The sequence below is a fragment of the Tripterygium wilfordii genome, chromosome 4 (assembly GCF_013401445.1).
Source record: "Tripterygium wilfordii isolate XIE 37 chromosome 4, ASM1340144v1, whole genome shotgun sequence".
Taxonomy (NCBI): Eukaryota; Viridiplantae; Streptophyta; class Magnoliopsida; order Celastrales; family Celastraceae; genus Tripterygium; species Tripterygium wilfordii.
In genome coordinates, this window is record NC_052235.1 from 14789515 (window position 1) to 14924046 (window position 134532).

At 37.3% G+C, this 134532-nt stretch overlaps 9 protein-coding genes, 1 long non-coding RNA gene and 3 pseudogenes across 11 annotated transcripts; 4 read left to right on the top strand and 9 right to left on the bottom strand.

Moving 5' to 3' along the window:
* Positions 1–1883: 1883 nt before the first annotated feature.
* Positions 1884–2428, bottom strand: LOC119995825 (cytochrome b559 subunit alpha). Its single transcript, XM_038842278.1, has one exon. The coding sequence runs from the start codon at positions 2367–2369 to the stop codon at positions 2118–2120; it is 252 nt and encodes an 83-aa protein (XP_038698206.1). The 5' UTR covers positions 2370–2428; the 3' UTR covers positions 1884–2117.
* A 919-nt stretch (positions 2429–3347) lies between these two features.
* On the bottom strand, positions 3348–5974 carry LOC119995822 (annotated as a pseudogene).
* A 1502-nt stretch (positions 5975–7476) lies between these two features.
* LOC119997014 (receptor-like protein kinase THESEUS 1) lies at positions 7477–11013 on the bottom strand. Its single transcript, XM_038843786.1, has 8 exons — positions 9885–11013; positions 9653–9781; positions 9393–9571; positions 9090–9300; positions 8778–9015; positions 8527–8677; positions 8152–8445; positions 7477–7641 (listed from the first exon to the last, which is right to left on the bottom strand). Exons 1-8 carry the CDS (start codon positions 11011–11013, stop codon positions 7477–7479), a joined length of 2496 nt encoding a protein of 831 aa, XP_038699714.1.
* Positions 11014–22390: 11377 nt separating this feature from the next.
* LOC119997015 (class V chitinase-like) lies at positions 22391–23161 on the top strand. Its single transcript, XM_038843787.1, has one exon. The coding sequence runs from the start codon at positions 22391–22393 to the stop codon at positions 23159–23161; it is 771 nt and encodes a 256-aa protein (XP_038699715.1).
* LOC119997016 lies at positions 23161–25787 on the top strand (annotated as a pseudogene).
* Positions 25788–25880: 93 nt separating this feature from the next.
* On the bottom strand, positions 25881–27555 carry LOC119995823 (class V chitinase CHIT5b-like). Its single transcript, XM_038842275.1, has 2 exons — positions 26413–27555; positions 25881–26144 (listed from the first exon to the last, which is right to left on the bottom strand). Exons 1-2 carry the CDS (start codon positions 27521–27523, stop codon positions 26119–26121), a joined length of 1137 nt encoding a protein of 378 aa, XP_038698203.1. The 5' UTR covers positions 27524–27555; the 3' UTR covers positions 25881–26118.
* A 6556-nt stretch (positions 27556–34111) lies between these two features.
* LOC119996127 (cysteine-rich receptor-like protein kinase 19) lies at positions 34112–37846 on the bottom strand. The gene is made up of 7 exons (XM_038842656.1): positions 36724–37846; positions 36456–36587; positions 36167–36342; positions 35423–35633; positions 35086–35323; positions 34844–34994; positions 34112–34760 (listed from the first exon to the last, which is right to left on the bottom strand). The coding sequence occupies exons 1-7, from the start codon at positions 37841–37843 to the stop codon at positions 34452–34454; spliced, it is 2337 nt and encodes a 778-aa protein (XP_038698584.1). The 5' UTR covers positions 37844–37846; the 3' UTR covers positions 34112–34451.
* Positions 37847–40471: 2625 nt separating this feature from the next.
* Positions 40472–49002, bottom strand: LOC119997018. The gene is made up of 16 exons (XM_038843788.1): positions 47018–49002; positions 46626–46760; positions 46358–46539; positions 45891–46101; positions 45532–45769; positions 45299–45449; positions 44928–45224; positions 44429–44667; positions 44202–44281; positions 42912–44084; positions 42519–42650; positions 42255–42430; positions 41865–42075; positions 41530–41767; positions 41294–41444; positions 40472–41208 (listed from the first exon to the last, which is right to left on the bottom strand). Exons 1-16 carry the CDS (start codon positions 48183–48185, stop codon positions 40897–40899), a joined length of 5094 nt encoding a protein of 1697 aa, XP_038699716.1. The 5' UTR covers positions 48186–49002; the 3' UTR covers positions 40472–40896.
* Positions 49003–49892: 890 nt separating this feature from the next.
* Positions 49893–50695, bottom strand: LOC119997883 (annotated as a pseudogene).
* Positions 50696–50774: 79 nt separating this feature from the next.
* LOC119997019 lies at positions 50775–61144 on the bottom strand. Its single transcript, XM_038843790.1, has 19 exons — positions 59537–61144; positions 59251–59385; positions 58983–59164; positions 58516–58726; positions 58158–58395; positions 57925–58075; positions 57545–57850; positions 55464–55686; positions 55181–55267; positions 54956–55127; positions 54725–54853; positions 54182–54248; positions 52976–54110; positions 52572–52706; positions 52304–52485; positions 51837–52047; positions 51479–51716; positions 51246–51396; positions 50775–51171 (listed from the first exon to the last, which is right to left on the bottom strand). Exons 1-19 carry the CDS (start codon positions 60801–60803, stop codon positions 50863–50865), a joined length of 5529 nt encoding a protein of 1842 aa, XP_038699718.1. The 5' UTR covers positions 60804–61144; the 3' UTR covers positions 50775–50862.
* A 2995-nt stretch (positions 61145–64139) lies between these two features.
* On the bottom strand, positions 64140–70266 carry LOC119997998 (notchless protein homolog). Of its 2 annotated transcripts, XM_038845260.1 has the most exons (13): positions 69889–70265; positions 69528–69609; positions 69290–69379; positions 68612–68737; positions 68017–68144; positions 67655–67854; positions 67094–67157; positions 66498–66608; positions 65799–65936; positions 65559–65701; positions 65414–65468; positions 64807–64863; positions 64140–64711 (listed from the first exon to the last, which is right to left on the bottom strand). In XM_038845260.1, exons 1-13 carry the CDS (start codon positions 70036–70038, stop codon positions 64628–64630), a joined length of 1428 nt encoding a protein of 475 aa, XP_038701188.1. In that variant the 5' UTR covers positions 70039–70265; the 3' UTR covers positions 64140–64627. The 2 variants fall into 2 exon arrangements, with proteins under 2 accessions (XP_038701188.1, XP_038701189.1); XM_038845261.1 differs by lacking the exon at positions 65414–65468 and having other exon boundaries at positions 69889–70266.
* Positions 70267–78176: 7910 nt separating this feature from the next.
* LOC119997020 (protein FAR1-RELATED SEQUENCE 5-like) lies at positions 78177–79046 on the top strand. The gene is made up of 3 exons (XM_038843791.1): positions 78177–78290; positions 78514–78946; positions 79036–79046. The coding sequence occupies exons 1-3, from the start codon at positions 78192–78194 to the stop codon at positions 79044–79046; spliced, it is 543 nt and encodes a 180-aa protein (XP_038699719.1). The 5' UTR covers positions 78177–78191.
* A 132-nt stretch (positions 79047–79178) lies between these two features.
* Positions 79179–79658, top strand: LOC119996186. The gene is made up of 3 exons (XR_005467805.1): positions 79179–79274; positions 79405–79470; positions 79560–79658. It is a non-coding gene; the product is annotated as an uncharacterized LOC119996186 (long non-coding RNA).
* The last annotated feature ends 54874 nt before the right edge of the window (positions 79659–134532 follow it).

A 134532-nucleotide genomic window follows, 5' to 3' on the forward strand; every position in this document is an offset into this window, starting at 1 on the left:
GGGAATTCCAACGATTTGTTTAATTGATACAAATTGTGACCCGGATCTCGCAGATATTTCGATTCCAACAAACGATGACGCTATAGCTTCAATCCGATTAATTCTTAACAAATTAGTATTTGCAATTTGTGAGGGACGTTCTAGCTATATACGAAATCCTTGATTAATAATAAGATAAATAAAGTCTTTTTTGAACCCCATAGGTTTATGTAATCGCTTTGTATTCCTGAATCGCATAACATAAAAAAACTCTAGAACATAAAAGGCATCAAAATAGTTGGGGATATTATGTCGAACCCCCGACACCGTGGTCTGTAGTCACGTGCTCTAATCCTCTGAGCTACAGGCTCCACCCCGTCTCCACCGGATCTGTTCCCAGGAGTACCCTAAAAAAAAGGAACCTTTCTTCTCCCTAGCCATTTCGGGTTAAGAAGATGTGTCTCTCTATAAGAATGGTGCATTCCGAGGTGTGAAATGGGAGAGAAGGGATTTCATACTTGGGATTTTGAATAAGATGACAAAAATCTAATAAATAGATAGGAAAATCTAATAAATAGATAGGATAGGACCCATTCGATCTAAAAAGGGATCTAAAAAATCTTGTTTCTTTGAACATGAAGAGATAAAGAAGCCATTGCAATTGCCGGAACAACTAGGCCTACCAAAGGCACAAAAATAGAGGGTACGTTGTTGAAAGTTGTCATAGAATGAATACCTCGATTTAATATTTGTACCTGTTATAAAGATATCTTATAATCATTATAATTCGGATTTCCTTTTATTTGCCTTCTTGCTTTATTTTGCGGAAGAAAAAATGAACTCTTTGATCTTGTTTATAGAGGTTTCCTGGTTAGTAATCAGGAATAGCGATGAAAAAGAAAAAAGTCTACTTTCTACTTGATTGAATTTTGATTCAAAGGAAAGAAAGCATGGAACTCAAATAACTCACTCAGAACGCCCTTTAAAAGATTACGTGGTATGATTGGATCAAATAAGCTGCTTGAGACTTTCATCTTGCACGGCTCCTAAGTGATAAAAGAAAGAAGAACCCATCTTCTTTCTTTTTTGATTACCTTCCTCACATATGTATAAGACGAATCCATTCGATTTCTAAAAAAAAGGATTACTAATCCTTAACTTTTCGAGGAATCCTTCATCAGTGGTTGTGATCTCTGAGAGCGGTTTCCTGGATCCGAAAGAGAGTACTTGGATTCTCCCAATAACTAAAAAGTGTATCATGCCTGAATCTAACTGGAGTATGCTGTGGTGGAGAAAAAAGAGGGATTCTAGTTGTAAGATATCTAATGAAACCGTCGCTGGAATTGAGATCTCATTCAAAGAGAAAGATCTCAAATATCTGGAGTTTGACCGAACCGGAATAGGGTTAGATACATTCTCATTATGAGAAGGGGTCATTCGAGCGTATCTAAATATATATTATGTTTACATATGGTTCCTTACGTCGTTACATTCCATTTAGGATTAGGAATAGGCATAATCTGACTTGCATTTTACATTTTTACATATATATCTCGTTATTTGTGACCTCTCCTATTCACTTCTTTGGGCTTCTATTGAATCGAGAAATAGGTATGATTGCCCATCATTTTGATAGAATAGATAGAAGGCATCCTCCTGATAATTCAAATCGAAGCAATTGGATGTCCAACTCCAGCCTATATGACATAACCGATCAATAGAAATACTCCACCTTTGTCATATATTCCATACATCACACTAGATAGATATCATATTCATGGAATACGATTCACTTTCAAGATGCCTTGGTGGTGAAATGGTAGACACGCGAGACTCAAAATCTTGTGCTAAAGAGCATGGAGGTTTGAGTCCTCTTCAAGGCATAATATTGAGAATGCCCGTTGAATGAGCAATTCAATAAGAGATCTCGGATCGAGTCGGTATGATTCAATTCAACATTTTGTTCGTTCGGGTTTGATTGTGTCGTAGCTCTGTAATTCGGATTAGTTTTATCGTTGGATAAACTGCATTGCTGATATTGACCCCAAGAAAAAAACTGTTGGTACAGCTAGTCCGTGAACAGCCAACCACCGCACTGTAAAAATTGGATAGGTTCGATCTATGGTCATTGGGGCCTCCTAAAAAGATCTACTTAATTTCTCAAGTTGTTCCAAAGGATCAAAACGGCCAGTTATTAAAGGAATTCCTTGTCGGCTCTCTGTAAAATACTCGTTTGGACGGGGGCTTCCAAATACATCGTAAGCTAATCCCGTGCTGACGAATAACCAACCCGCAATGAATAGGGAAGGTATAGTAATGCTATGAATGACCCAGTATCGAATACTGGTAATAATATCAGCAAAAGAACGTTCTCCTGTGCTTCCAGACATGCCGAGCTCCACATATTCTTGTACAGTCAAAAGGGGATCGATTCCGTAAAAGATCAGATCAGTGAGTATTAGTTCAATTTGGTCGTTTTATTAGTCTCTGTATCTTTGTTGGGCAAATGCAATGGTTTCTTATTTGATGGGCCAACAAAAATGTTGACCCGGTCCCACCTCTATATTATCCACAACAAAACTATACCAAAACATCAAATATCAATACATCCACATCAACAAAACATTTATCCCAATACAACCACATAAGCAAAACACATTTTACAATACAGCCACATCAGTAAAAGACAACATCTTTGTTGGCCCAATAACACTTTACCATTGCATTTGCCCTTAGTTCCTTGATTTGTTGTTTCACTTGTTTGATATTCGACTGTTGATCGATTTTTTTTGGTTTCTTTGCTGGTTCTGATTTAATGTTATTGGTTTGCTTTGCACCCTGCAAGGCTAGAGGCTCTAATCGCCTAGTTCAATTAGAGGTAATAATTATTTGTTCTTCAATTTCCGGGAAATTTTGTTTTCTCATAATATTTTTTAGATTTTATTTATCTGCTCAAACTATTTTTTATGTGGATCTATGTTATTTAATTTTGTGGTGCATGACCTGTTGCAATGAACAGATCTCTCATAAACTTCAGGGAAATCACTTGCATTGTTATTGGGTGAACCATGCTTGCGTGCTTGTGTTTCAAATTGATAGTTTCTTATGGTGATATGGGTGCGGTTTGGCAGTGTGTTTGAACTGTGTTTAGGTGCATCTCATCTCACAGTACCACAATTTTTTACCTCGCAGCACCTCACTTCATCGCACAGCGCTCCCAAATGGACACATTTATGTTGAATTGTCAACGTAATCAAATTAGGTAAATTATTTTATTTTAGATTAATGTACAATGTAAATGTTAAGTGATTTTATATTAATATTATTAATCATCTAATATAATCATAATTTAGATATGTCAAACGCACTGCACCGCACCACAGTTTTAAAATTAATGCGCCAAACAGCTTCTCGTTTTGAACTAACCTCACAACACCACAGTTTTAGACCTCACAGCATCGCACAACAATTCACAACACGCCCAAACGGACACATGATCTATAATTTGCTCTTTTCCTGTTTCAAAGGCTCTGTGACTATATCTTCTACTTAACTCGTTCGCGTTCTCATCACTATTGTTTACTAAGTAAAATCATAAGCCTTTATATCTTTTCTAATCGTCAATTTTCAATATTCAAGTGGAGGGTGAGAGGTTCTTTAACTGATAAATCACTATTAAATTCTAGAAATTTTGGAGCTTTAACGGCGCAGTTGTCATTGAGTCATCAATCGACAGAGGAAAAGTTTGGTAATGTTGTTCCCAATTCTCAACTTCATAGCGATTAGTCATCAATCCATGCTCTTGAAGCTGCATATTATGAAATAAAACAACATATGAATAGTTTTCAAATTGATGATCTAATCCACAACTCTTCTCACCACATTTTCGAAATTCGTTTCACCTCATCGTAGGAGGTCAAAGCATAACAACACACTCTCAAAAAGATCCAAGATAAGAAACAATATCTTATGATAGTTGAGCTGTACGTTACAATGTTATTATCATGTAATTAATTGCGAGGCATGTGAGAAAAGAAAAGAAAAGAAAATTTTATTTTCAATTGATCGAAAGATGGTGAAAATGGAATTTCTAGAAGAAAGAAAATGAATTTTCTTTTTTGTCCATTCCAAAGGTTTTTTTGATATGGTTAGTAGGATTAAAATTTTTTTATCTCAAGTGCACAACAATCTATCCAAGCAGTCGTTTTGATCTTCTAATGTTTGTTGTAATTGTTACAAGTCACTTATATATGATACCGTCTTATAATTTGAGGTGAAGAAAAAGATGAGAGACAGGTTTAACTCAATCCAATTGATATGTTGTCTGCTTTAGACTTAAGACGCGCATGAATTTACTTTTTAAAAGAACCTCAAGTGGTTAAAAGTTGACTCATGCTTATAAATCACATCATTTGGTGATCTTCAGACATTTTTATGTCCTAACAATAACATCAAGCTTAACCAATCAAATTCGGCCAACACATACCCACATCTAATGACTGGATTATATTGAACATAATATATATTTAAGTCCACTAAATTGAAATTCAAACCTGGGTTTGGTAAATGCAGAATAATGTTGTTCCCAATTCTCAACTTCATAGCGATTGGTCATTAATCCACGCCCTTGAAGCTGCATATTATGAAGTAAAACAATATATGAATTAGTTTTCAATTGATGAGCAAATTTTATAAGCTAAAACAACAAAAGAAAGTGATTGTAGTGGTTTGCGTTGGAATTTAGCCCAACTAATTTGTCGGATAAGCACTGCTCAAGTTTAGGATTAGTGGGCTATCAAAAGAGCACACCTGCCTACTAAGTTATTCTTGGTTAAAAAAAAAGCATACCTTCCTTGGAGATTTTCCCTCCATTATCATATGACACGGCCCAAAAAAAATACCCGAGAAGTCCATGAGCCTTAGCGAACCCTATCTTTGTTGTTGTCGACGTGACATCATCGTACCCAATCCATGAAGTCCCAACATACGAATACGTGGACACACTCTCCACGTCATATACCAGTGGCACTGTTGTTCCCATTGTAATGCTCCAACTGTAAGAACGTTAACACACCATCCTCTCCTGGACCCAGTCCCACTGCTGGGGCCCCAATCCCATTTATATTTGGGTCCTTAAGCTTCCAAGTTCTTCCATACAAAGGCAGACCCATAACCAACTTGCTTGCTGGAACACCGGCCCTGATCCATGACTGAAGCCCATAGCTCGTGCTAATATTACTCTTTCGGTCATGTAGTGCAGCATGGGCCCCCGTCTGTGACGTATCCCACGACCCATGATAATCATAACACATTGGGTTGGCCCAGTCCAAATTGCTACTGATCGAATCCACTGGGTATTTTCGGTAGATGCCGGAGAGGAAGAAGTCGACTGAGAAGTAGACAGCCGCCGTGAGCAGCAGTGGAGGCCGGTTATTCATTGGGGCCTCTGTTTGAATCGCAGCCCTCCATTCCTCAAACAAGAGGCCCAAATCCATCATTTCTTTTGGGTCTTTAGGGAATTCCCAATCAAGGTCTAACCCATCGAACCTAAACTCCCTTGCCAAATCAATAGCTGATTTTATAAACACTTGTCTCGTTCTAGCCGTTGAAGCCATCCGAGCATAGAGAGTCGGATCATCACCGCCCCCAGCGATCGAGATCAATGTCTTCACCGGTGGGTTTTTGTCGTGAAGTGTGGTGGTGAATTCACGGAGGAGCGACGCGGTGGAGTTCGATGCTTCAAACTTGAATGTGGCATTATTAGGAGATATAAAAGCATAGTATATGTGAGTGAATAAGGTGGTGTCTATAGATGAGGGAGGGAAGTAACTTATTGACCATGTAGGCCAATAAGCCGCCTTCACTGGCCGCATCCCAACCACTGCCCCGGTGGTGGTGGTCAAGGAGATGATTATGAGGATAAGTATGAGGTGAACATACATGAAGGCAGCCATTTGTTTTTTAAGTCATATGATTGATGGTTGTGTCAGTGTGTGTGTAACTGTGTATATATATATATAATTAAACAATGTCAAGAGGAAGTAATTCAAGAGGGTAGGCCGTAGGCAATTGGATTATTCGAGTTTTTTATCTAAATGACACTCTGACCCATAATATGTCTCAATATAATACCCGAGTGAAAATATTTTTCAAAATAACACTACGCACCACTGTTAATAGCGTGTTCTTTATATGTTTTTGGACGATCGTGACCCTTTAAAAAAAAATAGCTTTGTAAAGGTCACGCCAACAAGGTTGGCGTGACCTTTACAAAGTAAACCGTCACGCCAACTATGTTGGCGTGATTGGTTTTTATATGTTATTCACGTCATCTCTAATGACGTGATCGTGTTGGCGTGACCTTTACAAAGTAAACCGTCACGCCAACTATGTTGGCGTGATTGGTTTTTATATGTTATTCACGTCATCTCTAATGACGTGATCGTTGAAAACATACGAAAAACACACCACTGACAATGGTGTGTAGTGTTATTTTGACAAATACTTTCACTCGAATATTATATTGAGATATATTATGGGTCAGAGTGTCATTTGGGTAAAAAACTCGAAATATTCCTTTAAAAGTAGCTATGGAGGTTAGTGTTTATCAGAAAGCACAACACAGTGGATCACTATGAGGGGTTGAAAATGATCTATGTTTTTAATTGGTGGATTGATCCTTACTCTATTATTTGTTTTTTAAAATATCTCTATAAGGCCGTCATTGATGACCTATTCGAGGGTAACGTCTGAATTTCAATTTTGGACCTTTCTCCATTTAATGCTCCAACAACTAATTGCCCCACTAATTAGTAATTAATTGTCACATTTGATTAATATTTTTTTAATCGTTATATTTGATTAATTATTTCATTAATGTGAAAAACCCGGTGATAGAGTAGAACACTTGATTACTTGAGTGGTCAGATCCCGCCAACTACATAGGAAAATTTCCATAGTCAACTGGTTTGACTAAAACAATGGTAGTAAAATGTTCTCGAAAAGGCATGTCTTGGAGCGACGACTTTTGAAAGTTACACTTACGTCGAGGAGAAGTGAAGGATGACGGAAATATATACAACACGAAGAAGTCTACAAGAAGAAGTACACGGCTGCGGTGAGAAGTTTGTAGGGGTGCAGAATGTGCCAAGCGCAGAGACGGGTTTTATGGCTTTGGCATGCTTAGGCTCGGGCGCTCGGCTCACAATATTTTCTCGGATTTTGGGCTCAAATTATGTGTCGGTGATAAGTGCTCATGTTACCAAGGAGAAGACGGTTAAGGATATTAAAAATCTCAATACACTTCAGGAATGTAGTATGGTTTGTTTATATTGAGTTATATTGCAACCTGGCTTGTGTGTAAACTATGTCAATCGTGAAGTCTTTAGGGGATTGAACATGGTTTGCTATTTCTGCATAAATCCTCCTATTGTTATTGTTCTTTGGTGTATACCATGTGTTTGATGATTTGTCCATGTGAAAAAAGCACTGGAGTTCTCACTCTTTGTTTACCAAGCCATACTGATGCACTTCAGTCAGGCCATTCGTCGAACACCTGGAGTGCGTTGCAAATACTCGACAGTAACGACCGAATCTAGAAACATGAACTACAACCACACATCCTTGGCACCAGTCACAGATAGAAGCAGCACCCACACCCAACTAATCACCAGCAAACACTTGCATATCCATAGATAACAATACCAGTAATCCCACAAAAGTTTGATCACACCACTAGGATATAAGAAGATTACAAGACCTACGGGGAGAACCCCGAGTATCGATTAATAATTCTTACAAGAGGTAGAGATACCAGAAATTGAAAAAAACTACGAACAACTAAATTTCTATTCCATCCAAAAGCTGCTCCTCAAACTTCATTATGCCCTTTTAGCAAATGCCCTCCCCTGCTAAAGTTCATGGACCTGGGCCCTAATTATTAATCAAATGAAGATGCTAGCTAGTTTCAAACCCAGTGGGTTTTATGAACACAAGCCCACTGCATCACATACACTATGCGACTGGCCTAACACAACTCTCTAAGATTTGGAGAGAAAAAAAAATACACTGATAATTAATGAATTACATAGAAAAAAAAAAGGTTTTGAACATTTGTTTGAGAATATATCACACATGTTTCATATTTGCACGCTATCATGATCTGGGTTCGACCTGGGAAAGTTGGCAAGAATTATATGAATGAGTTCCTTGCTTGTTTGAGGAACCACTGGCATTACTTTCTTTCTTTTTCACTGAAAATGCTGGCACTCGAGGGGTGGGAAGAGCGGATATATCGCTTTTAATCATCGAAAAGACTTCCAACATTGAAGGTCTATCCTCTGGTTTTTCTTGGACACATAACAGTGCTACTAGCATACATGTCATGAGTTTACAAGGTGAAGACGAATCATCCATTGATGGATCGATGAACTCCTTGCCCCTCCCGTCCATCCACAACTCATATGCCTGCATTGATTAACAATGTTTTAAGGATTGTATTTGTATATGAGGAGTTTCAAATGTAATGAAGAAGTTCAAGTAACTCACATAATCAAGAAGGTTCAAATTTTCATGAACACCATATAAACATGTAGTCTTTTTGCCACTTACGATCTGCAGAAGCAGAACTCCGAAGCTATAAACGTCATACTTCGTGGAGTATATACCTTTCTTCACATATTCAGGAGGAACAAAGCCACTGCATTTACATGTCAAAATTGATTCTTTTAGTACTAAACAACTAGAACATGAATACGATAAGATATTTAGATATCAGCAGTCAAAAACAATAGAAGTACTATGTCCCAACGATCCGGTCAGTGTTTGCTTCCTTTGTATCTTTTCTGAAAAGTTTAGCCATCCCAAAATCTGATATCTTTGCTTTCATTTCTTCATCCAGTAATATGTTACTGGACTTTAGATCACGATGAATTATAGTAAAATTCGAGTACTCTTGGAGATATAGAAGCCCTTGAATAACTCCTTCAATGATGCGCACGCGCTTGCTCCAATCCAATTCATGTCGCTTGATTGGATCTGCAGAACATGATTGATGATTAATGAGCAATTAATAGATGCTTATCTTAGAATTGCAACTAAATTTAGATTACCAAACAAGTAGCAATCCAAGCTTCTATTAGGCATGTGCCGATAAACCAACATATTTTCGTCTCTCTCACAGCAAAATCCCACTACTCGAATAAGATTTACATGTTGAAGTCTTGCTGTGAGTGAAACCTCATTTTTGAACTCCTCTAGTCCTTGAGTAGATGATGTTGAAAGTCTCTTCACAGCTATTTCCTGTCCCGAACGTAATTTACCCTGCAAAAATTAGCATCCATGGCTAACATTATCCGGTATTGAAGGATTGATCTGTCGGTGAAGTAGACAGCAGAACAGATACATATGTCTACCTTGTAGACAGGGCCGTAGCCACCCTCGCCGAGCTTGTTTGCATTTGAGAAGTTATCAGTAGCTGCTTCAATTTGAGAAAAACTATACACTTGCAGATTAGGAGCATCACTGTCAAGATGTTCCATGCCTGCTGATACATCACTGCCAATATTGCCCAGAGATCTTTTTCCTGCATCCCCTGAAATGGACTAAATCAGAAAAATGTATCTCTTGATTCACTGTATGGTTCCTACGCTTGAAACTCAGACATGAAATTTACCTTTTCGCTTGAATATGCTGCTTCGGATATAGCACGCTACGGAGACTGATAGGATTACAATGACAGCAATTGGAAGCAGAATGATTAGCAATAAGTGTCGCTTGCTTCTGCGATTTGAGGCTTCTAGAGCTGTAGATACAGATCAAAAATCTTCATACAAAACATAATAAAATTAACTAAAGTCTAAGAATCTGAAGATGCAAGAAAATGCCTCAATATGGGTAAACAATACCTGCCAGAGAGAGTGCCCAATTACCATCATTGATGACCGTAAACGCATTGTAACCAATAAGCCCCTTCTCCTTTGCATAAGAAATCTTGGCTTTTACAGTCTCCACATCATCAAAGTTTATCCAAGTTGACCCAAAAATGAAGTAATTCACTACATAAGTTTGATTATAAACCGCCTTCGCTCCATCACCAATGAATGATTTGATGAACTTGTAACCCATAGAGCCATCTAGTGTAGTAAGAGGACCAGAGGATGGTGCTCCAGGACCAGAGGATGGTGCACCAAGAGGATCGTTATATGGGTCCGTCAGAGTCCACGCGTAGCCGTGATAAGGCAAACCCAAAACCAGCTTGTTAGCAGGCATTCCCATACGCAACCATTGCTTTAAACCAAAATCAGTGGTCACATTGCTTGTAGGATCATACAGAGCAGCATTGTTGCCCGTAAAATTCTCCTTCAAAGGTGTATGGTAGTCATATGCCACCAAATGTGCCCAATCTAAGTTCTTCCTAATCATATGTATCGGATAACTCACTGAATCAAGACTTGGCGAGTAACGTACCGCCATTGTCAATACCAATTCTGATTCATTAGAATATCTTGCCTCAGAAGCAATAGCAGCTCTCCACTCATCTAACAGAACTCCAATACTTGACAAGTCTGTACTGTTAGGCCATAGCCAAAACAAGTCCACGCCTTCAAACCCATGAAGCCTAGCTAGTTTTATCGATGAATCAATAAAGGACTTCCGATAAGATGGCTTTGCTACCATGGAAGACAATAGGGAAGTGTTAACCTTGTCACCACTAATGGATTGACCAGTACTGGCTTGTCCATTCCATATAGACATTAGTGTTGTAACAGAAGGGTTTTTGAGTTTAACTTTCGAGGCGAAGGTGGTGAAGTTTTGTGCATAATTTGGAGGGATGAAGAGTTGGTATGTGGAGTTGTCTACTTCAGCAAATCCACAGATAAGGTGTGTGAACAATGCTGCATTTATCTGAGTGGCAGGGATGACGCTGCCCGCTAACCAGTAACCGGATCGAACCCAACTTTGTGCAGCTGGAATGTAAAATTGAGAGGAAACGAATGTCAAGAATAGACTAAGGATGATGTTTTTGGGTGCCATGTTTTAGGATTTGATTGAGAAGATGGTGTCATTTTTTGGCACAGAGGTAGCTGCTACAGCGGCCACTGTAGGTGATCGTGCGTCTGCCAAGTATTGTCTCCATGATCTGGAGGGAAAAAGAAAGAAACATGAGGGACCGCTGGGATCCGCGTGAAGAGAAGTGAAGCACAATTCACGCGTATAAAAGTCAAGCAAAATCAAGGTTGATGCGGAGGACCAAGTTCTTATTACTTTGTTTTTGTTGTCGGTCTCGTATGATTCTTTTGCCAATTCCGTGTTATATGGATGGAATTCAATCTCTTTGATCGATGTTAAGGCATCTTTGAACTCGAAAGAGTTAAGAACCAAGTTAAATGACGATGATAGTGGTGATTAGGAAGTTAGTTTGTTTATCGGGATGCGTTTACTATCTATAATCCAGTTAAAGGTACCACTGTCTTGGTGGGTAATGATGCTTCCTACAAGATTGTTGGAAAATACTCAGTTCAATTCGGATCCGATAAGTGGAGATAAGTGGAGCTATGAGAACTTGATGGGTGTCCGTCACGTGTCAGCTTTAAAGAAGAATATGGTGTCTTTGATTAGTCTGATTCCAAAGGTTGTAAATATCAAGTTGTCAATTATAATCAATTAAGTAATTGAAAAAACTAATTAATCTATTATCATCGTAACAAACACGCCCTACATCTATTTAGTCTTCGTCTTCCTATCATTTTCAACTACCAAGTTTTGGGCAAATCTTACTCGGGGACAAGCAACTTCGCTCTCATTTACAGACAAAAACCGATTACTCAGCAATGCCACAAAAGTCAATGTGGGGAATATTATATTTGCAAGTGACAAAAACGTTGCTTATAAAAGAAAATAGACTATGCTATAGATATTCATGATCCTATATAGATATTTTTCTTAAACACATCATCATTTACCTAGTCTTATTCTTCCTACAACTTGCAAGCTTTGGACACGACTTTACTTGGGTCAACCAAATATCTATTGCTAGTCTATTTGCCCCAACTACTTAAGGGCACCTCCAACAGATACTGGATAGTGCAATATATTGGGTATTTGAAGTTTTGTTTACAGTATTTGACAAAAAAGACATCTCCAACAGATATTGGATGTCATACTCTAAAACTGTATTGTGAATAGTAATTCGGTAGATGTGTTGTTTTCTGTTCAATACTGGAACCAATATTTCAATAAAAAATATTAATTTATTTTTCATTTTCTGTCTTTTATCCCTAATTTCTTTTGCAATCTCGAGTACTCTTTGAATCCCTCTCTCACGCAGCGACGATGCACCTGGTGCGTAGGCGATTCGAGACCATCGTCGGTGTGGGACTGATCGGCTCTCACTGCCTGCCCTCGGTGGTCTCTCAACCCACCATTGCCTTTCTCGTAGGCGCTATCTTTCTCTAAACCAATCTCTCAAACAGGGAGGACGCGTCGTTGATTTAAGGCTCTGAATGATCATCACCAACTTCAATTTAGGTACTCAAACTCTAATTTTTTCTACACAATTTAGTGATCCTTGTGTGTGTGGTTGTTGATTGATGGGAACTAAGGTGGAATTTGTGAATATGGGATCATGACGTTGATTTTGTGATTTATGAACTATATCAAATTTGGGTGTGCATATGGGATCACGACATTCATGCACTTCGACAGCCGTCTGAATTCGAAGGAATAGATTACAACTCATACGAAATCTGCTTCGAAATGTAGCAGCAGGGTAAACTGGATGCTCAGAAAAATAGTCATTGAACAACCGATCATGACCTGACAAAGTATTACGATTGATAGGCGTACGTCCTTCTCCATCACGACGATTAGAAGACGATCCTTCAATCTCCATAACTAACCCCATGACTAATATATCCTCCAGATTGTCATCATAAGGTTCGGCATTGTTCTTCTTCTTCTTTCTACGTCTTGAAAAGAAATCCATTGCTAGTAATATTGAATGATATATGTTGGTTTTTAGATATAAAGTTGTGATATAGTGCATTGCTTTTATAGATTTTTTTTGTACAACAATATCTTCCACACAATTGAACCACTTCATTTATAGCCACATAACAAAACAAATCAATTGTAGCCATACAACTCAACAAACTCAAATGATAGCCACATAACTCACCAACTCTATTGGTGACCACACAACTCAAATACGGTGGTTTTTTTTTTTTAGAAAAGGTCAAAAGACCCAATATATATTTCAGAACTCACCACGTGAGTAAAAGAAATGGAGACCATCAAAGGTACTCGGGCCACCATAATGGTGGAATATAACCAAAATAAAAAAGTTGGACAAAACATATAATAATAAGACATAAATCAGCTTATAAGACACCTTATACTGATTCTCCTCCTAGGCCTTGCATATCTCTTTCCCAAGCTAGCTTCTCTGCATAAACAATATTCACAACCGAGCTAGGAACTTCCTCAATCCAGACCTGAGCGTCTTGGACGAGGAGCGCATGTTTGGCCATGGAATGAGCAGCCAAATTTGCTGTACGTCGCACAAAGACAACCTTCCAACTCATGAAATAGCCTAGCAATCTCTTGATTTCCTCTATCACTTTACTCCATACAGCACGGGTTGGAACACTCCCATTAATTGCATTAACAATGACAGCAGAATCACCTTCAAATATCAACTCAGTAAAGCCCAACTCAGCAGACAATTTCACTGCTTGTAAACAAGCCAAAGCTTCAGCCAAGGTCGGTTCTAGTATAGTAGATCTCACCAATGCACAACTGGCCAAAATGTCTCCATATTCATCTCTAAATACAATACCCATACCTGTACGATTAGTTTGAGTATGTATAGCAGCATCCCAATTAGATTTAACGACATTCCTACACTATATTCGTATCCACACAATTCAACTACTACATTTTACATAATCACTCAATTATTTACCCACAAAAATAATTTAAAATATCTTAAAAATTGATTAACTTAATTATTATAATTAATTATTATTATGTCAATTGATTTACATAATCACTCAATTATTAATATATATTTAATTTCTGAAATAAATAAATATAAATTCATTTATTATTATGTCAATTGATTTAAATGTAAAAGAAATTGAGTTTAAATAATAAAAATTGAAAGTATAAATGAATATTTAAATAATTTAGAGTATGGTTTAGAGTATTTGCTGAGTGGTAGTAATGTTAGAGAAACTGTAAATCTGTGAAAAGTGTACTTTTACTGTAAATTTAGAGTTTTTGTTTAGAGTATCTGCTGTTGATGGTCTATGTGACCTTCTTAGACATATACAGACAAAACCAACTGGTCATAAATCGCACATAATTCAATGTGTGGAAAAGCCCAAATCATTATAAAGTTCAGCATGCTGAGCCCATTATAGTATAATTTTGTTTTGTAGCTCAGACCATTCTTATTTAAGCTTATTTGAGCCTAATACAGCCTGGGGGAACTTTAGTCATACCCCGATTTTTACTAAGTGTATCCCGACTTTGTTGACTTTGCTTTGACTATGTCTTTTTTGAAGACATATGCTCTTTACACTCCACCCCCTCACCATCTCTTTCTTCTTCCTCACGAGCACCCACGACCAACCATGGTGTCGTTGCCGTCCGAGCACCAATCCGGTAACCACTACCATCAAATTGAAGCCCAAGCCACCACAAACTAAACCCGATCAACCCCGATGAGTTTCGTCCACCATAATCGTCTAAATCACGTTCAAAAGTCTATGACCACCGCGAGAAAAGTCGTCCAATCGGGACAATCTGTCCACTGTTGGAGGAAACCAACACCACCTTTGGACTCCTCGTGGCAAGGCGCTTCCATTCCATCCATTTTCCGATCAAGATGCTACTGGAAATTGACGACCTGAGTTTGATCCCAAACAAGCCATTTTTTGACGATTTTGGTCTCGAATACTGACTCTAGGATAACTACGGTCGGAATTTTATGTTTCCGGCAAGCTTCAATTCGAGAATGACCCCAATAGACGACAATATGGTTGGCAATGACAGATCTGATTACAAGGTGCGTTTGTAAAATGTCGTCTTAGATTTATATAGTTTGGGTGTATTTATAAAAGTTTAGAGTTTTCATGGGTTACTATTAACAAGAGGTGTATTTAGTGAAAATCGGGATGTGACTAAAGCTCCCCTACAGCCTGGGTTGACAATTCTATAATTAGGGCTCAACAAGGCGAAATAAAATTTCAGAGTTAAAAACTATGTCGTATTATACATCTCCACAGTTCTCATGCAATTCAATTCTAGTTTTAGTAATTTTCAGGTGGAGCACAAGTACTCGAGAGAGCCTGACAATTCCGCCAAGTGAGTGTGAGTTCAATTTTCCATTTCCAAGTCATTTTGCTAGTTTCTCTGTATCTTTGTTGCTTCCTTGATTTGTTTTGTTTTGACTGTTGATTGATTTTTTTTGGTTCATTTGTTGTAAGAATTTTTTTGGTTAATAAATGTTTTTAGGTTATTTATTAATTATGTCTTCAAAAGTATAAAAAAAACTTAAAATCAAAATCTTATAGGACAAAAGTAACTAATAATTTAAAATTGATCTATAAACGTTGCCAATAATTTTTTTATATTTTGAACGTGAATTATCGAGCATTTTTATAAGGACTAATTGCTCAAGCTCAAGTGCTCCGTGCTAATGTATGATGTCTGCTCTCGGGCTTACTAAGTTACTAGCCTATTCACTTCACAATTAACAAATACAACAAAACATATCAAAGCACAAACTCCAAACTCCAAACGATAAGTTATTAGTTATGGGCCTTCAAATAATAAATGATTACTAATCACTAATGGGCCAGGTCCTTTAAAATTAATACAATAATTTACAAAACTAAGCTCATCTTATTGGGCTTTAAATTTCTTATGGGTTATTCTAAGATATGTGAAATGTGTTATAAGAGGGGTCAAAATCAAAAAAAGAGTGGGGTCAAAGTCTACTTTTTATAAGTAGGTATATGAAAAAAAAATTAATGGGGTCACTTGACCCCATTGGTATGGCCATGGGTCCGCTCCTGTTTGTTGTATGTCTCGGCATTTGTGGTTTTTGTTTCGATTTATGCCTTGCTTGGATTGATGTTTTGGAGAATTAAGTGAGAGAGTTAAGGAGGGAGGGAATATATTCATTAGGTACATCTCTTATCTTTTTGTATCCCACCATTACAAACCACATTTCATAGTTTCCACAAAAAATTACTTCAATGCGCTTAGGAGGTGTGTGAATAGGAGGAAGTGTGAAGTATGAGGTTTGTGGTTAGAGGATGATACATTTCCTGTAAATATGACTGCTACTCTCAATGAATCTAGGAACCTTTGCTTGCATTGTATCATTTGGTTTACGTGCCATAACTAATAACATTCGGGATTATGCAGGGATTATATACGAAAGATCCTTTTTTATTTTGGCTCTCTCTTTAACCCTATGTTTGCTCACAAAGAGAAAAATAGTGATTGATCAGATTCGTGGACCTTTTTATGAGGAAATACTTAAGATATTCGAACTCGTGCCTTTTGAAATATTTATGTTATCTTGTTTTAAAATTGTTTTATTCTGCAGCAGCAAATCGCGAGTCACAATATTGAGTCCAATTAAGACTAGACACTATATTAGGGAAATGACTTTTGAGATTTTTCCAATTTTCAGGATGGAATGTTTTAATCCAAAGTTAATACCAAATCCCTCCTTTGCTAAAATTGGAACATGGTAACATAATAGAAGAAGATTTTGCCTAATAAACCTGATAAATTAAGCAATTGTCTTCAGTCCTGTTTTCTCCAATACCTCACCTTGTACTTGAAATATATTGAGAAGCTCTTTAGAAGAGAATAGGTTAGCAGGAAGAAGACGAATAGAGGAGAGATGGGAGAGAAGAAAATATTGTATTCATTAAAGCTTCTTACAAGCAAAGAGAGAAGACAGAGTACATAAGCAAACCAGATAACCAACGGTCAATTAGGTTTGAAAACAATAATAAACTAATACAAGTAACGGTAACAAAACTAAAAGAAACGAGGTCGTTCCAATGATGAGTGAAACGACACAGTATAAGAGAAAGGTCCAAAACGATGCGTTTGGTATATAAGTTCTAACACCCCCTTGCAATTGGATTACAGCCATTGGTTTTGTGAATAAATCTGCAAACTGGTGAAGAGTCTGAATGTGTTGAAGTTGAATCAATTGTTTCTCCACCTTCTCCCTAACGAAGTGACAATCAATTTCTATTTGCTTGGTTCTCTCGTGGAAGACGGGAATGGTGGCTATGTGAATGACAGCTCTACTGTCACAGAGCAATGGAATAGGCTTGACCATATCATTTTTCATCTCATGAAGGAGGGCATTCATCCAAACAATTTCACTGGTGACAGAAGCAAGGGATCGATACTCAGCTTCAACTGAGGATCTGGAAACTGTCTGTTGCTTCTTAGACCTCCATGCTACCAAAGAATCTCCCAGTAGAATGGAATAGCTAGTGGTTGATCTTCTTGAGTCAGGGCAGATAGCCCAATCAGCATCTCAATAAGCCTTGACACGACAAGTGGTGACAAAAGGATAGAACAAAGTCTGGTTCAAAGTCCCCTTCAAATATTTGAGGATTCTGTGAGCAGCGTTGAGGTGTTGGTCTGTTAGAGATTGCATGAAACGACTCAAGGTATAGACTATATAGCAGATGTCTGGCCTGGTTAATGTTAAGTACATTAATCTTCCAACCAATCTTTGATATGTCATAGGATTATCCAGAGGAATTCCTTGCTCAACAGAGAGTTTAGAGTTTGTGTTCATTGGAGAATCTATGGAATTGCAATCTTGAAAGTTAGCATCAAATAACAAATCTAATATGTATTTCTTCTGGCATAATGTCATACCAGCCCTGGTTGTATTTATCTCACTGCCTACGAAATATTTTAAAGTTCCCATATCCTTAACCTTAAAGCATTTTTCTATGGAGGATTTTATTTCTTCTATTAGGTTAAGGCTATCACCTCCAATACACATATCATCAATATATAATAATAAGAGGACTTTGGAACCATTCCTGTTGTAAATGAATAAAGAATAATCACATTTGGATTGTACGAAACCAGACTTAACTAGAGCTTCTTTACATTTTATATTCCATTGTCTTGAAGCTTGTTTAAGACCACATAAAGACTTGTTAAGTTTGCAAACAAGATTAGAATTCTCAGTTTGATAACCTGGGGGCAACTTCATGTAAACCTCTTCAACAAGGTCACCATTTAAAAAGGCATTATGCATATCAAGATGGTGAACAATCCATTTGTTAGAGGAGGCTATGGCTAGGAATATTATAATAGTAACCATCTTAATGATAAGGGCAAAGGTTTGTTGATAATCAAAACCTAAGGTTTGGCTAAAACCTTGGGTAACAAGCCTTCCCTTATACCTTTCTATGGACCCATCAGAATTATATTTAATTTTGTACACCCATTTTGAGCCTATGGCCTTTCTATTGTTTGGCAAGCTAACTAGAGTCCATGTATTATTCTCGTTTAAAGTAGACAGTTCATTATTCATAGCTTAATCCCAATAAGCAGATTTAGATGCTTCTATATAGTTCTTAGGTTCTCTATGAGAACTAATAGCAGCAACAAAATGTTCATGAGACTGAGCATCGGTAGATTTCAAATCATGTGTGGTATGATCATGATATGCAGAATAAGTATGCATGTTATGCTTAAGAATATCAGAATGGATAGTATTACATTCATAGTCTTGCAGATAGGAAGGAAGTTTCTTAGTTCCTTTGGAGTTGTTCACAATTTCATTATCATTCAAATTAACTTGCATTCTTTTAGAGTAATCAGTTTGAGATTTGCTCTCACCAATCTGATTATCTAAGGCAGTTTCTCTGAATGAAAACTGTTTTTCATGAAAAATTACATCCCTAGATACAAATATTTCATAAGTGTCTAAATTCAACAACATATAACCTTTAACATTAGGAGGATATCATGAAAAGATACATCTTTGAGCTCTGCCATCAAATTTTGATTCTTGTTGTCTCAAAATTTTTGCATAACAAAGACAACCAAACACCCTTAGAATATCATAATTTGGTTCCTGACTATACAAAATACTATAAGGACTTCTTTTGTCCAGAACTCTAGAAGGTAATCTGTTGATTAAGTAAACAGCCGTAAGGACACAATAACTCCAATATTTTTCTGGAATGGCAACCAGTAACCTAAGTGCCCTACTAACATTAATGATATGTTGATGCTTTCTTTCAACAACTCCATTTTGCTGTGGAGTATATGGGCGGGTCTTTTGGTGTATAATACCTTCCTTGTTAAAATAATCAACCATGTTAAATTCTAACCCATTATCTGACCTTATAATTTTGATCTTAGTGTGAAATTGATTCTGGACATAGCTGTTAAAGCTTTCAATGTGATTCCTAACATCAGATTTTGCTTCCATCAAAACAACCCAAGTAATTCTTGAAAAATCATCTACTATCGTCATAAAATATTTAAAACTATCAATAGATACAATCCCATTGGGACCCCAGATACCAACATGAATCAAATCAAAAGGTTTCATGCTCTTAGTTTGACTAAGGGAGAAGGATATTCTCTTCATTTTTGCAAAAATGCAAACAGAACATCTATTACGTTTGTCAACAAAATCATCTCCTAACATTTCAATAATCCTATTAGAAGGATTGCCTAATCTCTTGTGCCATGGGAGACCCTTGTGTATCGAATTGATCCTTGCATAAGCTCTCTTTTGTGGTTTTAATTCTTCTAGTAAGTAGTAGAGTTCATTACGCATTATGCCCATCCCACTCTTCCTGAATGTGACTGTGTCCTGCAATTTGCATGAATATTCATAAAAAGTAAGCTCATATGGTTTGTTTTTAACTAATTTGCTAACAGATATCAGATTAAAGTTAAAATCCTTAACATGTAACACCTGTCAGTGTTATACCATTGCCTAACTTGACATCTCCTATAAAGTCAATTTCATGTCTTTTACCATTTGGAAGAGTGACATGTGAATTATGCAATCTCCTATATGTATGAAAATAGTCATGCAAGTAAATAACGTGATCCGAAGCACCAGTGTCAATAATCCAATTGCATTTTAAAGACATGTTACCTCCCACCACTGAAACAGAAGCATTGTGATTGTTTGATGATTTTTAATTTTTCATATCCAGATTCATATTTTCTATTAGACATTATTTATTTTTAAATTAAAAAACAGTAAGCCAATAACACAACACAATACAAACAACCAAAATAATTTAAGGATTTTGGGTTAGAATGATAAAACCAGGGAGGCTAAGATCTGTGGGTTGCACCACACTGCATTGCCTTAGCCCTTAGGTTCTATACGGCTGCACCACACTGCACTGCCTATGTGTTTGCTGCAAAAAAAAAATACAACAAATTAAATGAAAAACTTCAAAAGGGTCTTTGGGTTTGAATGCCTCAAATCTAGGTAGAATATCAATAAAATTATACTTACCAGTTATGATGAACACTGATCACTATCACAATTTGGAGTTGCCAATGCCGAGTTGACTTGTAGAAAATGAAATTTTTCTAAATGGGGCCTTAGGCAACCGCCTAAGTTGCCTAAGGCCCCAACCGGCCCTGGCTCATAAGCCCTATACCCTCTTACAACTTATTATATAATTAAGCATACTAATAAAAAACTTTAACATAATAATTGTGACAACGTGTAATATATAGGTAAAAGTAAATAACATCCCATGTGTAAGACTCTCGCAGCAACTAGGGTCGGAGATAAACAAGATGTACGCATACCTTACTCTCACATTATATATGATATATATATTGTGAGTGAAATCATTTGAAACAAATGAGTCTCCTGATCATGCCAAGCGCACTTGAATTTCTAGCATTGATAAGGGCTGCATTTAGCTGGTACCTACATGTAACACATGCATTTTATTGTAAACATAATTGATCTCATATGTTCATATTTTTTTCTAACATCATATTATATTCTTAGTATTTTAAAGTTAAGGTTGTTGGATTCTATATATATTAGGTTGTCGCCATAAACATTGTGAAAAGGAATTTTTTTTTATTATTAAAATGCACAAAGTGATGAATGATTGGGTCAGCTAGAGTTAATGATTGCAGAAATTGGGGAATTATTTCTGGTGCAATTTTATATAATTCCAATATTCATTAAATCATGTAAGACAGTACGGGACATGATCTACATATTAGATATTTTTGAATCATCATATTACATCAAATCATCAAATATTGTTGTAACATATGATGTACATTTAAAAAAAAAGGGAATTATTGGGGTTAGAGAGTTAAATTTCATTTCAACAACCAACAAAATGATGTCGAGAATCATTTATAAAAGTTTAGGGGTTTTTCAATTCCAACATCATTCTCCTCATGTTCGTTGATAGTGATATTATAATATAATGTGTTGGCTAAATGATATTTTTCATCCCTCAACTATATCCTCTAATTTTATTTTCGTTCTTAAACTATTCTTCAACCTAATTTCGTCGCTACATGACATATCGGGAAAATTAATTCAATGTGACAATTTTTGAGAAAAGTGAATATTTTGAGTGTAATAATTTTCGTCCTTCAAGTATTTATAGAATTTATGATTTAGGCGACAAACTATGAATATTATGAATGATTAGGGGACAAAAAATGTTACACTTCTAATAATTTAGAGACAAGACAACATTTCCATTCTGGTTATTTCTATATATGTAGATGGCTTGACCGTCACTGGAAAAGATGAAATGCAAATTCAGCAGTTTAAAAAGAGTATGATGAGCACCTATGAGATGACTGACTTTTCTCAAAGGTTGTCACGTTTAATTTTTTTTAATATGTAATGTAGGGTGTCAGGTCAAATTTTTCTGTTGCCTAAATTAACTTAGGGACGAATGGGTTATGACATGATAGTTGAGGGACGAAATTAGACCAGAAATTAGTATAAGGACGAAAGTGAAACTATTTATCCATAATGTATTTGACTATAGGATTAATATAATTTGCGTGAATAGTAGGATGTTGACTTGCAAATCGATTTACTTGAAATCAACCCAAAAAAAACATAACCATGAAAATCAATCTACTGGAAGTTATAGGCTAAACGAAGTCAACTTTGTAATTGTCATGGAACCTTCAATTGTTTTCTCTCTAATCCTGAAAGTATACGTTGTCATTGTCTCAATATGTTCCATCTCCTAAACCTGGCTGTACCTATTGACAAAAACTCATGATTGGTGTTTATATATACTGATACAATATATATATATACACACATAACCAGGTGGTTCTAACCAGTTTGAACTGCTCATCTCCTTCCATGGCACCCAAAAACATCAACCTTGGTCTCTTCTTGACATTCATTTCTTTTCAGTTTCACATTTCTGCTGCACAAAGTTGGGTTCGTTCTGGTTACTGGTTAGCGGGCAGCGGCTTCCCTGCCACTCAGATAAATGCAGCATTGTTCACACACCTTATCTGTGGATTTGCTGAAGTAGACAACTCCACATACCAACTCTTCATCCCTTCAAATTATGCACAAAACTTCACCACCTTCGCCTCGAAAGTTAAACTCAAAAACCCTTCAGTTACAACACTAATGTCTATATGGAATGGACAAGCCAATACTGGTCAATCCATTAGTGATAACAAGGTTAACTCTTCACTATTGTCTTCCATGGTAGCACAGCCATCTTATCGGAAGTCCTTTATTGATTCATCGATAAAACTAGCTAGGCTTCATGGGTTTCAAGGCATAGACTGGTTTTCGCTATGGCCTAATAGTACAGACTTGTCAAGTGTTGGAGTTCTGTTAGAAGAGTGGAGGGCTGCTATTGCTTCTGAGGCTAGAAATTCTAATGAATCAGATTTGGTATTGACAATGGCGGTACGTTACTCGCCAAGTCTTGATTCAGTGAGTTATCCGATAGATATGATGAGGAAGAATTTGGATTGGGCACATTTGGTGGCATATGACTACCATATACCTTTGAAGGAGAAATTTACAGGCAACAATGCTGCTATGTATAATCCTACAAGCAATGTCACCACTGATTTTGGTTTAAAGCAATGGATGGGTATGGGAATGTGATGCCTGCAAACAAGCTGGTTTTGGGTTTGCCTTATCACGGCTACGCGTGGACTCTGGCAAACCCAGATAACAACTCTCTTGGTGCACCATCCTCTGGTCCTGGTACTACACTTGATGGCTCCATGGGTTACAGGTTCATCAAATCATTCATTCAAAATTATGGTTACGGAGCCAAGCCGGTTTATGATCAAACTTATGTAGTGAACTACTTCATTGTTGGGTCAACTTGGATAAACTATGATGATGTGGAGACTGTAAAAGCCAAGATTTCTTATGCAAAGGAGAAGGGGCTTATTGGTTACAATGTGTTTCAGGTCATCAACGACGATAATTGGGCACTCTCTCTGGCAGGTATTGTTTACTGATGTTGTGTAGTGACAACCCACATTGAGGAATTTTCTTGCACCTTCAGATTCTTAGACATTAATTAATTTCATTGTGTTTTGTATAAAGATTTTGATCTGTATCTACAGCTCTAGGAGCATAAAATGGCAGAAGCAAGCGACACTTATTGCCAATCATTCTGCTTCCAATTGCTGTCATTGTAATCCTATCAGCCTCAGTTGCGTGTTATGTCCGAAAAGGTAAACCTTATGTGTGATTTTCAAGTGTAGGAACCATATCTAATCACCAACAATGAATCAAGAGAGACATTTTTCTGATTTAGTCCATTTTAGGGGATGCAGGAAAAAGACTTCTAGGCATTATTGACAGTCGTGATGTATCAGCAGGCGCGGAACATTTTCACAATGATGCACCTAATCTGCTAGTACTTAGTTTTTCTCAAATTGAAGCAGCTACTGATAACTTCTCAAATGCAAACAAGCTCGGCGAGGGTGGCTATGGCCCTGTCTACAAGGTAGACATATGTATCTGTTCTGCTGTCTACTTCGCCGATAAATCAAGCATTCAACACCGGATAATGTTAACCATGGATGCTAATTTTTGAAAGGTAAATTACGTTCTGGAGAAGAAATAGCAGTGAAGAGACTTTCAAAATCATCTACTCAAGGGCTTGAGTAGTTCAAAAATGAGGTTTCACTCACTGCAAGTCTTCAACATGTAAATCTTGTTCGAGTAGTGGGATTTTGGTGCGAGAGAGATGAAAATATATTGGTTTATCAGCACATGCCTAATAGAAGCTTGGATTGCTACTTGTTTGGTAAGCTAAATTTAGTCGGCGGTTCTAAGATAAGCATCGATTAATTACTCATTATCATCAATCATGTTCTGCAGATCCAATCAAGCGACATGTATTGGATTGGAGCAAGCGCGTGCACATCATCGAAGGAGTTATTCATGGGCTTCTATATCTCCAAGAGTACTCGAATTTTACTATAATTCATCGCGATCTGAAGTCTAGTAACATATTACTGGACGAAGAAATGAAAGCGAAGATATCGGATTTTGGGATGGCTAAACTTTTCAGAAAAGATGCTACGGAAGCAAACACTTGCCGGATCGTTGGAACATAGTATACTTCCATTGCTTTTGACTGCTGATATCTAATTATCTAATCTTTTACTCATGTTTTAGTTGTTTAGTACTAAAAGAATCAATTTTGACATGTAAATGCAGTGGCTTTACTCCTCCGGAATACGTGAAGAAAGGTATATAATCCATGAAATACGACGTTTATAGCTTCGGAGTTCTGCTTCTGCAGATCATAAGTGGCAAAAAGACTGCATGTTTTTATGGCGTTCATGAAAATTTGAAACTTCCTGATTATGTGAGTTAAATTTTTTCATTACATTTGAAACTCCTCGTATACAAATACAATCCCTAAACATTGATCAATCAATGCAGGTATACGAGTTGTGGATGGACGGGAGGGGCGAGGAGTTCATGAATCCATCAATGGATGATTCGTCTTCGCCCTGTAAAATCATGACATGTATGCTAGTAGCACTGCTATGTGTCCAAGAAAAACCAAAGGATAGACCTTCAATGTTGGAAGTGTTTTCGATGATTAAAAGCGATATATCCGCTCTTCCTACCCCTCAAATGCCAGCATATTCAGTGAAAAGGGAAGAAAGTAATGCCAATGGTTCCTCATACAAGCAAGGAAACCATTCATATAATCATTGCCAACTCTCCCAGGTCGAACCCAGATGATCATAGTGTGCAAATATCTTCTTTGAAACATGTGTCATATGTTCCTAAACAAATGTTTAGAATTTATTTTTTCTCTGTAATCATCAGTGTTTTTCTTTCTCTCTTAATCTTAGATAGTTGTTTTAGGCCAGTCGTGTAATGTATGGTTTGGGAGAAAGGTTTAGCGCAATCCATTTGAACTATTGTCCATTTTCGGCCGAAGGTCCGTAGAACTTTTTTCTTTTAAAATAACACTCAAGTGGTTGGAAGTGAACTTGTGCCTATAAACCACATCACTTGATACTCTCAAATACATTGAAGAAATTTTATGTTCTAACAATAACACTAAGTTTAACCAATCTAATTGCGCAAACACATGGGGTGCCAGGGAGCTGCTGTAAATAAAATTACAGCAGCCCCGCTATAGCAATTTTGAGCATCTATATTATCCTTAAAAATAACAAAAAAATTATATGTGTATAGTATTTTGTCTAATGAATCCAACAAAATATTTTTTTTTTCGAAACAAAAATTAAATTCACCGTGAAAAAGACATAAAAAGTTTTGAGTTTATATCCAACGATCCAAAATTGTTTTGTCATTTTCATGTTGAATTTGATTTTTATTTCAAACAAAAGATATATCGTTGAATTCGTATAAACGATCAAAATATAAATATAATTTTTTGAAATTAAAAAAAAATTACTCAAGACTATAACGAAATTACAGTGTGGGCCGCCGTAGAACACATGCCCGCATCTAACGACGAGATTATATATATATTTAGTCCATTAAATTGCAATTCAAACATGGGTTTGGTAAGTGCAGATTAATGTCGTTCCCAATTCTCAACTTCATAGCGATTAGTCATCAATCCACGCCCTTGAAGCTGCATATTATAAAGTAAGACAATATATGAATTAGTTTTTAACTGATGAAAATATTATAAACTAAAACTTCAGAAAGGAAAGTGGCATTCTTGTAGAGACTAGAGGATTTGTAGTGGTCTGCGTTGAGTCTCGGTCCAATTAATTAGTCGGACGAGTTTACGTATATTTAGTCTGGTTCATATTTGGGTTTAGTGGATTATCCAAAGTACTTGCTTGTTGAGTTATTTTCGGTTAAAAAAAAAGATTTGTAATGTCAAAAAAGTGTACCTTGTTTGGAGATTTTCCCTTCGTTATCATACGAGACGGCCCAAAAGAAATACCCGAGAAGCCCATGGGCCTTAGCAAACCCTATCTTTGTCTTTGTCGACGTGACATCATCGTAGCCAATCCATGACGTCCCAACATAAGAATATGTGGACACACTCTCTACGTCATATACCACGGTGGCACTATTGTTCCCATTGTATTGCTCTAGCTGTATGAATGTTAACACACCATCCTCTCCTGGTCCCAATCCCACTGCTGGGGCCCCAATCCCATTTATATTTGGGTCTTTAAGCTTCCAAGTCCTTCCATACAAAGGCAGGCCCATAACCAACTTGTTTGCTGGAACACCGGCCCTGATCCATGACTGAAGCCCATAGCTAGTGCTAATATTACTCTTTTGGTCATATAGTGCAGCATGGGCCCCCGTCTGCGACGTATCCCACGACCCATGATAATCAAAACACATTGGGCTAGCCCAGTCCAAATACCTACTAATCGAGTCCACTGGATATTTACGGGGGCCGCCGTAGACGACGAACTCGACTGAGTAGTAGACTGCCGCCGTGAGCAACAACGGAGGCCGGCCATTCTTTTGGGCCTCCATTTGAATCGCAGCCCTCCATTCTTTAAACAAGCTGCCCAAATCCATCATTTCTTTTGGATCTTTAGGGAACTCCCAGTCAAGGTCCAGCCCATCAAACCCAAACTCCCTTGCCAAATCAATAGCTGATTTTATGAACACTTTTCTCGTTCTAACCTTTGAAGCCATCCGAGCATAAAGAGTCGGATCATCGCCGCCGCCACCAATCGAGATCAATGTCTTCACCGGTGGGTTTTTGCTGTGGAGGGTGGTTGTGAATTCACGGAGGAGCGACGCCGTGGAGATCGATTCTTCAAACTTGAATGTGACATTATTAGGAGATACAAAAGCATAGTATATGTGAGTGAATAATGTGGTGTCTATAGATGTGGGAGGGAAGTAACTTATTGACCCTGCAGGCCAATAAGCCGCCTTCACTGGCGACGGCACAACTACCGCAGCGGTGGTGGAGGACAAGGAGATGATTATGATGATAAGTATGAGGTGAACATACTGCTGGAAGGCAGCCATTGTTTTTTATGTCATATGATTGATGGTCTCTGTGTGTATACATATATATATATATATGTATATGTATAGAAATGTCAATGTAAGTAATTGAAAAAGGTAGGCAGTTGAACAATTCCTTTAAAATTTGCTTTGGAGGTTGGTGTTTATCAGAAAGCTGCACAGTGGATCACTATGAGAGGTTGAAAATGATCTATGTTTTGAATGGGTGGATTGATCCTTACTCTATTGTTTGTTTTTTAAAACACCAAGAAGGGAAGAAATGTGTTGTTTAATTACTCCCCTTGTATTAGAACTAAAGAAGACACCAGTCTTCTCAAAATTAATCTTCTGACCCGAAGCCACCTCATAAGAATACAGGATTTTTTGGACCATATTACATTCCTCCAAATTAGCTTTGCAGAACAATAAGCTGTCATCTGCAAAAAGAAGATGGGTCACCCTTGGACCATTGCGACTGGCAGCCACTCCACTAATGAACTTCTTCCTTTCCGCATCCGCAAGAAGAGACGACAGACCTTCAGCACAAATAAGAAAGAGGAAGGGAGAGAGTGGGTCCCCCTGCCTCAGACCTCTGCCAGGCCTAAACAAACCATGGGGGTGACCATTAATAAGGATCGAATACTGGACAGAAGAAATACATCGCAAGACAAGGGCGACCCAAGAAGGATGAAACCCAAGTTTGATCATCATGGCTTCAACAAAACCCCATTCAACCCTATCGTAAGCTTTGCTCATGTCAAGCTTTAGAGCACAAAAGCCATTCGAGCCTTGCCTCCGGTTCTTCAAAGAGTGAAGCAGCTCATACGCCACTAAGATATTATCAGAAATCAAACGTCGAGGGACAAATGCACTTTGAGATTCAGAGATAATTCCTGGCAAAAGTCGTCTCAATCTATTGGTGATAGTTTTAGCCACCAATTTGTAAATCACATTACACAGACTTATTGGCCTATATCTTGTCATATCCTCCGGATCCCTGACTTTTGGAATGAGAACAATGTTAGTGAAATTAATATCCTCTGTCGACCTGCCCTCATTAAGAATCTCAAGACATAACCGAGTAACATCTACTTTGATTATATTCCAATGTCTCTGGTAGAAAAGAGCATTGAATCCATCAGGGCCAGGAGCCTTTAGCGGGTGCATTTGAAATAGACTAGACTCAACCTCAATGGCAGTAAAGGGTTGCATTAACTCGTCATTCATTTCCACAGAGACCCGAGCCTCAACCACATCAGTCACTATACTCGAATCAATGGATCCCATAGAAGAGAATAACTCCTGAAAATAGTCTATCGCTACATTACCAATATCAATAGCCTTTGTAACCAACTCCCCTTGCTTGTTTCGAATTTGACATATGTTATTCCTCGATCGCCTTTCACTAGCGGTTTTATGGAAATAAGAGGTATTTTTATCACCCAGCTTAAGCCAATCCGCACGGGACCTCTGCCTCCAAGCCATCTCCTCCCGAGTCTCAATTTCATTAATTTCTTGTTTAAGCTTCTTCTCGGCAAAACTCACCTCTCTAACACTGGCACCATTCTGAATTTGAAACAGCTCACAATGCAGGGCCTTCAACCGGCGTTGAGCACCCCAAAAATTTGCCCTGCTCCAAGCATCAAGCTGGTCACTAGTTCGTCTAAGCTTGTTCAGAAAATTTGAGTGAGACCTACCCCAAGCTGACCTTACCACTTCCTTGCATTCGGGGGACCTAGTCCAGGCTTCCTCAAATCTAAACTTATGTCTCATTCGCTTAAAATCACCGCTAACCCTGTCTTCGAGGATAATAACCACAGGATTATGATCGGACCGGGCAAAGGGGACCACTTGAACCCTGAATTGAGGAAACAACTCCCTCCACTCAGCATTTGCCACTGCTCTATCAAGGCGAACACGAATATTATTCGGGGCATCTCTTCCATTAGACCACGTGTACCGGGGACCCTCTGACTCAAGAGACTCCAGATTGCAAACCCCGAGAGAGTCATGAAATTGTTGCATTAAGAATCTCTGCCTGGGAGCTCCTCCTTTTTTCTCAAAATCAAAGAGGATCTCGTTGAAATCTCCAGCACAAAGCCAAGGAACAAGACTGCTAGAAGCCAGCTTTTGAAAGATACTCCAGAAGTTATGACGCAGATCAGCTACAGACTCACCATAGACACCAGTAAAACGCCAAACAACACCCCCACCCAGATTTTCGATAAAGGCATCTATATGATACCTGGAAAAACTATGAATTGAAACCGAAACCTCCTTACTCCACATCAAAGCAAGACCTCCCTTTCTGCCCGTACAACTAACAGAAAAGGCAGAAGAGAAGTTACAACCAACACGAACTCTATCGAACTCAGAACTCATCAACTTTGTTTCACACAAGAACACAACACTAGGATGCACCCTGCCCATAAGGTTTTTAAGAGAGTAGATTGCCGAGGAACCTCCCAAACCTCGACAATTCAGACATAGGAGACTCATTGGGTTCGGCGAGCCTGGTTACGACCAGTGCCCGCCGATATATGCAAATTACCCGTCACACCCTCCGCATTCACTCTAGTACATTGGACTTCTGTAGTCTCCCCTTCCTCCAATAAGTTGTTCGCCCCCTCCTGAAACTTCCTCTTGTACGTATCCACTCCAGAATTCACCATAGCTGTGTCTTTATCTATCCCAGCTTTCCTTCCAGCTCTCACCCAGACTCCTTTACTCTTCCCTTTATTGTTGTCAGTATGGGACACAAGTTGCTTTGGACCAGTCGGATCTATACTGGTGAGCGACTTCTCTCCTTCAACAGTACACTCCACCTCCTCCTCCATTCCCTCGCCAATGTCACCCGCCATATCCTTCTTAGGCTCATCGTTATTATTGCCCGGTAGAGCAGTACCGTCCCAATCTACCTGCCCCTTCAAATCAGAAGCAATTACTTTCATCTTCTCCTTAGCAGAGCAATTTTTATGATGATCCTCAAGAACATCTTCATTCCTCAAAACACTATGGTTTCCATCCGAACCACAGCACGAGACTGACCCTAGAATGGGTATCTTCCTTCCCTTCTGGTTCTGTAGCGCCCTCCCACTCTCAGTATCAGTAGGCTTTGTACTACTTGACTCACCATCCTGTGAGGATCTTGATTGGGAGTTTTGGTGAGGTAGTTTCTCTGTTCGTCGCCCCTTTGAGAATGGGACTCTAAGCCAGTCCCCATACGCCTTGGCATCTGCTGGATTTAGGCTTCCCGTCTCACAGTCACGTTCCAAATGACCTATTAATCCACAAGAATAGCAGAAGTTAGGGAGCCGTTCAAACTGGACCCCAACTCTAATAGTTACTCCTCCCGCCTCTCCAGCAACCATGACAACCCTCTTCAGCGGTTTGGAAATATCAATGCTTAATCTGACTCGTAAGTACTCTCCCCAACCATATCCTTTCCGATCTGTATCGACTCGTTCAACTTTTCCCACCGCAGTTCCGATTTGAAATCCCACCTCTTCAGTCATCATTTTGAGGGGTAAGTTGTAAAATCTTACCCATATCTGCATTTTGTCAAAAACCACCTCACTCGACCTAAGATTACCATCATAATCAGTAAGGAGTAGTGGGTATTTATCAAAAGTCCAGGGCGATCCCTCGATTACCCTGTTTCTATCACCTCTAGAGAAGAAGCGAAAGCGAAAGAGATTCTCTCCCACTTTCGAAATCTCTAGCCCTTTGATAGGTTTCCAGATGCCTCTCATTGTAGATAGAAAAGCCTCTTGGTTAAAAGATCTGGACGAAAGAAGCCTTCCAAACAAACTAAGTTGATCTTGTTGATCCCCTTCGCTGATTTTCTTCTTGGCAACAACCACTTCAGTGCTTTCGTCGTTTGTTAAAGACAAACGCTGCCACCGGGCTTCTAGATCTGGATCCATACTGCCTCAAAAAAACCCACCCAACCCTTGCCTCACGACAAGGACAGAACCCACACCAACCCAAGAGTTGAGAGAGACTTTTTTTTCACAGCTAGTTTTAACTCAGGCTGGTAAAGAAGTCCTTATCAAAGCGATTGCCCAATCTATCCCCACTTATGCCATGAGTGTCTTTCGTCTCCCTAATTCGTTCTTTGAAGAGCTTATGGTGGCTTTGAATAAGTTCTGGTGGAAAAGCAACAAAGGAAAGGGCATTTGTTGGGCTCGGTGGAAGTCTTTGTGCCAACCAAAAATCCTTGGGGGATTGGGGTTTCGAAATCTGGAGTCATTCAACTTAGCTTTGCTTGCAAAGCAAGGCTGGAGACTTTTGTCAAATGAGCGGTCCTTGTGCTTTAAGGTGCTTAAAGCCAAATATTTTCCGGATTGTGATTTCATGAGAGCCTGTGTGGGGCATAATCCCTCGTGGTCTTGGAGAAGTCTTTGTGAAGGTAGGGAGGTGCTGGAGAAAGGTTTGATCTGGAGAGTGGGGAACGGGCGTGATATATCAATCTGGTATGATAAATGGATCCCCCAACCATGGAACTTCAACTTAATCACTCCTATTCATACTCAGGTAGGGCACTTGAGGGTCCATAGTCTTATTGATGATCAAATTGGGGGTTGGAATGTAAATTCCTTAAAGGAAATATTCCACCCCATAGATGTCGATGCTATCATGCAAATTCCTTTGGGAGATGTGGGGGCCAAGGATGTTCGCCGATGGAGTTTTAATAGTAATGGCCATTACTCTGTCAAGAGTGGTTATCATGTCTATGAGAACTGGATTCGTGGTGCAATGGGTGCCCCTTCGTCCAGTTATTCTTCGGAGTCTAAATTCTGGAAGGCTATGTGGTCGGCCGAAGTTCCACCTAAAGTGAAGTCTTTTATTTGGAGGTTATGCAAAGACTTTATTCCCACCTTTTCAAATTTGCAGTCGAGATCGTTAGAGGTCCATAATGGGTGTTTATTGTGTGGAGTGGATTATGAATCGTCAAGGCATCTGTTCGTAGAGTGTAAGTGGGTCCGAAAGTCCTTGAATGCAGCTGGATTATCTCATATAACAAAGCCTGTGAGGAGTGCTTCTACATTTGATTGGCTCTGTGATGTGTACCTGGATGCAACTAAAGAAGATTTTAATCGAGTGCTTATTAGCTTATGGCAAGTGTGGTTCGTGAGGAATAAAGTCCTTCACAATTCCTATATTGGCAAACCCGAAGAGGTGGGGATTTTAGTTGAGTGTATGCAGCTTGATTACAAGGTGGCCCAGACCATTGGAAATGACAGGCAAGGGACCTCTTTGGCAGTGATGTCAAGAACATGTTGGGACCCCCCTCCATTAAATGTAGTCAAGATCAACTTTGATGCTGCTATCAAATCCCCTCATGTTGGAATTGGTGTGATTGCTAGGGATGATAAGGGGAATCATATAGCCTCTCGCTTTCATTGCATGGTAGCCCCTTCGGATCCTTTTTTTGCAGAGTGTCTTGCTGCTAAAGAGGCGTTGAAGTTTGCCATTTCTATCCAGTGTAGATCCATAGTATTAGAAGGTGATTCGTCTTTGGTGATCTCAGCTTTGAGGAGCGATGAACATGCTCTATCAGAAGGCGGGTTATGTGTTAGTAGTGCTAAGGAGCTATTTAGTCATTTCAATGTGATTAGATGCAGCCATGTTATAAGGACTGTTAATTCTGCTGCTGATGTTTTAGCCAAAAAGGCCATTTCTTGCTCTGACTCTAGATCTTGGTCTGGAGAGTGTCCAGAGTTCCTTAGAATTGTTCTTGATTCGGATTGTAACCCCAGTTTGGTTCAATGAAGTCTACATTTCTTCTCAAAAAAAAAAAAAATATCTCTAGAAGGCCGTCATTGATGACCCATTCAAGGGTTACGTCTGAATTTTAATGTTTGACCTTTCTCATTTTAATGGTCAAACAGCATTAAGTTCCCCCTAATTAATTCTCACAATTAATATTTAAGAAATGAAAATGATAATGAGTGAGGTAGACTGACAACTAAACAAAAACATCTATTTCAAGTTTAAAAAAAATAAGTGAAAGAGTATTCATCACATGTGACATATTGTGATACATTGTAATCAATCCTTAATGATAATCTTTAGAGCAACCGTTAACACTACTTGAAAAATGATAATGAGTACCCTTAGGCACTAGATAAGAATGTGTAGCACACATGATGGATGGTGATTTGTTAGTCAATCATTAACTGTAATTCCAACTCATTTTAAATTGTTATAATATTTGATTAATTACCACTTTAATTTGACCACTTTAATTTGACCAAAAACTGTAATTCCAACTCTCCCTCTCGCCAACCACGTGGGGCAATTGCATAGTCAACTGCTTTGACTAATAAAAGGACAATAATTCTTTCGAACAAATCATGTCTTTAACCGACTTTTGAACGTAAAAGTCGATGAGTTGGGTAACGTCTTCTTTTCTCAAAAGTTATAACTTATGAGTTGGATTCAAATCCTTGCCTTATAAACCATCCATTCAACAATTCCATATTTTCCAATGTCGGAATTCAAAATTCTTGTATAGGGTCCAACAAGTTTCTGTGCATATTTATCCTTCTCCCAATGGTTAGATTGTTGCTTAAGCATATTTTACTTAATGAAAACTTTAAAATAAAAAGAATATAATATCATGTTAGAAAAAGAAAAGACATACATATACATCAGAATTATGTTTACTAAAAAAAAAAAAAAGGAGTATATGTTACATTCTTTACATTGTGGGAATCCACGTTAAATGGGGCCTAAAATTGGGCATGTTAAACAAGTGGTTGGAGGGCTCATTATGGCTCACAAAAAGATGGCTTGTAAACTTGGGTCCAACCACTTGTTTATAATCCATTCAAGCTCTCCATTTCTTTCCCATGAGGTAATCTTTTGTGGGTTTCAACATCCATGTAGGGGTTGTATCAGTATCACAGTATGAACAGTTGGTTAATAGAGACAACTGTGTGAACTATCTGGGTTGCAGTTGAGAGATTTCTGGATCATTATATGAATAGATTTCTGGCTGGGATGAGGATCCACTCTCCATCTTTACATCCTTCTTCACAGAAAATGCTGGCCTTCTAGGATTCGAAATGTTGGTCGTATCGCTTCTGATCATTGAGAACACTTCAAGCATGGAGGGTCTGTCCTCAGGATTTTCCTGAACACACAGCAGTGCTACTTGCATACATGTCAGGAGTTTGCAAGGCGAAGCTGAATCATTCAATGACGGATCAATGAACTCCTTCACTCCCTCGTCTCTCCACGACTCATATGCCTGTGTCGATTTAATGTGACCAGTACTTAGAGCTTCAGTCTTAAATAAATTCCAGAAAGGGATAGACAAGAAGTAACACTCACATATTCAAGAAGGTTCAAATTTTCGCTTGGACCATAAAAATTCGTAATCTTCTTGCTGCTTATGATCTGCAGAAGCAGAACTCCGAAGCTATATACATCATACTTCATGGAGTATATACCTTTCTTCAAGTATTCAGGAGGAGCAAAACCACTGCATTGGGAGATGACAGTGAGATCATTCAGTATTAAGAAGCTAAAACATGAGCGAGTAGTAGAACAAAAGCAATCTACTTAGTACTTACTATGTTCCCACAATCCGGCCTGTGTTTGCTTCGGTTAAATCTTTTCTGAAAAGTTTAGCCATCCCAAAATCTGATATCTTAGCGTTCAGCTCCTCATCTAGTAAAATGTTGCTAGACTTTAGATCTCGGTGAATTATAGTAAAATTGGAGTACTCTTGGAGATAAAGAAGCCCTTGAATAACCCCTTCGATGATGCGAACGCGTTTATTCCAATCCAATATATATCGTCTGATTGGGTCTGCAGATCATTACACTAATGAAGTATTAATTACCCCTTATCATGAAAATAAAGAATGGTGCATTTGGTATGCCTTGAAATTTTTTAAATTTTACTCACCAAAGAGGTAGAGATCCAAGCTTCCATTTGGCATGTACTCGTAAATCAACATATTTTCATCCCTCTCACTGCAGAATCCCATAACTCGAACTAGATTTACATGCTGAAGTCTTGCAGTAAGTGAAACCTCATTTTTGAATTCCTCGAGTCCTTGAGTAGATGATGCTGCAAGCCTTTTCACTGCTATTTGCTGTCCTCTTGATAATTCACCCTAGCCATATTTCCCATTGTTAGCATTATCTAATTTAGAAAAGCTTAATTTGAAAGTGATTTAGGGACAAATGCCAAAACATAAGGACAAAAAAAAATGCATCGCAGCTGCATTGGCAATTGAGGGGCCGAAGTTTTATTATTTAGGTGATTCATGAGGGACACTCTGCTTTCACTACGTAGTGCAGGTTCGGCTATCTTCAGTTCTAGTCTGAGCCAATAGTTTCCTTTTCAATAAACTGCTTGTTTTGGTGCTTAAATCTGCAGTTCAAAGGAAGATCACATTCTGTACTTCACATCCTTAATCCCCAATATGGACCATATTCAGCATTTCAGTTAATCACTGAACTGCTTTACCATATCACATTCAAACCCACAGATAGCTCCTTGCCATTATAACGTATATACATTTATAAAGATGCCAACTTTGTAATTTATGTTGTGGTCTTTCCACCAACATTAATGAATAAGTGTTTCTACAAATGAAATATCATAAAAAAATTATCAACAAGTTTAATATAGAACTGTGTGTACCTTATATACAGGGCCGTATCCACCCTCTCCGAGCTTATTTGCATTTGAAAAGTTATTTGTAGCTGCTTTGATTTGTGCGAAAGTAAACACTTGGATTCTTGGAGCCTCACTCTCGAGTTGTTCCGAGCCAGATAAAGTTCTAGTCCCAAGAATTATGGTTTCTGTTTCTGCTCCCCCTACAAAAGATGAGCATAAAAATATGTGTCTCTTCATACCATTGACAAGAACATTTTTACACGTCTCATTTTATGATTCCATATATTGAGAAGCGCAAACATGAGGACGTTACCTTTCCTCTTGAATAGCCTGCCTCGTCGATAGTAAACCACGGAGACTAATACGATCACAATAAAAGCAATTGGAAGCAAAATGATCAGCAACAACCGCCGCTGGTTGCTTCCGTGCTCCGTTTCTCCAGCAGCTGTAATTATTGTTTCATAATCTCAATCAAAATTTTAATCAAAACAAATAGACTATTGTGAAACATCTTGTTCTGTTCCTAGTCCCAAATTCTCTAAACATTATGAGTTGTAAATGGAAAAAAGCCATCAATATACCTGCAAGAGAAAGTGCCCAATTGTCATCATTGACGACCGTAAACACATTGGTTCCAATTAGCCCCTTCTGCCTTACATAAGAAATCTTAGCTCTTACAGTCTCCACATCATCATAGTTGATCCAAGTTGTTCCAACAGTGAAGTAATTCACCACATAAGTTGAATTGTACACAGGTCTTGCTCCATAACCATAATTTTGAATGAAAGATTTGAGGAACCTGTAACCCATTGAACCATCAAGGGTGGTACCAGGACCAGAGGCAGGTGCACCAACAGAGTTGTCCCTGGCGTTCACTAGAGTCCAAGCATAGCCATGATAGGGTAGACCCAAAACCAATTTGTTGGCAGGCATCCCCATACCCAACCATTGATTTAGCCCAAAATCAGTACTGATATTACTTCTTGGGTCATACAGAGCAGCATGGTTTCCTGTAAATTTCTCCTTCAATGGCAAATGATAGTCATATGCCACCAAATGTGCCCAATCTAAATTCTTCCTAATCGAATCGACCGGATAACTAACCGATTGAAGGTTAGGCGAGTAACGAATGCCCATTGTCAATTCCAACTCGGACTGATTAGAATTTCTTGACTCAGAAGAAATGGCAGCCCTCCACTCGTCCAACAAATCCCCAATTCTTGACAAGTCAGTACTATTAGGCCAAAGCCAAAACAGGTCAATCCCTTGAAACCCATAAAGCCTAGCTAATCGAATCGACGAATCAATGAAGGACTTCCTGTTAGAAGCTACTGCAACCACGGAAGACAAGACTGAAGAATTAACTGGGTCGCCACTAATCGATTGACCAGTAGCAGCTTGTCCGTTCCAAATAGACATTAGGGTTTTGATTGAAGGGTTTTTGCGATTAACGACGGAGGGGAAGGAAGTGAAGTTTTGGGCGTAGTTTGAGGGGATGAAGACTTGGAAGGTGGAGTTGTCTACTTCGGCAAATCCGCTTATTAGGTAGGTGAACAAGGCGGAGTTTATGTCGGCGGCCGGGAAGTCGCTTCCGGCTAGCCAGTAACCGGACCGGAGCAAGGTTTGTGCCACCGTTGAATTGTGGAATTGAGAGGAAATGAAGGTGAAGAGGAGGAGAATTGTGATTGTTCTACGTGCCATGGAAGGAAAGGTGGCTCATACGTAGCATCAGAGCTTATAAGGATAAATGCATTTGTAAAGTGTTATTAGATGTTGTTTTTTTTATTGATGTGGTTGTATTGTAAAATGTATTGATGTTTTGATGTTGTTTTATTGTCGATAATACGGAGGAATGGAATATCGTTGGCCTCTATATTGCGTGGGAAGAGAAATTGTATAGAAATTTATGTTTTATTGATTTAATTGTATTGAAATATGTGTTTTATTGATGTGATTGTATTAAAATATGTGTTTAATTTGATTTTTTATATAATAGATGTGAGATATGAACAATAAAAATAAACAACCATTGCATTTCTCCTAATATATTTTCCGTATGGCGACGTCTCAATGGGACCCACAACTCACTTTAATGTACTACTTGTTAGGACAAAATTGCCTTCATGTCATCATGTGGACGACCAAAAGTTGCCCTTGATGGAAAATTGTCTTTTCTTTTTCTATATTTATTTTCTCAATTGGGATAATTTATGTGCAAAAAATTGAAAATGATAAAAACTTCAACGGTTAGGATCCCAGTTATATCAATTTTTAAGTCAGATACACATGAAATAAGTGAATTTATAGGCTCCACATAATATACATAAAATTTTATGTGTATAACTCAATAGTTGTTGCTAGAATAATTGGATTATCAACTGTTAGAATCTCTATCATTATTGTTGTGTGCACTGGGTTACGATTTGGAATATGAAAAATACTCGCAATTCCTTGACCCTATTTTATTTCCAAATACATTTTAAGTATTGAATGTTAAGGACCCTATATGTATGTTTATAATCAATGAATATCCTATATGTCGTATGAATTGAGATAAAAATGAGAGTCATAAAGCAAAAATATGTTGGAGTACCCCATTTGGTGTCCCTAATAATTTTTCTTTTTACAAAAATATAAATAATTTTGAACAATAGATACTTCGGCCACTCAAATCCAGCCATGCAGCGAGGTTCAATTGACATGAATGCAGGGCAGGGTAAGCTCCCTCCACACAATTATTGTATCCGTATTTGCCAACCTTTAGGGTCGTGAAGACATGTCAATGTTAGTTAGTGACACACCACACCATTATTAGCCATGTGTTGGTATCTCTAATGGTGTTAATTAGGGTTGCAAGATACTTTCACAAAACCAGTAAATACAGAGTAATTGCCAACCAAGAACACAGGAGTCGTAAATTATAGGTATAATTCCACCTGAAAGCTTTTGACCTTTTCCTTTCTTTTCTTGTCTTCGTCTTCGTATAGTGTTTTTCTTTATCCTTTTGATCACCCATTTGGGTTTTAATTCAACATACGTACCCTACATCCAGTGAAAAATTTCTATACAAACGGATTGACGAATCAAATTTTTAGACCTATGTCAAATATTCATTTAGACAAGTTTGCATAGCATCGTTTTACAGTTTTATTCTAGGACATGCCGGTCAACTCAATCAAAATCATTCAGTGGTTGGTTAAATATTTTATGGCCTCTTAAATATAATGATAAAACCTTCCTCTTGGTACATATGGATCAAGGAATTGAATCTGCTTGAAAAAAAAATAATATAAGATGGTAAGAGTGAGGCATGGTATGGTATTGGCTCAATTAAAGTATCCTACAATTATTGGCTCAACCTCTAATTTATAGGGTTTTCAATATATTATTATATTCATTGAGATATATACAGATATTGTTGACCTAATCATTCCTTAATTTGCAATTTAATTATAGAAGATGCCTTCCAGAACCAGTTGAAAACAATGGGAACACTCTTGTATTTAATTGTAGTTTGTAGAAGAAATACTTTCCCCAGTTATGGACTACTGGGGCTGGGGGCACCTGAGACAAGCATGTAAATATGTAATAGTTACTTTCTAGCAACTTCAACCTATATATATATATATATTGTATGGCTTTCTTTGTGTGGTTTCTTGTCTTTGTCATGGTGTAACATTCACTTTCTTTGACTTGGGCAAACTCTCCTGATAGTAAAAAGTTATAACAACTAATACAATCTATGCACAATTTAACACCAGGGGAGATGTGCTTATGCATCCCCCGCGGAGTTGTCTGGGTGGCAGGGCGGATATTATTATATGTGGGTTAGGTGTATATATCGAGTTCAATTCCATGTTTGTAATTATATTCATGATTGAATTGAGACATGTATTGGAGGCGTACTACTATCTCCGGAGTTTATAATGAAGAGTCAGGGTCGGCCCTAATCATTTTGATGCCCAAAGCGACGTGATATAGTTTAGGTGTAAAAAAAACTTAAAAAATTTGGTGCCCTTATGACCCCGGCCCCAAATACCAATTTTGACTATTTTACCCCATACCGGCCCAATTTTGGCTAGACTTTTGGGGTGAATTCTCCATCACCAAAAAAATGTGCTTTTTACTTTTTAGCAGATAACTACGTGTGAAAAATCTTTCATTTCTTCCATTTAAAAGATTGATTAAACTACATGAATAGTTTATATTTTCTGTCACATTAGCAAAACTTATTTTTCAGAACATCTTAGTCTTCAAGATGATTCTAATAAATAAACACATTGTTTTCACAAATTGGAATTAAATATGGCCTCCACACATGAATGAAATTAATTTAATGTTATATTATTTTTCATATAATTATTACCTGGGATAGGACAAATACTCAATGTACTACCTCCGGAACAACGATTGATTTAATTGCTAGCCGCCCCACTAAATCTAATTGGGAATTTGGGACAGCTTACAAGGTTAGGAAATTGACAATTTTGGTATTATCCCAATATGTGGGGCATAATAGCTAGACAAAATTTTATCTAGATAAAAGTCTCAGCCTGCATGGAAACATCGCTCTACCCCTAGATGTTCAGTCCAACTGCTGCACCTCAATGCATCTCGGGGATAACCAGCTAGCTCTAGCTTCGAGTGACATTTCATCCCTAACACAACTCGGTTCGGAACTCCACTTAGTTTCACCCGAGCTTCATCCTAATACTTCCTTACTGTACAGTAATACTTGGGAAATTTTTTTTGTCTTATCTTGGGACAACTTGTGTAATTGATGCATCATCAACAGCACAGATTCTCTCCCTAATCAGTGTTTGACATCCCTCGTGAGTTTCATCACTGTTGATTGAGAAAGCAGGCTGTTTAGGAGTTGTGATGGGCATAGCTTCATTTTTTAGCATGGAAAAGACTTCCAACATTGATGGTCTATCCACTGCATTTTCTTGAACACACAAGAGAGCAATCTGCATACATCTGATGATCTTACAGCTTGAAGATGAATCATCCAATGTTGTATCGATGAACTCCATCCCCGCACCGTCTTTCCACAGCTCGTACGCCTGAAAAAAAATGCAAAGTTATCGATAGTTTGTATATAGATCACATTTCTCAGTCACATATAAATTATATTGGGATTATGCTTACATATTGAAGGAGGTTCAAATTTTCATGTGGACCATATAAGCAATTGGTCCTCTTTCCACTTATAATTTGCAGAAGTAGAACTCCAAAGCTGTAGACGTCGTATTTTGTTGAGTATACGCCTTTTCTAACATATTCTGGAGGTACATATCCGCTGCTTAACCAAACTGATTAGCCATGAACAAGGAATTCAATGTGTATATATGTTGTTCTGGGGGAAAACCGAAGAATCGACTTACTATGTTCCAACGATCCGGTCTGTGTTTGCTTCAAGTTCATCTTTTCTGAAAAGTCTAGCGATGCCAAAATCTGATATCTTCGGATTCATCTCATCGTCTAGCAGAATATTGCTAGCTTTTATATCACGATGGATTATAGTAACATTTGCGTATTCTTGGAGATACAAGAGACCTTGAGTAACACCTTCAATGATCTTCACTCGCTTTCTCCAGTCCAAGAGATTCTGTCTGATTGGATCTGCATCGATCAGATTTATCGAACATTGGTGAGTGTAAGATGCAGGCACACTACAGCATATACAGAATAGCATTGAAGGATTAAAAAAAGCGCAGACCGAAGAGGTACTGATTCAAGCTTTTTTTGGGCATGTACTTGTAAACCAGCATCTTTTCCTCTGTCTCAGTGCAATATCCCACAACACTAACCAGATTTACATGTTGAAGAGTTGCAGTAAGTGCGACCTCATTCTTTAACTCATCCATTCCTTGATTTGAAGTTCTTGAGAGCCTTTTAACTGCGATTTCCTCTCCGCTGGGTAGTTTTCCCTGGAAAACTCCACAGCAACGATTAGCACCATATCCTGAATTTAAGACAACTACATTAGAAGTCCTATATAGCTTAAAATGAACCTTTTACTGAGCATATAACTAAAATTTCTCTTTCGTTCTTGAATTCAGATAACTATAAAATAAGGTAATCATCACAGTTTAACAATATCAATTACCTTGTATACAGGTCCAAATCCACCTTCCCCAAGCTTATTTTCATTTGAAAAATTATTTGTAGCTTCTTTAATGATATTGAAACTGAATGCTTGCAGACTAGAAGCATTCCTGTGAGGAGAATCGGGAACTTTGACTCCGACTTTGGACTCCAACATTTTCAATGTATCCATGATCCCTTTACAGAAAGCAAAAGGAAATGGAAATGTCAGTCTTCATCTTATAGTTAGATCAGTTGTAATTTGTTAACCAACTTGAAAAGTTACCACTTAATGGTAATACTCGGCTTCGCCAGCAATAGCAGACCATGGTTCCCAGCAGTGCAATTGCTGTGATACTAGCCAGCACAATTACCAACAGTCTCACCAAGTTCTGTTGATCTTCCTCTCCTGCATTAGCTGTAGAAAATTTTGGATTTTAACGTCAAATTGTCTAGGGAAACAAACACAGAATCACCAAAAATTTTCCCAGAATCGAGAACTTGGATAGTTTTACAGCAAACGACTATCTTACTAAAAGACCTCAACAATCCAACGCAAATTCAAACACTTTCATTATCCAACGCTACAGCTTTGCCTATCCACACATACACAAAAGAAAATAATGAAATCAAACGAAAAAGATCAGATGAACGGCCAACAGTTTTGACAATTTTCTACCTGCTGTCTTAGAAAGCACCCAGTTGTCATCATTGGAGAGTTGAAAGGCAGCATAACCAAGCATCCCCATCTTTTTTGCATAAGAAATCTTTGCTGTAATTGCCTCTACATCATCAAAATTCGCCCAGTACCTTCCCGTTCGAAAGAGATTGACTACATACGTACTATTGTACACGGACACTGCACCAAAACCATAGGTCTGGATGTAAGATTTTATGAGCTTATAGCCCACAGAGCCATCTATAGTGATAGTTGGACCTGATGCTGGTGCACCAATGTCATTGTCTTGGGAATTCGATAGCAACCACACATAGCCATGGTAGGGCAAACCCAGAACCAGCTTATTAGCAGGCATTCCACCATTTATCCATGACATTATACTCTCATTTGCATTAAGCCTCCCTGATGGTCCATACAAAGCTGCATTAAGACCTGTATATTTTTCTTTCATTGGCACATAATAGTCATATGCTGCAACACGTACCCAATCCAAATTCCTCCTCATCGATTCAATCGGATAACTTGCCGAGTCATTTTCTTTCAAGCTATAAACTGCCATTGCTAGGATCAAGTCTTGATTCCCAGACTTTCTTCCTTCAGAAGCAATTGCATATCGCCATTCGCTCAACAGAACTCCTAGATTCGTCATGTTTGTATTTTTATCAGGCATAACCCCACCAAAGTCGAGGCCTTGAAATCCATATAGCCTAGCAGTTGAAATAGAAGACTCGATGAAAGATTTTCTGTAAGAAGACTGGTTTATCATGGAAGAAAAAACTGGAGAATATTGTTTCCCAACCCAGATCGTTAAGAGAGTAAAAATCGAAGGGTTTTTGCGCCTGACGATGTTGGTGAAGGAAGCGAAGGACAATTGATGCGACGAGTTGATGTAGAGCTCATAAGAGGAAGAGTTCACATAAGCAAAAGCACATGAAAGGTGAGTAAAAAGAGTAGAATCAATGTCGGAGACCGGAAGGTTGGTCCCGGCATACCAGTAACCACTTTTAATCCAGGTTTCCGAATTTGAACTTAACACTTCAAAGGGAAAACAAAGGAGGACGAGTAGGATGAGAGATTTACGAGCCATTGAAGAAGCAATGTAAACAAGTGAAGGTTTATGACAGAATTTATATTCAAGCATCAACAAAGATCTTACAATGAGAATGCCCAACACTCAACAAAGGAAAACCACAAACAGAGAAGAAAATACATGCTCTCATTGAACGTTGACTTAGAAAAGCATACAAGATACATGAACGTTGGGATACCTTAATCATGTTTCGAGCACACCTCGGTGCATGCGTGGTCCCTTGCTGACAAACAGGGCGAGAGCCGCCACTAGTCGTACCAGGATCTGCCAAAATTCCCACCTGAAATTCTTGTCGGAATTCTCACAATCTCAATCATTACAAAAATCTGTCGTTGTAAAGCCTAAACCTTTTAAATTGTAACACCAATCTCGTGCCTACGCCAAGCTCAATCCCAATTTCTTCTCGATGCATCAGACTGGCCATAACCATTGCGATCTCTTCCCAAGGAAAAACTTCACTTGGGACTTTCTTCGAGCACGTAATCTACGCTTCACTCCAACATCTTCTGTGAATACCACCATCGAGGTTCTGACAGCAACAATCAGTTGTAAACAACACACAACTTTGACCATCTCGAATAATAGAGATAGTAAACAACTTGCATCTTTGACCGAGTAACTATCTAGCCCAGCAGCGCAAGAAATCAGCAAATGTAAACTCCGGAACTTAGCGTCATCCGTTTTAAAACGAGAGATACAATCATCTTAGCATCATCCATGTTAAGCCTGGAGATCTAAGTAACTGAGTTATTGCTCCACGGTTGTAAACTTGCTTTCAGAAAGCTTTTACGTCCATGTAGTTTGTAGCTTATCATTGTACAATTATCATCTCCAAATTTTAAAAAAAAATGAATGACGTGATGGGATGAACATAATTTATACACTTCCACATACAGAAGTACACACACATGTCCTCATCTTGGAACATCTTGGGAAATTGTCATATCATTGACTGACCAAATTCTTTCCTTCAATCTTGGTTTACATTCCTCATCTTCATCATTTTTGATTGAGAAGGAAGGACATTTAGGAGCCGCGGCGGCTGGTGTTTCATTCTTGAGCATTGAAGAGACTTTCAACATGGATGGTCTGTCCGCTGGATTTTCTTGCACGCATAGCAGAGCTACTTCCAAGCATTGAATGAGCTTACAAGTTGAATTTGAATCGTCCAGTGTTGGATCAATGAACTCCATTGCAGCACCGTCTTTCCACAAGTCATATGCCTGAAACAATGCCACTTTTAGCCGTGGTTGTTAGAAACAAGCAAACGTATTAGAGGATTTACGGAATTACTTACATATTCAAGAAGATTAAGATTCTCATATGGGCCGTAAGAACATGTATTCCTCTTGCCACTTATGATTTGCAGAAGCAGAACTCCAAAGCTATAGACATCGTATTTCATGGAGTATATACCTTTTCTTACATATTCAGGAGGTACATAGCCACTGCATTGAATGGGATAACAGCTACAGTAAGTGATGATGAACAACCAAATGTATATGTTGAAGTTGCGGAGAAAGTACTTACTATGTTCCAACAATTCGACCAGTGTTTGCTTCAAGTTCGTCTTTTCTGAAAAGTCTAGCCATGCCAAAATCTGATATCTTGGGGTTCATCTCATTATCCAGCAAAATATTGCTAGCCTTTATATCTCGGTGAATTATTGTAAAGTTCGAGTATTCTTGGAGATACAGGAGACCTTGAGTAACACCTTCAATGATGTGCACTCGCTTTCTCCAATCTAGCTGATACCGTCTAATTGGATCTGCATCATTTCAGATTATAAACAAAAATACCTTAAATAGTCTGAGCTCTGCTATAGAGATCAAATGATTCTGCAAACACCAAGGAAATAGAAACTCAAAGAGGAATAAAGGTGTGCAGACCAAAGAGATGGGCATCCAAGCTTTTGTTGGGCATGCACTCATAAACCAGTATCTTTTCATCCCTCTCTGTACAAAATCCCAGGACTCTAACAAGATTCACATGTTGAAGTCCTGCTGTAAGTGTAACTTCATTTTTGAACTCCTCCAATCCTTGAGTCGAAGTTTTTGAAAGCCTCTTTACCGCAATTTCTTGTCCGCTAGGTAATCTTCCCTGCAAAAGATTGCCAGCCAGTTATACAGAAGCTTGTCATGATAAGATGTTTTTATTAAATTCTATGTTCCAATCAAGCACAGCCTGATTTGTTACAGTTGGCCAGAATGCACACACAAATACACTCTGTTCCTTCGCCTTGTGGTGGAGCTATGGTAGGAGCTAGTCTTGAAGTTGATTCGGCCTCAAAATGCTTCTTGTTCGTGAATTGAGATAAAATAATGGTAATATTATGTAGTTTGCCATTATGTATTACCTTGTACACGGGTCCAAATCCACCTTCTCCAAGCTTATTTTCGCTTGAAAAATTATTTGTAGCAGCTTTAATGATAGCAAAGCTGAATGCTTGTGGACTTGACGAATTCTTGCCGTGATGTTCAGCAGCTGATAATTTGGCTTTTAATATGAACATTGATCTTTTCAACGCATCTGTGATACCTTTAATATTAAAGAAACGTTAGCCTTCATTTCATACTTACATAAGGTGAACTCTGTCTATACCAGAGCTAATTGGAAGAAGCTACCTTTTGATTGCAACACTCGCCTTCGCAAGTAACAGCAAATAATTATGCCCATTAAGAGAATTGCTATGACTACAACAGCTGCCACGAAGACCCGCAATCGTCCCCTTCTCTTATGATCTGCATCTCCTTCGTCGCCTGCAAAATTCATGGATACAAGTACAGGAGTGATAAATAGCACCAACAAGGTTTACTGATTTTTTAAGTAATACATAGCAGCTTATGACACCATTACCTTTCATCAATACTTTACAACATTATAATGTAGTTAAACATGCCCCTAAGGTATTGGAGATACGTTAAAATGTTCTTTCAAGAATGTTGAGTTTCATGTTTGAACTCCTTAACTGTCTATTTGTCAGCTTCCCAGAACAGAAAAATTAGATTCCCCGTACCTGCTGCTCGAGAAAGCTCCCAATTTTCATCGTTGTCGAGTTGAAAGAAATTGTAACCAAGAAGCCTCTTCTCCTTTGCATAACCAATCTTTGCTCTAATAGCCTCAACATCATCGAAATTGATCCAATTGTTGCTCAATTTGATGAAATTCACAACATATGTACTATTAAAACCAGAAACAACACCATAACCATAGTTTCGGATTTGCGATTTGATTAACTTATAGCCCATTGAGCCATCCAATGTTATAGCCGGACCAGATGCTGGTGCACCAACATCTTTATCTTGAGGATTCAATAGTGACCAACCATACCCATGTAAAGGCAAACCCAAAACCAGCTTGTTACCTGAAATTCCTCTGCTTATCCACTCCATTATACTATCATTAGCACTAGCCCTTCTTGATGGTCCATATAAAGCTGCATGATAACCTGTATAATTATACTTAGTTGGCACATAGTAGTCATATGCTATAACATGTATCCAATCCAAATTTTTTCTCATGGATTCGATCGGATAACTAACGAATTCTTTCTCCAGGAAGTGATATCCAGCCATAGCCAAGACCAATTGTGAATTTCCAGAGCTTCTTGCCTCAGAAGCAATAGCATCCCTCCATTCATTCAAAAGGGTTCCTAAATTGGTCATGTTGGTACTGTTATTTGCCATAACTCCACGAAGTTCAAGGCCTTTAAATCCATATAACCTAGAAATTGTAATAGAAGATTCAATGAAGGATTTTCTGTAAGAAGACTGGCTGATCATGGAAGAAAAAATTGGAGAGTGTTCTCTGCCAACCCAGATTGATAGGAGTGTAACGATTGATGGGTTTTTAAGTTGCACCGTGTCGGTGAAGGTATAGAAGGATTGTTGATCAGAGGAATTGATTAAGATCTGATATGAGGAAGAGTTTACAAAGGCAAAAGAACATGTAAGGTGAGTGAACAACGTAGAATCAATTTCAGATACAGGAAGACCTGCACCAGAATGCCAATAACCACCTTTAATCCAAGTATCTGAACTTGAACAATCAACTTTAAAAGAGATAAAGAGGAGGGTTGTGACGATGGCGATGAGAGTTGTACAGGCCATTGAAGGAAATGAGCAAAAAGTGATGCAGGTCATTGAGACATTATAACAAACACTTGATTTACAATGAACTACCATGACCCAGGTTTCCTCTGCAAATAAGCTGCAATAATACTACCCAATTCCATACAAGCTCTAGAGCACAAATCTTTAGTAGAATCAATAAAATTATCGCACAATCCAAAAGGTCATGTGGGATAAGCAGAGGAATCAGGAATGTGAATGTACATGTTTGGCAATACCTGCACCGCTATGGATACGTAAACTTCATGTAGATTTCGTGAGACTGTGAAATTGGCTCTTGTGAAGTTGAAAATAAGAATCAAAAAAGTCTCAACTCTCCTTTTCAGGACTGACTCACTATTTTTCTGAAATGTGAAATGTCAAATACCAATCTTTTCACTCTCATAACCCAATCAAAAATGTTTCAAGATTGTGAAGTTGAAAATAAGAATAAGAAAAGTCTCAACTCTCCTCTTCAAAACTGACTATTTTTGTGAAATGTGAAATGTAAAGTACCAATCTTTTCACTCTCATAACCCAATAAAATTATGCCAAGACAACAAACCTGAAAAAAGTCTCTCAGTTCTTTTTCATTACTAACAGCAAAGCCTCTAAAAGGCTTTGTTTAGTGGTTCTATTCTCTTTTGCCCTATTACACAAAGATCTCCGTTGTATACTTGTGTATATCTTCCGCTCTTTCTTGCAGTAAAAAATCAAATACTTTAGAAACATAAATAGTCTTACATTTTATACTATAGCCCTTTTCAATCATAAATGGTCTAACATTTCATACTTTTCCTTTTTCCACATCGGAATCTCCATTCCAATCCTACCATATGTCCTGGAGGGACGATATCAGACTAACATTTCATACTTTTCCGGTTCAAAGGGCAAACTGGTCACTGCACAGCAAAAAAACAAAAAGGGAAGGAAAAGAAAATTCAACAAGCAACCAAGAAATTAAGCACCAGCACATCTGCTGAGCCTAAAAAGGGCAGAGCACATAGAGACTGTCATGTACACGACATTGACCAAGATGAGTTTGAACAGTACCTCACGAATTTCGCTCTCCATGATTTCCAACATAGCTCATCCAGAAAAGAAGTAAGAAAGAAAGAAAGAAAAGAACATATAGTGTCCAGGCCCAACACACGGTCACGTTAACTTCAAGAGTGAGCAGGCCGAAGTTAATACGGCCCATTTGTTTTCAGTTCAATTTTTCAAGCAGTAGCTGTGGCTTCTTCCATTTGTTTTCAGTTCAAATTTTCAAACAGTAGCTATCTCTTTCTTTTTTAACCAAGAATTCTATAGTCCAGCGTGTACACCGAACAATTGGATCAGCTATAAACTTGAGTTGTTAACCCAATTTGCTCCATGCTAGCGACAAGTAAGATCAAGTAACACGTGCGAGGAGAACAAGGTTGAAACCTACAAAGAAGAGTTAACTCCACAAACCTCCCAATGATATAAGGAAATAATATAAAAACTGTTGAGCGTGGGAATTAAACTCACAACCTCCCATATTTATAAGAAATTACAACAAACAATTTCACCATCCCAACCAATTTGTTACACACACTACTTCTAAAGTTTTATATGGTAAGGTTAAAGGATTGTTTGGTTACTTGCTTGGCATGTTGGTGCAGATGGCAATTCGACTCTTTCCAAACAAGGTAATTATTGGTAGCTTTGTTAACTCTAGTTGCTTGATAGTGTTGATATGCTTTAAGATAGTTCTAATGGTGAAACTCTCTAGGGGTTAAACCATATAGATTTAGAAGTCCTTATTTCAGCACTCACTAAGATCAAGAAATTGGGTTGTTTAGAAGACATAGGAGTCTCTTCAACATCTATATAATTCCAGATAGTGGAACTACACATAGCCATGGTAGGGAAAACCCAGAACCAGCTTATTAGTAGACATTCCACCATTTATCCATGACATTATACTCTCGTTTGCATTAAGCCTACCTGATGGTCCATACAAAGCAGCATTAAGACCTGTATAATTTTTGTTCCATTGGCACATAATAGTCATAAGCTGCAACACGTACCCAATCCAAATTCCTCCTCATCGTTTCAATCGGATAAATCGCTGAGTCATTTTCTTTCAAGCTATAAACTGCCATTGCTAGGATAAAGTCTTGATTCTCAGACTTTCTTCCTTCAGAAGCAATTGCATATCGCCACTCGCTCAATAGAACTCCTAGATTGGTCAAGTTTGTACTTTTATCAGGCATAACCCCACCAAAGTCGAGGCCTTGAAATCCTTATAGCCTAGTAGTTGAAATAGAAGACTCGATGAATGATTTTCTGTAAGAAGACTGGTTTATCATGGAAGAAAAAACTGAAGAATATTGTTTCCCAACCCAGATTGATAGGAGAGTAAAAATTGAAGGGTTTTGCGTTTGAGGATGTTGGTGAAGGAAGCGAAGAACAATTGATGCGAGGAGTTGATGAAGAGCTCATAAGAGGAAGAGTTCACATAAGCAAAAACACATGAAAGGTGAGTAAAAAGAGTAGAATCAATGTCGCAAACCCAGAAGGTTGGTCCCGGCATACCAGTAACCACTTTTAATCCAGGTTTCCGAATTTGAACTTAGCACTTCACAGGAAAAACAGAGGAGTAGGATGAGAGATTTGCAAGCCATTGAAGAATCAATGTAAACAAGTGCAGGTTTATGACAGAATTTATATTCAAGCATCAACAAAACTTATACACTTCCACATACAAAAGTACACACATATGTCCTCATCTTGGAACATCTTGGGAAATTGTCATATCATTGACTGACCAAATTCTTTCCTTCAATCTTGGTTTACATTCCTCATCGTCATCATTTTTGATTGAGAAGGAAGGACGTTTAGGAGTCGCGGCAGCTGGTGTTTCATTCTTGAGCATTGAAGAGACTTTCAACATGGATGGTCGGTCCGCTGGATTTTCTTGTACACATAACAGAGCTACTTCCAAGCATCGAATGAGCTTACAAGTTGAATTTGAATCATCCAGTGCTGGATCAATGAACTCCATTGCAGTACCATCTTTCCACAAGTCATATGCCTGAAACAATGCCACTTTTAGCCGTGGTTGTTGGAAACCAGCAAACGTATTAGAGGATTTACGGAATTACTTACATATTCAAGAAGATTAAGATTCTCATATGGGCCGTAAGAACATGTATTCCTCTTGCCACTTATGATTTGCATAAGCAGAACTCCAAAGCTATAGACATCGTATTTCATGGAGTATATACCTTTTCTTACATATTCAGGAGGTACATAGCCACTGCATCGAATGGGATAACAGCTACAGTAAGTGATGATGAACAACCAAATGTATATGCTGTTCTTGTGGAGAAAGTACTTACTATGTTCCAACAATTCGATCAGTGTTTGCTTCAAGTTCATCTTTTCTGAAAAGTCTAGCCATGCCAAAATCCGATATCTTGGGGTTCATCTCATTATCCAGCAAAATATTGCTAGCCTTTATATCTCGGTGAATTATTGTAAAGTTCGAGTATTCTTGGAGATACAGGAGACCTTGAGTAACACCATCAATGATGTGCACTCGCATTCTCCAATCTAGCTGATATCGTCTATTTGGATCTGCACCATTTCAGATTATAAACAAAAATACGTTAAATAGTCTGAGCTCTGCTGTAGAGGTCAATGATTGTGCAAACACCGACGAAACATAAATTCAAAGGGGAATAAAAGTGTTCAGACCAAAGAGATAGGCATCCAAGCTTTTGTTGGGCATGCACTTGTAAACCAGCATCTTTTCATCGTTCTCTGTACAAAATCCCAGGACTCTAACAAGATTCACATGTTGAAGTCCTGCTGTAAGTGTAACTTCATTTTTGAACTCCTCCAATCCTTGAGTCGAAGTTTTTGAAAGCCTCTTTACCGCAATTTCTTGTCCGCTAGGTAATCTTCCCTGCAAAAGATTGCCAGCCAGTTATACACAAGCTTGTCATGATGAGATGTTTTTATTAAATTCTATGTTCCAATCAAGCACAGCCTGATTTGTTACAGTTGGCCAGAATGCACACACAAATACACTCTGTTGCTTCACCTTGTGGTGGAGCTCTGGTAGGAGCTAGTCTAGAAGTTGATTCAGCCTCAAAATGCTTCTTGTTCGTGAATTGAGATAAAATAATGGTAATATTATGTAGTTTGCCATTATGTATTACCTTGTACACGGGTCCAAATCCACCTTCTCCAAGCTTATTTTCGCTTGAAAAATTATTTGTAGCAGCTTTAATGATAGCAAAGCTGAATGCTTGTGGACTTGATGAATTCTTGCCATGATATTCAGCAGCCGATAATTTGGCTTTTAATATGGACATTGATCTTTTCAACGCATCTGTGATACCTTTAATATAAAAGAAACGTTAGCCTTCATTTCATACTTACATAAGGTGAACTCTGTCCATACCAGAGCTAATCGGAAGAACCTACCTTTTGATTGCAACACTCGCCTTTGCAAGTAACAGCAAATAATTATGCCCATTAAGAAAATTGCTATGACTACAACAGCTGCCACAATGCCCCTCAATCGTCCCCTTCTCTTATGATCTGCATCTCCTTCGTCGCCTGCAAAATTCATGGATACAAGTACAAGAGTGATAAATAGCACCAACAAGGTTTACCGATTTTTTAAGTAATACATAGCAGCTTATGACACCATTACCTTTCCTCAATACATTACAACATTATAATGCAGTTAAACATACCCCTAAGGTATTGGAGATACGTTAAAATGTTCTTTCAAGAATGTTGAGTTTCATGTTTCTGTTAAATCTTGAACTCCTTAACTGTCTATTTGTCAGCTTCCCAGAACAGAAAAATTAGATTCCCCGTACCTGCTGCTCGAGAAAGCTCCCAATTTTCATCGTTGTCGAGTTGAAAGAAATTGTAACCAAGAAGCCTCTTCTCCTTTGCATAACCAATCTTTGCTCTAATAGCCTCAACATCATCGAAATTGATCCAATTGTTTCTCAATTTGATGAAATTCACAACATATGTACTATTAAAACCAGAAACAACACCATAACCATAGTTTCGGATTTGCGATTTGATTAACTTATAGCCCATTGAGCCATCCAATGTTAAAGCCGGACCAGATGCTGGTGCACCAACATCTTTATCTTGAGGATTCAATAGTGACCAACCATACCCATGTAAAGGCAAACCCAAAACCAGCTTGTTACCTGAAATTCCTCTGCTTATCCACTCCATTATACTATCATTAGCACTAGCCCTTCTTGATGGTCCATATAAAGCTGCATGATAACCTGTATAATTATACTTAGTTGGCACATAGTAGTCATATGCTATAACATGTATCCAATCCAAATTTTTTCTCATGGATTCGATCGGATAACTAATGAATTCTTTCTCCAGGAAGTGATATCCAGCCATTGCCAAGACCAATTGTGAATTTCCGGAGCTTCTTGCCTCAGAAGCAATAGCGTTCCTCCATTCATTGAAAAGGGTTCCTAAATTGGTCATGTTGGTACTGTTATTTGGCATAACTCCACGAAGTTCAAGGCCTTTAAATCCATATAACCTAGAAATTGTAATAGAAGATTCAATGAAGGATTTTCTGTAAGAAGACTGGCTGATCATGGAAGAAAAAATTGGAGAGTGTTCTCTGCCAACCCAGATTGATAGGAGTGTAACGATTGATGGGTTTTTAAGTTGCACCGTGTCGGTGAAGGTATAGAAGGATTGTTGATCAGAGGAATTGATTAAGATCTGATATGAGGAAGAGTTTACAAAAGCAAAAGAACATGTAAGGTGAGTGAACAGCGTAGAATCAATTTCAGATACAGGAAAACCTGTACCACAATACCAATAACCACCTTTAATCCAAGTATCTGAACTTGAACAATCAACTTTAAAAGAGATAAAGAGGAGGGTTGTGACGATGGCGATGAGAGTTGTACAGGCCATTGAAGGAAATGAGCAAAAAGTGATGTAGGTCATTGAGACATTCTAACAAACACTTGATTTACAATGAACTACCATGACCCAGGTTTCTGCATATAAGCTGCAAGAATACTAACCAATTCCATACAAGCTCTAAAGCACAAATCTTTTAGCAGAATAAATAAAATTACCACACAATCCAAGCTTGAAGTACCAAACAAAGGTAATGTATACATAAACTTAATCACAAAAGGTCATGTGTGATGGACACTCTGTTTTGGTCAGAGAGTCCTCAAAATACATTAATTTGAGAGTCCCACTTTTTAATTTTTAATTTAAATGTTGAACACGTTTTTGACATGCTGAGCACATGTCATGGACACGCTTTTACCATGATTTGTGATTTTTTAATTTATTATAGGATATTTGATTCTCTAATACTTTTATAATAGGTTGATTATATTTCTATCACCCAAAGATAGAGATTTGCAATTTTAAAACTCAAAATTTTTTTGTTATAATGTCATCGCCTATTATTTAAAAATGAGACAAAATACTCATTCGGTCAGATTTCAAACAGTGTCGGTCAAAAATCCATTTATGTAGCCGGTTAAAAAATGATATGTCATTAAAAAAATTTTAAAAATAAAATAAAAGGTGACATGTCATTTCTCTTTTACCTCTCATCTCTATCCTCATTTGCAACTTCAATCTCCCTTCCTCTCTCTAGAACATGCAAAACAATTTCTAGAGGGAGAAAGAAACTCACATTTGTCACAATCTCAAAGATAATTGTTGTTGTTATTGTTCTGAAGAGGGAAAAAAAATCAAACATGGCCGCGGGAAAGAGATTCGATGTGTTGTTCTGTGCAGACGACTCAGAGTACGTGAAGAAGATGTACGAAGGCTACTTTGACGTGTTTAGGAAAATGTTGGCGCAGGACGACAAGAGATTGGACATGCTTAGAGTCGCCTTCCCCAACGAGAAGAGGTAGAGGATGGCAACGGATTTGTCATCATCGGAAGCTGCAACTACGTGCACGGAAATGCTTTTTGGGTATTCTCGCGCCAAGATATGTAATCCTAAGCCACATCGGCATCCACGTAAGCAGCTGATGAGTTGGGTGTCAAGTTACCATTCAAATAAGCACAATCAATTTTGTAAACGTTAACTATTTGGCACGTCATTGTTGACCCTGCCCGAGCCAATTCTGCCCGAATCCCTTATTGACTCATTTTAAAACAATGGACGACCACTTTGTAAAAAAAAAATCTTTCGATGCTAAATGTGAATGAAATCGATTTTTCGATAACTAAAAGTATAATCAACCCCTTTTATAATCAATCCAATGAGCAACAGATTTCATCGATTTCCAAGTGGAGATTGTCGAAGACCCACAGAGATTGACGAAGACCAACAGAGATCGACCAAGACCCACAATCGATGAAGACCAATAGGGATCGACCAAGACAACAGAGGTCGACGAAGACTAACAGAGTTTGCTTGGGAGAATGAATCGTGTGACTGCTGCTCTCTAGATTTGGAACGGAGGATGAGAGAGAGACAAAGTGAGTCTGTGAGTGTGTGTGTGTGGGAGGCCACTGCCGTCTCTATGTAGCATCTCTGTGTTTCCTCCAATCTCTATAAAATTCACGCTTGTATCTCAGTTAAGTCAGTTTGGATGCCCTAGCCAGGTGGTCTATCATCCTTTGTTGGGCCATGCAATAGTACTTTAGGGTAACTTTAGTCACACCCCGGTTTTTTTCTGAAAACACTCATCTACTGATTTATTAAGCTTGAACTTTCCTATCATCCTCACTCCTCAATTTGGAATAGACATATATATATATATATATTAATTAATTAACGTGTTCCCAACGTATCTGTCATACCTTTTTTAAGAATCATGTATCCGCGTGTCCATGTCGTATCCGTGCCTGTAAACTTCACGTAGATTTGGCGAGACTATGAAATTGGCTCTTGTGAACCGACAATAGTCAAAAATTGCTAAGACTTGTTATTGTGAAGTTGAAAATAAGAATCAAAAAAGTCTCAACTCTCCATTTCAAGACTAACTGACCATATTTGTGAATGTGACTGAAATGTGAAATGTCAAATACCAATCTTTTCACTCTCATAACCCAATCAAAAATGTTTAAAGATTGTGAATTTGAAAATAAGAATCAGAAAAGTCTCAACTCTCCTCTTCAAGACTGACTGACTATTTTTGTGAAATGTGAAATGTAAAATATAAAGTACCAATCTTTTCACTCCCATAACCCAATAAAATATGTCTCAAGACAACAAACCTCAAAAAAGGTCTCCCCAGTTCTTTTTCATTACTAACAGCAAAGGCTCTAAAAGGCTTTGTTTAGTTGTTTTATTCTCTTTTGCCCTATTACACAAAGATCTCCGTTGTATATCTTCCACTCTTTCTTGAAGTAAAAAATCAAATACTTCAGAAACATAAATAGTCTTACATTAAATACTTTTCCTTTTTCCACATCAGAATCTCCATTCCAATCCTATCCTATGTCCTGGAGGGACGATATCAGACTAACATTTCATACTTTTCCGGTTCAAAGGGCAAACTGGTCAAAGCACAGCAAAAAGACAAGAAAAGAGGAGGAAAAAAAATTCAAGAAGCAACCAAGAAATTAAGCACCAGCACATCTGCTGAGCCTTTAAAGGGCAGAGCACATAGAGACTATCATGTACACGACATTGACCAAGATGAGTTTGAACAGTACCTCACGAATTTCGTTCTCCATGATTTCCAACATAGCTCATCCAGAAAAGAAGAGTTTTTCCAGCCAAATCGGGGAAAAGTAAGAAAGAAAAGAACAGTCAAGAATAGTGTCTAGGCCCAACACAGTCACATTACATCAAGAATGAGCAGGCCGAAGTTAAGACGGCCCATTTTGTTTCAGTTCAATTTTACAAACAGTAACTGCGGCTTCTTCAATGGACTGAAATTTGGGCCGAGCCCATAGGCCCATAAGAATTAGTCAAGGTGTTTTCCAACTGAGCAATGCTTCAGAGCCTCGACTTATGAGCCTCTTAATAGGCAACTCTTCCCATGGATTTGGCCCAAGTGCGCAAAAAACATAATTAATGGCGTCATTGGCCCAAATGTAGCAACTACTAGTACTATGAGGATTGGTTATGAAGGAAGCGAAGCACAATTGATGCGAGGGGTTGATGGAGAGCACATAAGAGGAAGAGTTCACATAAGCAAAAGCACATGAAAGGTGAGTAAAAAGAGTAGAATCAATGTTGGAAACCAGAAGGTTTGTACCGGCATACTAGTAACCACTTTTAATCCAGGTTTCTGAATTTGAACTTAGCACTTCACAGGAAAAACAGAGGAGTAGGATGAGAGATTTGCAAGCCATTGAAGAAGCAATGTAAACAAGTGCAGGTTTACGACAGAACTTATATTCGAGCATCAACAAAACTCATACACTTCCACATACGAAAGTACACACATATGTCCTCATCTTGGAACATCTTGGGAAATGGTCATATCATTGGCTGACAAAATTCTTTCCTTCAATCTTGGTTTACATGCCTCATCTTCATCACTTTTGATTGAGAAGGAAGGACGTTTAGGAGTCGCGGCAGCTGGTGTTTCATTCTTGAGCATTGAAGAGACTTCCAACATGGATGGTCTGTCGGCTGGATTTTCTTGTACGCATAGTAGAGCTACCTGCATGCATCGAATGAGCTTACAAGTTGAATTTGAATCATCCAGTGCTGGATCAATGAACTCCATTACTGCACCGTCTTTCCACAAGTCATATGCCTGAAAAAATGTAACTTTTAGCCTTGATTGTTAAGAAACAGCAAACGTATTAAAGGATTTATGGCATTACTTACATATTCAAGAAGATTAAGATTCTCATATTGGCCATAAAAACATGCATTCTTCTTGCCACTTATAACTTGCAGAAGCAGAACTCCAAAGCTATAGACATCGTATTTCATAGAGTATATACCTTTTCTTACATATTCAGGAGGTACATAGCCACTGCATCGAATGGGATAACGGCTACAGTAAGTGATGATGAACAACCAAATGTATGTGTTGTTCTTGTGGAGAAAGTACTTACTATGTTCCAACGATTCGACCAGTGTTTGCTTCAAGTACGTCTTTTCTGAAAAGTCTAGCCATGCCAAAATCCGATATCTTGGGGTTCATCTCATTATCCAGCAAAATATTGCTAGCCTTTATATCTCGGTGACTTATTGTAAAGTTCGAGTATTCTTGGAGATACAGAAGACCTTGAGTAACGCCTTCAATGATGTGCACCCGCTTTCTCCAATCTAGCTGATATCGTCTATTTGGATCTGCACCATTTCAGATTATAAATAAAAATACCTTAAATAATCTGAGCTCTGCTATAGAAGTCAATGATTGTGCAAACACCGACGAAACATAAATTCAAAGAGGAATAAAAGTGTTCAGACCAAAGAGATAGGCATCCAAGCTTTTGTTGGGCATGCAATTGTAAACCAGCATCTTTTCATCGTTCTCTGTACAAAATCCCAGGACTCTAACAAGATTCACATGTTGAAGTCCTGCTGTAAGTGTAACTTCATTTTTGAACTCCTCCAATCCTTGAGACGAAGTTTTTGAAAGCCTCTTTACCGCAATTTCTTGTCCGCTCGGTAATCTTCCCTGCAAAAGATTGCCAGCCAGTTATACATAAGCTTGTCATGATGAGATGTTTTTATTAAATTCTATGTTCCAATCAAGCACAGCCTGATTTGTTACAGTTGGCCGGAATGCACACACAAATATACTCTGTTCCTTCGCCTTGTGGTGGAGCTATGGTAGGTGCTAGTCTAGAAGTTGATTCAGCCTCAAAATGCTTCTTGTTCGTGAATTGAGATAAAATAATGGTAATATTATGCAGTTTGTCATTATGTATTACCTTGTACACAGGTCCAAATCCACCTTCTCCAAGCTTATTTTCGCTTGAAAAATTATTTGTAGCAGCTTTAATAATAGCAAAGCTGAATGCTTGTGGACTTGACGAATTCTTGCCATGATATTCAGCACCTGATAATTTAGCTTTTAATATGAACATTGATCTTTTCAACGCATCTGTGATACCTTTAATATAAAAGAAACGTTAGCCTTCATTTCATAGTTACATAAGGTGAACTCTGTCCATACCATAGGTAATCGGAAGAACCTACATTTTGATTTCAACACTAGCCTTTGCCAGTAACAGAAAATAATTATGCCCATTAAGAGAATTGCTATGACTACAACAGCTGCCACGATGACCCCCAATCTTCCACTTCTCTTGTGATCTGCATCTCCTTCGCCGCCTGCAAAATTCATGGATACGAGTACAAGAGTGATAAATAGCACCAACAAGGTTTACATAGCAGCTTATGACACCATGTTTCTGTTAAAGCTTGAACTCCTTCACTGTCTATTTGTCAGCCTCCCAGAACAGAAAAATTAGATTTCTCATACCTGCTGCTCGAGAAACCTCCCAATTGTCATCGTCGCTGAGTTGAAAGACATTGTAGCCAAGAAGCCTCGTCTCCTTTGCATAACTAATCTTTGCTCTAATAGCCTCAACATCATCGTAATTGACCCAAAAGTTTCTGGATTTGATGACATTCACTACATATGTACTATTATACACAGAAACTGCACCATAGCCATAGTCTCGGGTTTGCGATTTGATATACTTATAGCCCATTAAGCCATCCCGAGTCGTAGCCGGACCAGATGCTGGTGCACCAACATCATTATCTTGAGGATCCACTAGTACCCAACCATACCCATGTAAAGGCAAACCCAAAACCAGCTTGTTAGCTGAAATTCCTCTCCTTATCCACTCCATTATACTATCATTAGCACTAGCCCTTCTTGATGGTCCATATAAAGCTGCATGATAACCTGTATAATTATACTTAGTTGGCACATAGTAATCATATGCTATAACATGTATCCAATCCAAATTTTTTCTCAAGGATTCGATCGGATAACTGACGAATTCTTTCTCCGGGAAGTGAAATCCAGCCATTACCAGGACCAATTGTGAATTTCCAGAGCTTCTTGCCTCAGAACCAATAGCATCCCTCCATTCATTCAAAAGGGTTCCCAAATTGGTCATGTTGGTATTGTTATTTGGCATAACTCCATAAAGTTCAAGGCCTTGAAATCCATGTAACCTAGAAATTGTAATAGAAGATTCAATGAAGGATTTTCTGTAAGAAGACTGGCTGATCATGGAAGAAAAAATTGGAGAATGTTCCCTGCCAACCTGGATTGATAGGAGTGTAACGATTGATGGGTTTTTAAGTTTCACTGTGTCATTGAAGGTATAGAAGGATTGTTGATCAGAGGAATTGATTAAGATCTGATATGAGGAAGAGTTTACAAAAGCAAAAGAACACGTAAGGTGAGTGAACAGCGTAGAATCAATTTCAGATACAGGAAAACCTGTACCAGAATTCCAATAACCACCTTTAATCCAAGTATCTGAACTTGAACAATCAACTTTAAAAGAGATAACGAGGAGGGTTGTGACGATGGCGATGAGAGTTGTACAGGCCATTGAAGGAAATGAGCAAAAAGTGATGCAAGTCATTGAGACATTATAACAAACGCTTGACTTACAATGGTCATATTTGGCAGTGTTGTCAATTTTTGTGAAGTGTTGTGCGGTGCTGTGAGTTATAAAAATATTGTGCTGTGAGGTGAGTTGAAACGCAAAAATTGTTTGGTGCATCGTTATCAAAACTGTGGTGGTGAGATGCTGTCAAAAGCGGTTTCGCGCTTTTGTGTATATAAATAAAGGTTACCATGACCCAAGTTTCTACATATAAGCTGCAATAATACTACCCAATTCCATACAAGCTCTAAAACACAAATCTTTAGCAGAATAAATAAATTACCACACAATCCAAGCTTGAAGTACCAAACAAAGGGCATGTATACATAAACTTCTTCACAAAAGGTCATGTGGGATAAGCAGAGGAATCAGGAATGTGAATGTACATGTTTTGCAATACCGGCGCCGCCATGGCTCTTGTGAACCGACCATGGTTGAAAAAGTCTCAACTCTCCTATTCAAGATTGACTGCTATTTTTGTGAAATGCCAAATTTTTTGTCGCCTGCGAGCATAACAATCCGGTTCAAAGGGCAAACTGGTCACAGCACGGCAAAAAAGAAAGAAAAGTCAAGAAGCAGATAGGGACTGGTGATGTACACGGCATTGACCAAGATGAGGTTGAGCAGTTCCTCACGAATTTGAGTAGCGGGGATCTTCTGTAATTTTATTATAGCATATCCCGCTGTAATGTTATTTTGAGCACCAATAATTTTTGTCTTAATTTTTAAAAATTATAAATATATAGTATTTATCGTTATGAATCCAACGATATATTTTTTTGTTCGAAACAAAAGTTAAATTCAACATTAAAAAAACGTGACAATTTTAGACCGTCGGATATAAACTCAAAATATTGGATATGTTTGATCGGGATGAATTTGATTTTTGTTTCAAACAAAAGATATATCGTTGGATTCGTTATGATGAACACTACATATTTATAATTTTTAAAAATTAAAACAAAAATTTTTGTTACCCCAAAGTAACATTACAGTGGGACCTATTGTAATTTTATTACAACAAGTCCCCAGCACCCCACGAATTTCATTCTCCATGATTTTTCCAACATAACTCATCCAGGAAGAGAAGTAATGGGCACTTCTACCGTGAAATCGGGGAAAAGTAAAAAGGAAAAAGAAGTACAATCGAGAATAATATCTAGGCCCAACACAGGCACGTCTCATCTACAGTGAGCAGGCCAAAGCTAAGACGGCCCATTGTGTTTTCAGTTCAATTTCACAAGATAAACTTTAGTCACACCCCTAAGTTTACTAAAAATACCCCGACTTATATTGACTTCACGTTGACCACATATTTTTTCAATCCTCGACTCATAACACCCCATCCCTAGCATCTTCAAAGAATAGAGTACAAAAGAGGTTTGCCTAGACCACGAAAGCTAAATAGGGATTTGTGTGTCTCTGATCTCGCTGCAAATCACGAAAGAGAGTTTCTCCGACCTACGCACACCTCCACTGCTTGGATCACCACCGTATCACAATGGTAAGTTGTTAGGTTTTGTTTTTGTTTATGTCTGTTATTGCATTTTCTCGATCTGTGGGTTAGGAGTCCTTATACATGTGCTTCGTTGCTTGGGTCTTCAGGTTTTGTCGATCTGTGGGTTAGGAATCAGTCAGAGATGAGGTTAAGAGCTTGAGAAATCCATAGAACCCCTCTCAAATCTTCATGATCGTTGGTTCTTTAGCTTCTTACCTCTTCTCTCTCTCTCTCATTGTCCTCACCTTTAATTTCTGATTCTTGGTCTCGCGCCTTTTCCAGTTGTGCAAGTTTGAGACTTCGATTTCTTAGTCTCTAAGGTGCGCTTAACAAAGGGTGTCTTTCCTAAACATTAGGGTGTGACCAAAGTTTATCATTTCACAAACGGTGGTTGGGCCTACTTCCATGGACTGAAATTTGGGCTGAGCCCATCAGCCATGGAGCCTCAATTCATGAGCCCCTTAACATTCAACCTTGGATTGTATGTCATATAATTAATGACGTCAATTCAATAGTCGACTCGAAGTCCAGAACGAGGCCGACAAAGTCCACAAAGAAATTAAACTCCACAAAGCCTCCCATTCATGTAAGGAAATAATGTTGAAACTGCATCGCAGTCAAATTTATCGTCCTAACCAAAACTTCTTTGTTACACACTATTGCTGCTAAAGCTTTATATGTTGGCATGTTGTGCAGATGACAATTCGACTGTTTACAAACAATGTAATTAGTGGTTGTTGGTTAATTAATTTCAACTCTAGTTGCTTGATAGTGTTTATATGATTCAAGATAACCTAGTACTCAATTTCTCCGGGGCCAAACTGTATGGATTCGGAAAGCCTTTGATTCTCACTATAAATAATACCCCTGTTCACGCGTTAGGCTTTGACCCAACTTATCTTGTCATCATGTAAGAAAATCATGTGTACACGGCGACTAGGCATAGAGATGTATGAACAAAAATAGCTAAGGAGATGGTTTGTAGCAATTTTTTTTTTATAAATTCAAGTCAAAGAATTCAACAGATCCATGAAACTAGGCTCCAAGGAGGAGAGCAAGTAGGCCGACCACAAATTGATCCACAAAGACAGTTTGGCTTCTAACTGCCAAAAGAGAACCCTCAGTATTTGCATCCTGCAATCCTTTCCTCACCATCCTATCTCTTCCTTTCTTTGCTTCAAACTTTCACACCCCCCAAAGAAGTAAAAAAGAGAGCACCACCAAAGGAGTCACAAACTGAAAAACTAGTTCAGGAGTTTTAACAATGGCAGGACCAGAACAAGCAGCGCGGCATTCGACAGAGGTTCTAAACCAGCGTTCGAAAATGCCATTTTGTCCGGCTAGGATGGCGATCGGTGGCGCTGCTATTGTTGCCTCACTTGGTTACTTTGTGTTGTTCTCCAAGAAGAAACCTGAAGCCTCTGCATTAGATGTTGCCAAAGTCGCAACTGGGACAGCTCATCCTGATAACACTCACCCTGGCAAGTAAGCTAATGTATCATCAAATGATTCAATCTTTAACCACATTGTAATTGTTGTTGTTCTCGTCTGTCTTCTTCTTTCTTTCTTTTCCATGTCGTAACCAGAATTCAATAATAATCTAGAACGAATAAAGTTTTTGGATAGCTGCAAGCCATTCCTACATCTGCTCTGCTATTATTACCATCCGGCGACTACTGTTGAGATGATTGCATCATCAACAGAACAAATTTCTGGGTGAAAATGCGGGTTCATTTTTCTGATCTTCCTCTTTAAGCGAGTTGGTAGCAGAAAACTATGTCCAAGGGACAGAATTACCAGAGATGAATATTGCTTTCCTGCGTCGTCTTCTCGTCAAAATAAAGAAAAAAGGAGGAATGAAAAAGAAAACAACATCAACCGAGAGTCGACTTGGCTAGTCCAAGTCTTAAAATGATCTGTCACCGTTAACGATCTTCCTAGTGTCATCCAGGTAATAGAAAGAAAGAAGGGAGAGTTCATCAACCCCAAAATTACTCGGCTACAATGCAACAAAATTGAGTCATACATTTAGAATTTATAAGGGATCAAGCATATAGCCTATACGCTTAGTAATTAGAGTCTCTGAATAGCAAGTGAATGGAATCAACATAGATGATAGAAGGCCATAACGAACTTTTACTTTCGCATGACTGCGCACTGCCCACCGCAGTAAATTAATAACGTAACCCCCAACAGCAAAGACCATTCACCTGTTATCGAACTCTAGTTCCAACAATCGGGATTTGGGATCATTCTTCTGCCACCAAACTGAGTCGTTCATCAGATGTACTTTTAATGTCGCATCTAATGTGACTTGCTTGCATCATATCATTATACTAACAACAGAGATTACCAATTGATGACAGCAAACCACGCAGCTTTCCTCCGTCGTTTGGCATTTAAACGACATTACCAGAATGCACGTTTCTGTTCTTGGATAATTTTAACCCATCCAGAGCTTCAATACTCTATCCTTTCCACCAGAAGCTACCTTCTCACCATCTGGACTCCAATCAACAGCATAAACCTTTCCAACAATAAAATATAAACAAAACTACTAAAGGCACCAGAATGTTGAAGTAAGAAAAAGTGAATGCCTCTATTTCAAAGTAAGAAACTTACCTCATCCGCATGACCAGGTAGGTCTTGTTTCAACTTCTGAGTTCGAATATCCCAGACCTAGTAAAGTAAATAAAGTCTTAATCTGCAGATAACCAACCCAGGCAAAATACAGCAATCAAATTAGAACACCCCCCCCCCCCCCCCCCCCAAGGCCGAAATAATGATCATGTGATTCTCTTGGATTAAAGACACTAGCTTACTCTGTTTCATGAGTTAAAATGAAGGAAAATTACTGATTTATCTCCTTAGAGGATAGATTACAGGTAGATTGTCTCCTACATACAATTACCACAACTTTAATTCCCTAATTGGTTAAAAATCACCACTACCAGACTCATCAAAGAATATTTATCAGGGGAATTTTGATAAAGAAATTACTTTATTTGCATTCCCTATATGAAGAAATTTTCAAGGCAAAAACTTATAATCTCCTTCCTATATTTCAATTCTTTTCTTCTCAAATGACGGGGGGCAGGGGGGAATAGGTTTCGCTGCAATGCCTAGATGTTGAATGTCCTTCTAATGGTATATTAAAACTGGGCACTGATGGCATGTTCTTAATGATTTCCTGTAAAGCCCTCAATTCGTCAAGTTCAATAAAAGTTACCTTAAGCGTGGAGTCTTTGCTCCCACTTAAAATAAGCCTACTGTCTGCAGACCAGCTGTAGAGAAACATTCAACATAATGAGTTGTCAGTGTCACCATACAACCTAGTCAAACACATATAAAGAAGCTTCCAATGGATTGCAAACCTGATTTGATAAACAGGCCCGACATGGCCCCTAAAAGCCGCAACAAATTTCCCTGTTGTACCACTCCATAACTTCACAGACTTGTCAAATGAAGCACTAGCCACCCAAAGTCCATCAGGAGAGAAATAAACATGGTTCACAAGCTGTAGGCAACAAAGAATCAGTTTAAGGCTTACTCCCAGGAAAATAAATAATCACAGCTTGCTCTCCGTAGAAAAAAAAACTGATCATAATTCATACCTGTTGATGACCTGTCATGCGAGTTTTGGGGTGCTTGCTAACGGCAGGTTCCCAAAGGAACATAGTAAAATCATCAGATCCGGAAACCAATCTTTCAGGGGCATTTCTTTTCATTTTGTTATACCTTTCTAGAGCAACCTATATTTGCCATTATAGTTTATTAGTTCCCTAAAAAGGAGCATAAAACAGTGACATGTTTCAAAAGTACTCCTAAACAAATATGGGAAATAACGATACTCAATTTAATAAGCCTTTTTGAGATCGAAGTTGGAGCACACGGAAACATTACCACACAGCCCCATACAATAAAAATAACTAAGCCTAGTTTTCGTGATTGGAAACAAGATTTTTGACTACTTTATAAGACTCTTATATAAGTCCAGGGGTCTCCGGAATCAGGAGAGAAAAAACTAGGATGCCATCCATTGAATTGAATAGCATGTGAAAGACAATTAGATATTGACCCATTTATCAACAGTTGTATCCAACTTTCATGCATAACTACCTTTTGGTTAATGCAAATACTACACAATTTTTCTGAAATATGCATTACTATTCCATGAAAGTAAATGCATCCACTTATCGGGTACATTAAAATTAATGCTTGACAGAGTTCACACTTGACAACCCAAGAATAAACTAATGATAACAGAATTGCATGACCTTATGTAACAATCAAATTAAACAATAAACATTTACCTTCTTCATTTCTTCTGGAGATGAATATTGTTTGCCTGTATGATCAAAAGCACCTGTGCGAAGAACATATTCGGTGCTCAATGCAAGAGAGTTAACCCAATGTCCATGGCCCTAAAGTGAAGAACAAGTGTCAAAGGAGAAGTGGATGAAGAAAGTGAAAGGTTCTATATAAAGCACACACACAACAAGCATTAGGAGAAAGCCAAAATTATTCATAAACTTCAAATAAGTATAATAGAAATCCAATCCATGATATATTGAATACGTTCATCAACAATATATTCCATAGGAAAAATCCCCATGTACTACAAATACTTCAAATTATCCCATTTATAGCTTCAATAAGAACCTCACAGGTATGGGAAGAGCTCTTGAGAGCATTTCCCCAGTTTCAGTGATACTATTATAAAATTAAAGCACCTAAAGAAATAGAAAGGTGCAGAAAATAAAATTAAAAACCCCACAATAAAATAGAAAGATTTACATAGTTCAGCACTAACACACTGAACCGCCGTTAGAAATGAATTTGATATCAGAAGATTAGAACATACAATGTGGCATAATAAAAAAATTTCTCAACAGTACATACAGCTTACCTTCAACTCGCGAATCAGCTTCCCTTGCGTAGTTTCCCAAATTTTTATGGTACAATCCTGTGAACTGCAATGATCAAGAGGAAGAGATTACTATTTTCCCATCTTCTTGTCCATTATAGTAATAGTAATAGATACTGCACCTTTTTAGTCTCGAATGGTGAGCTATGTAGCAAGAAATTGTAGAGTCAATAATCTTAATGAGAAGGTTTACAAGTGCAAATTGCGTTTGCAGGTCATCAAATCACAAGAACTAATGGCCATCACATAGGGATGCTTTGAGAATCCATTACTTCTACCAGTTTAATATAGGGGATACTTCATAGCAATGTGGTTAGGTATCCCCTTCCATTTAATCAAACGATGATTTCAGTAGATTGTACTCGTTTTTCCCCTTTTCCCAGTTATAAGATCAGCTCAGGTCTTCCCCCCGCTGCCCAACCACAAGGTCCACAGCAAAAAAAAAAAACCTTCCCCTCGTCACAGAATAGATCTAAAATACACACGGAAGACAGAATTTTGAATATAGAAGTTAAATATATTACTCGGGACACAGAAAGATACCCTGTATATATGACTCCATCTCCGCCCCATTTCACACAAGTCACAGCAAGAGTGTGGCCGCTAAGACAAATAACACATTTCCTCATCAAAATATCCCATATGCGTGCATCACCATCTTTGCTAGAGCTTACAAACCGGCGGCAGGGAGCATTGAGGTGGACAGGTTCCCAAGAGATACCAGTAATCCATTTCTTGTGGCCCTATAAAGGAAAAAATAGAAAGAAAAAAAAAATGCGGTACATTACATATTAGTGTACATGTATCAACAACAGCATTCCATCACAAAAAAAAAAAAAAAAAAAACCAATCAACAACTGATAGTAATTTCCCAATGATCAGTCATTATAGCATAAGAAGTTTACAGTAAGAGAATTGCCATATGGCTTCCCAGTTTGTGGATCCCAGCACTGAAGTTCTCCGGCCTTGCTTCCACTAACAAGATGCTTACCATCTGGAGACCATGCAATACATAGAACCCAATTCTTGTGTCCTGAAACGCATGAGAAGGTTTTCGATTACTATAAGCATGCAGTCGAACTAAACTTGGATGGAAGTCCTACTCTTTGAAATGTCAATACCCCAAAAAAGGAAAGGAAAAGGTTAAACAACTCTCATGTAAAGTAAAAGGCTCCGACTGCATTGGAGGCGTGGTAAAGGAAGGGCAAGATGTGCATCGCGCTAATCCTACGTATTGGGAGGTTGTTGCCAGGATTTAACTGTGTACTCCAAGTCAAGGTGAAGCAACTTTACCACGATGCCACAAATGGTCAAAATATACAGCATCCCAAAATGACCATAAGCATAGTCAATTGTTTAATCCAAAGAAATCCCTCCTTATGTTATAATACGGAGAATCTAGTTGTCAATTGACCATGCCCCCACTCCCATTTCTGGGTGTTTTTACTAAATGGTTTGTCATATACAGTAAAAGTAAGAGATGAGACTAAAATTCGCAACCTATACATGTATACATCGGTGTCTGGGTATTGAGATCCCATATTCGCACGGTGGTATCGCCAGAACCACTAGCCAACTGTCGCCCGTCAGGACTAAAAGCAACTGAAAGGACTGCTTCTGTGTGACCTGCAGTAAAAAAAGCATGAGAGGGATTAAAAGGGATCCACAATTTTTATTTTGAATGCAGAAGAAAAATATTTTATCAAGGGGCACTAAGTCGATGCAACCCAAACAAGTAAATTACAGGGCAAAGGAAATGCAACACAGTAAAAGGTAAACATAAAACAACAATGAGTTGGGTTAAATCAACCCTGAAAACTTGAAGAACATTGCTGTATTGTCTTCAAACCAAAACTTGGTCATAGAGTGTTAGCGATCTATAAACTCAAATTCTTTTTCCATTCAAAAAAATCTATAAACTTTCTAACTCAGTTTAATTCTCACTGAAAAAATCTATTGTTTCTTTCCAACCACACTAAACAAATAAAGTAACAGCAGTGGTCCATTCATAGAGTAAAACATCTGAAAGCACAAGAAAATCCAGTACACAAGTAATATCCCTGCACCGATTGATGTTGAATATATCAAGTAAGTAAGATATAACAAAGTCCAAGAATTTCATATCATTCAAAGCTATGTAGTGCAGAATATGTCTGGACGGAAGTTAATGTGTCATACCAGCAATTGTTGCTGAACAGCGATTGACTGGACGAATACGGAATACAGCTTGAGGTTGATAAACTATCTGCAGTACCTTCTCCACGGAAACTGAAATTTTCTCGAGCACAAAAGGCATGACATAAATGCAAAGTCCCCGAAACCAACGTATAGAATGCTATGCTCGAACAAATTTGGCAGACAACCAATAGTGGGGGCTGGTATTTTTCACTAAAGCCTTCTTTGTACTTTAACTAACCTTTGTGTTTCTGTAAGTAAGTTTCAAGCGGTACAACAAGCTCTTGATTTGATATATAGAAAGCATATGGCAGCTTCTCCTCCTGAACAAAATCCAAAATCACCCTTTCAATAGAAGCAAGAATACTCAAACCATTCATGATAACCATTTAATTTTGCCTTCTACTAGCTTGAAGAAATATGCTGCCAAAATCCTAGCAGCAAAATTTTGGTTCACTGAAACCCCGCAAATAAGCAATTAGAGTAAAAATCTAATCTTTTATTCCCCAACTTCCAGAGAGTCTATTAAACCATATGGAGCAGAATTAAGCATATACAATTTCAGTGAAAGATATAAATATTTACTAAAAAGTGGAGTTTACATTGTTGAGAAGGTTATTCACAAGCTGTTGAAGCTGTTGAGGACCAACGTTCTGTGGCAGATACATGGGCGCCCCCAAAGAAGACCCTTCTGGATCGGCCAATTGACAAAGGACATTGTTTACCGTCTCTTCCTCAATTTCAATCTCCATGTTTTCTGCTTCAAAATCGAAGACACCAGGTAACCCAAAAACAACAACAGAACTGCACCTGCCGAATCGAGTTCAATTCATTGGAGAGAATAAGAAGAAAGAAATTAGTCTTCCAAAATCGATTCAGATGGGGTCAATAATCGCCGTTGGCCGAGATAAACCTTAGCCTGTTTCGCTGCGAGGAGTCGACCTGGGTTTAGGAATAGGGAGGGAAGCTCGTTTTAGCTCCAACTGTAGACGGAAATGACCTTTCTATCCTTGTTAAATCCGAAAGGCTACAACCCTAATTGAAAACACCTTTTTATCCATATGAAAGCCGAGACTGACTTCCGATAAAACTGTCATTTACCAATCCTCTAGGAATATCATATCATTTACAAAAAAACATATACTTTTTTTTTTTACCATTTGAGCATTAGAATCGAACTTTAGACACGTGTCTAACAAACATAGTCGATTGCCAAACCAAGTCACATCTCGTTGATAAAAATAAAATACTTATATAGATTTATATACATGTCTATTCCCAGATATACACTAAATCACTTAAAAGAACACACTTTATATACAGGCTCATACTTAAATATTTAAAGCTCTCTCAGTCTTCACTGTCTTCTTGTGCGAGCACATCCTCTATTTGGTTGATTGACGAACTGCTTCGTCTAGTACTCTCCTTCGCGATACAATTATGCAAGTGTGTAATTGTGTTCATGTTGCTCCGTAAGTAAGTTCGTCTTAAGACTCTCATCTCTCTATAAGTTTAAATGCTTAATTAGTTAATCTCAGTAATTCTTTATCAAAAAAAAGAAGCTAATCTCAGTAATTGCGCTGTCAATTAAATATGTATAATGTTGTAAATAGCCTCTAAAAAAATTCGGGTAGCTCCGCCCCTGATTATATGTATATGAAAACATCCTCTTGATTCATCAAATTGGTAGGAAGATGTTTTATAAGTAGACACCATGTTGACTGTTGAGATGACTTGGGTTTAGATAAGTATTCTTCTTTTAACACGGCAGAAGAAATTGAGACCGAAATTTTTGACTTGGTGAAAAGGGGCATGTAGAATATTTATTCATTCTCAGTATTTTTATGGCCTTATCTAATATGCAACTTCTCCTTTTCTTTCATTCTCAACAATCTTTCTCGTCTTGGCATCAACAGACAAACACATGATATTGGTGAATGATGGTTTTAGATGGATGGTAAAGTGCATGTTAGTCATATTCTCCTATCATCATCAGGGGCGAAGCCAGGATTTCACGTGAAGGGAGGCCTGAAGGTTTGTGGGGGTTCGGGGGCAACGCCCCCGAAAATGTTTTTTGAGCTATTTATTTTTATTGTTAGAATTTAGTACAATAAATATAACTTTGTTAGATTATAATCATTTTAATTGAATATATGATCAATAAGGTTTGTTTCATTATGCATAATAGATGAAATATTACAAAGAGTTGAAATTAAATAAAGTAAATAAAGATGATTCGATTTAATTTTTAGATGAATAAATTGAATAAGAAATAATATTTGTTAATTATTGAATAAGGAACAATACCAATTATGCTTCCTTTATCAATTTTTTTACCATCCTTAAAACCAATATTAAATCAGAGAAATATGCAGAATAATAATAAGAAAAAAAATAAAAAATAAAAATTTAATGATTGTAGCACGCTGGTTCGAACTGGGGACAAGGAAAAGCCCTGCCAAAATGCACACCATCAAGCTTGCAAGCCGTATATGTAATACATATCAACTAATAGGTATATGTACTAATTTTTTTGTCAAAATTCAGGGGGGGCCTGGCCCCCCCTGGTCCCTCTGTAGCTCCGCCCCTGACCATCATGGTTTGATCCTCTTCGAAGTCATGAGCCCACATATAGATTTTCTATAGGTTTACCTGACATTAGTTTGTGGCTTAGTATACAAACCCGATGGTTTTACCTAGTATGAATCTAAAATGAGTAGTGGTTATAGGTCCCATCGGGAAAAAAGAAAAACACAACTACACAAGTATTGATCAAGCCGTAAAACCCAACCCTCATACTGAACGAAGACCCAAAACCCTAACAATTAACTTAATTTATTTAAATCAAGCCAGCTACCTCCCATTGTCGAAAACTGGTTACATGAATTTGTAAAAGTTGGAGGATCGCTTGTGGCCACTAACGGGAGCATAACCAAAGACACCTCCAAAAATCTTCACTGCTTTCTTTGCTTCAATCTTGTATTGTAATCTTCCATTGACTGAGTCAATCTCCTGACAAAACTTGACTTTGTCACCAATTTGAAGCTTGTTGTGTGCAACAAAAGCAAGCCAACCCTTTGAAAGAACTGGTTTTGGGTGGCCCTTCTTGCGAACTGAGCAACCAAACCTCCATAGACGCCCAGCTCTATCCATGGCGTTGAAATCCACTGCTCGGCGACCAACTCCAAATGACGGCAAAGATTTGAGGGTGCTGGTAGGAACTGACAGCCTTTTCTCAATGTCAGTCTTGGTAAGCAGTTTTGAGAGTATGATTGCCATTATTACTACACAAGGATTTATGAGATGTTTTTGGATAATATATATGAAGAGGCTCTGAGTGTCTACGAATCAAACGGAGAAAGTGTATTCTGAGTGGGGCCCACTGGAACGGACCCCACTGTTTATCAGAAAGCATACTGTCGGCCGCAACTGAGTCTGGCTGGCTGCTGCTGTGTGTGTAATATATATATATATAGTGGGCCCATCCATTATTTTGCATACGTGTCGTCCGCAGTCCGCACCTGAGCCTGGCTGTAAAAGGTAAGCCCGTAAAATACGTCAATGCTTGAGCTTTAACACGTTATTGAAGAGTACTGAAATTCAACATGCGCTACGTCACCGGTTGAAATTGATGAGTTTGCTTCACTTGGAGCATATGAAAACTTGATACTACCAGTCTATGAAAAAGCATATTTAAAATTTCTAGCAAACTAAGACCGTCGGATGTTGGATTTGTGCGGCCGACATGGTCAAGAACGTTAGATTTGTGAATGAGGGCCTGCAGTGATAAAAGGCCCACAAATTGTCATCGCAATCATTTACATTAAAAAGGACAAAATAAAGATCAACCTCTTTATCCAAAAGTTTTGTTTTGAGAAGGGTATTGTTAAAAATCTTATTTCATAAAATTCATATAGTTTGAATTAATATTTTAAAAATGATAAAAAAAATAAAATATATGATTTTATTGTCTAAAATACTCTCATCTTCATCCTCAAACATGACACATATCTTCTGTACATGATTCATCTCTGACCTCCGTCGGAAGCTTCGCTTTGCCATTGGAAGCTTCGTCTATATCCCTCATGGCTTATTCGAGAATTCTATGATATTTTTTTAGCGATTTTTCATTCCCTTTTTTATTGTATTCAAATTAGATTTACTCATACTCATCACGGGACCTATGAATCTTGTTGTTTTCATTTGATCTATCATCACATCATTATTTTCAACATTTTCTGTAGTGGTTTTCGTGGTTTTTTGTTCTGATTTGGGATCTATAGACTGCAGGTGATATGTTTTTTGTTTCGATTAATTTGATATCTTTCATAATGTTATATGTCTTGTCAAAATGTTATCTATTTGAAGTTCCAAAACAGATAATATATCAGAACGGATATAATATCTGCAGATTCATATATGATTTCAGAAGAAAAAAAGAATTCGAAAAAGCAATAAAACCTTAAAGGTGATGCGCCTTGGTCCGTGGAGTTGATTGGAGGTGTTGATTGTCATCGGCGTTGGTCATATTGGCTGGATCTAGCTCTTTTTCAAATAGTGACTGTGATTTCAAGAAGTTTTTCTGGCGACTCAAGTGATAATCGACTGTGGGTGATGGCTGGGCTTTGATCGGATTGACCTAGAGCTTCATTTCTGTAGTTCGTTCGTCGAAAATGATGGTCGGACGACAAACTTTCGATATGATGGCGCAAGGAAGAAGGAGGAGGAAGAAGAATAAATAAATAAGAATAAGGAGGGAGGATATTTTTGTAAGTTGATAGGTTTTTTACTTTTTTTCCTAAGTTCTTTTTTTTTAGATTATCTTTGTTGAAATACAACTATTAATTTTTAACCTCATGATAAAAACTCCTTAAAAAACACATGGATTTGAAAAACTCCAGCTCACTCACATCACCAATATTGTCCACTTTAGGTTTATCAATTCTCATGAATACATTAGGTGCCCGACTTTGTTCTTTCTGGTTTTAGTACTTAAAAATATTGTCCACTTTAGGTTTATCAATTCTCATGAATACATTAGGTGCCCGACTTTGTTCTTTCTGGTTTTAGTACTTAAATTAAGGAAAAACTTTAACAGAGAGGAAGTGAGACTTTCAGAGTTCATTATTTTTAATTCAGAAATCATTGATTTTGAAGGAATAATCCATAATTCATTATTTTTAGTAATCAAATTATAGTTCGTGAAGCATAAGTTACGGCTTATTAAAGTAATTAAAAGTGATGCAAGGGTTGACGTCACGCTTAACCTGGCCGCAGTGGGAACCATGTGCGCAATTGCCTAGGGCCACGGACTATAATTTCATGCTTTTTGACTTCGACTATCGTGCAACGCAAAAGTCGAAAATCTCGTACATGCATTTTTCTTCCATTTTTTTTTCCAAATACATCGAGACTTTTGAGAAATTTATTTTCCATTGAAACCGAACCTTAAACAAACATATACATAATTCAATTGATTATCAATCGAATCAGTTCTCGTTGATCTTCATCCTTCCTCTTAATGGACAATGACCACGCCAAGAATTATCACATAAAAACAAGGGGTGATTCATACAACATATCTACTATATCTTATCTCTTCATTTTTTTTTTTCATGAATAAACCAAGAATAGAACAGTTTTTAAGCAACCAAAACCATACCTCCTTGAAATCTGACAAAAACATGACCTTAATGTACTTTGTGTGCAAAAGTCTTTGAGGGGATGTTACCGTATATGTAAATTAGGGCTTCATATTAGGATTGATATGTTTGTATATAAACCAATATAATCTGATGTATGCTGTTGTCAAGAAATAAACGAAATATTTTGCTCTCCCATGCATCTTACGAGAGTATGATGAACCTTACTCACTAAAACAGTCTAAGCACTCTCCATCCTCTCTTGTCAAAAGTACTTTCAACCAAGCTCTCTGCATTTTACCTACCATCTTGCATCTTATATATTTACCTTGTCAGATCTACTTTCGAATTATAATTTGATCGTCGGAGTTTCTTTGACAAGCACTCCGTCAGTGTCCAAGGTTTTTTTATCTTCAATCTTTCTTTGTTTCTCAGAACTGTAAGTGCCCCACAATAAATTTTATTGTCTACTCAACGATTATAGATTCGAACATCATTGTACTGTCTACTCAACGATTGTAAATTCGAACATATACAATGATAAGGACATGAATAAATAATAAACGGTCTCTTAAAAAGGAAATTACAGAGGAGGAGAGAAGTAGCAAGCATGTGGGAGAAGGAACAAAACGACAACATTTTGGTTGATGTTTTTATTATTATTATAAATTATTTTCTATTTATGTTAATTTATTACAATTTGTTATAACTTAAATGTATAATACCTCTACACATAATTTAAACAATAATTTTAACACCATATATGCTACCAGCAAAAGCAGTACCTACCAGCTACCAGCATTTCAAGCAAACTAAGACCGTTGGATGTTGGATTTGTACGGCCGACATGGTCAAGACCGTTGCATTTGTGAGAGTGACGGCTATTTAACTCTAGTTTTGGGGCTTTAATTAGTAGCTTTTGACGCCTTAATCCAGCCCACGGTCACTGCATCTGAAAGGAGTTGGACAATGAGATTAGAAGTGTCATGGACTCATGTGGGCCAGCCCGTGATCCACCTATAGGGCCGGGACTAACACTGCCCATTGACTTTGGTCAAAGGGTAATGCCGGGCCGAAGGCTCCGGCCCATTTAACACCTTCAAATTGAACAAAAGTCTTTTATGGTGATCACAAAGAACCTCCTATGGTGATCAAAGTCCCTTAATTAGTGTGGCTGGCTTAGCTAATAAAGTTCAAGTAGATTGTCCCTCTCCCTTTTTTGTTTTATTATGTGTGCTAATTAATATTCTTTCTTGCCTTAATTTCCATGAAGGCAGAGAATCAACTTCAAGGGGTGAGATCATAGGTGATCTTTAGTCAAACTAGTCCACAAAATTTTCAAATTTTGGTTAGATATAATAGATGTCTACTTCACCTTACTCTCTAAAATAATCTTAACCGGCCTCTATAACGTGTTTTCATAATTGTATTACTATAAATATGGTTCCATTGAATAAACTAAATTTTTTATCAATATTTATAAGCAACATAACTGGAACACCAATCTTCAATTTAATTCATGGTTTGGAAGAGAATAAGATATAATAAAATTTAATAATTATGAAGAATTTATCTTTACGAATACGATGTCTTGTCTTGTCTATTGTACCAATTGTACCTTGTCTTGTCTATTGTATCAATTGTACCCTTTGGTACAATAGACAAAATCTATCTGGAGTTACCCACTAAAAGCACAACTTTACCTAGCTCCAAAAGGTTGTTGAAAATTTTTACGATTTGTAAACCTAAGAACATCCCTCGAAGTCTTGTCCAAAACTTCAAATGGATATTTGTTAGTTATAGGGATTTTATCCCATATTATGAGCTTGGATTTACTAATTAATTGAACCAATTGACTTTCTTGTCTAATATTATAAAATGAGTGTTCGTTAATATTCAAAGGAATTCCAAATCTGAAATAATCAGCACCGCAAGGTCAACTACAATAAGCCTTTTCTTCAATGTTTTTAGGATTAGAACAAAAGTTTATGAAGCAAGATGGAGACTCCAGTTAGAAAATTATCATATAACCAATAAACTACGACATGAACAACATTATCCACTGCAACTCTATGATAAAAAAGAAAGAGAAGAAAACAGTGAAAAAGAAGAAGCAAGCACCATGTTCTTGGAATTTAAGCTTGTCAACACCGAAGAACATACACATGAACAAACACCACAACGAAGAGTTTTCCCGTCAAAAAGTTCATGACCCGATTCACCTTTTCTTTTTGTCTTTCTGAATTGACCATACAAAACCCATGGCTGACACTACTAATTCAATAGCCATATATATTAGAAAAATATCAGACATATATGGAAAATTGGAAGAACCGATCAAATAATTAGGATATCAAATACTTTACAGAATGAACATTCAAAAGCATTTAGCAAGATAATCAAGTAAAATTTAGCATACCATTCAAACATGCTCTGTAGTGTGCACCAAATTAAGTTCCATTTGGGATGGGGGAGCTGGAATTGGAATTGTGAAATTAGGTGGAATTTTTTAAATCATGACCATTCATCAGATATAATGGCTAAGCTTTAACCAATTTTTATTAAATTATTTATTTTATCAAATATCATACCTACGACGCCATTTTCTCCCAAAATTCTATGGGAGTTTTAGGGGGATGAATAATACTTCAGCAGCTGCCTTAGCCCGCTCTTCCTCAGGTGAAGTGTTATTTGCCTCTGTCTGTTCTGGTCCGTTTGTGGATCCTGTGGTGGGAGAGGCTTTGGCTCTCCGGTTGGGTGTTCTTGATTGTTTGAAGTTTCAGTTTCGAGATGTTCATTTTGAGGGTGATGCTTTGATTGTGATAAATGCGATAGTGAAGCCTCCGTTGGTTTCACATTGGGCGATTGAAAATTTAGTTGATGATATCAGGTGTAGTTTGCAGGAGATTTCGCATTGGAGTATCACAAAGGTTAGCAGGCGTCAAAACACTTGGGCGGATGGTCTCGCCAAATGGGCTGCGGCTAGGAATCTCTCCGGCAGCATTCCCAGTCATTTTCTCCCGAGGTTGCAGTTATGGTTAGATACCAAACATGACCCTCCTGACCACTGTTTTGGTCTCTTTTCTTCTTTTGGTTAGTTCTGTATGTGCCTGACAAAAAAAAAAAAAAAAAAAAAAAGGCTAAGCTTTAACCAATTTTTATTAAATTATTTATTTTATCAAATATCATACCTACGACGCCATTTTCTCCCAAAATTCTTCCACTCCCTCCTAATTGATTATGAAGCATCGGGGCAATCGTGGATGACGAGCGACGACCCACGAACGGCGACCACGAACGACGACGACGACCCACGAACGGCGACGACCCAAGTGAATCCTTACATGGAAGACCACTCTCAGGTCATTTTCAAATTGCCTTTTGAACTTTGTGAAACTTAGTTGCAAATACTCCCCTGTTTTGTATGCTCTGAAGCAAAATAGTATATAATGGTTCATTTATGTGTAGTTTATTGTAATATAGTGTGCAAGATCCCCCTTTGCTTTCGTTCCCCTTTCCATATTTCATATTATTATTGAAAATCCAATTTTTTAGTGGTTTGTGGTTTTCTTAATGATATTACAGGTTGTGAACATGATGGTCGATAGTGAGAAAGATTGGACACCTTACATGGACATGGAATTTGATACACTTGATGAGGCTTGGGAGCATTGGTGCCATTATGGAAAACAAGTTGGATTCTCGACAAGAAAGAGTTTTTTAAATAGAAGCAAGTTAGATGAAAAGGTTACAACAAGGGGATTCGTATGTTCTAAACATGGTGTCCGTTTAGAAGACAAACGCAGGGTTCATAACAGCCATAGAGATGAGACAAGAACGAATTGTCATGCAAGGCTACTTGTTCGATTGAAACGAGAAAGTGGTAAGTATGTAGTATATGATTTTGTCGCTGAACATACTCATCAACTTCACCTTCCACAAACCAAGAGGTTTTATGGAGTTGAACGCAAGGCGAAAAGCTACGAAGAAAAAGTCTTTTACACGTCAAGCTGCTCAGGTGATCTAATTAAATTTTATACTTGACAATATTTTTTGAAGCTCTCTTGTCTGTGTGTAGTAAACTAATATTGGTTTTTGTTGTGCTAGGATCCTCGTAGCTCAACTCAAGTGGCTAGTTCTAGTTGTACTCCTCGGGATGTTGGAGGATTGGTACAACTTATTTGATTTGTTCATTTTTATTTCCTGAATTTGTATCCTATTACTGATAAGGTGAACTTGGTTTTTAATTGTAGGAAAATCTGAACCCCAATATGCCATCTCTTTATGCTTCTAATCCTCAACAAAATGCACAAGGAGTGATATTTGATTAGCATGTTCAAAGAGTGGTATGAAAACAAGTTGACTAGTTATTCTGCTTGATGGCTTATGTAAAAAGTTATACTAATATAACATTGCTTTCTGATATCAAGATGAAACATCATCATGTCATACAGTTTCTATCGTATTTTGTCACAGGATACTCCAAGCTCAAATGGTGTAGCATTTTATGGTTATAATCCCCAAAGAAATGTGCAAGGATTGGTATTATTAATTTGTATATTTTTTGTTCTTTCATTATTATATCATAATCTAACATCCAGCTATTTTTCTTTCATTATTGACAATATTAGGGGCAATTACATATAATGGAGCAACCTCATCCAGGTTATACTATCAATCAACAAAGTATGCAAAGGATGAATTTTGGAACTTTTCAGTACAGATAAAAAGAAGGAACTAATTTAGGAGGCTTGGGCACTTGGGTGTTGAAGATGCAAGGATTTTGAAAATGCAATCATGGATGCAGTACTGATTGACTATTGAAATAGATTTTCTTTTGTTCTCAAGACTAGTTACTCTAAAGATTAAGTGTTTGCTTATTCCATTGAACCATTTAAACATATGAAATGGATGTGCCTGAACATAGACTTCTCAGTTTTGTGTGTGCCTGAAATGGATGTTCCTGAACATATGAAATAGATTGCCTTTTGTGATGGAAGACTTGTTCCTGCAATGATGAAGAGTTTGCTTATTCCATTGTATGTGTCAAAAGTTAGACTCTTCAAGAGATTATACTTGTCAGTTATGTGCAAAAACTTAACATGTACAAAACTTGAAGCCTCTGTCATTGTACCTAAACTATACATAGAAAATAGTACACATTTAGCCAAATTGCAGTTGTGCCTATATGCAGAGTATACTGCCATTGTGCCTATATGCAGAGTATCCTGCCATTGTGCCTCAAACCATACACATGAAATTATCTTTCACAGTTCACAGTAGGACTAGGAATCAAGTCCGTCCTCCAAAAACCACGTTGATCCCTAACCAATTTTGACCTTAGCTAAACAATTATCAAAAATTTCCCCAAATCAGAAAAACCCTAGAAAAATTGAAAACGCCAAATAACTCCTTCAATCTCGAACCACAAGCTCCCATCCTTCCACACTCGCTTTCCTTCTCTCTCCCAGCTTCGAGACTCGACAAATCTGTAGATTTTTGAAGGAGCAAAACGGTTGTGTTCTTGAGAGTGGGTCGCGCTATGCTACTCATGACAGTGATCGTCGTAGCCTTCGCCGGTGAGAATGGTCTCCGATTGTGTTGCGTCCGTCGCCGTGACCTTTGTTGTAGGTTTCGCTGGTGAGAATGGTCACCGATTGTCATGTGTCCCTATACTTGTTGATAAGAGGAGTTCTCTCGTTGAAATGGAGAACAAATTTGGAATTTGGGAAAAAATGATAGACCTGAGTTTTGAGAGAAAAGGCTTGTGATTTTAATTTAATAAAAATTGGTTAAAGCTCAGCCATTAGATCTGATGAATGGTCATGATTTAAAAAATTCCACATAATTTCAAAATTCCAATTCCAACCCCCCATCCCGTTCCATTTAAGGTTTTTGTCAGTATTAGGCGACTTACTACTACGAGATTGGAAAAGCAAGCACTCCCTGTGTTCACATTCCCCAATCGGATTTGGTCCTAATGAAGTATTTATTTTTATTTTATTTTTTATGATCTGACGGTTAAAAACTTAACAGGTCTAATAATCGGTGTTTTATGCAGCAGTTCTCCCCCCAATCCATCTGAGAGAATTTTATGCAGCAGAAGAATAGAATACAATCCACCAACCAAAGATAAAATCTAAAAGAAGATAATATACATCAACCCGAACCCGAACCCGATCCCGATCCCGATCCCGATCAATCTAACTGTAAACCAAAAAGGAAGCAGCTGGAGATAGAAGAACATGACCCGCCCCAAACAGATAACCCAATGACAGAACAAAAGACCTGCCAGATTAAGAAGACCCAAAGCACATAGCTACAATCGAGAAGCCCATAAGAAAGTGAGACCCCTGGGGCAACCTAAAAACAATTTTGAACAGCTCCAGAACGCACCATTAACACCCAAACTTAAAGAGAATAAAGACAACAAGTGAGGGCAATACAACTAAAGCCTCCATAGGCGAAAAAAAGCAGCCTTTGCAGCCCTTCAATCAGAGTACGAACCCAAACCGATATAGAGCAAATTAAGAGTCAAAACAATTAGTTGAACATCCCAATCAAGTAGTTCTCTTGAGTTTTGGTTCGGTTCTCTACATACCCATGAGATCGGAGACATGAAACAATCGCATAAACGCACCTGATGATCAGTGGATTTATGGAGAACATCGTATAGATATGCATGAACTGAACCGAACGAAAACTCTTCAGTAGCCATCTGTATCTGTAAATCTGTGAGACGCACATCATGAATTAAAGCCGGGTGATTTACAGAGGCGTTATTTAAATCGTGCAGGCTGCAGAGGGCCGGAGAAGAAGAGGAGTGGAATGGAAGAGTCGTCAATTAGACCATTATTTCAGCCCAACTTCGATTTAATTCAATTAAATTTAAAACAAAATACACGTGGCAATCAAACCATGTATATTAAACACCAATGCTTAATCACATATATTAAAAAAAAACAAAAATTAAGACACACAACCCTAAATATTATTTTCCCTTACATGAAGACACACAACCCTAAATATATTTTCCCTTACATGAACATTTAGGCACAAAGGAAGCAGCTGGAGATAGCACAAACATGAATTCATAAAACTTGGGAGACACTTTGACTAATTCTTGGGAACATACCCAATGACAGCACCAAAAACCTTCACGGGTTTCTCCACTTCAATTTTGTACGGTGATTCTCCGGTGAGTGGGTTCGCAATCTCTTGATAAAAGTTGACTTTGTCGCCAATTTGAATCTTCTTGAGTCTAACAAAGGCAAGCCAACCCCTTGACAGAACCGGTTTTGGGTGGCCTTTCTTGCGAGTGGAGCAACCGAACCTCCATGGAATGCCATTACTATCCATGGCATGGAAACCAACCGCTCGACGACGACGACCACCAACCATGAATGATGGCAAAGACCTGAGGCTTTTCGTCGGAAATGACATCCTCTTCTCAGTGTCAGTTTTGGTCAGTATTTTTGAGAACATGAACCTTGCCATATTAATTTGTGATTCACTTAGCCTTCTAAGCGCGCAGTTAAGAGTTGGTCACGAAGGCTATAAATAGCACCACACACGGACACACCACTCAAAAGTCAAAACTCAGTTGTTGGGTCGACCTCTCTCAAAACACAGTTGTGAGATCGCCTTTATCAAAATTTATTTGTGGGGTTTACCTCTCCCAAAAAGGAATCGAGCTCCACCTATTCGGCTATCCCTCTCAAAACACAGTTGTGGGGTCTACCTCCCCCCAAAAAGAATCCAGCTCCATCTATTCGGCTATCCCTCTCAAAACGGCAAAAGAGTACTTTTCATCCCTCAACTATTGGTCGGGTTTCATTTTCGTCCCTTAACTTTTTTTTTTCCCTTTTTCGTCCCCCAACTATGGGAAAGTACCATGTTTGTCCCTCGAATAAATCCGGCCATTGAAAAATCCTACGTGGCATCATATTGTTCGTCAGATCAGATTTTTCCCAACTTCAATCTCACTTGAAAGGACGAAAATGATACTTTTCAATAGTTGAGGGACGCAAATGGGAGAAAAAAAAGCTTAGGGACAAAAATGAAACTCGCCCCATAGTTGAGGGACGAAAAGTATCTTTTTGCCCTCTCAAAACACAGTTGTGGGGTCTACCTTTCTCAAAAACATTTGTGGGGTCTACCTCCCCCAAAAACGAATCCAGCTACCCCTCTCAAAACACAGTTGTGGGGTCTACAACTCTCAACTCTCAAAACTGTTTTCTGTTTTTGAAAATTCAAATGAGATTGAAAATTCGTTTGGTTGGGTATTTTTAGAAACTGTTTTGTAAAATTGAAAACTGTTTTTGATTTTTAAAAACTAAAAAACCAAAACTGTTATTTGAAGTTTTGTAAAATTCTTTTCTGTTTTCTCTTTCATCTTTCCTCTTTCTCCATGCAAAATCCTCTACCAAATGAATTTTGTTTTCATCATTATTTCTTAAAATTGTTTTCAAAATCTAATCTTAAAATCAGTTTTTGAAAGCAAAAAACCAAAACCATTTCCAAACACACCCTACGTCTCTCAAAACTCCTCTGTGGAGCTACCTCTCTCAAAACTCATTTGTGGGGTCTACAGAAATAAAAATGAAATTATTCAAATTCTCTCTCTGCATCTCCCTACTTCCTCGTGGTTGCGTGCTATAGAAGAACCGGACATAAAAATGGCCCCACAAACTAAAACCGTTGGATTTTCTTGGCAATTCAGGGCCAATGCAACCAACATATTATATGTATTTTTGTTAACTCATATTTTGCACCCACTGAGGGTCAAAATTCTAATTCAACCCCAAAATTCAATATTCTTGATCTCTCGCCACATCCATTATTCTTTATTTTTTTTTGCTAGGATGCAAGTTCACCGACTGAGAACAATCACACCAAAAAAAAAATAGTATCTAACAATTAAATTCACATTCTTGGTATAAGCCCATTTAATTAATGGTGAGGTGATTCCTAATTTCCAATCCCAAATGGAGCTCAATGGGCATACGCAAGACCACGTTAGCAAATAGTACTATTTAATCTATATTTTGACAAATAGTGTCCGTTTGGACGTGTTGTGAACTGTTGTGCGGTGTTATAAGGTCTAAAACTGTGATGCTGTACGGTTAATTCAAACGCGAAGCTGTTTGACGCATCACTTTTAAAAATGTGGTGTGATGCTGTGAGATGCATTTGGCTTACGGTTATATTAGATGACTAATAATATTAAAATAAAATTACTTAACGTTTACATTGTACATTAATCTAAAATAAAATAATGGACTTAATTTGATTACGTGGGACAATTCAACATATATTGTAAAGCGTTTGGGAGTGCAGAAACACATGTATGATGAGAAATTATGCATGACATACTATTCCATCCATCTTAGCTAATTAAGATTTTGATTTTGATAACCTTACTTGTATCCTTAAGTGAAAAATCATATTTATCAAATCAAGTAGAAAATTAGCAGTTTATCACCAACTTTAAATTTACACCATTCGGGACATATGATAATTACATTTCTCTTGTATCCCTATGTGTCAACGTCACCAAGGCCCTAGCTAGTTGATTGTGAAAATTATGAAGTTTTAAGATCTATCATTAATTTTGATTGTTAATTATCTAAAATCTAAAAGAAAATTTTTTTTACAGCTTTTCTTACATTAATATGCAGCTTTAATATTAAACCATGCCCATTAATGATTAGACTCTCGTGGTTTATAAAATTTTGCGACTATGATAAGAACATGAAACATAATCCTCTCAATCACGTCCATTATTCTTTGCTTTTTTCTATTAGGCATGTATTACATATAGTAGGGGTGGCAAAACTCTGTCTGGTCTGAATGTTCGAATATATTCGACCCGGATTAAATTAAATTTGAACATAAGTTATATGTCCGAAATCTGGGTCAAACACAAAATTTTTGTCTGACTTAAAACCGTGTATGGATCCAAACAAAGAAATCTTGTTTGATTTACTTGTCCGGACCATCACCCGGATTATGTTATTGTCCGGATTTAAACCAATCCGGATTTATACAATTAAGTACGTCCGAAATTTAATACAGGTTTGGTCACCAACTGAGAACAATCACACCAAAAAAAAAAGTATCTAACAATTAAATATAGTAATACACATTCCTGATATAAGCCCATTTAATTGTTGAGGTGATTCTTGATTTCTAATCCCAATTGGGCTCAATGGGTATTACTCAAGCCCACATAGCAAAGCCTATATTTTGGGCTTTAATTAGCAGCTTCATACATTAATCCAGCCCATAGTCACTAAACTTTGAAATCTAACAAAAATGTGACCTAACTAAACTAAAGAGTGAGTCGATTTTTGCACACCCACTCAAACACACTTACTCAACATACCTCAAAAATTTCTTTAACACGTACACTGAGTTTTGCAAATTACCCTTAAAAATATATTAATGACATACCTATTAAAATCCTAAACTACTCTCTTCCCCACCCCCGCTTTTATAGTATAACGATACTCTCTAACTCTGTGAAATTGTGGGCCCCTCATGATTCATATGAAATTATTTTTGTCCATCTCAACGTTTGAGATAGTTGAGACAAAAAAATACTGAGATCCATAACATTGCTGTGAATACTCAAAATTCAATATGTCTACGTCACCCCGCTAAAGTTGATCAGCTGGCTTTTCTTCGAGCATAAGAAGAATTGATATCAGTCCATGAAAAAACACATTCAATATTTATAATAAACTAAGACCGTTGGATGTTGGATACTTGGATTTGTGTGGCAAGCACATTCAATATTTGTGAGAGCTGTTTGTTTTCTTCTTAGGGCCGATTGACCGTCCAAATGGGTTTCCAGAAACCCATGTATAATAAGAGTTACATGCTTTTTGGGCTTTGATTAGTAACTTGACGCCTCAATCCAGCCCAACATCTGAATGCAGTTGGACAATGTCAAAGAGAATGAGGGGCCTGCAGTGATTAAGGCCCAGAAATTGTCATCACAGTCATTTACATTTTTAAAAAACATGTTAGGATTTGTAAATTCCAGCCCGTTCACATCAATAATATTGTCTACATTATGTTTATGGATTCTTGTTGATACATTGGGCGACACGACTTTGCCATCTATTAGCTTGAAGAAATATGTTGGCAAAATCCTAGCAGCAAGATTTTGGTCCGCTAAAACCCAGCAAATCAGCATAGCATGACCAATTAGAGTAAAAATCAAATCTTTTATTCCCCAACTTCCAGAGTCTGTTAAACCATATGGAGCAGTAGTAAGCATATACCATTTCAGTGAAAGATATAAATATTTACTAAAAAATGGAGTTTAAATTGTCGAGAAGATTATTCACAAGCTGTTGAAGCTGTTGAGGACCAACGTTCTGTGGCAGATACATGGCCGCACCCAAAGAAGACCCTTCTGGGTCGGCCAATTGACAAAGGACATTGTTTACCGTCTCTTCCTCAATTTCAACCTCCATGTTTTCTGCTTCAAAATCGAAGAGTTGCATAATCAGACGAAAACACCAGGTAACCCAGAAACAACAACAGAACTGCACCTGACGAATCGAGTTCAATTCGTAGGAGAGAATAAGAAGAAAGAAATACGTCTTCCAAAATCGATTCAGATGGGGCCAATAATCGCCGTTGGCCAACATAAACCTTAGCCTCTTTTGCTGCAAGGAGTCGACCTGGGTTTGGGAATGGGGAGGGAAGCTCGTTTTGCTCCAATTTTCGAGTGAAATGACGTTTCTATCCTTATGAAACCTGAAAGTCTCTAACCCTACCGACATCCGATAAAATTACCTTTTGTTGAATCCTACGTGGAGTTACATTACGCTTACTTGGCATGTTGAGGTTTGCGGTCTATTGCATTAGTCTGGGTTGTTCATAGCACAGCCGAAAACTACCAAGTACCGACTGCAAATTCCCATATCATAGAAAATTCAAAAACACGCAATCAAAAGGTTACATGAATTATATAGTATATAAATAGTGTTGGATCACGTCAAATTGGGTATTAGAACCTACGACCTTTCACCCACATACACTAAGAGATTCAAACAAATAAGTCTTTCTCGTCTTGACATCAACAGACAACAAGTGATATTTGCGAATGATGATGTTAGTCTAGTGATAAGATGTATGTTAGTCATGTTCTCCCACCATCATGGTTCGATCCTCTCTATAATCATGCGCTCACATATGCGTTTTCAATGGAATTACTTGATAGCATAGTGTGGGCTAGTGTATAAGCCCGATGGATTTACCTAGGATGCACCCAAAAACATGTAATGATTACTGGTCTCACCATTAAAAGAAAAACAAACATATATTGTTTCCCAACCTTCATATTAGACAAAGACCCAAAACCCTAACAATTAACTTAATTTATTTAAATAAAGCCAGCAACCTCCCTATGTCGAAAACTGGTTACATGATTTTTTTTTTTTTTTATCAACTGATTACATGAATTTGTAAAAGTTGGAGGATCGCTTATGGCCACTAATTAACGGGAGCATAACCAAAGACAACACCAAAAACCTTAACTTCTTTATCTGCTTCAATCTTGTATTGTAATCTTCCATTGACTGAGTCAATCCCCTGATAAAACTTGACTTTGTCACCAATTTGAAGCTTGTTATGTGCAACAAAGGCAAGCCAACCCTATGATAGAACTGGTTTTGGGTGCCCTTTCTTGCGAATTGAGCAGCCAAACCTCCATAGACGCCCATTTCCGTCCATGGCCTGGAAATCCACTGCTCGGCGACCAGCTCCAAATGACGGCAAAGATTTGAGGGTGCTGGTAGGAACTGACAGCCTTTTCTCAACGTCAGTCTTGGTGAGCAGTTTTGAGAGTATGATTGCCATTACTACACAAGGATTTATGAGATGTTTTTAGATACTTACCTATCCATCCCACATTTGCTCATAGATATAGGCTCAGACCTCAGAGCGTGCAAAAAGGTTGATTCCAAGTGGACCCTACTGGAACGGGCCCCACTTTTCAGAAAGCATACGTGTCGGCCCAACTGAGTTCAGGTGAGTGTATATATATATATATAGTGGGCCCCATTTATGAGTTTGCTGCTCGTCGAGCATAAGAAGACTTGATACTACCAGTCTATGAAAAAGCATATTTAAAATTTCTAGCAAACTAAGACCGTTGGATGTTGGATTTCTGCCGCCAAACTGGTGAAAACCGTTGGATTTGTGAAAGTTGTTTGTTTTCCTCGTAGGGTCGATTGACGGTCCAAATAGGTGAACCCAACTATAATTATCTATTATTATATACTTTTTGGGCCGCCTTAATTAGTAACTTGACGGCTGACGCCTTAATCCAGCCCAACATCTGAATGGAGTTGGACAATGAGATGCCAAAAACTATGCATATAAAGCTGATAATCTCACGAGCACTTATTACAAACTACAAAGACAATAAGGAGTATTTCATGGGAATGATGGGCCTACAGTAATTAAGGTCCAAAAAAAAGTCATCACAGTCATTTACATGCAATCCACTCACATCAATAATGTTGTCTACTTTGGATTTATCGATTCTCATAAATACATTGGCAGCATGACTTTGTTTGTTCCTGGGTCATCATACTATAGTACTCAAGCTCAAGGAAAAAAATTCGTTAATGGAGAGAGTGAGAATTTTCATATAAATTCCAACCCACTCAAATAAACGACATTGTCCGTTTTGAATTTATCGGTTCCCATTGATCATGTACTATAAGCCCCTTAATCATGTTTCATGCACCAAAATGAACAGAAAATATAGCAACTAATCCTCCAAAGAAGGCGGATTCTATCCATTCCTTGGAAATCCACTACTTGGCGACGACCAACTCCGAACGATAGCAAAGATCTAAGGTTGTGGTTGGTTTGGTAAGTGTTGGTGTATTTTAAGTATTTGATTTGTTGCCTCAATTAGCCTATTAAACGTGTTTTCGCAAACTCAATGGGATCGAATGCGAGAGAAAATACACATCACTTAATAAGAAGGAACACCTCCTTGGATTGTTGTGATGATTTGGATATGAATCTAACCTACAGCTGCAAAAAAAGTGAGGGAGAGCAACTAAAATATGATACGAATAAAGTTTGGAGCAAAACAACTAAAATATGATCCCGAAAATCTTTGAGCAAAGCAACTAAAATGTAATACCGAAAAACTTGGAGCAAAGCAATTAAAATATAATGTCAAAAACATTGGAGCAAATTAACTAAAATATGATACCGACAAAGTTGGAACAAACAAGTATTTTTTAAAAAACTTGGACCCATTTGCATGGATTTTAGGGGGCTGCTGTAAAATTATTACAGCAGCCCCCGCTGTCACATCATTTTGGCATTGAAAATATTTTTATTTTTATTTTGAAAAATTATATATGTGTAGTATTTGGAGTAACGATTCTAACGACATATTTTTTGTTCGAAACAAAAATCAAATTTAACATGAAAAAATGCATGACAATTCTAACCGTTGAATATAAACTCAAAACATTCGATATTTCGATTGCGATGAATTTGATTTTTGTTTCTAACAAAAAAATAGATGGTTAGATTCGTTAGACCGAATACTACATATGTATAATTTTTAAAAAATAAATAAATAAATTTTACTACCTCAAATGTACTATAGCGGGGCCGCTGTTGTTTTTACTATAGCAGCCCCCAAGCACCCTATTTGCAAGTGCCCATTTTTGTCTTTCGTGACGATTTTCTTTGTTCCTTCTAGTTCAAGGCAACATTTCTCATATATAAATATGAGAAATATTCAAAATCAACACAAAAAGCTCTTTATAAAAATATTCATTGTCGATGAGTTTTATCAGGTAAATTTTAATTCCATTGTTTTTTTTTCAATGAAATTTTCAAAAACAATGAATTCAGAACTAAAACAATGAATTATAGATTATGCTATAAAAAATTAATAGAATTTATATTAAAATAATAAATTTTGGATAAGAATTATGGGATAAAAGAGTGTAAATAAATCTGATAGGCTCTCATGGGCTACCAAATTGATGGGCTACATATTATATACATATATATATAGGCCTAGTTTGGTAAAGCATTTGCAAAGTAACAGATATGCTTGCAGAAATGTTGGACAATTTTAGTAGCAGATATGCTGCATGAATGCTTGATAGTGTTTGGTTGAACTTTTACTGGTAACATTTATATTGTGTAGCATATTGTGTAGGAGTATTATCTTAAACATAATAATTAAAGAATTTATTGAGGAATTAATAATTAAATAATTATTTAAAGAGAAATTAAAGAATTATTTAAACATAGAATAATTAAAGAATTATTAAGAAAATAATAATTAAAGTAAATCATTATAACACGTGGCCACCACCTCAAGATTCCTCTACAAATTGAACACCTGGACAAGTAGCCGACCGGGACGAGATGGGTGAGAGAAGAAAGGAAGAGGACGGGTAAGGAGGAAGAGAGAGTTAAGGAAGAGAGAAGAAGAGGAAGAAGATGGGTGAAGAGAGAGAATTGCTTTGTCGGTCAGGATCGATTGGAGTGCCCGATGATCGAATGGCCGGTTGTCGTCTCTACGAAAAACTCTTAGTACGGCACAAGACTTGAAGAAAACAAGATCGTGTTCGTGTTGACCTGAAAATGGATTAGGGTGTAGTTGGAATAACAACCAAATACAAGGGACAAAATAGACATTAATATCAAAATGCTACAAAAATGTTTCAAAATTGTAGCATTTGAAAAAGACAATATTATGCTATTGAAAAGCTCTCGGAGTACGTACACGAAAAATGATGTTTGGATGAGTATAAACATTTATACTAACTAATAATATAAATGCTTGTAAAAAATCTCTTTCAAACGGGCCCATAGATTGACTTTGAGCTATTGCAACATTGGTTACCATTTTAGCAACACTAGCTATTACAATGAGGTTGATTTGGCTTAGACGGAATAAGTTTGTCCATGAGGGGACTCTTACACATCCTTCACAAGTAGCTCTACAAGGTATGAATTTAGCGAATGATTTTAAATCTGCTCAAGTAGACGGAGTTGATGTTCGGCCAGATTCAGTTTCGAGTAATCTACAGCAAGTTTGGAAAGGACCACAAATAAACCTTTTTAAAGCCAACTGGGATGCAGCAATCCAATCTCAAAATAATAGTACGGGTATGGGTGTCATATTTCGAGATGCTAGTGGGGAGGTTATGGCAAGTAGTTCTTTGTTGAGAATGACTACACTTCATCCTTCTTTAGCTGAGGCCTTAGCAGCCCTACATGCTGTGAAGTTAGCATTGGAGTTGGGTTTTACAGAACTGATTTTTGAAGGAGACGTTGCAGTTGTTGTGGAAGCCATTAATGGGAGTGACGTACATGGTGCTATTTGGAGTCCGGTTATAATGGAGATAAAGAGATTATTGTGTTTCTTGATGAGTTGGAAGTTTGTCCATATACGACGCACGGCCAATGAAGCCGTCCATTCCATGGCTAAGCATGCCTTTCTCATTCAGGGTATGCGGGTTTGGATTGAGGAGGTACTTTGTTCGGTTGTACATATTATTCAGGCGGAAAAGTCTTCTTGGAATTCAACTCGTCAAAGCCATGCTAATGACTGCTATTGAGCTATTCCGTTATGTTTTGTTTTAGTTAAAGACTGTTTTGATTTGTCCATTATTTTATGATGTTGATTGTATTCCACCTATATGGTGGCCCGAGTGCCCATAATGGCCTCCATTTCTATTACTCATGAGTTGAGTATATGAATATATATCCGATCTCTTGACCTTTTCAAAAAAAAAAAAAAAAACATTGGTTACCATTTTTGTCCTTAGCGTTTCTTCACTTTCTGTGCAATCGCACACAGATGAGTCAGATGACCAACATGTGAATGGCTGTTTGTCTTGTCAACCGTGGCGCCGTCTTTAGTTGTTCCTGATTAATAATTTACGGAAATGATATATATCCTAGAATTTTTCATTCATAGCCATTCATAATAATGTGACAATTGCATTGTTTTAACACAATCTCTTATTGTATTGCTTCTAATTATAATAATCTCTTATGACATTACATTGTTTCTAACTAATAAAATATCTTATTACACTTTTTTGTACGTAATTATAATGTTTGAAGTGTTGTTGATTTTTATACACTGTTTCAAAAATAAAGTAATTAAGAATGCTCAGGTTAAACCTATCAACATTAATGAGTCTTTTTGGAAATAGCTTTACATGTTAAAAATCTGAATATGTAGTTTTTTTTTTGAAATCCAACATTTATTTTGAGAGAAAACATTTTGAAGTTTCGTTTAAGAAATAAAAAATAAAAAGATGTGATGTCATCTTCCTTAGTAAGCATGTCACATAGATTATGAACGCTTATAAATGATTTCATTATGAATATGTAGCGTTGCCATATATATAAAGGAGCCTTCAGTTTTAACAAACTATGACCGTTGGATCTGGTCCAAAATGGCCAAGACCATTAGATGTGTGAGATGCTGCCCATTTTCCCCTTCTTGGGGATACAAGCCAGAATGAAGTGGGAGAAAAAACAAGCCACAAAACACCAAAACTTAATTTAATTACATATCCTATAATTGCTTAAGAGACACACATGTACAACCCTAGATATTTATTTTCTTTTCCTAACGTACAATTGCTTAATAGTCAAGAACCCCACACAGTCGTCCAGTACTACTAACTAGAAAAAGAAATATATACAAACATGCACAAAAGGTAAACTTAATAGAATTTTGAATTGAATTTGATTTAATTTAATTTTTACTGTTACAAATGTTTTAATAGTTTTTGGTTTAAAGATCTGTTACAAAATATGTAACTGATTTTTGTTTTAATGAAATTAAATTTCGGGTTTAATTTTTAATTCCTTTTGAATGTTGGTTTTAGAAGGGAGAAGACATACTATACTTTTGATTGGATTTTCCTTTTCTCCATTTCTAGTTCCTCTACTTCTTTTCCTTCCGGTGTCCAATTTGCAAGAGAGTACTACTGTTCAAATCTTTTTGATTCGCCGTTACGCTGCTGGAAGTGCTACCGTCGGCCTGTAGACCTGGGGGACACCTTGAGGCCAGGCCATGAATGCAGGGAGCATAACCAAAGACTACCCCAAAAACCTTCACTGCTTTCTTCACTTCAATTTTGTATCGTAATGCTCCAGTGAGTGGGTTTGGGATCTCCTGATAAAACTCGACTTTGTCACCAATTTGAAGCTTGTTGTATGCAACAAAGGCAAGCCAACCCCTTGAAAGAACAGGTTTTGGGTGGCCTTTCTTGCGAATGGAGCAGCCGAACGTCCATGGAATGCTATTTCCATCCATGGCTTGGAAATTCACTGCTCGACGACCACGACCACCAACCCTGCTGAATGATGGCAAAGACCCGAGGCTTTTGGTCGGAAATGACATCCTCTTCTCGATGTCAGTCTTGGTCAGTAGCTTTGAGCACATCAAGATTGCCATTTAATTTTCTTGAGCTACTCTGCTACTTAGCCTTTTAGGCAACTAAAAGTGGGGTATATAAATAGGCCAATAGCACACCAGACCCGGCCGACCCCCTCAACAGTGACTAACTAGGTACCCTTCAAAATTGACCAGGTTTTTTCTTTTAAAAAATAAAGTTGTGATTATAATAAGAAGATATCAGTCTTTGTCATTGCATTGAGAATATGAAGATTCCCAATGCCATATTATATGTATTTGTTTTTGTCCCCAAAGGGATTTATCAGCTTTTAAGTTAAGTTTTACCCTTGACTTGGATTATTTTCAGGAATGGACCCCACACCCTGCTATACATACACCTCAGTGGGGTCAGCCACGAAGAAGCTGAGTCAGAGCTTTGTTCGGAAAAGACATCCTTTTCTCAATGCCAGCGTTCATACAGCCGCACAAGACTTTTTGTACTTATTTTTCGAATAGCAAATTAGTAAGTTTCTTCATTTTTATTTTTTTTAATGATGAAGGGCCACATCCCACAAGGAGACATTTCTCTTGCGGAATTCCAATTGAGGTCCTTTTAACAAGCACGTTGTTGAGCACAATTACTCTGAAATAGCTAGGCTGAGACTTCAAAGACAACGTCCAGATCACGCCACAATGACAGGTTACAACAATAACAATTATGCTTCAGGGTCCATTTTTTATTGATAACACATGAAGCATGTTATATTATATCATAGTGGGATGAAGTCGGTGTGTATTGTATTATATTATAGCAATTGGGCTCAATGGGCATACGAGTGCAAGCCCACATATTCAAAATTATATATCTTGGGCTTTAGTTAGCAGCTTCATACGACCTTGATCCAGCCCACAGTCACTACATGTCTAATGATTATGAAAAGTAAACCAAGAAGAAGTCGGACTAATAAACATGCAGCCGCGCTACGAATAGAAGAGCATATAAGCAACCAAAGCCAGCAAAAAAACCTTGAAATCTTGCAAGAACATGAACTAACTAAACTAAAGAATCAACATAAAGGCAGTAATTACAGGTTACCGCAAATGATCGATCATAGTCTAATAGAAAACAATGCAATAGAGAAACATACAAAACTTGTTTTTCAACCATAGATACAATAGGTTTTATAATAAATGTACAGCCCCCACTTTTATTTTATTTTATTACAATTATTGAAAAATAAGTCCACCAAGTTGGTCTATATAAGATAATTCATGTGTGTGTATATATATATATATATAATGTTTTGTGCTTTAACATTTTATTGAAGAGTACTCAAATTCAACATGTCTACATCACCCCGTTAAAGTTGATGATTCGGCTTTTCTTCGAGAATAAGACGACTTGGCATCAGTTCATGAAACAATATTACATAAGGCCCAACAAATGTCATCACACTATCACAGTCATTTACATTAAAAAAACACGTGGATTTGGAAAATTGTAACCCACTCACATCAACAATGTCCACTTTGTATTTATCAGTTCTCTCGTGAATACATTGGACGGCACGACATTATTCTTTTTGGATTATACTTTAATACTTAGGCCCAAGGAAAAAAATTCATTAATGGAGAGGAAGTCAGACTTTCTTTATAAATTTCAACGATATTATCTGATTTGAGTTTATCGGGTTCCCAATGATAAATCAACCCACACGATTTTGGTCTTTCTAAGCGATCACACTTTAATCTTAGTTCTAAATAAAAGGTCTCATTGATGGAGAGAAACTGATAAAATATAAACCACATCACGAAATGGAATTTTTAATGGATCCCTTTCTTTTAATTATCATTGATGGTGGTGATCATTACATCAGGGCCTACATTTATAAATCTACTACATGTCCCTTAATCATGTTTCATGCACCAAAATGAAGAGAAAATATAACAACTAAGTTTATCATATATATATATATATATATATGCGTGCGCACCCAAGATTCGATTACAGTTAAAAGCATATTTGTCATCTATCCATGCCTTGGAAATCCACTACTTGATGACGACGAATTGAACTCCAAACGATATCAAAGACTTAAGGCTGTTGTTGGCTGAAAAAATTGGAGCAAAGCAATTAAAATATGATACCGAGAAAATTGGAAGATGGAAGTATTTTTAATAACTTGGACTTATTGCAACATTGTTGTCCTTGATGACGATTTTATCTGAGAATTCTTAATATATATATACACACACTCTTATTTTTAATGAATTGTACCTATTGCAACATTTTGTTGCCCATTTTTGCCCTTGGCGTGTGTTCCTTTTGTTGCAGGCAACATTTATCATGTATATATGTATATATCTTCACTTTTTGTGCTGTCACACAGATGACCAACATATGATCACCTTTTGTGTTGATTATAATTCATTAATTTGTGTTATTTGGAGTCCAGTGATTTTATTTTCTCAAGAAGCTTCTTTGGCATTGGTCAGGCCTTTGATCAAAGACCCTTTTATGGTGATGAAAGTATCCCTTACTGTGGCTGGCTACAGTCATGTGTTTTCTGGTTATAAAATTCAATTTCTTGTTCTTCGATCGGTTATGCTAACTCTATTATAAAAATGAGATCTATTCAATTTTTTTTTTTTGTTTATTGTGTTTGTTCATATTCTTTCTTGACTTTCCATGAAAGCAGGGACTCAGATTCATGGTGTGAGATCCTTTCTCACCTTATTTATTTATTTATTGTCCACGTGCACGTCAATAGTTAATATGATTGCCATGCTTCTTAGCTATTAAGTAAGCAAATATGTGATCATATGTTGGAACTTGGAACGTTATTTTATATATAGATGATGATATGTACATTACTTGTCCACGTGCACGTCAATAGTTAATATGATTGCCATGCTTCTTAGCTATTAAGTAAGCAAATATGTGATCATATGTTGGAACTTGGAACGTTATTTTATATATAGTGACAAGTATTGTACATATCATATGTCACACATTTTTGGACTAACTTGATTTCATATACCATAGCTACCTATTAATTGTAGATTTGAGAGCAAAATGAGGGTCACATTTTGAGAGTATGTAACATTATTCTTACAATCGTGAGAGACAGAGACTCACAAAAGCTGAATCTAGAACAAACATGCAGATGTTAAGAGATAGAATCTCACATCGGTTAGACACAAGTCTATCGAGTGGCATATATGATTAAGCCCACCTTTAAACAATCAACTACGCATTTTCCTAGGCTTAGTGAATTAGGCTTAGAACACTCTTGCTGGGCTTGGGAGACATAAATCCATGAGGATAATCCGATATATCTACGGGAGCAAGAACCTTAAAGCGGACAATATATAGTAATTGATTCTTTAGGGTGTGGAATCCTCTCAGAAGATAATCAACCGCAACTGCTAACATATCACCTTATTCGCTATTGGTGATTTTGAAAACGTAAGCTTGCATTGCAAACTAATTCGAAGTCTTCATGGTTTGTGATCTCATGATCATAAAACTCGACTTTTAAAGCTTGTTGTGTCCAACAAAGGCAAGCCAACCCTGATCAAAGACTGAGATTAAAAGGTCATTAAAGAGTTAGATATCCACCCGTTTACAAAAACCCACCCGATCTTTGCGGTCACATAGATGACCAACATGTGACGGCTTTATTTAATTATGCTTGACCATGGGTTCATGGCGTGGTTGTTTTTTGGAATAGGGATTTTATTTTCTCATGTAGCTTCTTTGGCATTGGTCAGGCTACTGATCAAAAGACCCTTTCATGGTGATAAAGTTAAATTTGTTTGGTTATGATGCAGTCTAAAGCCACTTTTGTTTATATTCTTCTTGCCTTAATTTCCATGAAGGCAGAGAATCAAATTCATGGTGTGGGACATTTCTCACCTTTTTTTTTTTTTTTTTTTTGTGCACGTCCAAGTATTTTCGAGGATATTGCTGACATGCTTTTAATTAGCTATTTAGGCAAACACCTTAATAATAATTTATTGTTGTTAATCGATAACAGGACAAAAGAGAAACTTTAGTTGGGATGGTGAAGTTATTTGTGGTAGTTTTTGACAAATGTGAGAGATCACAAGTTTAACTTTTACACTGCACCCGTTTTAGTATTTGGATATGGTCCAAGATGGCAAAATCTCTAGCCTGGTTGCTAGACAACTAGATTCTGCCTGCTGATTTTTGAGTTCAAGGTGGTAGTTGTGTTAATTGATGACAGAATCAAGTGATATATATAAAACACTAAAACTTAATTACATATATTAAACAAAGAAACAAGAACCCTTATATTTTGTTTCGGGCTAAATAAGTCACTTTGTTTGAAGGTTGGGCTCCATTAACTCTTATAACAGACGGACTGATGATGATGATGATGATGATGATGATGATGATGATGAAACAAGAGTGACTCATGCATCAAAATGAAAAGACAGTAGACTAACATATCTGATGATGATGGATGAAAAGTAAACTCAGAGCACATAGACAAGTACCGACGTACATAACAGTATATAAGCAACCAACGCCAACAAAATCTAAAGGCAGCAACTACAGGTTACCGCAAATGATCGGCCATACAAGACAAGAATGAAGAACCCACACACACAAAAGTAGAAATATAAATATAAAGACAAAACCAAAAACTTAGAGGATCCCTTGAGGCCAGGACACTAATTAATGCATATGCATGGGAGCATAACACTATTTAATGCATGGGAGCATAACCAAAGACAGCACCAAAAACCTTCACTGGCACTGCTTTCTTTGCTGCGATTCTGTAGTGAAATGCTCCAGTGACTGAGTCTGTCTCCATATAAAACTCGACCTTATCACCAATTTGAAGCTCGTTGTGTTCAACAAAGGCATGCCAACCTTTTGAAAGGACTGGCTTTGGGTGCCCTTCATTTCGAATTGAGCAACGAAACCTCCATAGACGTCCATTTCCGTCCATGGCCTGGAAATCCACTGTGCGACGACCAACTCCAAACCATGGCAAAGATTGAAGGCTGCTGGTAGGAAATGACATCCTACTCTCAATGTCAGTCTTGCTAAGTTGCTTTGAGAACATGAAGATGATTGGCATATTATCTTTCTTGTGTTTAATCAGCCTTCTTTGAGTTCTCTAGCTAGGCGCAACACTTGCTCGATAATTATATATATAGCCTTTCAGAATAAGGAGTACTGGTTTGTGAGTTTTTTTGGTCAATATATGATGACCCTTTTTTTCGCCATGAGAGCAGAAACCCTCATATAGTAATGATACCTTTTTCTTTTCCTTTTTTTTTTTGTCTTTTTTCTCATTGTGCTTAGTTACAATTTGGAGATGAAAGCCTCATATAATAATGATACCTTTATTTCGTATAGTCAGACTTGTCTCCCAAACCTTTTCTTCTCATTGTGCCTTACAATTTGGATATGAAAGCCTCAGCTCATATAATAATGATGACATGTATTTCTCATCGTGATTCTGTCTCCCAAAAGAAAAAAAAAACAAGAAGAAGAAAAAGAAAAAAAAAGTCTCTCAAATCACGCCTAGCTTAGAGCAAATTAAATCATGGTGGGCTGGGCCTCGGATTTCCCCTGTTATGGGTAACCATCTAACTCCGAATACCAATCATGCCCGATCATAGTTACCAGGAACACGGTACATTCCGGGTTGTGGTACGGGTACGGGGTACGGGGTACGTCACTTGATTAATTTGTGATATGTTGGGGGTAGGATTAATTGGTACGCTAATTGGGAACGTGATACAGTTTGAAAGGTTTTTCGGATCATCACTAAATATTGAAAGGTTATCTAGATTAATGTCTCTGAGCGTTTAAAATGGTGAGATGCACTTCCTTCTGACTCCATATGCCTCAACAATGTTTTCAATGAATTTTGAAAGTCAGTTTTTCACCTCTCACTCTCTCTATTTCCCTCAACTCTCTCTATCTATTTTGAGTCAATTATACCTGATTTCACTCTATTTCTCAAGTTTTCTATAGTAGATTTTTGGGACACCCATTTGGGTGTCCCAGATCACGTTCCCGAGCATCCCAAGTGTACCCCATTCTGGAACGTGCGTCCTAATTCGGGGTTCGAGGGGTAGTAGAGCGTTATGTGCCTGTTTGTGGTCTTGAGAATATGAAGAAGATTGGCAGATTAATTTTCATGTGTTTAATCAGCCTTCTTTTAGTTCTAGCTAGCCAACACTTGCTTGATCATTACATATATATATACACCTTAGCTATCAGAATAATGAGTGGTTTGTGAGTTTTTTTGTCAATATATGATGATCGATTTTTCTAATTGTGCTTTAGTTACAATTTGGAGGTGAAAAATAATGATGAACTTTTTTTTCTTCTCATTGTGCTTTAGTTCTCATTGTGCTTACTTACACTTTGGAGGTGAAAGCCTCATATAATAATGATGATGTACCTTATTTGTACTCCATCGTTTACTAAATACACCCCAAAAACACTCTAAAAATGTTGATCTATAGACACCCTTTATGACCCTACCCTTCCCTCCTCATTTGGTCATTCTCCTTCCTTTCCCTTCTCGTTCTTCTTCATCTACCTATTCTTTTTCATCTACCTTTGACAAAGACTTCCAATATTGAAGCTGTTAAACGCGCTCAAGAGCTTGCTCCTAAGATGGGTTTTCGCCTGGATCCTCAGTTTGTTCCTCTCATAAACATGTTTCCTGGACAGATGCCAACAAGTGTTAGAAAGAGCCGATAGATGGGTTGAAAAAACTATTTTAAATAATTTTGTCCTTAATTGAACAAATCTTATGCATTTATAGATGGGTTGAAAAAAATTATAGTTGATCCATTGGAATAAAAGTTTGATTTGAGAGATATATTGCTAATTAACCCTTAAAAAAATCTTATTCAACATATTGGGTAAAAAAGAATAATTATTTTGGTATTTAAAATTTTCAAATTTGTTATTGTAGAAAAAAAAAAAAAACTCGGTCTTAAAGTAAGAGCACTGATGTGATTAGAGATTGTCATTTTCGACTATAAGGATACAAAATGTGATTACCGATGAGATTAGAGTATGTCTTTTTCGACTATAAGGATACAAATTGTGGCTACTGATGAGATTAGAGTATGTCTTTTTCGACTATAAGGATACAAATAGTATGTCTTTTTCGACTATAAGGATACAAAATATGGCTCTCTTTGTAATCTTTTTTTTTTTTTTTGAGAAGATGTGGGTATTGGCAATCGTGTTACGTGTATGTTAGCAAAAGCAATACGAAATCGTATAATGTTCCAGCCATCCCATTGCATAAATTATATCATACATTTATTGCCATGTCAGCAATACTTAACGGAAACTCACTATAAGGACTAACGGAATCCGAAATCCAAAGTACAGGGGTTCAAATGACTCAAAAAAAATATAAGAGCTCAATCGACCCGTTTGGTAAAGTGTGGGGGTTTCTATCATACTTTCCCCTACTTTTAATTTGTGTTTTCATGAATTAAATAATTAGCTCCAAATCATATTTTTTTTATTAATTAATATATCAAGATTATTTATTAAAAATTCAGCGTCTTTTTTGTAAATGTACAAAATAAATTATAAAAAATAGATAAATTAAGAAAAAGAAAGCGAAAAAATTATTCAAAGCATGAAAATTTTGGGGAATTTTGACTCTCAGTGGGAGCAAAATATGACTTAACAAATACATATAATATAATTTTTTTATTTGCTGAGTCCGACGCCACTTAGGTGTCTTCAATGGTAAAAATTATTTTTCGATAAAGTTGTAGGTTAGAATGTATGAAATGAGAAAAAGGCTTCATGGTTTAAACCGTCACATCGATGCTCATTTCTTTGATTGAATCAGTCTCACAAATGCATCCAACGGTTTCGCTTTGTCGGTCCAAATATGAATTCCCATAATCCAACGGTGTTAGTTTGTGGGGAAATCTTATGGCCGGCTCGGCTTTACCCATAGGACGCAACCACGAGGAAGTTGGCAGTACGCTTGGGACATGACATAGAGAGGATTGGAATAATTTCATTTTTTGTTTTATTTTCATTCTTAGCTCGTAGGAGGATTTCTTTTGAGGGTGGTGTGGTGTGCTATTTATACCCGGGCCTTGTGACCCCTCTTAACTGCACGCTTAGAAGGCTAAGTAAACCACAAATTAATATGGCAAGCTTCATGTGCTCAAAAATACTGACAAAAACTGACATTGAGAAGAGGATGTCTTTTCCGACGAAAAGCCTCAGGTCTTTGCCATCCTTCATGGTTGGTGGTCGTCATCGTCGAGCAGTGGGTTTCCATGCCATGGATGGTAATGGAGTTCTGTGGAGGTTCGGTTGCTCAATTCGCAAGAAAGGCCACCTAAAACCGGTTCTTTCAAGGGGTTGGCTTGCCTTTGTTAGACACAAGAACCTTCAAATTGGTGACAAAGTCGAGTTTTATCAAGAGGCGAACCCACTCACCGGAGAATCACAATACAAAATTGAAGTGAAGAAAGCCGTAAAGGTTTTTGGTGCTGTCTTTGGTTATGCTCCCGAGCATTAGTGTCCTGGCCTCAAGGTGTCTCCCAAGTTTTATAAATTCATGTAACTTGTGCTATCTTCAGTTGCTTCTTTTGTGCCTAAATGTTTCATGTCCGGTTTCCCCTCTTGACTTGTACGAGAGACCGAAGGGAAAATAATATTAGGGCCTGAGTGTCTTAATTTGTTTCATATATGTAATTGATATGACTTTACCTTCTTCATAAGATTGGCACGTGTATCATTGGGAAAGCTGTTCAAGAAGGTTCAGGGTTTTATCAGAGTTGGCGGACCGTGGTCCAAGAGGTTATGTATTTGCTGCTTTCTTTGGATGAGTGGTAAGAGTTCCATGTCCGACGGGATCCTAATAATTCTGCTCATGTTCTTGTGAAACAAGGCCTGGAGAGTGTGGTTCCTACTCATTGGCATCTGATTCCCCCGCTTTTCCTCCAAGAGGCGCTGGATCTTGACCTTCGTAGGATCTGATATTTATGTTTGATGGTTTTCATATATCTGTTAAGTTGGTGTGGTTGTTTTGATGTTCTCTTTGCAATGTGTTGGGGTTTATCTGCTGTTAGGCGAGGATGTCTACTGTCTGTTTGTTTCTGTGAACGAGTTGTTTCAATGAAAAAGAAAAAGATTGACACCTGTATTTTGTTTTAAATTTAATTGAATTAAATCTAAGTCGGGCTGAAATAATGGTCTCATTGACGACTCTTCCATTCCACTTCTCTTCATCTCCCTCTGCACACTTTAAATCACGCCTCTGTTCTACTCTTAGGCTTTAATTCATGATGTGCATCTCACAGATTTACAGATACAGATGACTACCGAAGCGTTTTCTGTCCGGTTCATGAGTTCTCTTTAAATCCAGTGATCATCAGGTGCGTTTATGTGATTGTTTCATGTCTCCGATCTCATGGGTGTATAGAGAACCGAACCAAACTCGGGAGATCGAACTACTTGATTGGGATGTTCAACTAATTGTTTTGACTCTTAATTTGCACTATTTCTGTTCGGGTTCGTGTTCGTGTTCTGATTGAAGGGCTGCAAAGGCTCCTTTCGCCTATGGAGGCTTTAGTTGTATTGGTTTCTCTATTGTAGCCATCGTTCTTCAGGGTGCTTTGGGTCTTCTTAATCTGGCAGTTCTTTTGTTTTGTCATTGGGTTATCTGTTTGGGCGGGTCATGTTCTTCCATCCCCCCTCCTTTTTGGGTTGGACTTAGATTGCTCGTTGTCGGGTTCGGGTTGGTGGATATTTGGTTGGTGGGTAGTATTAAAACTATTTGATTGGGGGAGAACTGGTGCATAGTGCACCGGTCAATAGATCTGTTCAGACTGACGGTTCACGTAACTGTCTCTATGAAAAAGCACAAATTCCAGTCTTATTTCCGAACCACAAACCAGGTTAATTTATCGTTGCGAATCTTGCGGTAGGATGAATCACAAATTTCTAGAGTGAGACAGACCATGGGGAAAATGGGCAGGATCTCATACATCTAACGGCCTTGCCCATTTTGGACTAGATCCAACGGTCATAGTTTGTTAAAATTGAAAGCTCTTTTATATTTATGGACTGAAGTAGCCGGCTTAAGCAAGCAATTAAACAGACTTATATAGTGTGTACAATAGGTAGGCTATTGGTCTATTAATATCAAAAACACACACCCCAATACATGTCAATAATATTATTCATTTTGGATTGTTAAATTCTCATACATAGATCGAGTTCGCACGTCTTTGTTCTTCAAAAATCCAACTATTATAAACCGATGTCACAAATTTACTGGGTCAACTGATGTGGGATAACTCATAACAATTAAATCAAGTTAGTCCAAAAAAAATGTGTGACAATGAGTCTACAAATCGTCTCATATATATATATATATATATATATATATATATATATATATATATATATATATATATATATATATATATATATAATGTTCCAAGTTATGATCAAGTTATGCTTAGAAGTGCACAAAAAAACAAAAAAGATGACAAAGGTCTCGCACCATGAATTTGATTCTCTATTTCTCTGCCTTCATGGAAATTCATTAATCCACTCTTTGTGAGAGTCATTAATTCACTCTTTAGGAACTATGGACCCCATAGCAAAACACGAAAGTCAAGGTCGTCTGTCCACACTTAAAAATTAAGACCTAAAAACAGAGAATATATATATGTTTTCATCCCTATAAAGAATCTGATTTTGGTAGAGAATTTGATGGATTTTGAATGTGGAAGGGGTTTGAAGGAGGAGGAGGTTGAAGAGAGTTGTTTACTTTCGACAGCATGCAGAGCAGCTCCAAAAAAATACAGATCTGGAGCCGTCGGTGATGGTTGTTACTGCTGTGGCGGATGATTGAGAAAAGGAGGTCTGCATTTTGCTTGGGAAGATTGAAAGGTGACCAAGAAACCAGCAAAACCGTGATCGATCTAGGCTTCTAGCAAACTCCGAAGACAAGAAAAATAAAAAATAAAAATCATTGTGTGTACACTACACTACTACATGGACTAGTAGTAGTACACTACATGGATCTCCACTTCCTGGTTTGTTGACACGTGTGCAAAGACCTTATCTAAAGTTGTGGTCACGAGTGATGGGTGTATATATGACATTTGAATTTCATTTGGGTTTCATTTGCTGTACTAACTTTCAATTCCAATTCCAATAATGGAATTTTTATTTAAAATCTAAAATTACACAAAAATTATAATTTCAATTCAGGTTTATTTTGGTTAAAATGAAATAAAATCACATGGCACCTATTAAACTAGCTAAGGTGGGTCTTTTTTATTTTTATTTGAGTTATGTATCATATATTATATATTTATTTAGCATATATTATGGGCAACAATGTTGCAATAAGTCCAAGTTATTAAAAATACTTCTTTGTTCCAATTTAATTGCTTTGCTCCAATTTTCTCAGCCAAAAACAGCTTAAAATCTTTGCTATCGTTTGGAGTTCTCTTCAGTTTGGTGCCTGAAACCCGATTAAGTGATTTGTAGTAGTAGGTTTATAAATGTAGGCCCTGATTTTAAGATGAGCACCATCGATGATAATGACAAAAAAGAAAGGGATCTGTCAACTGTCAAGACCGGTAAAAATTCCACTTCCTTTGTGTTAACCCAACTACACAAGCAATGTTGGTTAATAAGAAAAGTCATACTTCCTCTTAAATAACGAAACTTTTTCTTTGTTGATTTGAATAAACTGAGATTTATGAGAAAAGTATGACGTTCTCTCCCTTAACGAAGTTTTTTCCTTGGGCCTAAGTAGTAAAGTATAATGATCTATGAAAAACAAAGTCATATTGTCTATTATGTGTTTATCGATTCTATAATGATCTATGAAAAACGAAGGCATGTTGTCTAATGTATTCACGAGAATCGATAAACACATAATAGACAATATTGTTGATGTGAGTAATCAGCTGAAATTTTACAACTCCACGTGTTTTTTTTTATAAATGTAAATGACTGTGATGACAATTTCTGGACCTTAATCACTGCAGGCCCCTCATTCCCATGAAACACTCCTTGGGCTTCTGGAAACCCACTCGGACTGTCAATCGGCCCTAAGAAGAAAGCAAACAGGTCTCACAAATCCAACAGTCTTGACCGTGTGGGTCGCACACATCCAAATTCCAACGGTCATAGTTTTGTAGAGATATTGAATGTGCTTTTTCATGGACTGATATCAAGTCAAGTCGTCTTATGCTCGAAGAAAAGCCAACTCATCAACTTTAACGGGGTGACGTAGATGTTGGAATCCACCAATAGTCATGGGAACATTATAACAATCATATTCTTATTAGTACATATCAACATAAAAATATAATTAAAAATGTATGTTATAAAAAACCACGCATAACGCGGGTATACGACTAGTATTAAACAAAGACAAGCCCCCACACACATACGGTAGTACAGTAGTAGCTAGAAATAGAACATGCACAAGAGGAGCAGCACTCCTCTATATGTAGAAAACAATACAAGTTACATGAAATTGTAAGACTTGGGGGAGACCTTTGAGGCCAGGCCACTAATTAATGCATGGGAGCATAACCAAAGACAACACCAAAAACCTTTATAGCTTTCTTCACTTCAATTTTGTATTGTGATCCTCCAGAGGCCGGGTTCGTGATCTCCTTAAAAAACTCGACCTTATCACCAATTTGAAGCTTGTTGTGTCCAACGAAGGCCAGCCAACCCCTTGAAAGAACAGGTTTTGGGTGGCCTTTCTTGCGAATGGAGCAGCCGAACCTCCATAGAATGCCATTAGCGTCCATGGCATGGAAACTCACTGCTCGACGACGGCGACCACCAACCCTGAAGGATGGCAAAGACCTGAGGCTTTTCGTCGGAAATGACATCCTCTTCTTTATGTCAGTCTTCCTCAGTTGCTTTGAGAATATGAAGATTGCCATTTTAATCAACTTGTGGGCTGCTTAGTCTTTTAGGCAATTAAGAGTTGCTCACGAGAGCCGGGTATAAATACACGACACCCCCTCTCAAAAGTCAAATACCCTCCGGGTATATTTTTATCCAGCGGATTGTATTTGTCTCCTTTCTTGAATAATGATTCATGAATGATTCATGAATGATTCATGAATCACTAATCTTTGTCACTATCTGTACACGTGTAGATTTCTAATTTGTTATAATCACAACTTTAAAAAAAAAAATAATAATAAGTTGCAGAATGTCTAGTTATCGGCTACTTAATTTTTCGATCTTTAGTCTGCCGTGAGGACCCACCCACATCGATCTGCATCAAAAAATAAGAAGCTGATCGTCTCCTTTCGTGAACAGTAGTTAGATAGCTATGAGAGTCCAAGTCTCTTAAACGAAATTTTAAAATGTTTTAACTTTCAAAATACATGTTAGATTTTAAAAAAAAATTACATATTCAGAATCAGTGCATAAAACTTTTTCTAATAAGATCCATTGTCGATGAGTTTTATCGTGTAAATCTTAATTTCATTGTTTCTTTCAATGGAATTTCAAAAACAAATTAATTTAGAATTAAAACAATGCATTCTACACTGTGCTTTAAAACACAATAGAATCTATATTAAAATAATAAATTTTGGACAATGAGTTCTGACATAAAAGAGTGAAAATAAAATTATTCTATTGATTAAATCAATGGAGTAAATATGTTGGGTTCCAATGAGCTATCAAATTGATGAACTACATGTTCATTTTCGTTTCATGAATCACTAATCTTTGTCACTATCTGTACACGTGTAGATTTCTAATTGTTATAATCACAACTTTATCAAAAATAAATAAATAAAATAATAAGTAGCAGATTGCTTATTTTTTGGTCTCAACAAGTTGATTCCATATATATCACTCTTCTCGATCACCGTCTGTATGCGCGTAGATTTTGCTAATTTGTAATCGAAAAATAATTTTTACCATTTGACTTGAACTATTGTCAGGGCCAATGCAACCAACTCAGTGGGGTCCGTCTTGCTCCCACGCACTGAGTGTCAAAATTCTAATTCAACCCCAAAATTTTCATGCTTTGTATACGTTTTGCTTTCTTTTTCTTAATCTATCTATTTTTTATAAATTTATTTTGTACATTTAGAAAATGAAGACTCTGAATTTTTAATCAATAATCTAATATGATTTGGAGCTAAATTATTTAAGGGGCAAATGAGCAATTATCAATAGGTGCACAATTAGGATGACTTATTCCAATAAAAACAATTAAAAAAATAACAATTATAACGACACAGTTGATTAAATAACATAGATGCCGTTTTTCTTTTAATAAAATTACCTAATTCTATGTATACTTTAATGTCAAAAAAACTCTAAAAAAATTGACCGAAACGACTGTGAACACCCCTAAGAATTGCTATACCTTAATGGGAATTGCTATATAGATATTATTGTGCATGATCAGTTAATGGAACCATATCTGTTGTTGAGTTTTGTACTGTCTTTCTTGGGCTAGACAAGTAAAGGGAGGTTGAAAGAACATGAAGTGAGAAAGTACTTTCAGCAGCTTATTTCTGTTGCTGATTTTTGCCATATTAGAGGGGTATTCCATAGGGACATTCTCTAAATTAACATACTCTTAACATGATCGATTTAAAACATCTAATTAACTAAATTATTGAATATTGTCAACTACTTGCAGGACCATATAAATATCATACAGTAACCCACCAAGAATGGACTTCATTTATGGATACACTTGAACACTTCAATTTGGTTGAAAGAAAAATGGTGTGGGAAAGAAGGGACACATGTTATAATATATGACCATCTTTCCTCTATAATAATTTTGAGTCCTTCAGACTAATAAATATAAAGGACCCATATGTCTAATCCATCTCCAAGCCCACAGGTAAGATACATACTTGACAACTGTCTCTGTGTGATGATAATATACATATTGGTGTTTTTGGCTCAAAATTGAATTTTCCTTTTAGACCAGATTGTCCTTCCTCGAGGAAGGTCTGGGCCCGCTCAAGGAAGTCACAAGCCTAATATTTTTTAAGTTGTAAAATCAGAATTCTATTATATTTTGAATTGAAATTAGGGTTTCCTTCTCTTATATTTCACGTAACTTATATGGGTTAAGATATGTGTAACTTTCTAAGGTGTGAGACAGAGTCATTGAGAATTCTAGAGAAAGGTATTTTGTGTAACTCTCTAAGGTGTGAGAGAGTGAGAGTTCGAGAGAAAGTTGTTTGGAATAGTTCTCGAGTTCAAGAACACAACTAATCAATACATTATAATATTTCGTTATCCATCAGCGAAAAGGTTATTGGGATCTCAGTCATCTCAGTAATCAATCTTGACCATTGATTGATGTAAATGTAGGGACCCACAAAATTTGATGCACATCAATCAAAGGACATAATTGATTACTAGAATGATTGATCTCATTTATTGAGATCCCTATCACTTCTCATCCATCAGCTAATTGCGAAAAGTTAACAGTGAAGGTGGTGATTCATCAGTGAATGTGAACAGTAAAAGTGGTGATTGATCAATTGGAGCAAAGCAAATAAACATCCAAAATCAATTCTACGTAAGCATGCACGTAAAATTCCACATAAACATCCAAAATCAAGTCTACATAAGCACTCACGTCTCACGTAATAACTAAATAAAAAAATAATTAATTAATTATAAGGTTCCTCATAAACATCAATTTTACATAAGCATCCTTGATGTCCAAACAAATACGAACTAACTATCCCTTTTAAGCAGAGGCGAAGCCTCACTATAGGGCCCGGGGTCAGCCTCAAATTTTTTTTAATAGACTTGAGTATAGAGTAATTTACAGAAAGACTCCCTTAATTTTCAATATAACCCAACGCCTCCACTCCTAAAAGGCTGAAACTTCCACTAAATCTGAACCAAGCTCGAGAGTATTGTCAGTCTTACGAAAAAAATGATTGAAACAAAAAGACATATGACAATTATTATTTATTTTATTTTATAAATTTTTAATTTTGAATTTTGAATTTTGAATTTTTAATTTTGTTTTTCATATTTTTGAAGTTACAATTAATAGATGACCCAATCAAAAAATTTCCCCTAACCTCACAGCCCCGGGAGAATAGAGAGCCCGGATCGTACAAAAATTCTGAATTTCAAAGGTATGGGGTTTCAGTGGACATAGAGCCAACTACCCTAATACCAACTACTGATCATGCCTGATTGACAGTCCAAATGGGCTTACACAAGCCGGCCTATACAAATACTATTTGGGCTTTAATTAGCAACTTCATACCTTAATTCAGCCCACAGTCACTACACCTTTAAAAGAAAATAAAGATAAAATTCCCACCACTGTTTGGTTCTCCTTTTCCTTCCTCCGCGTGGACTTTGAGATGCCAAACTTTGCATATAAAGCTGATAATACCATGGCACTCGAAATGGGAAAAAAGAAGAAGAGTGATTCATGCATCAATTAAAATCAACAGATGGTAGAGTAACATATCTGATGATGATGATGAAAAGTAACCCAATAAGAAGTCAGACCACATAGACAAAAGTAAATCAAGAAGTCAGACCACAGAGACAAGTACCCACAGTACATATTGTAAATTTGTAATGAACAAAAAATGAACCACTTGGGCTGAACTCCTCCTTTGGCAATATAGGTTAGGTCGGCCTAAAACTCCTCCGTGATTTGGCTGCCCTAGTCCTTGAAAACAAAGATGGTTAGTAAATCCTACGACTTTAGGATGATTGCGGATATCCCGACCCTCAAGAAAGTCTTCAAGATTTTCACAAACCTTAATAATAATAAAATATAGCTCAAACTTTATGACGAGTGTCTCTCCCTTTATATAGTGGATGACATGAGGGCTTGTCCATCCATTCCAACGGACTAGCCAAGATTACCAAATCAGGTAACTGATTTGGGAATCAGGTGAGTGATTTGGGAGGCTATCATGGACGAATTTCATGGGTTAGTTGATTATGACATAGTCAACATCTTGACTCAACCATTCGCACGTGTGCTTAATAACTATTCCCCACATTTGCCCCACCAAAGGTCTCTTCGCCCTTGGCTGAACTGGGTTTTGCACAAGAATTATTCTATTTAGCCTGCTAGGATGGCCTTATGTGTTTGCTCATGCGCCATTTAGCAATCGCTTCGACCTTTGGCCGTTCCACCTTCAATTGTAGTGGATCAAACTCATGATGATGCCGTCAATCCCGTAGTCTAGTATTTTTCATTCGCTTTTTCCATATTTTTTTGTCAGTATGGGGCCTTCGAGCCAACTCTTGTATTTGCTTTGTCAATAAATGAGGACTATCTTATCTCCACTTTCTTTTTTGTAGTTGCATTTATTGTCGAACTTCTTCATGCATTGCTTCATTCTTGGACGTTCGGCCTTTCTAGTATGGGCTGTCCAATCTCTTGGTCATTCATTGGACAGTCGGACGGGCAGCTTTCCGGTCTCTCGGACTTTCTTTGAACTGTTGGCTTGGGCCATCTACTACCTTTCTTGCTTTCTCAGAGCAGCTGGTCGATCGACCATCCAAGCTCCTGAAATTTCTTTGGAATATTTGCTTGGTTGTAACAATGAACTACTTGTTTTGCATAATTATCAGGTCTTGTACGAACTTCATAAGAGGCTTAGAGAGGAGCAGGACCGGCACATGCACGTCCGTTTTTGTTTTAATTATCCTTGACCGTGAAGCCGTTTTCAGCCTTTCTTTGATATTTAATTTGTGTTATTCGGAGTCTCTGTGTTGTTTTTCTGGTTATTAAGTTCAATTTCTTCGGATATTATAGATTTGTTATTTTTAATAGGGGTCTAGAAAACAAGTAGTTCATTGTATAAATTAAAACAAGTAGTTCATTGTTGAAATTAAAAATAAAAGAAATGCTGAACTAATTATCCTTCACCGACCCGTGACCCCGATTTCGCTGAACTTACACTATATACCAGTGTATATATTTCTTCGGTTGCGCAACGTTCTTTCGACGAAGCTGCCGCGCCTCTCACTCGCCCTTTTTGTTTATTGTGTTTGCAAATTAATTAATATTCTTTCTTGCCTTTCCCTGAAAGCATGGAATCAAAGTCATGGTGTGAGACGGAGACCTCTCTCCCTTCTCTATATATGTAAAAGGTTCATTTAAATATTATATATATATATATATATATATATGAAAATTCTCAAGGGATCCCTCACTTTATTTAAAATAAGGGATCCATCTAACACCATTCATTATGGGTAAGTGTGGTCCCCACACGTGATGGGGCCCACACGTAAATGGTGTTAGATGGATCCCGTACTTTAAATAAAGTGTGAGATCCCGCACTTGAGAATCCCTCATATATATATATATATGTATATATGTTCACAGACGTCCGCTACTTTGCATGCTTACGAAAAACGACAAAAGAGAATTGAATTTCCTGTCGCGCTTGTTGATTCGGTCCACTGCTAGCTATAATAAAAATAAGCGGACGTTATTCCGTATGTGACTCGAATATATATATATATATATATATATTTCTGAGTGAGGTCAAACACAGACAGATGAGAGTCAGATCTGTCTTGCACGTACGGTTGTTTTATTAAAAAAAATCCTTCACCATGGCGCCGTTTTTAGTCGTTGATTATAATCTGTTAGTTAGAGTCTTGGAGACAAGTAGCTTGTTTGGCATTGGTCAGGATATTGATCAAAGACCCTGTTATGGTGATCAAGTTCAATTTTTTTTTGGTTATGCTAACGTCTTATCATTTAAAATGACATATGTTACGAGAATGCCCTCTAAACTGTAAATCTAAATGGTTTTGTTTGTTAAATAATAGATCATATTAGAAGTATTAAGGGTTACAAACCCTATAATATAGGCATATCAACAAAGAAAGAACAATAACAATGAAACCAACGTTTGATGAAATAGTAACACTGGAATCCAGCAAAAAATTGAGAGAAAATTCTCTAGGGTTTTGATATATTGATTGAATGAAAGAGATAATGACCACTAGGACCGGCTACAACCCTAATATGATGAAAATACAGAAATGTAAGATTACAAAAATACCCTTAAAAATAGAAAACAATCCGTTTGAGGCCCAAAAAGATTGAATTTTACGAAACTGGGGTGGGGCCGGGGACTCCGTTTCTATCATTTTAGCTTTAAATCAACCCAAATTTAGCTCAAACCAACTCAAAATAAGCTCCTATATCACCCTAACCGAATGTACTAAGAAATTTCCTATATTGAAAGCAACCGCAAATCCCGAGAACATAGGCACATTGCCAAACATCGTAAATGTTGTGTTCTTCTTCTCTCTTTTCAATTGCTTCTTTATATTGTTATATAATGGGCCTTAACATCAACTAATTCTTCTGTACCTAAGAAGCGGTGCTTGGAAAGATTGGCAGTGTCCAAGGGCATGGACAATGTCTTTCCCTACTCTTCACCGTCTCGAAGCAATTCCGCGTCAATCATAGTGAGTCCAGTCTCCAGAAGCACTCCAAAGAGTGTTTTAGGTTTACAGTCCGTTTGGTAGAGTGATTGGATTTATTTTTAATGCTAGCGGAAAAGCTGTAAAAAAAAAAGTTGAACTTAAAGTTGTGAAATATGTTGTAAGGTGTTTGGTGAAATAAAAACTGACGCTAGTAGAAAACTGTTGAAATAAAGTATTATAAGATTATATTTTTTAATTTTATATTAATATAAATGTAATAAATATAATTCCTATTTAAAATTAATTTTTAAGTATTAATTAATAAATATTTTCATATTAAAATTCTACAATGAATTTAATATAATTTTAATTATTAATTATTAATTATTAATTAAAACTTTTAAAAAATAAAAAGTAACATAAAGGCATGGGACCCATGCAAAAGGGCATGGAACCACACCTTTATATTAATCCGCTAATCAAATAAGCCAACAGAATCGTTGTCCGTTTGACAACGGTTCCATCGTTAACGCTCTACCGTCTGGCAGAGCTTTGGCCGCCAACGGCCCGATTAGGGATTCATTGTGGCCAACGCCCTACCAAAGAGGCAGTTACTTGTCCGCATCAATCATTTTTTATTTTATTCACAATGTTTTCAGTAAAATAAAAATGAAAACATTTTGAGAATGCGTATACTTACACACTAATTAATCAATATTTAAAGGAAGAGAGAGGGTATTCCCACCCCACAATTTAGTAATCCCACCTCTCATTATTAAATCTTATTATTTTATTATTAATTTACATATGATTTAATATTTGATTATTTCGATTTGTATGTGATTTGACATTTGATTCACATTCAACAAATTGATTTTCTCACCTCATCAATTAATCAAAGTAAACTTATTTCATCATATAAATGTAGATTGACCGGTACATTTAATAGATACTGTAAGTTATTCTTTGTACGAAGTGACTCATTAGTTTATAAAATAATAATTGTATCTGAACTACTGAATCATAATAGGAGGTATCGAGTTACCATAATTTGTTAAGATACATTACATTACAATTAAAATTAAGCAAATTTCACTAGATATTCAACCTAAACCATCCAAAGTGTTGAAACTCACATCACCGCAGTTTTGTACAAGTCAAATACTAAACTACCATATAAGGTACAAAGGCCTTCGACAAGCACATTACTCTACTCTCACTCTGTCTTTTTGTTTATGGTGTTTGCTCGTATTCTTTCATGGTGTGAGATCCTTTCTCACATTTTTGTTTGTTGTGCACGTGCACCTCAATAATAAGTTTCTTTCTTTGCACGGGCGGATCCACAGCATAGAGAGTGGGGCCACTGATTTTTTTTTTCTTTCCATATAGATATATATGGTAATTTCGAAATGGACCCCACTAATATTTTGATTTTACCCTCACTAATACACACATGTATGGCCCACTTCACTCTGTCTCTAGCATTGTCCTATTTTATTGGACAAAAAACAAATGACTTTGTCTTCTAAATCATAACTAACGTATTTTAAAGGCCCAAAACTAATACAAAAACAATTGACCCAACCATGAGCATTTGAAGAGTAACTTATCCTTGGGTTTTGAATCTTTTATTGTGTTTGTAAATTGTAAGCCCGGGAGCATACATGAACACATATTGCAGTTACGTTTTGCTGCTATAACGTTGTTGCACCTAAGGCTATGAGAGTGAAGAACCACGGAAATTCACGATGATGGAACTCTGAACTCCATGCTAGGTAAGGTCTTGATCTCCTCAACTCCTCACGCTAGAAAGTCACGATGTTGGAACTCTGAACGATGGAAAATAGCCCAATTTTTCTTTTCGAGCGCGTTGCCCTCGGGCCCCCGTAATTTTTTTTCATTCCCTGTATAAACTTGACCCCATACACTCGAGAGGTTAGGTCCGCTCCTGTTTCTTTGAGAATATGATTATCATGTTTACAACAGTTCTCATATGTGCAGACCCGTATTTTATAGAACATGCGGGCTTCTACTTTAAGCCGTTAAGTCTTTGGTGTTTCCAGATATAATAAAAACGCACAAAAAAGAAAAAAAAATTACTCACAAACCATCTTTTTCTTCAGTCTCTTGCGACAGAGGCGCAACGTTCTTTCCACGAATCTGCCGCGCGCCTCTCACGAAGCCCACAAAGTTTCTCACAGTCGCCTCTCACTCTCACTTTTTGTTTATTGTGTTTGCTAATTAATTAATATTTTTTCTTGCCTTCCCATGAAAGCACGGAATCAAAGTCTTGTGTGAATTGATAACAGAATCAAGCCATATAAAACACAAAAACTTAATTACATATATTAAACAAATTAAGACACAACCCTTCATATTTCTCTATCGTACAATTGCTTAAAAATCAAGAACCCCGCCAATTACTCAACACTGAGTCAACAACTCAACTCGTACCAGGCTAGAAAAACATAGACAACCCAAAATCGATGACCTTAAGAGGCGATTGCTCTCCTCCTGTCGAAGAGAGATTGTCGACAGGAGATCGCAACACTTGAATGAACATCAGAAGCCATCCTTATTATCGTTGACAACTGTCGACGCCATCCCTATCCAAGTTTGAAGTTTGAACATAAACATATAGATAATAACTATAGCCAAACAAAAATAAAAGGAATCGCTCATAGATTAGCATTTACTTGAAGAGACCTAATCGTCGATACCCAAATCTGTCGAGAATCAACAAAAGATTGAAAAAATGGATCTCAATTGCCCACAAGATACATGATGTGAACATCATATTTATAAACTACCACAAAGTAATCTTGAGATGAAGAAATTGAATCTGGACTGCGTTCAGAAGGGGATAGGGGGGACCTGCAATCTCCCTACCTAAAATGTATTAAAATTTTTAAAATCTAAGCCATTCATTTAATCTGATGGCTGAGAAACTGTCCCACATACTCTCTCCCCTTCACCTTGGCTGCCCAACATATTCCCTCTCCATGGAACCTTCTAGCTTGTTGCCTCTTTCTTGCTTTTCTTGTTTGCCTCTTTTTTTCTTCTCTTAGGTGCTCATCCATTCCTTCCAATTTTCGTACCCATTTTCATTTTTCCTTTCCATTTTCGTACTCATCTATTCCTTCCAATTTTCGTTCCGAAGAGTCTATAGCCAGACAAAAATTAGGTTGTGTTGTCACAATTCAGCAAAATACGCAGAGTAGTGGCTGACGGTGGCAGACTCTTCTCTATAAGCTTCGTATTAAGATCGAGTATGACATGATAGATTTGCTGGTGTTAGTTGATAACAGAATCAAGCCATATAAAAACACTAACACTTGATTACATATATTGACCAAATTAAGACACAAGAACCCTTATATTAAGTTTCTAATTAATGCACGGGAGCATAACCAATGACGACACCAAGAACCTTCACTGCTTTCTCCACTTCAATTTTATATTGTATGGCTCCAGTGGCTGGGTTCTCGATCTCCTGATAAAAGTTGACTTTGTCACCATTTTGAAGCCTATTGTGTTCAACAAAAGCAAGCCAACCCCTTGAAAGAACTGGTTTTGGGTGGCCTTTCTTGCGAACGGAACAACCGAACCTCCATGGAACGCCATTACCATCCATGGCTTGGAAACTCACTGCTCCACGACAACCACCATCATCAACCCAGCTGAAGGATGGCAAAGATTTGAGACTTTTCGTTGGAAATGACAGCCTATTCTCAATATCAGTCTTGGTCAGTATTTTTGAGAAAATTAAACTTGCCATATTAATTAGTTTGATCAGGCAATGTTTTGTTTTTTGCGTGCTAGAAAGTTTCACTGGCTAGGGGTATAAATACACCACACCAGAAATTAAGAGCCGAAATCCATTTCGGTCACTATATCCTGGCTCATATCGGTCACCATCATCGATTTCGGTCAGTAGTTTATTAAAAGGAAAATAAGTAGCTGATTGTCAGGTCAAGTTTCCTTAAAATAGAACAAATAAAGGTCTCTCCAGTCACATCCATTATTCTTTGTTTTTTTACTAGCTAGGCATACATTATATATATATATATATATATATATATATATATTGTTTTTTTATCATTTTTTTCCGAATAGCAAGTTATTATTTTATTTATTTTATTATTAAGTGTTGAAGACCTTTTAGGTATATATTATTTTTTCAGGACGTATATAGTGCACTAGATAAAGCGAACCCCCTTGCTTGCACTACTACTTCCTTGCAGTTTCCTCGCCTACAATAGAGAAATTTGAAATATAAAAGTGTAACAATTTCAATATAAGAATATATGTGGAAAATTTAAAAATTGGATAAAAAATCACAATCGTTGTCAAAAGACAACCAACGAAACTTTCACTAACGACGAATTTGTATAACCATATTCTCAGTGACCTTCTGTAATTGAGAAACTCAAGAATATCCAAAAGCCCAAGAGTCAAATCCTCTACGTAGACACTTCAATAAAATAAAAAATGAAAATATTCATGTTCACCACACATGCCTTTCATGTGGCTCTAGGGGCTCCACAATTTGTTTAAAATTGTAGAGTATAATTTGAAGCCAATTGTTTGGGAGGTGCACAAGTCATATCTCATTTTTTATTTTTTCATTTTAAAAATTTATCTGACTTTCTCTCCACTATTAGATGTGAATTGTAGACTCTAGAAAATTGTAAAGCTCCCAAATCTGTATAAATATGTGGAAGTAAGAAGTTAACTTCAATTGATGATCTTAATTGATGTAGTAATTAATTAATGCTAAAATTGTTCAATTATTGCGGTAATAGATTGAAAACGGGATTGGGGGAGCTTCAATGTTTTGCTATAATTGTGGCTAAAAATTATGTTAAATCATTAATTAAAATATGTTTTTGAGTATTTTGGTGTTCATAACATTATAATATAGTAGATTTTGGGAAAAAAATTCAAGATCCTAAATTCTAAACACTAATTTTTTTTTTTAACATAGAATCCACCCAACTGTCCACTGAACAATTGGCTAGTAAACCTCGCGCCACATGGAAGACCTCTCAACCCCATGAATCCATCAAGACCTGAGCTGAGGCCTAGTGCAGGAAGATAACATATGGTGGCATGAGCACAAGCTTGGTTGAGTAAGAGCCCATCTCACAAATTGCGATAATGCAAGCACCCTTGCAATTTGAACTCACAACCTTCCACTTGCACTAAAGAATTATCGTGGTCAAGTTCATCATCTCAACCGACGACCCATTATTCTCGAAACCCTAAACACTAAAATCTAAAACCTAAACTGTAAACCTTAAACACTAATTCCTAACTTTTAAACTCTCATATGTACCGAGAAAACTTAAATTTTTTAAGATTTATCATTATCTTTGATTGTTTTATTGTCATTATATTTGATTGTTTATTCTCTACCATCTAAAGAAATTCTTTCGTCTTTTCTTAGAAGCTTACATATATATATATATATATTAAAACGGTTGGATTTCGGGAACTTCGTAACTGACAAATTAAGCCAAAACCGTTGGATGCTGACTATATTCCACATAAATATCCTCGTTTTTTATTCCAAATAACCCACCAACCTCAGTGGGGTCAGCCTTGCAGACTCTGACTCAAAGCTCGGTCGGAATTCGGAAATAACATCCTTTTCTGAATCTCAATTTCGTTCATCAGTAGATTCGAGAAAATGAAACTGCCATTCGGTCAGTCGCACACTCGCACTCGCATACGACTTTCCAACCCTTTTTCGTCACATCAACTGGCTGATCAGACTTCACAGACAACCAGAACACGCAACAAACACGGATTACAACAAGTTGAGTCACTTACATGAGTTGGGATGGTAAAATTATGTTGGGTCCGGATGATTTAATTTGTCCGATCCAAATTAAATTAAATTTAGACATAAGTTATATATCTGAAATTCAGATCTAAACGTAAAATTTTTATTCGATTTAAAACTGGGTCCGGGTCCAAGTATATAAATTTTATCTTGTTTACTTGTCCAAATCCTAGCCCGGATTAAGTTATTGTCCAATTTACTTGTCTGATTTTAAATCAATCCGAGTTTTGTCAATTAAGTACGTTCGAAATTCAATCAGGATTAGAGTTCGAACATGTAAATATTTCGTAAACACGTGATGTTATATGATCTGAAACCGACTCAAACCGATTTTTTGTCACCCTTAACTAAGATTTCAAGGGCCTTGGGTGAACTCTAAAAGTGGGATCCTCTTTAAAAAATTAAATATAGTATATTACTTAAATTTGACTCTCCTAACTTTTTGAGAGGCAAAATCACTAATTACATTTGTTGTAATTAATCTTTTCCGTTAAATAACTTTCAATAGACAACATAGCTAACCCATTTAATCTCTTTCTCTTTTTTTACTAGGCATACATTGCATATATTTATTTTATCATTATTTTTCGAATAGAAAGTTATTTTTTATTTATTTTATGATTAAGTGTTGCAGGCCTTTTAGGTATATATAATTTTTTCTGGATGTATATAATCTACTAGACATGCAAACCCCCTTGTTTGCACTACTTCCTTGTAGTTTCCTAGCTTACAATAAATGTTGTTATTGTTGGGAAATTAAACCCACAATCTTCTTTGACATAAATATCACACGACAATAGAAAAAATTGAAATAGAAAAGTGCAACAATTTCAACACAAGGATATACATGAAGAGCTCAAAATTGAAGAAAAAACCACAACTGGTGTCAAAAGAATACCAGAAAAATTTTCACTGCATAACAAATTTATACAACTATATTCTCAATAACCTTCTTTACTCGAGAAACGTAAGAATATCCAAGAGCCCAATAATCAAATTTTCTAAGTAGACACTTCAATAAAATAAAAACGAAAATATTCATATTCACCACACATACCTTTCATGCATCCCTAATCCTGGATCATCTCGGTCACTATACATCATGATCATCTCGGTCAGACGGTCACTATCGTGGATAATCTCGGTCACAACTTTTAACAAAAAGACAAAAAAAGAAAAAGAAAAAGTAGCTGATTGTCAAGTCGAGCCAAGTTTAAAATACAAACAAATAAAATTCTCTCCAGTCACATCCATATATCCTTGATCATTTCGGTCATTATTCTTTGTTTTTTTTAATCTTATTTTAGATATCCATATATGTTGTTTACTATTCAAGGAAACAGAGAGGTCCACACGTGAAGATGAAAGTGTTGTGTGTACTGTGTAGTGGGTGTTTATGATATACTAATAATTGAGACGTATAAAGAAGAACAACACCACCATAGTATTGGTAATAAACAAGTTGAAAATACATTACCAAAGATGAACAGTTAGAATAGAAAAAGAGATTGTGGAATGTCAAGTTTATAGTAGTCCCGCTCATTAAGACTTAATCACCTCCCCACAAGTTCGCTTCGAGAAATATGAATGACAACCTCTTAGGATGGAATGGCCTTAGCTCTGCTTAATTCTCAATTATCTGTTTGTTGAGATAAAAATACAGGCTAGAAGCTTGCTAGCGTGTGGGCCAAAAGGAAGACTTGGACTGGGCTCGAATCCCTTTGGTATGTGGTCCAAAAAGAAAGACATGGACATACTCACCATACACATGCGCGAATCTAACCATACAACGACAACGGTGTGCTTGTGTTGTTTTTGCATAATTTGCGTTTTTTCCTTTCTACAAAAGCTTGGGTTGCTCTTGGACAATTATATTGTCTGTGACCTCTTTCTACCCAAGAAAACCGAGGAACTCAAGAACCCTAAAGATTTTCACAAGCCCCAATTCAGCTTATATCATCTAAGATTCTACCTCTTGAACTTCTTAAGGTCTCACACTTTTGAACCCATATTTGAACCCTCAAGAGATACACCAAGATATAAACCACAAGGTTTTTCTCCACCTTATTCTCTCTCTCAACCGTCTTTTTAAACTCAGAGAAACAAACAATAAGAATTAAGGTTAAGTAAACCTATAAACAAGTTTCCTATTTATACTAAAATAGATTGTCCTTACTGGACAATCTTCTTTGAGAAAAGATCTACAGTAAGCCTCAGCTGTCACTTCACATACCCAATCGTTGATGCCTAAACACTCGTCCAAACGGTTACTTGAAAACGATGCTACACCGTAGTAGATTTCGACTCCACACTGAATCCTGTCCAATACCAAATTTCTGATTAAACCTAACATTGTCGCCGCTAAATCGCATGTTGCCATTGACTTGGACAATTCTGCTCGACTTATGAAACCTCTTAAATGTCTTCCCCAAAAGAAACCAAAAAAGTCTCTCAAATGGCGGTTAGCTTAGAGCATCATGGTGGGCCGGGCCTGGGATTTCCCCGGGCAGTCCAAGTATGCTTACAGAAGCCCGCTTATGCAAATTCTATATTTTGGGCTTTAATTATCAGCTTCATTTCTTAATCCAGCCCACAGTCAGACCAACGTATCTCTGATGATGATAAGATGAAAAGTAAACCAAGAAGTAGAACCATAAGACAAGTACCAACAGTACGTATAGAACAATATATAAACTTCGCTTTATCACCAATTTGACGCTTGTGGTGTGCGACAAAGGCAAGCCAGCCCTTCGAAAGAACTGGTTTTGGGTGCCCCTTCTTGCGAACTGAGCAACCAAACCTCCATATATAGGTGCCCATTTCAGTCCATGGCCTGGAAATCCATTGCTCAGCGGCAAACTCAAAATGACGGCAAAGATATAAGGGTGCTGGAAGGACCCCGTAAAAGTTGATGAGCCGGCTTTTCTTCGAGCATAAGAAGACTTGATATCAGTCCATGAAAAAGCACATTTAATATTTGCAACAAACAAAAACCGTTGGATGTTGGATGTGTGTGGCCGACATGGCCCAGACCGTTGGATTTGAAAGAGCTGCTTGCTTTCTTCTTAGGGCCGATTGACGGTCGAAGTGGGTTTCTGGAAAATAAGGAGTGTTTCACGGGCCCATTTCTTGGATTTGGGGAGAGCCTGTTCATTTCTGTATGCTTAAGGAAGATGTCTTTATGTGTGAGCTAGGAGGTAGGGAAGAAATTGATGGAGTTGGGCTTGGTCGATTTACCAGATATATTGCAGAGATATGGAGACAACATGGCTACCAGGGAGAGGAGGAGACAGAGGCCAGTTGAACCATGAACGTGGCCATGGACGTTCTCATTGAACAGCCAACTCCTGTATAATTACTAAATAGGTTTACAGTGGGTGATTATATAAAAATTCTTACTGTAGTTGTCCAGGATTGATTCAAAAAAAGTGGAAAATCCACCTGATTTTAAGGAGTTTGACGGAAGCTTAAATAGGACACAATACTTTACATCTGGTCAAGTGAAAAACTTTCTCAGCTTCGAATCAATTGCTCGTCTATAATTACCATGTACTTAACATTTCTATCATCATTAACTCTGTCAAAACACATCTGAAAGATAATAGTTGGTGAAATATATCTATTAATTATATTGATTTAGTTGAGAGCGTCAAATTTGTCATTTTATCCAATATCCTTCAGTTAGATAAGAACTGATTTGGTAAATACTGATACCCTAATGAACTATTGGTTCGAAGCAATCTCTAACAAGGAAGCTATAAGTAATGCAACTATGAATCTCATAGAGAGTTCGATTCTGGCTTAGGATGTACACTGGTGACATGTTTAACACATGCAAGTCATACAAGTCATACGAGAATTGGTGTTTCGAATGGAGGACGGATGAATACTGCATAAGAACCTACCCTTGGGAGGTGAACAACAGCTGCTGCTAATACCCCGTAGGCGCGGGCTGTTTGCTGGTTTAGTAGTAAAAGGCTTGAAGAATCACCCAACTTTGCAAGTATTTGGCCACTCAAATTGTTACATGACAGGTAAAGGACACCTAAAGCAGGAAGACTTGCAAGCTCCTCAGGTATTAGACCTGCAAATTTATTGTTAGCCAAATTCATATTCCCAAGAGACCGGCAATTGGAGACAGTTGTTGGGATAGTTCCTGACAGATGGTTCGTTTGGATTTCAATGACAGAAATGGATTTACACAATTGGAAAAGAGGGATATCGCCTGAGATGTTACAAGATGATGCAGACAAGTTCCGAGGAAGTGGCAAAGACCAAGTTAATTTCTGATGGTATCAGGCCTCCAAGCCCTGGATATTATTGAAGTACTGAAGAATCGAAGCTTGATATATGTCGGTGGGTATCCCACCTGTAAACTTGTTCCTACACTGGTCCACGTATGTAACGTCAGGAAGACAGCTAAAACTGACAGGTATCTCACCTGAGAAAGAATTATCTCCAGCTCCAAGACGACGCACAGGTAGTTGAAACTCAAGGTGGAGAAGGACCCATTTTATGGGGGAATTAAACCGGCGAAGTAGCTACCAGTTTCCCCCATCATATGGGTCTTTCAAGAGCAACTAATAATTTCTTGGTGTTATGCCGTCGAAAGAAATTAGATTATCGCGGATAAAACCCAGGATGAATGATAACACAGAATCAGGCCATAAAAGATAAAACAGCAAAACTTAGTTACATATGTTAAACAAAGACAAACAAACCCTGATATTTTACTTTCTTCCCTCCTCGGACAATTGCTTAAAGTTCAAGAACCCACACAGTAGTACAGTAGTGTGTAGAAATAGAAATATATATAAACTTGCAGAAAAGGAGCAGCACTCCTCTATAAGTAGAAAACATTACAAGTTACATGAATTTGTAAGTCATGGGGATACCTTGGGGCCTGGCCATTGATTAATGCATGGGAGCATAACCAGCGATAGCACCAAAAAGCTTCACTGCTTTCTTCACTTCAATTTTGTACGGTGATCCTCCAGCGACCGGGTTCGCCATCTCCTTATAAAACTCGACTTTGTCACCAATTTGAAGGTTGTTGGATGCAACAAAGGCAAGCCAACCCCTTGAAAGAACCGGTTTTGGGTGGCCTTTCTTGCGAATGGAGCAACCGAACTTCCATAGAATGCCATTACCATCCATGGCTTGGAAACTCACTCCTCCAAGACGACGACCAGCAACCACGAACGATGGCAAATACCTGAGGCTATTCGTTGGAAAGGACATCCTCCTCTCTATGTCAGTCTTCTTCAGTTGCTTTGAGCAAATCAAGATTGCCATATTAATTTTGTGGGTGAGTTAGCGTTTTAGGCAAGAGCATTGCCCTCATATAAATACTATAATGTTTTAAGGGTGCTGCTATGTGTCACGACGTATTTAACGCGAACTTGATTTCTAGCCCAATAGCCTACCTATCTCTTCTTTAGTTGACTGATTAAGACAAATAGACAATGATGTTTTCGACCAAAGATAAAGCAACTTATAAGGTTATGTGATGAAGTTGAATTTTATGACAATTGGGATCGAAAGCAAGGGATTTATATCGGTATAGAATCTGTCATGCACTGGCTACGTCGACAACTAGGATGAAAACATTTAATAGGGCTATTCAATGCTCCCAAATCTTTCTTTATCATCACTCTCTGCTTTACTTGGAACTAATTTGGGTTAGGTGGTTCATTTGGACTCTCGAGTGATCTATAAAATTTCTTCGATCTCTAGTCACATCCATTATTCTTTGTTTTTTTTTATTAGGCATGCAAGTTCACCAAATGAGAAGAGTAAAAAAAAAACCGATGTGGGATTCTAACAAGCCATGCCTACACAACAAATAAAGAATTATATTATATATATGTATTTCTTAAATCATAGTTTTAGCTTGAATATTAGTTGCTCATCATAGATATAAATCGATAAATGAAAGAAAACCCTAACAATTACAAACAACAATATATGTATCTGGAAACATCTTATCGATTCATCAAATTGGGAAAAAGAGGTTTTATAAATAGACACCACTATCGAGACGACGTGGGTTTGGAGACATCAACTGATGTAGTACGAGTTTAATAGTTTTATAATAATTAGGAGACTTATTTTAATTATTTCCTTGTCTTGTTAGAAGTCTATTTCTAATTTTATTATTAGTACTTTTTGATAATTTCATATCTATTAGGATTTTTCTTGTTTTAGTATTTATAGGGTTGTAAGCCGTCAGACTAAGAATCTTTGAATATTGAATTTTGAAATAAAATAAGTCTACGTTATTTTGAGGTTTTTCTCAATTTTCTTGGTGGATTTCAAGTTATGTTGGTTTCGTCGTGAACTAGCCAGTCAATCATTACTTCCGCAACGAGTCAGTTGGTATCAGAGGGAGGATTTCGCCTCTCAAGATGTCCAACAACAAAAGAGGAAGAAGCCCTATAGTGGTTGGACGAGGGGTGAATGATTTTCAGGAGGTGATGAAGGAGATTAAAGCAATGTTGAATCAACTCAAAGTCTATCAAAATCAAGTAATCAACGGGTATGACATTCGTGATGTTGCGTGATGTTGCACAAAACCAATCTGTTGATCCATATCTTTTGAAGCAATACAGGTACAACGATATTCCCTACTTGAAAAGGCTCAAAATCAGAGATTATTTGAATTGGTTATTTGATTTGGAAAAATATTTTTATTATATGAAAATTTTAGAAAAGAAGAAGATCAAACTTGCATCATATAAACTTACTGGATATACAATTTAAGAGAAAGCGACAACGATTGAAATACAATTCAAATAATCTCTGATTTTGAGTCTAGAATGAAACTAATGCTTACGATTTAAGAGAAATACAATTTAAGAGAAAGTGACAATGTAAAGATAAAATTCGATCTTGGCCTAGAATGAAAATGATGCTTACGATTGAACTTATAAGAAGCACTGGTTTGTGAGTTCTTTTTGTCAATATACGATGACCGTTTGTAAATGATGACCGTTTTTTCTCATTGTGCTTTACAATTTCGCCGTGATAGCAGAAACCCTCATATAGTAATGATGACCTTTTTTTTTTTTTTTTCTTTTTTCTCATTGTGCTTTAGTTACAATTTGGAGATGAAAGCCCCATATAATAATGATGACCTTTATTTCTTATTGTGAGGCTTGTCTCCCAAACGTCTTCTTCTCATTGTGCTTTACAATTTCTTATGTTGAGACATGTCTCCCAAAATTTTCTTCTCAGCTCATATAATAATATGACCTTTATTTCTTATTGTGAGACTTGTCTCCCAAACTTTTTCTTCTCATTGTGCTTTACAATTTGGATATGAACGCCTCAGCTCATATAATAATGATGACATGTATTTCTCATTGTCATTCTGTCTCCCAAAAGAAACCAAAAAAAAAAATGTCTCAAATCACGCCTAACTTGGAGCAAATTAAATCATGGTGGGCTGGGCCTGGGATTTCCCCTGTTATGGGTGACCATCTAACACCGACTACCGATCATGCCCAATTGGCAGTCCAAGTGGGCTGACACAAGCCCACATTAGCAAATTCTATATTTTGGGCTTTAATTAGCAGCTTCATACCTTAATCCAACCCACAGTCACAGTCACTACACTATTTGGTTCTCCTTAGTCCTTAACGGCCTAACCCTCCCTCCGCATATATATGAACATCAGAAAGCCATCCTTGTTATCGCTGACAACTTCAGAAGCCATCCCTATCCAAGTCTGAAGTTTGAACATAAATATATAGATAATAACTATACCCAATAAAAAATAAGGAATCACTGATAGATGAGAATTTACCTGAAGAGACCTAATTGCCAATACCCAAATCTGTCGAGAATCAACAAAAAATTGAAAAAATGGATCTCAGTTGCCCAGAAGATACATGATGTGAACATCATATCTATGAACTGTCACAAAATAATCTCGAGACGAAGAAATTGAATTTGGACTGCGTTCCGAAGGGGATAGGGGGCCTGCTATCTTCCTACCTGCAATGTATTAAAATTTTTAAAATCTAAGCCATTCATTTAATCTGATGGCTGAGAAACTGTCCCACATACTCTCTCCCCTTCCCCTTCGCTGCCCAACATTTTCCCTCTCCATGGAACCTTCTAGCTTGTTGCCTCTTTCCTGCTTTTCTTGTTTGCCTCTTTTTTTCTTCTCTAAGGTGCTCATCTATTCCTTCCATTTTTCGTACCCATTTTCATTTCTCCTTTCCATTTTCGTACTCATCTATTCCTTCCAATTTTCGTTCCGAAGAGTCTATAGCCAGACAAAAATTAGGTTGTGTTGTCACAATTCACCAAACTACGCAGAGTAGTGGCTGACGGTGGCAGACTCTTCTCTATGAGCTTCGTATTAAGATATAGTACGATATGATAGATTTGGGGAGAGCCTGCTCATTTTTGTATGCTCAAGGAAGATGTCTTTATGTGTGAGCTAGGACGTAGGGAAGAAATTGATGGAGCTGGGCTTGGTCGATTTACCAGATATATTGCAGATATACGGAGATAACATTTCTATCATCATTAACTCTGTCAAAACACATCTGAAAGATAATAGTTGGTGAAATATATCTATTAATTATATTGATTTACTTGAGAGCGTCAAATTTGTCATTTTATCCAATATCCTTCTGTTAGATAAGAACTGATTTGGTAAATACTGATACCCTAATGAACTATTGGTTCTAAGCAATTTCTAGCAATGAATCAACAAACAAGGAAGCGATAAGTAATGCAACTATGAATCTCATGAAGAGTTCGATTCTGGTTTAGGATGAACACTGGTGACATGTTTAACACATGCAAATCATACGAGAATTGATGTTTCCAATGAAGGATGGATGAATAATGCATAAGAACCTACCCTTGGGAGGTGAACAACAGCTATCTAATACCCCGTAGGCGCGGGCTGTTTGCTAGTTTAGTAGTAAAAGGCTTGAAGAATCACCCATGTTTGCAAGTATTTGGCCACTCAAATTGTTACATGACAGGTAAAGGACACCTAAAGCAGGAAGACTTGCAAGCTCCTCATGGTATTTTTCCTGCAAATTTATTGTTTGCAAGTATTTGGCCACTCAAATTGTTACATGACAGGTATAGGACACCTAAAAGCAGCAGGAAGACTTGCAAGCTCCTCATGGTATTTTTCCTGCAAATTTATTATTAGCCAAATCCGTATTCCCAAGAGACAGGCAATTGGATTTTTCCTGCAAATTTATTGTCAGCCAAATCTGTATTCCCAAGAGACAGGCAATTGGAGACAGTTGTTCGGATAGTTCCTGACAGATGGTTCATTTGGATTTCAATGATAGAAATGGATTTTTTTTTTGAAAGACCCACGTACCGCACACACGTTAAGTCATGTTCATGGGACATGAAGGTCATCACAATGGAAGGAAAATTACTCAAATCCCAAATCTCCTGATAAGAATGAAACTCTAAACCTCAAGGTCCTAGACTAGGCAGACAATCTAACCAATCAAACTACTTCTTATTCTAGTAGATTGTTAATTTGTTATAATCAAAACTTCACCAAAAAAATAATCTAAAAAATGGGGGAATGAATCACGATAATTTTCATGTCCAATAATTATCAACTTTTAGGCTTGACCAATTTTCAGTGGCGGACACACTGCCACACACATTCACGTCAGTGGGGTCAGCCATGCTTACCTTTTTTTTTTGATGAACAAATGAAAATTTTGGTTTATTTCAAGGTTGTGATTGTGTGTGTTGGCTTTGGTCTCTGACAAGGACATGAATAGATAATAAACGGTATCTTAAAAACAGAAAACAAACAAAATTCTCTCTGTTCACATCCAATTAGTCTTTGTTTTTTTAATTAGCAGCTTCCTACCTTGATTGATCTGAAGCATTACATTACCTTTTCTTAAAAAAAATGTTCTTTTGGGATATTTTTTTCTCCAGTTTTGGTTCATGCACCAAATTGAGCAGATATGGTAGAGCAACATAGACAGGCATCCACGGTACCAATATACCATAAGCCCATAACAACCTTGAAATCTTACAAAAAAACATGACCTAACTAAACTAAAACTCCGTTTGACAGAACTTATTTGTTATTAAAATAACTTAGCTTATAAACTACGAAAAATGTGCTAATTTATAAACTATCAGGTGTTTGACGTAATTTATAACATAAACTAACTTATAAAATCTAAAAAAGTCTATTTAAATTTAATTTAAAATATAAAATGAAAAAAAAAAACATAAATTCTAAAATAAGCTTCAATTTGAAATTTATTTTTTTGAACTTATTATAACTTATTATAAGTTAGTTTATGTGGATTGTTTGACAGAGCTTATTTTGAATCCCTTCCATCGGGAAGTCAGGTATTCAGATGTTTACCCGAAACAAAAGTAGTATGGGTTCTTTATCATTATCAATACTTTGATCTGAAAGCAAGAATTCTGAAGAGCTACAACTTCTTCCTTTTTGGCATCCAGCCAGCAAACTCGTCGAGGATCACAGGCCATGCGGCGCTTGTAACATAGTTATTATGACCAGGAAAATCAACCTGCGAAAAAGAAAACATAGAAGGCATACTCATTGATGCACAACTGAAGACCAAATACGGTTTATCCTAAACATCACTGCATTTAACTTTTGGTCAAGTAACATTTTAACCTTTGCTCTTATGAAGTATATAAACGAGACATGGCCACACTATCTACAAGTAACATTTTAACCTTTGCTCTTAGACGAGTGGTTTTTTTTTATTTTTTTATTTTTTATTTTTATTTTTTATATTTCCCAATCAGCTTTTTTGTCATTGTGCTTTACTTAATTAGGACATGAATATCATCCAATATTGGGACTATGATCTCACCTTTTTTGTCACTGTGCATTACTTAAAAATATATGATGATCTTTCTTTTGTCATTGTTTGGACATGAAAGCCTCGTATAATATATGATGAACTTTTTTCTCATTTTCCTTCGGTCTCCCATGAAAACATCCATACCATTTGAGCTCACAACCTCCCGTTTATGTTAGAAGTTATCGTGATCAAGTTCACCTTCTCAACTAACGATTCGTTGTTCCTTAAACTCTAAACGCTAAAATCTAAACCCTAATTTTTTTATTTTTTTTTAACTCTTTTAGATATGCATATATATAAAACCCTAATTTTTTTTTACTCTTTTTTTAGATATATATATATATTTATGTTGTTCACTATTCAAGAAAACGGAGAAAGGGCCACACATGAAGAAGAAAGTGTTGTGGTGGGTGTTTACGGTATGGTAAGAATTGAAACGTATAGAGAAGAATAACATTATCATATATTACTGATAATAAACAAGCTGAAAATACAATACCAAAGATGAACAGTTGAACAGAAAAAGAGATTGTGGAATGTCAAGCCCAAAATAGTCTCTGTCTGCCCACAAGTTTGCTTCGAAAAATATAGACGACAACCTCCAAGGATAGAATAGCCTCATCTCTGCTTAATTCTCGATTATCTGTTTACTAAGATAAATATATGGGTTGGAAGGCCAAAAAAGGAAGACTTGGACTAGGCTTGAAGCCCGTTGGTCTGTGGTCCAAAAAGAAAGACCTGGACAGGCCCACCACACACATGCGAGAACCAAACCAGACGACTGCAGTGGCACGCGTGTTGTTTTTGCATAATGTGCATTCTTTCTTTCTCACAAAAGCTTGGGTGTCTTTGGGCAATCATATTATCAGTGACCTCTCTCTATCCAACAAAACCCAAGAACTCAAGAACCTAGAGATTTCCATAAGCCCCCATTCAACCTATCCCTTTTAGGATTCAACATCATGAATTTCTTACAGTCTCACATCTTTGAACTCATATTCAAACCCTCAAAAGATACATCGAGAGATAAACCACAAGGTTTTTCCCCACCTTACCCTCTCTTGGCCGTCTCTCTAAACTCAGAGAAATAAATGATAAGAATTAAGATTAAGTAAACCTAGAAATAAGTTCCCTATTTATACTAAAATAGATTGCCCATACTGGGCAACCTTCTTCGAGAAAAGATCTACAGTAAACCTCCGCTGCCACTTCACGTACCCAATTGTTCAGATGTCTAAACAGTCGTCCAAACGGTTACCTGAAAACAATGCTACACCGTATTAAATTTCAACTCCACACTGAATCTTGTCCAATACCAAATTTCTAATCAAACCTAACACTGTCGCCGCTAAATCGTATGTTGCCTTTGACTTGGACAATTCTGCTCGACTTATGAAGCTTCTTAAATGTGTCCGCAAAAGAAATCAAAAAAGTCTCTCAAATGGCGCTAAGCCTAGAGCGTCATGGTGGGTTGGGCCTGAGATTTCCCCAGGCAGTCCAAGTATGCTTACAGAAGCCCGCTTATGCAAATTCTATATTTTGGGCTTTAATTATCAGCTTCATTCCTTAATCCAACCCACAGTCAGACGACCCAGACCAACATATCTCTGATGATGATAAGATGAAAAGTAAACCAAGAAGTCGGACCATGTAGGCAAATACCAACAGTACGTATAGAACAGTATATAAACTTCACTTTATCACCAATTTGACGCTTGTGGTGTGCGACAAAGGCAAGCTGACCCTTCGAAAGAACTGGTTTTGGTGCCCCTTCTTGCGAACTGAGCAACCAAACCTCCATAGATGCTCATTTCCGTCCATGGCCTGGAAATCCACCGCTCGGCGACAAACTCGAAATGACGACAAAGATATAAGGGTGCTGGTCGGAACTGACAGCTTTTTCTCAATGTCAGTCTTGGTAAGCAGTTTTGAGAGTATGATTGCCATTATTACTACAAGGATTTATGAGATGTTTTAGGATACTCACCTCTATCCCACGTGTATATATATATATAATGTTTTATGCTTTAACTTTTTATTGAACCAAAACCGCTAAGGATCAATATTTTTTGTCGCAATTATCCTAATATTGAGGTTGAAGCACATGATCTACGTGAAATTATGGACTTCACGTGATTCATATGAAATGGTGCCCGTCCATTTCAACCTTTTTTTTTAGATAACTAAGTTAAAAAATCATTGGGATCCAAATAACATTCAACATGTCTACGTCACCCCGTAAAAGTTGATGAGCTGGCTTTTCTTCGAGCATAAGAAGACTTGATATCAGTCCATGAAAGAGCACATCCAATATTTATAACAAACTAATTAAGACCGTTGGATGTTGGATGTGTGTGGCCGACATGGTCAAGAGAGTTGGATTTGAAAGAGCTGTTTGTTTTCTTCTTAGGACCGATTGACGGTCCAAGTGGGTTTCTGGAAAATAAGGAGTGTTTCATGGGCCCATTTCTTGGATTTGGGGAGAGCCTGTTCATTTTTGTATGCTTAAGGAAGATGTCTGTATGTGTGAGCTAGGAGGTAGGGAAGAAATTGATGGAGGTGGGCTTGGTCGATTTACCAGATATGTTGCAGAGATACGGAGATAACATGGCTACCAGGGAGAGGAGGAGAAAGAGGCCGGTTGAACCATGAACGTGGCCATGGATGTGTTCTCATTGAACAGCCAGCACCTGTATAAATTACTAAATAGGTTTACAGTGGATGATTATATAAAAATTCTTACTGTAGTTGTCCAGGATTGATTCAGAAAAGTGGAATCCACCTGTTTTTAAAGAGTTTGATGGAAGCTTAAATAGGACACAATACTTTACATCTGGTCAAGTGTAAAACTTTCTCAGCTTCGAATCAATTGCTCGTCTATAATTACCACGTACTTAATATTTCTATCATCATTAACTCTGTCAAAACACATCTGAAAAATAATAGTTGGTGAAATATATCTATTAATGATATTGATTTACTTGAGAGCATCAAATTTGTCATTTTATCCAATATCGTTTCGTTAGATAAGAACAGATTTGGTAAATACTATACCTCTCGGATAGAGTATTTGAACGTAAAAATTCATTATATAATGAACTATTGGTTCTAAGCAATCTCTGGCAATGAATCAACAAACAAGGTAGCTATAAGTAATGCAACTATGAATCTCATGGAGAGTTCGATTCTGGCTTAGGATGAACACTGGTGACATGTTTAACACATGCAAGTCATACGAGAATTGGCGTTTCCAATGGAGGACGGATGAATAATGTGTAAGAACCTGCCCTTGGGAGGTGAACAACGGCTGCTGCTAATACCCCGTAGGCGCGGGCTGTTTGCTAGTTTAGTAAGTAAAAGGCTTGAAGAATCACCCAACTTTGCAAGTATTTGGCCACTCAAATTGTTACATGACAGGTAAAGGACATCTAAAGCAGGAAGACTTGCAAGCTCCTCAGGTATTTGACCTGCAAATTTATTGTTAGCCAAATTCATATTCCCAAGAGACCGGCAATTGGAGACAGTTGTTGGGATAGTTCCTGACAGATGGTTCGTTTGGATTTCAATGACAGAAATGGATTTACACAATTGGAAAAGAGGGATATCGCCTGAGATGTTACAAGATGATGCAGACAAGTTCCGAGGAAGTGGCAAAGACCAAGTTAATTTCTGATGGTATCAGTCCTCCAAGCCCTGGATATTATTGAAGTACTGAAGAACCGAAGCTTGATATATGTCGGAGGGTAGCCCACCTGTAAACTTGTTCCTAGGCAGGTCCACGTATGTAATGTCAGGAAGACAACTAAAACTAACAGGTATCTCACCTGAGAAAGAATTATCTTCAGCTCCAAGACGACGCACAGGTAGTTGAAACTCAAGGGGGAGAAAGAACCTTTTTACGGGGGAATTAAACCGGCGAAGTAGCTACCAGTTTCCCCCATAATATGGGACTTTCAAGAGCAACTAATAATTTCTTGGTGTTATGCCGTCGAAAAAAATTAGATTATCACGGATAAAACCCAGAATGAATGATAACACAGAATCAGGCCATAAAAGATAAAACAGCAAAACTTAGTTACATATATTAAACAAAGACAAACAAACCCTGATATTTTATTTTCTTCCCCCCTCGTACAATTGCTTAAAGTTCAAGAACCCACACAGCAGTACAGTCGTGTGTAGAAATAGAAATATATATAAACATGCAGAAAAGGAGCAGCACTCCTCTATAATTAAGTAGAAAATATTTCAAGTTACATGTATTTGTATGTCATGGGGATACCTTGAGGCCAGGCTATTGATTAATGCATGGGAGCATAACCAACGATAGCACCAAAAAGCTTCACTGCTTTCTTCACTTCAATTTTGTACTGTGATCCTCCAGCGACTCGGTTCGCCATCTCCTTATAAAACTCGACTTTGTCACCAATTTGAAGGTTGTTGGATGCAACAAAGGCAAGCCAACCCCTTGAAAGAACCGGTTTTGGGTGGTCTTTCTTGCGAATAGAGCAACCGAACCTCCATAGAATGCCATTACCATCCATGGCTTGAAAACTCACTGCTCGAAGACGACGACCACCAACCACGAACGATGGCAAATACCTGAGCCTTTTCGTTGGAAAAGACATCCTCTTCTTAATGTCGGTCCTCTTCAGTTGCTTTGAGCAGAACAAGATTGCCATATTAATTTTGTGGGTGAGTTAGCTTTTTAGGCAAGAGCATTGCCCTCATATAGAGCCTTTTTTTGACGACGTATGTGTGACGACGTATTTAACGAACGAGACTTTTTTTGACTAACTTGATTTCTAGCCCAATAGAGCCTACCTATCTCTTATTGAGTTGACTAATTAAGACAATGATGTGAAGCAATAAGGTTATGTGACGTAGAATAGATTGCAACTGAATTTTATGACAATTGGGATCGAAAGCAAGGGATTTAACGGTATAGCTTTGAGGGCCCATAACTTTTAATTCAGAAAGAGTTACGGGGCTCATAATATGTTGG

Excerpts from the sequence above, each read along its gene's own strand:
- LOC119997018 (XM_038843788.1), bottom strand. The coding sequence starts at position 48,185 with ATGGTAGTTCATTGTAAATCAAGTGTTTGTTATAATGTCTCAATGACC. Across the intron at positions 42,431-42,518 it reads CCGAGTATTACCATTAAGTG|GGATCATGGATACATTGAAA; the intron begins GTAACTTTTCAA and ends CTTTCTGTAAAG. Across the intron at positions 41,209-41,293 it reads ATTTGAACCTCCTTCAATAT|GCGTACGAGCTGTGGAAAGA; the intron begins GTAAGCATAATC and ends ATTTTTTTTCAG.
- LOC119996127 (XM_038842656.1), bottom strand. The coding sequence starts at position 37,843 with ATGGCACGTAGAACAATCACAATTCTCCTCCTCTTCACCTTCATTTCC. Across the intron at positions 36,343-36,455 it reads CAGGCTATTCAAGAGGAAAG|GGGGAGCAGAAACAGAAACC; the intron begins GTAACGTCCTCA and ends CATCTTTTGTAG. Across the intron at positions 34,761-34,843 it reads ATTTGAACCTTCTTGAATAT|GCATATGAGTCGTGGAGAGA; the intron begins GTGAGTGTTACT and ends AAATCGACACAG.
- LOC119995825 (XM_038842278.1), bottom strand. The coding sequence starts at position 2,369 with ATGTCTGGAAGCACAGGAGAACGTTCTTTTGCTGATATTATTACCAGT.
- LOC119995823 (XM_038842275.1), bottom strand. The coding sequence starts at position 27,523 with ATGGCTGCCTTCCAGCAGTATGTTCACCTCATACTTATCATCATAATC. Across the intron at positions 26,145-26,412 it reads AGGGAAAATCTCCAAACAAG|CTTCAAGGGCGTGGATTGAT; the intron begins GTACACTTTTTT and ends TATAATATGCAG.
- LOC119997020 (XM_038843791.1), top strand. The coding sequence starts at position 78,192 with ATGACGAGCGACGACCCACGAACGGCGACCACGAACGACGACGACGAC. Across the intron at positions 78,291-78,513 it reads ACATGGAAGACCACTCTCAG|GTTGTGAACATGATGGTCGA; the intron begins GTCATTTTCAAA and ends ATGATATTACAG.
- LOC119997019 (XM_038843790.1), bottom strand. The coding sequence starts at position 60,803 with ATGCACCAAACAATTTTTGCGTTTCAACTCACCTCACAGCACAATATT. Across the intron at positions 58,076-58,157 it reads GGTCGAATCGTTGGAACATA|TGGCTATGTACCTCCTGAAT; the intron begins GTAAGTACTTTC and ends CATTCGATGCAG. Across the intron at positions 55,128-55,180 it reads TGATTGTGCTTATTTGAATG|GATTACATATCTTGGCGCGA; the intron begins GTAACTTGACAC and ends GATGTGGCTTAG.
- LOC119997015 (XM_038843787.1), top strand. The coding sequence starts at position 22,391 with ATGGCACCCAAAAACATCAACCTTGGTCTCTTCTTGACATTCATTTCT.
- LOC119997014 (XM_038843786.1), bottom strand. The coding sequence starts at position 11,013 with ATGGCACCCAAAAACATCATCCTTAGTCTATTCTTGACATTCGTTTCC. Across the intron at positions 8,678-8,777 it reads GACCGGATCGTTGGGACATA|TGGCTTTGTTCCTCCTGAAT; the intron begins GTACTTCTATTG and ends ATGTAAATGCAG. Across the intron at positions 7,642-8,151 it reads ATTCTTGCCAACTTTCCCAG|TTGGGTGTGGGTGCTGCTTC; the intron begins GTCGAACCCAGA and ends GCTGGTGATTAG.
- LOC119997998 (XM_038845260.1), bottom strand. The coding sequence starts at position 70,038 with ATGGAGATTGAAATTGAGGAAGAGACGGTAAACAATGTCCTTTGTCAA. Across the intron at positions 68,738-69,289 it reads CTGTTCAGCAACAATTGCTG|GTCACACAGAAGCAGTCCTT; the intron begins GTATGACACATT and ends TTTTTACTGCAG. Across the intron at positions 66,609-67,093 it reads AGCTGATTCGCGAGTTGAAG|GGCCATGGACATTGGGTTAA; the intron begins GTAAGCTGTATG and ends TCTTCACTTTAG.